This window comes from Martes martes (genome assembly GCF_963455335.1).
Source record: "Martes martes genome assembly, chromosome: X".
Classification (NCBI taxonomy): domain Eukaryota; kingdom Metazoa; phylum Chordata; class Mammalia; order Carnivora; family Mustelidae; genus Martes; species Martes martes.
In genome coordinates this window covers 103,417,000-103,561,178 of record NC_137897.1, presented here as the reverse complement: position 1 = coordinate 103,561,178, position 144,179 = coordinate 103,417,000, and the positions used below count along the sequence as shown (strand labels likewise).

Below are 144,179 nucleotides of genomic sequence, written 5' to 3'. Positions count from 1 at the left end.
GCCATATATGACAATCCCACAACTAGTTTCATACTCAATGTTTGAAAACTTTTCCTCTAAGATCAAGAACAAGGCAGTGGGGGCACCTGAGTGGCTCGGTCATTAAGTGTCTGCCTTCAGCTCAAGGGATAGGGCTCCCTGCTCAGCAGGAAACCTGCTTCTCCCTCTCCCATTCCCCCTGCTTGTGTTCCCCCTCTCACTGTCTCTCTGTGTCAAATAAATAAATAAAATCTTTAAAAAAAAAAAGAACAAGAAAAGTGGTCCACTCTCATATTCCTAGTCAACATCATACTGGAAATCCCAGCCAGAGCAATCAGGCAAGAAAAAGGAATAAAGTGTCCAAATCAGAAAGGAAAAAGTAAAATTGTCACTGTTCGCAGATGATATGATCTTACACAGAGAACTCCTAAAGACTCCAAAAACTATTCAAACTGATCAACAAAGTCAGTAAAGTTGCAAAATATGAACTCAACATAAAAAATTTGCATTTTGATACACTAACAATAAAATATCTAAAAAAATAATGAGGAAAACAGTCACATTCACAATAGCACCTAAAACAACAAAAAACTTAAGAATAAATTTAACTAAGGTGGTGAATGTTCTGTAAACTTCAAACTATAAGACATTGAATAAAGAAATTGAAGAGGACACAAATTAATGGAAACACACTACATGTTCATGGATCAGAAGAATTAGTGTTGTTAAAATATCCATGCTACCCAAAGCCATCTATAGATTCCATGCAATCCTTATCAAAATTCCAGTGGCATTTTTCCCAGAAAGAAAAAAAAATCTTAAAATTTGTATGGAACTACAAATGACCCTGAATAACACAAAGCAAGAGGCATCCCACTTCTTGACTTTAATTATACTACAAAGTTACAGTTATCAAAGCAGTGTGATACTGGCATAAAAACAGATGCATAAACCATTAAAACAGAATCAAATGACCAGAAATAATCCCTAGCCTGTACAGTCAACTAATATTTGACAAGGGAGTTAAGAATACTCAATAGGGAAAGAATACCTTCATTGGTGGTGTTGGGAAAATTGGATAATCACATGCACAAGAATGAAATTGACCTTTATCTTACACCACTTATAAAAATTAACTTCAAATGGATTCAGGAATAAGGGGCACCCAGGTGCCTCGGTAGGTTGAGAAACTGACTCTTGATTTCTGCTCAGATCATGATCTTGGGGTCCTGGGATCCAGCCTCACGTTGGGCTCCATGCTCAGCAGGGAGTCTGTTTGGGATTCTCTCTCACCCTCTCCCTCTGCCCCTCTCCCGACTTGTGCGCTCGCTCTCTCTCTCTCTCTCTTTAAGATAAATAAATTTAAAAAAATAAAAATAAATGGACTTAAAGATAAGACTGAAGCCATAAAACTTCTAGGAGAAAACATAGGGGAAAAGCTACTTGACATTGATCTTAGTAATGATTTTTTGCATATGACACCAAAAGCACAAAAACAAAACAAAAATAAATAAGTGAAACTACATCAAACTAAAAAGTTTATGCAGAGTAAAAGAAACAATTAACAAAACAAGCAGACAACTGATAGAATGGAAGGAAATATTTACAAATCATATATCTGACAAGGGGTTAATATACAAACTATATAAGGAATTCATACAACTCAATAGCAAAATCCCTCCCCTCCACACACACACCAATTCAATTAAAAAATGGGCAAAGGAAATGAATAGGAATATTTCCAAATAAGATTTACGGATCGTCAACAGGTACATAAAAATGTGCTTACTATCACTAGTCATCAGGGAAATGCACATCAAAACCACAGTGAGATATTATGTCAGACCTATTAGAATGGTTATTATTGAAAAGACAAGATATAACAAGTGTTGACAGAAATGTGGTAAAAAAGGGAATCCTGGTGCATTACTTGTGGAAATGAAAATTAGTACAGGCACTATAGAAAACAGTATGGTGGTTCCTCAAAAAATGAAAAGTAGACCTACCATATGTTCTAGCAATTCCATTTCCGGGTATATATAAAAGGAAATGAAATCAAGATCTCAAAGAGACTTTGCAACCCCCACATTCACTGCAGCATTATTCAGAATAGCTAAGTTCTGGCTGTACCCATCCACAGATGGATGGGTAAGGAAGATGTATTTGTGTGTGTGTGTGTGTATATATATATATAGAGAGAGAGAGAGAGAGAGACATATATATATATCTATATATATATATAGACATATATATATATATAGATATATATATATACAGGAATATTATTCAGCCATGGGAAAGAAGGAAATCCTCCCATTTGAGACAACTTGGATGGACACTGAGGACATTATGCTAAGTGAAATAAGCCAGACAGAGTATGACTAATATTGTATAATACTGCTTATGTATATAATCTAAGAGCCAAATTCACAGAAACAGAAAGAATGGTGGTAGCTGCAAGGGTCTGGGAGGCACGTGGAGTGGAGAGATGTTGGTCAAAGGGTACAAACTTTCAATTAGAAAATGAGTAAGTTCTGGAAATCCAATGTACATGGTGATTATAGCTAACAATACTGTATTGTATACTTGAGTGCTCGCTTCGGCAGCACATATACTGTATTGTATACTTGAAAGTTACTAAGACAGTGGATCTTAAATGTTCTCATTACAAAAAAGAAATGGTTATTAAGTGAGGTAATGGTGTTAACTAGCGCTGCTGAGGTAATCATTTTGCAATATGTAAGTGTATCAAGTCATCACGTTGTATACCTTAAACTTATACAATGGTAGATATCAATTATATCTCAATAAACCTGGGGAAAAATAAGGGACTCCTGAAAAAGAATAACTTAGCCCCAAGAAATAAGGCACTGATGATGAAATGATGGGAACTGGGGCCATAATTTTGGTCAGAATTCTTTTTTTTTAAAGATTTTATTTATTTATTTGACAGAGAGAGAGCACAAATAGGCAGAGAGGCAGACAGAGAGGGAGGGGGCAAGCAGGCTCCCCACCGAGCAGAGAGCCCGATGTGGGGGCTCGATCCCAGGACCCTAGGATCATGACCTGAGCCGAAAACAGAGGCCTTAACCCACTGAGCTGCCCAGGTGCCCCTTTGGTCAGAATTCTTAACTTCTGTCCCTTAAGTCATGCCACAGATCATTGTTTGGGTCTTAGGAGAAAGCAGTTGTATGGTGCTTTTTATTTTTGGTTTTGGTTCATTCTCTTTATTTCAACAAGATAATGGTAAAAGCTACATCGTATAGTCTTTGATTTCCATCCTAGCTCACAAACCCTGGAGTCCATTCCCCAGTCTCCGTTCCCTCTTATTCTGGCCCCTTGCCCAGCTCTCCCTCTCCACCTCCCTATGTGTGGGGGAACTAAGTGAAGACAGACCGGCCAGGCTAATTTTTCCAAGGGTGAGCTCAACTTTGGATTTTAACTTTAAAGTAGAATCTGAAAATTTCCTTTAGGACAGTTTCCTGTTTTGGATCACAGTCTATTAATAATGGGTTGCCAGCAATAACTGAAGGAATCAAGTCTAGGTGGAAAAAGAGAGGAAAAGAGAGAACTCCTTCTTCATTTACCATTTGAAACTTCAGCAAAGAGTGATTTATTCATATTTATTTCCTTAATACTCACCAGCTTGGCAAATATTTGTTGAGTGCCAACTGTGTACCAGGCACTTTCTCACAACCCTATGGATTAGAACTGTCACCTTATTTTATAGGTTAGAAAATTGAGGTACAGGGAGCTGAAGTGACCTGCCTCGGGTCACATCGCTGGTAAGATTTAAAATAGATTCTTTGGTCACCAAAGCTACTGCTTTTTCCACCAGCTTTGCAGCTGCCTCCCCACTTGGAGCTGTTGTGGAGACGGCACTGCGAGCTGTCAAAATACTAGCAAAGGTATATACTCTTGTCCATCAGATGATGGCATTTCATTGGTCTAATTTTACCAGCCTATTTATTTAGTGACATAGAATAAGTTAGTTCAATATAGACAAAGGCTGGTGTTTTGGGGCATCTTGCCCAATCAGGTTGAAATGCACTTTTTTAAATGTCTCCTTCAAAAACCAGTGTTTTACCTAATGTGGAAACCCTGGGAGCATTCCCACTGAAGTCAGGAGAAAGAAAAGAATGTTCACTATTGCCACTATGATTTCACATTTCATTGGAGCTATTAGCCAATCCAATTAGAGAAAAGAAAGAAATTAATGCCGTAAGAATTGGAGAGGAAGAGATAAACCATTTCCGTTCACATATAATATAATTGTCTGATATCTTTTTAAAAAAGATTTTATTTATTTGCCAGAGAGAGAAAGAGAGAGAGTAGAGGCAGGGGAGGAGCAGGCAGAGGGAGAGGGAGAAGCAGACTCCTCACTGAACAGTTTAAAAATTTAAAATTCAGTTAAACTTGAATTTTTTTTAATTTTTTATTTCTTTTCAGTGTAACAGTATTCGTTGTTTTTTCACCACACCCAGTGCTCCATGCAATACATGCCCTCCCTAATTTTATTGTATTAGTTTTAAAAAGCTTTTATTTATTTATTGGACAAAGAGAGCATAAGCAGGGGGAACAGCAGAGGGAAAGGGAGAAGCAGGGCCCCCACTGAGCAGGGAGCCTAGTGTGAGGCTTGATCCCAGGATTCTGGGATCATGACCTGAGCTGAAGGCAGCTGCTTAACCAACTGAGCCACCCAGGTACCCCTAATTGTCTGATATCTGAAAAATCAAGAATCAAATGAAAAAGGACTACAAACATTCATCAAAAACGAATGATGTATTTTATGGTGACTAATATAACACAATAAAAAAACACACAAAAAAGTTCAATATGTTAACAAGATAGAAAATTAATATATAAAAATACCCTTCATATGTGCCAACAGCTTCCAGTTAGAAGATGGAACAGAAGATCCCCATTTTAAAAAGCAACCACAGGGTATAAATACTTAGGAGTGAATGTATAAGAAATGCACAAAACCTATGTGAGGAATGCTTTTGAACACTTTGATGTTCATTAGTTAAACCCATTAATCAATCCTGGTCTCACTAAAAACGACCAGACATATGCCTCTTGATGTGACGAAATACAAAGTACACAGTATCAACTATGAAGTCTCCTTACCAGAAAAGTTTGGATGGGAATCTCATCAAGCACTTACAATTACCTTTCATTTATAAGGAATATGAGTAGGATAACAAGTAAAATGACAACACAGTGAAGCAAGCAGACAGATCCAGAACGTGGAATATTCCATAGGGCAATTGGCCAAGTTTCTTTAATCAAAGGCATTGAATTAGAGCAAGGGTACTGCTATAGATTAAAAGAAAATTAATAGATGTAACAATTAAATGCAACATACGGAACTTGTTTAGATCCTGATTCAAACCAACCAATTGTTTAAAAAATTTTTTGAAACAGTTGGGGAAATTTGAATATGGCCTGGGTACAATATGACAACAAGAAAATTTTCTTAGTTGTGATCATGGTCTTGGGGTTATATGAGAAGATGCCCCTATTTTTAAGAGATGAATAGTAAGCATATGAAGGGAGTGAAATGACATGATGTCGGGCATTTGCTTTAAAATAATTCCTAGGAGAGAAGCCTGGTTGGCTCAGTGGGTAGAGCATGTGACTCTTGGTCTCCAGGTTGTGAGTTCAAGCCCTAGGCTGGGTATAGTGATTACTTAAAAATAAAATCTTTCAAAAAAGATTAACAATAATAATAATTCCTGGGAGGTAGACAGAGAGAAAGAAATGGCAAAATCTTGATACTATTGATATTAGTTTTCTAGGGCAGGGGTAAAAAAATACCACAACCTGGGTGGCATAAACACCAGAAATTTATTTCTTACACTTCTGGGGGTTAGAAATCCAAGAGCAAGGTGTCAACAAGTTTGGTTTCTTCTGAGGCCTCTCTTTTTGGCTGGAAGATGGCTCCCCTCTCACTACATCTTGCATAGGCTTTCTTCTATGAACACACATCTCTGGTACATGTGGGTACAAATTTCCTTTTCTTATAAGGACACCAGTATGATTGGTTTAGGACCCACCCTAAAGGCCCCATTCTAACTTCACTATCCTTTTAAAGGCCCTCTCTTCAAATACAGTTACATTCTGAGGAACCAGGGGTTAGAGCTTCAATGTATGAATTATGGAAGAATACAATTCATCTCATAACACTATTTAATCTGGACGATGAGTGTACGGGAGTTTATTGTACTAAACTCTTTGGTTTTGTGTATATTTGAAAAATATTTATTCACAACATTCCAGAAGAGAAGAACATTAAAGTACAACTGAGCAAATTGACATACACGCCCCATGAATGAGAAGACCTGCCGTCTGAGATATTCCAACTTTCCACAAGTAAATTTATCATTTTAACAAATCTTTAACAAGCTTGTATAGAAAAAATGAGTAAACAAGAAAAGCCAGGAAAACTCTGCAAATGAAGATCAATGTGGTGTGGAACAGCCTTGCTAGATATCAAAACATACTCCAGAAAGGCACTTGGCTGGCTCAGTTGGTAGAGTGCATGACTCTTGGTCTTAGGGTCCGGAGTTTGAGCCCCAGGTTCATATAGAGATTACCCAAAAATCAATTAATTAATTTTAAAAATTTAAAAAATAAAATAAAAACCAAAACACACTCTAGAGCCTCAAAAATTAAAACAATGTGAAAAACATTAAAACAGTGTGGAATTGGTGCATGACTAAAAGAGAATAAAAATCTCTAAACAGACCCAAATGCATATGGAAATTTAGTGTATGATAAAGGCATGGGGCACCTGGGTGGTGCAGTCAGTTAAGCATCTGACTCTTGATTTCGGCTCAGGTCCTGATCTTAGGGGCTGGAGGTTGAGCCCCATATTGGCTTCTGCACTCACCGCAGAGTCTGCTCCAAATTGTCTCTTCTTCTCCCTCTGCCCCTACCCCTGTGCGCTCGCGCGCTCTCTCTCTCTCTCTCTCTCTCTCTCTGATAAGTAAATAAATCTCTAAAAAATGTATAATAAAGGTAGCTTTTCAAATCAAAGGGTTGGAAACAAACTTTCCAATCAATGACATCAGGACAATTAGGCACCCATTCGGAAAAAAGGTGAAAGTTGATCCATAAGTCACATCATATATCAAGATAAAACAAAACCATAAAAGTAGTAAAAGAAAACCTTGGAGTGAAGAAGACCTTTCTAATTATGACTCAAAATCTAGAGGCCATTTAGAAAATGATAGACAAATTTCACAACACAAAAGTCAAAAACTTGCCATGGCAAACAACATACCTACACCATAAGCAAAGTTGAAAGACAAAGGACAAATAGGGGACAATATTGGTAACTCACATCATGTTAAAATAGTTCCTAGAGATTGAAGAGAAAAGGACAATAGCCAATATTTTAGAGAGGGGCTATGGAACTGTGTGAACAGAGAGTTCACACAAAAAGAAATCTAAACAGCCCTTAAGCACCTGAAAAGATGCTCAACTTCTCTCATAAAATGAAAAATTAAAATTCAGACTTCGAACGGCACTGAGAGGGGCTCCTGGGTAGCTCAGTCAGTTGAGTGTCCAACTCATGATCTCAGCTTAGGTCTCGATCACAGGGTCATGAGTTCAAGCCCCATGTCGGGCTCTACCCTGGGCATGTATACTATTTAGAAAAAACAAAACAAAACAAAAAAGAACTGGACTGAGATTCTTTTTCTCACTTATCAACTTGGCAGAAACCCCAAAGTTTGACACCACACTCTGTCGGTGAGCCTGGAGAAAGAAGCCCTGTCATACACTGTTGGTGGAACTGTGCCCTGCTACAACCCTTGTGCTAGTTTGGTAGGGCTCCCGTCAGAGATGAGGTGGGTGGCTTACAACAACAGGAATTTATTTTCTCACCATTCCTGGAGGCTTGAAGTCTGAGATTGAGGGGCCAGCAGGGTTGGTTCCTTCTGAGGCCAGTCTCCATGGCTTGTCGGTGGCCATCTTCTCTTCCCCATGTCTTACATGGTCTTCCCCTTGTACGTGTCTGTGTCTTCATCTTCTCTACTTAGAAGGACACCAGTCAGATTGGATTAGGGCCCAACCTAATGGCCTTATTTCAGTTCCATTATTTCTTCATAGACCCTACCTCCAAATACAGCCACACTCCGAGAAACTGGGGGTTAGGACTTCAACACATGAATTTAGGGGGATGCAAGTCAACCCATAACAAGTTTACGGAGGAAAACTTTGAAATCACTTTCAAAGTTACCAACATGTAACTCTTGGCCAGCCATCTTACTTCCAGAAAGTTACCCAACCGCTGTAGCTGCACACATATAAGATGACATATGGATGAGGATATTCATTTCAACCTTGTTTATAATCGCCAAAGGTTGGAAACAACCCATGGCCACCGATGAGGAACCATTTGAATAAACTATGTTTTACCTCCGCGGTGCAAAATCCCAGAGCTGTCAATAGAAACGAGGAAGCTCTCTCCATGCACGGCTAAAGCGACATACGAAGAAAAGAAGGCACGAAGCAGTGTAATAGCATGCTACCTACATAGGAGAAATATGTTCGGATGTGCTTGTACAGTATTTGCTTAAAGAAACACTGAAGGCTAAATAACTAACAGCAACAGAACCCTAATAAAATTGGTTACTGATAGGGGTGCATGGGGAGCCCCCAGAACATGGTGGGCAGAGGGGAAAACGAAGCTTTTCGGTATATTCCCTTTCACATAGTTTTTGTTTCTAGATCATGTAAATTCAAAACAATTAAAATCATTCTACATAAAGCTTCCTAGTTTGGCTATGAGCTTTCTAGTACTCTATGAGACTAAGGTGAGTACCTAATCCCTTGACTTTGGAGAAGAGCTGTTCTCAGTTTATTCAAGCTTCACCTCAGGATTTCAGACTGTGCTCCTGTGAAATAAATAAAATCCCCAGGGGTTGCGAATGCTTTCTCTCTTTTTCTTTTCCTTTGAAGAAAGGAACTAGTTTCAGAGGGCTAGAGAGAGTCCAGTTGGATTTGACGTTGACCAAATAGACGAGATTGCCCAGATGCTATCGATCACCAGCGCAGCGCAGCACAAACGCCCTGCTGGGATGGGGGGGGCTGGGTGGGGGTGGGGGCCCCCAAGCGCACAGCATCCAGCTGGAGAAAGCCCCTCTTCCTGTCACAGCTCCCACAGCACTCCAAGCCTGCTTGCAGCCCAACGGCCTCGCCGAGAATGCTACATTTAAAAGTACAGTTTTTGGATGATTCCCAGAAGATTTTTGTGGTTGATGTAAGTGGAAATCACATTGCTATTATTCCTTTATTATTCATTCAATAGTGGTCATTTGTGGACAGCCCATTAGCCGGCGATGTTATGTCTTCTTTAGGACCAAAGGAAGGAGGACTGGGGTTTTTAGCTTTGGAAAAAGAAATCTGTGCTTAATATCACAGTGTAGCTTGTGTTTTCCCATTAACCTTTCTTCTAGAACAGGTTCTCTTTCCTCAAGGGACGACAACAGCGAGTTTGGAAGAGATGCTAAATATTTGTAAAAAGACAAAGCAGCAATAACTTATTCGTCTTACCCTGAACGGGATTAGTGCTCACTGAAATAATTTGTGAGTCTCACCCCAGGAACATTTGTGGGGAGAAAAGTATGGTTGTGAGGGAAATGAGAAGGGGAAGGCTACCCTCCTTTTCTGAAGGAAACCTGGGGGGTTCGGCAGGGGGGTAGAATTATGCAGTCGTAATGAGAACTTCAGGAAGTAATGACAAGTATGAAGAGGAAAATAGGCTAAGAGACTATTTAGTTTGATTTAGTACTTATAGTTCAGGGTTCTTAATATAATTCCTAGCTACAAGATGATTGCGTACAATTATACCTCATCTCTTCAAGGAAGAACAAATGTATTAAGCACATCATTTGGGGCTCGTCTTCCAGAATCTTAAGATACGTACATTTTGATGTAAGGATTTATGTAGGAGCATTTTGAAATGTTCTGTGATTTTATTGGAACAAAAGATGCTATTTTGCTCTCATATTTATATTAGCTACTAACAAGGAACAAGCAGTTCATGTTCTTTGAAATTCATACAAAATGCCGCTTGTTTTCTTTTACACACAAACTAACAACGGCTGTTGGGTGTGTGGGTAACCCATTTTTCAAATGAGTATTTCATTTTTATTTGAATCATGTGCTTCGTGGGTGATGACTTCATGGCGGTCTCTTCCTTTCACTTCTATTTGCAAAAGGCATTTCTAGGTCCACGGACCAGAATGATTTGTTTTTGTAGCAAATAGCTTCCATTAGAGGGACGAGGCATTTCCTAGTCTTTCTTGGAACTCTATTTAAAGGGTGGAAAATATCTTTTGAGTAGTTTATCCATTTGCAGGCTGGTGGTGTAGGCTCGCCGTGCTCCCGGACCTGAATGAGTGAGCTGGGAATTCAAAAGACATTGCTTTAGGCTAAGTTTTTAATAGAGATTTCAAGCGACTCAAAGAGAAATCTTTGACCAAAAATGACAGAAGAGCTTTCTGAATGTGTAGCTTAAATTCAGATCCAGTTAAATTGGGCGGGGGGGGGGGGGGGGGGGGGTAACAGAGTACCAGAGCTTTATAAAATTCACCTTCTGGGGAACCAGTAACAGCAACTGGAAGCCAGCCTGATTTTGCTTCGAGTCGGTCTGTCTCTTTCCAGCTGCGGCACATCGTGTTCCTTGGGGAGATAATGGGAGAGATTTGATACCCAGCAATTCGGGTGTCACAGCATCTGATCCCTTCTGCCCCAGGAAGGCTCCTCTGTAAGTAGCAATCGTGGTGTCACCTAGAGTGGCAAGAGCACTGACGGCAATCCCACGGGCAGCTTCGTCCTGAGGGGCGTGGAACCTTCACTTAGCTTCCATTCGTCCAACACTGTCTTTTCTCCTTAACGACGGGAGACTGATGAGGAGGGGGCGGTAATGATGATGAGGATGATGGTGATGATGACAGCAACAGCATCGAGTCACGAGTGGCTAACACTTTAAAATAGATAAAGCGATCTCGCATCCATTGGTGCCTTTGACCCTGCACTCCACCCTGTGAGGGAGGGTAGGGGAAAAGTTAATTATTGCCCCTTTTGAATTGACAGGTAAAGCCTCGGGAGCTGAAGTGACTTGTGCTAGATTACGCCGCAGAGAAATGCAGAGTGGGGACTTCCAAGGCAGAAGGCTTCTCCGCTAGTTCATATACAGTCGTATCCGGAAGACTCATCTGTCAGTAGCCTTCTAGTCCTGTATTACTGCTCATGCACATGATTTATTTTCTGTTGCCCTCAAAGGTCATACATACAGTGAGCCTTTTATGACAATTGTAAACCAATGAGGAGATCCTTCCTTCCTTACCTATTTGAGGAGTTATGAGAGAGAGTGGTTTCTAGAGGCCAGGAAGACCCTGGTGTGAATTTTTTTCATTGACTCAGAAGCTTAAAAAGGTCCCTCAGGGGCACCTGGTTGGCTGTCAGTGGAGCACGCAACTCCTGATCTCAGGGTTACGAGTTCGAGCCCCGCATTAGATGAAGAGATTACTTAAAAATAAAATCTTTTTTAAAAGTCCCTCAATCCTATTAATAATTCCTTAAAATGCATCCCAGCACCATACTTTGGGAGACTCAAGTGGGAAAATGGGGAAAAAAGCAACCTAAACATTGTCTTCCATTAGTACTAATATCATTTTTTTAAATATTTTATGTATTAATTTGAAAGAGAGAGTGGAAGTGTGAGTGGCAGGAGGGGCCGAGGGAGAGAGAGAGAGAGAGAGAGGAGAGAGACACAGACTCCTTACTGAGCGCAAACCTCCCTCCATCATGACCTGAACTGAAATCAAGAGCCCCAAGCTTAACAGTCTGAGCCCCCCAGGTGTCCCCAGTAGTACTAATATCTAAAACAGGTGAAGAAACGCTTGGACCCATAGTAAAGAGAACCATTAACAGTGAGAGAAAGCCTCACAGAAGGGCTTTTGGTAGCAAAGTTGAAGTCTCAAGAGGCATGGATCAGTCCCGGGGAGAATTGTTCTTTAAGATAGAATTTAAGAAAAGAATTGGCTGCACGGGGGAAAATAATGGTGTCTTGGGCATCGGTGTGGATTTTACAGAAAGTAGCATGGTAGAAATACAGCATGCTCAGGTAGGAGAATGTCTCCTGGGTGAGATTAACTGACATCCAGAGCCCTGTTTTTTACTCCTACCCCCCAACATTATCTTGATATTTACAATTGGGATGCCAGTGGCACCATTTACAGTGGGACCGGGGACGCAAGGATCCTCCCCTCAGTAACATCTGATGCCAAGTGTCAGAAGAGTCCGATTTAAAGGAATCAGACCGGTGATGCTAATACCTGATGAGCTGATAGGGCACCCATTTCCTCCAAGGCCCTGTCACTGAGACCTTCCAGTCACCCATTCATTCATTTAGTCTCTGTTCTGGCCCCCGAGACAGCCTGGCTCTTCGAAGTTTCTTTGCATATCTCTGAGGCTCTATGTGTTGATTTTATAGATGAACTCTCTGAAAATATTAGTCAACCTTTTCCTTTATGCATTTCCAAGAGTATTTGGGGCGATGCAGGGTAGATACGGGACTTCAGAATTGTTGGCATGTGTAATCCAATGAGGAAAAATGTGTTTACTGAAAAGAAACCTCATCTTACTTTTCAAGGTGTCATATTTATTTGATAAAATTGATCGTTTTCAAATATCAACACCATCCCTAGTGTTGCACTGACCCTGGGCTACATCCTTAAATGACAGAGAAGGACTCTATCTACAGAATGATGATGGGAGTGGACAGGCAGGAGGAGAAATGAAACAAGGTCATTACTTTTTAAAATAATTTCAGATTTTAGTGTAAATTCAGTTTTGCCTCTTCAACATGAGGACGAGGACTCTTCGTGAGAGAAAAAGGGAGGATGAGACCAAAGCTAAGGCCTTCTGAGCTCTCAGAAAAAGTAGAGGAGGTCAGGTGTCCAGCTCGAGGCTGAATCATCCCAACACTCACAGGTGCCAGGTGCAGTTGTGTCCTTGGAGGCTGACCTTCCTTTAAGCCTAATGTTCGTTTATCTCTGGGTTAGACGGTGAGTTTCAAGGCAATAATCCCATCACCATATCTGACAAATTTCTGTCTGATATCTCCCCCACCTCCCTCACCCACTCCCCGAGCCTGACTCAGTTCTACCTTGGTGGAAGCATGGCGGAGAGGAAGAAAAGCTGTTGTTGGTGAATTTCCAAAAGCACACTTTGTTTCAATGGTTTCTAGAACCCAAAGTCCAAAGAAGAGGTTTGAAACCTCTCAGATCTTACATTTTACCCGATTGCTAAGTGACAGCATTGACCACTGCAGTGGGTACCTCGTGGCTTACCCATCAAGAGAAGGTAATGAGTCAGCTTACCTCAAACCCTCAGGAACCCCTCAAAAGGCCACGGGGCCTCATTCTCTGGAAGAGGCAGAGGGGAGGCAGTGCCAGGACTGAGCAGTATTCAAGCTAAATAAGAAAGCAAAGAACTGTCCAGGAATTTTTCTTTTCTTTTTTTTTTTTTTTTTTGTAATGGTATTTACCTTTGGTTGTTTGTCTAGGAGGTGGTTTTTCAATTTATAATGATGAGGGATCTTTTGTACCTCTGTCAACAGTTATATGTTATATGTCAATAGATATGCCACCCCTTCCTAAGGCAAGGCTTTGCAAACTCCCAATGAGATGGAATTGCACCAGTGTAAGTAGAATGTACCTGGATTTAGGGCTACAAGAACTGCATGGTTTTAGTGTGTAATCTTGGTCCAGTCACTTAACCCCTTAACTCCCTGAGCTGTTGTGAGAAGTCATAGAAATTATATAGTGTGCATTTGGAATCTCATAAAACAGGGTAAATTAGACTCTGCCCCTTATAAGCTGTGTGGCCTTGGGCAAGTCACTTGGCCCATCTGAAACTGAGTTCTGTCAAGTCTGAAAACTTGGACTGGGGCGCCCGGGTGGCTCAGTCGGTTAAGCAGCGGCCTTCGGCTCAGGTCATGACCTGAGGATCCTGGGATCAAGACCCATGTTGGGCTGCCTGCTCGGCAGGGAGCCTGCTTCTCCCTCTCCCTCTGCCCTTCCCCCGATGGTGCTCACTCTCTACATGCTGGAGGTGCCAGGGAGAGTCTGGATGATAGTTTCAAGTTCAGTGTTGCTAATGTTAGTCAGCCTCTGTGCTAACCCATACTGCCCACTATCACAGTATTCCAGCCTGACAGGGAATGGTGGAGACGGGAAGGAGGGATACAGAGATGCTAATGAGGTAGAATTTCTAGAAGCAATTGATGCTGGTCTGGATACAGGAGATGAGTGAGAAGGCTTCCAGATGACCTTCAAATTCCTGCCTCAGGTGACCGGTTGGATGGGGGCCCCCATTCACCAAGATGGAGAACAGAATGAAAGGAGCATGTTTAGGGTGGGCAATAATGAGTTCTGTTTGGATTTATCGATGGAGTTATGGAAAGAAAGAGTTCTGGTCCCAGCCCTGGCAGCCTTAGACAGAGGAAACTCATGATCTCGGGGTGAGTCCCCTTAGCTCTCTGAGCCTGTGCCCTTATCACTAAAATTGGGATAATCATAGCACCTACCTCATGAAGTCGCTGTGAAGATAAATGAAATGACCAGATTCCTGACCCAAAGTACAGAGTCAAAGCATGTTAATTCTGCCCCCTCCCACCCCTCCCCCCCCAGCCCTTGCTTACAGACCTCTCGACTTCTACACTTGGCAAATCGACAGGGATCAGCCCTGATTTTACAGCCCACCTCCAGGCAAATAGCTCTTTCCCCAGGTCTGCCTTCCTCTGGGACTTCCTGGGGTTAATTTATCCTGCCTTTCTAGCAGTTTGCCCTTTGCTTAGTCAGCAGCCCCTGGTGGGGGAGGGGATTTGCTCTTCCCCCTGGAACCATTAATCCTGGGAGGGTCCATAAGAACTGTCTAGAGTTACCTAAAATAATGTTAGGCTTCCTTTAAGGAAGCAGATGGAAATGGCCAAACCCTTTGTGTTTACCTACATTTTAAATTAGTCTGTGGTAACTACTCATAGTAATGCTAAGGTAGTTAATCATGATAACAGTACCCCTGGCTAATAACCACAGATCTGATATATCCACAGCCTACATCGTACGTATGTTTTCTTTGGACTATCGCATGTAATTTGTACACAAATCGAAGAAGTAGCACTGTCTAGGATAGTTACATTCCTCTCTGTTGTAGTGGGTTTTCTCATCTGTAAAATGAGGATAACATTAGTAGCCACTCCATAGGATTGCTACAAAGGTTGGATGAATTAATACACATGAAACACTTAGAACAACACCAGGAAGTGCTATAAAAGTGTTTACCACACCAATGCCTTATGGAACCTGGCTCCAAATTTAGATGGTGAACACATGTACTGATACTTATGTCCAAGCAGGAGGAAGGCCTGGAATGAGGATGAGGCCTGGACTATTATTATAAAAATAACAAAAATCTCGAATTTACAAGCATGTAAAGTGAGGTACAGAGAGGTCAGCTTACCCAAGGTCACCGTGCTATTTAAGCTCATGGGTGAGCCAGGGTTCAAGCCCCGGTCTGTGTAGCTTGAAAATCTTGGCTGGTCATTCTTTAGGTGGTGGGTTTACGGCTCAAGTGGGGTCACTGTAGGTGTCGTGAAGCTTCCTGGTTTTCCAGAACCTCGTGATGTACCCTCTAGTTCCGAGCAGTCTGGCCCAGGCTAGGCGCTCCATCAGTGCCAGATGACAGACTGCCCATCTCAACTCATACCACCCCATGCCCGTGCAAAGAACTCCGAGGAGCATCCAAACCACGTCAGAAAAACCATCCTGCAATCTTCATAGCATCCCAGCCTAGCCAACGGAGGCCGTTTCTTTGCCAGGGATTTATTTGTCATTACAGGGGGCCCCAGCTGCCTGATGAATGCCTTTGTTTAAACTACTGAGTTTGCTTTGCCCCTCATAGCCTAAGGTTTGTTGATTCAGAGAATAAATTGAACTGAAAAAGAAAGAAAGTGCTTGTGCTTTGTCTGGCCCCGGGCCAGGCTGAGCAGCAGGCCAAGAGGGGTTTAGGTGCTGCCCCGCCCACTCCTTTAGGGGCCCCGGGCCTTCTGCTGTCACCTGGCTGCCAGCCTGCCCTCTAGATGCTCCATCTCAGAGGAGAGGCCTGGACTCAAGCCTCCCACCCCCGCTGCTTGGTGCCGGCCCCTCTCTCCCCATCCCTGCATCTGAGAGGAGGAGGGAACCTGCACGCCAGAGCGCTGGAGGCACTGGGGGCGGGAACTGGGAACTGTTTCTGGAGCTGGTGGGTGGTGGTTGGGTGCTCGTTCAAGTCTGCACTCGTGGGAATCTCTGCAAAGAGTTTCAGTGAGTTGGGGCTTTGCCACCCCTTCACCTCTCATCCGGGTGCACGCCCCGGCCCACCGTTCACACCACCCCCTCCCCATCGCGGGGAGGACTAGCCTAGGCTTTCCGCCCCGCAGCTAAGGCCCTCCGGGGGCTTCCCTGAGTGCAACGCTAAAGGGCAAGATTCCCTGAATTCTGTAGGATTTTCTCGCTTTCTTTCAAATACCCTTGACCGCGCAGTTGCATCATCGGCCTGTCATGAATCCGAACCTATTACGCGAATAAGAGCTCCGCCCTCACCGGCGCTTTAAGCCAAGGCTGTTGTCAATTGCACCCACAGCAATTCTTCAAAGAGCTCAGTGCCATCTGGGGATCAAAAGGCCTGAGGAGCAGAACCACCTGGGAGGTGGCGTGACTGAGCCAGCAATTCCCTAAAAGGACCCAGGGCCTGCCGTCCCAGCTGCTGAGAGCAGTGCGGGCCTTCGAGAGACGAAACACTTTTGTCCCAGACTGTCAGAACTGGAAGAACATTCGGTTAGACCAGTTCTACCGTGGGAGAGATCCACCCTTAGCCGATCATTTGCACCTGGGGAGGTCCTGGGGGATTGGCCAATCAAGTGTCTAGGCGAGGCAGCGCGGGGAAGATCTGCAAAGCTCAGAAGAATGTGACGGTGACAGGCGTTCAGGGGGGCCCTTCTCCGGGGGCTGTGGAACTCTCTGATGTAGAACTTGTCTGTTCTAAACACAGCTGCTCTGCAAAAGCTGCAATTATTTACCCCCCACAGGATCTTATTCCAGCCCCCTTTGCTCCTTCACCCACTTCCTCCTTCTCTTCGGGGTCCAAGGTGTGGGGCCAGAGAGGGGAGGTCTGTCTGGGTGAGCTGACCCCAGGCCCTGGAAGCAGTTAGGCACGGCGCCTCACCACTAATCGCCGGGCTTAGCTGTCTTAAACAAAAGGTCCTTTGTCCTCTGAGATTCGTTCTATGATTATGAAATTCACCTTTCAACAGACTTGAACAAAGACAGAGGTTCTCCGGAATTTTACACCAGAACGTTTTAAGTGATTGCAAGAGATCCATCACAAAGTTACTGTCAATTGCCTTTAGTGCCCTGAGATACCATTTCCTGACCTGTGTTCCAGGAATTTCCACTTACATTAAGTCATTCAGTTGTGAGTTAATAAGTGTGGTAAATAGGTATGATTACACGACTTTGTTCATTCATCAGTCAGTTGACAAGTTCTTAGGAGTCTTCGTTGCGTCCGTGCACCGTGTTGGCTACTGAGGATGCAGAGAAAAGTAAGAAAGAGTGCCTGACCTCAAAGACTCGTGGAAGAGCCAGAAATGCAAAGAGGTACCCGCACTACAGTGTGACATGTGCAAATGACAGCAGCAAGGATAGTGTTTGAATGGCACAAAAGAAGAGGGGCAACTAACCCAGACCGAAGCGTGCGTGTTGAGGGGTTGGTCGGAAAGGTTTCCTTGACGGAGATGATCTCGGTCTTAAGCCATCATGATTAGTACTAATTACTGCGCGACGGAGACGGAGTTGGACTAGAGTTGAAGGTTGGTCCAGACAAAGGGAGAAACACAGGGAAAGGCCCGCGGAGGAGCTCAGTCTGACTGGATCCTGCAGCAGAGGGCAGAGGGTTCTCTGAGAGCCACGAGAGGCAGAGATGAGTTAGGAGAGAAAAGCATGGGCCAAGTCATACAAAGGGATGTTTCAAATGAAGAAACTAAGGTTCAACAAGGTTAAAAACGAGCCCAAGTTCATACAACTGCAAGTAAGTACTTGTGTTGACTGCAGAGCCCCCCTCCTTCCCCTACAGCCTGCTGCCTCCAGACTTCCCAGGCCCAGCAGCAAGTCTGGGTTCTCAAAGTGCTTTTGCTGCTTTACCCAGCAAGGGCGAAGCCGCCATGATCTTTTTCACGATTTATATTTATATTTCGGTACTTAATTAAAATTTGACACAGAAGTTAAACTCTCTAGTATTTCATTGAAAGTCCCAGACAAGGTGGGATCTGGAGGGAGACAAACCCTAAGAGACTCTTAATCTCACAAAACAAACTGAGGGTTGCCGGGGGGAGCGGGCGTAGGGAGAGGGTGGTGGGGTTATGGACATTGGGGAGGGTATGTGCTATGGTGAGTGCTGTGAAGTGTGTAAACCTGATGATTCACAGACTTGTACCCCTGGGGCTAATAATATATTATATGTTAATAAAAATAATTAATTTAAAAAAAGAAAGTCTCAGACAAAAATAAGACAAACAGCCAACAAGGCAACCTAAATAAGCCAAGGAACTCAACTGCTGGATAAACATCTCCTAAGGAATGATTAAGATTGTGTGTCAGGATGGAGGTACATCTTCGTAGTGTTTGCAACAGCTAACAGGAGGAAATGATGTATGTGTCCATCATGTAGGTGGTTTCCTATACAGTAACTAAGGACAGTATTCAGTTTTTTTATATAAGATTTTATTTTTAAATAATCTCTACACCCAACGTGGGGCTCGAATTTACAACACAAAGATCAAGAGTTGCCTGCTCTACCAAGCGAGGCAGCCAGGCGCCCCTACTAATGATGATATTTATAATATAATGCTAACTTTTTAAAAATCTAGTGACCAGAAAGTGTTATTATATCACGTGAGTTGGGAATTATCTGGAAAGCTTTACCCTAAGGTCCTAATACTGTCTGTCTTTTGATGGATGAGATTATAAATACTTTATTTCTTCCTCTTGCTTTTCTGCTTTTTTACCCTGATTTTTTAATGAGCATATTTTGATTCTGAATGAGGGGGGGAGAAGAACCCTCAATTGATCCCAGCTTGGGTCTCGATCTCAGGATGGTGAATTCAAGTCCCACGTTGGGCCCAGTGCAGATCCCACTTAAAAAGAAAACAAGGAAAGAAACTTCATTTCTATAATAATGGTGCTGTATGAGGTCCATTTCCCTCATAAGCAATCAAATTAGGGGACTCCTCTCAAAATGGCTGGGTCGCACGTTCCAATCTGCTCACACCCACACCTGCCTCAAAATATCAACCCCATTGCCAGTAGTCCACAGTTACTACTCAACTCCTTTCCAATCTAAAAAGTAATCATAAAAGCTAATACACGTCACAAGAACACTTATTATGTACTAGGCACTAGTATCAGTATTTTAGACATATTAGCTCATTGAAATCCTCAGTGAAGTAGGTGCTATTAATATCCCCATTTGACAGATGAGCAATCTGGGCAGAGAAGTATAGTGAGTGGTTGAAACAGAATTTGCACGGGACCTCTGGGTTAAGAACTCATTCAGTTGACCACCATATCCAGTCTTTACAGCTTGTCTTTCAAGAGTCACTGTGTTGGTGTTATCTTGGTATTGACGCCTCAGCGGTTAGGGCTTGTGTGTGTGCTCGGAGTGGTGATGCAGAAAACCAGCTCAGCAGCTTCAGGGGAAACTGACTTGGGGTAAGCAGGACCTGACATAGCTGTCAGGGGCTTTCATGGGACAGATGGACAATGGAAATGGTTCTCACAAATGGACAGGGTTCGAGAGACAAGGTTTAGGGTGTCTGAGAATTGCATGAGGCAATAAGGATAGGTCGTTCTTTGGGGCTCAGTGGGCTCAGTGGGGGGTATGCCTCCAAAAGGGCACCGTTAGTTGTCTTAATCTGGTGAAGTCAGGGACTGTCTGTAGCATATGGTCAGCACGTGCCTGGAAACATAGTAGATGCTCAATAACTATCCGCTGAAGCAATGAAAGAATGAATTCTCTTCTTGTTCTCAGCTGCCAAGCAGCTAATCCTTGCTCCAATGAGCTCACTGATAAAACGTCAGGTAAGAAAACCTTCTAGGAAGTCAAGTCTTAAGTCAGGGGGGATGTGGCACAAACCATTCATATACTACAGTAACAAAATTTCCCTGGACTAAACCTGCACCCAGGTAAAACCATGTGGTCACGGGAAACCCTCACTGACTGCCAGAGATGAGAAATGCTATGATTGGGCTTCCCCAAAGTTCAACAAAGGAGAGGTCGTGTCTTCTCCTGATAGCCTGCATAAGCTCTCCAAGTCTGTTTGGAGATGCCACCAACATGCCTGTTCGATTCCACATTTGTAGGAATGTGGGGTAGAGCCCCCTCAGCTGGGACGAGCAGATGTCAAGTTCAACATTCAGAAGGGAGGATTATTTTTGGTTTTGATTTATAAACATCAATGAGTCAGCTTCACCAGATCCTTCTGCACAGATAATTGCACCTAAGAAATAAGGAGCAAGATATGGGAGTGTGGGATTTGGGATTGTGCAACTAATTTTAAGACCCAAAGGTTAATATCTCTTGGGACCCCCGTTTCCCACTGAAGATGGCTAGTGACAATTCCTGCCGCTACTCCGTTCCCAGCTTCCCCCAATTCTACATTTTGCAAGTGAAACCATGCTTTGTCTTTCTTTCTTGAATGCTAGACCTTTAGAGGTCCAGTAGTTAAAAATATATATGTATGCAAATTGTTCTGGGCTTGGCCATGCTTGTCCCTGCGTACAGTAGGAGAATCCCAGACAGCCGCTTTGAGTTAGGCTGCACATCCTAACAACAACAGATCTGCCATATTGAAATAGCCTGGAGGAGGGAGGATGGCAGAGGTCTGCAAACCTGGTATCAGCCCCAGACTAAGTCAGATTGAGAAGAATATATAACCACCAGGCTTTGGGTTGGCAGAGCCCAGGTGGCCGCAAGGCCCACATGTATGAGTCAGCACTCAGGACTTGGATGGCTATACGCAGGGTAGACTAGGAGGAAAGGGGCAGCCCGCAGGCCCAGGAGTTCGGTGATACCGCTAAGCCACAGGCTCTGCAAATCTCACCTGTGTGCACGATACAAGGTGAAGATCAAGCAAGAGGAGGGCGGAGCCTGGTGGAACCTAGCCAGCGGCAGCAAACCGCAGCAGCCGAAGTCAAAGACTAGGTGAGTGAGGGTCAGGAACTCAGACAGATGTCTAGGTAGGGAAAGAGGAACAAAAGAACAGGTCCTAAATGACTTCTTCGAGGGTGGAGCTTGGCAAGATGCCAAGTTGGGCCTGAGTCAGGAGCCCCTTACAGGTTTCTTGCTGCAGGGCAGAGCTGGTCTCTTGGTGTAGTCCGCAGGTGTCGAAAAAGCCAGCACACCTGGCTAACGTGGGGGGTGTTGACAAGGTGTGGGAATGAGACACTCGGTGGCAGGGAAATGAGCCTGAGTGATAGTTCATATGACCTCACGTCTTGCTAATCAGTTAGAAGCCCTTAGAAGTTCATTATTATTTTTCCATTTTCACATCCAGTTTTAATACATGGTAAGACATACATTCGTTACGGAAAGATTAGAAAATTCTGGCAGCAAAAAGAAAAAAGTAAAATCCCAATAAAATTCCATCACCTAGATTTTTAACATTTTGGTATATATTTTATACACTGATCTACTATGTTCTTAGGGATCCCCAAACTTCACATGTACCTCCCCCACTCCATTTAGTTTGGCAGACTTTTCTGAATATATTTTTAAAAAATTCTCTGTTCAGACAACACAGCTTCTCCACGGTAACCTTAATACGTTGTGTTTCATGGCCTCTTATTAAGTAGATGTTTTAAAAGGCATTATTCTTTAATGGCTTCTTTATAGAGTTTCTGTGAAATTCACAACCTGTCAGAACAGAGTGGCTTCCAACCAGTTCAGAGCCCCGCTGGGCGACATACTAAGCACTCTTTCTAAAGGCAATAAAACTAGTTCTAGGAAGGAAGAGACAGAAATGGAGAGACGTTGGAGTTGTGAGCAGCACAGAAACAGGAGTCAACAGTACAGTCAAAAGGTGAGAAAAGATGAGGTTAGGAAAAAAGAGTGACCATGAAAGGGAAGAGTGAATCAAAGGAAGGCGTTTTGGGTGTTTCTCTCTTTCTTGTCCTCGATGGACAGCCTGGTGTGATGCAATGGGCTCTGCTTTTGTTTTTTTTTTAAAGATGTTATTTATTTACTTGAGAGAGAAAGAGAGAGCACTTGGTCGGGGGGAGGGATAGAGGGAGAGGGAAAAGCAGACTCCCCACTGAGCAGGAAGCTGGATGTAGGATTCCATCCCAGGACCTGGAGATCATGACCTGAGCCGAAGGCAGACACTTAACCAACTGGGTCACCCAGGTGCCCCCAACTCCAGTTTTGCTTTTAACCTGCTGGAAGCCCTTGGACGAGTCTCTTCCTTGCTCCAGATCCAAATCTCCTCACTTAGAAAACTAAGGGGCCAGACTACATGACATCTCATGGTCTCTCTTGTGTCCTGTATTGCTAGATATATACAGAATGTTTTATGGAATTCAGATTTAAAGAAAACTCCTACTAGCATTTGGAATCTGGTTGTGCATCACGCACACCACATGGGTTTAGTGCTAAAGCATTACATGGAAACAAACAATTATCATTGTTTTAATTACCCGGAGTATCTAGCAATTTCGACAAGACTTGGGAGCACTGTCTTGAGAATGCTATTATTACCCTGTCACTTTTCAACAGCCTTTCCAATATAGGCATGGTAATAACAGTGTCCCAGGAGTGGGGGCAAGATTGCTATTAGAGTGGTACTCTTGGTTTTTTTTTTCTTTTTTTTCCTTTAGTATGAAGGCTAACTCTGAGCAATGAGACACCATCCAGCAAAGAGCGTGAATCAGTTGCAACCTGTCTAGATCATTGCCAGGCCTCCGTAAGGCCTCAGGCAATGACACCAACCATTTTCTGGTAGCTTCAAAAAGGTGTCTGCCAGAAAGTATCTATCAGGTACTAGGCTAGCTCTCTGTCTCCAGAGTTCTCTCCCGAACTTGGTTTGGTCCGTATCAATACGGCTGCTGGTAAAGAGGGCGGCAGTCAGGCGGCTGCTCACTTTGATTCTGCTTGATTCTCCCGGACCGCTCCCTGCTGGGGCAGCCACGTGGGCTGGAAATCTTTCTGAGCACTTAATCTTAAGCAACGTTAAGCGCCCATCTATCACACACGCAGTACTCTGAACTGCCTTGTGTTTTCAGAAATAAAATAAAAACCAGTTGTAGCTTGGTGTGAATGTCACACATGCACAAGCAAATACAAGGGGAGTTCTCTCCGTTTAGCCCCACCAGGAAATCTTAAGTACCCAGTTAAACTGTGCTTCCCTCCAGGGTTTATGGCTGAGCCTCCGAGCTCCTTGGAAAAGGCCTTGGTTGACTTCCTACTTATTGTTTGCTCTTTGATGTGTCTAACTGCACCTTGCTCTCCACCAGATGCCTGCAGAGAGGGCTCCGTTTTAGAATGAATGGCTGCTACCTGGAAATCAGCCTCTCAGTGGTTCTTTCTTTTTACCAGGAGTTCCACCCCCTACAGAAGGGTTACAGCATAGCCAATCATTTCTTCTGCCTTGCCCTGAAGGAACTCCATTTCCTAGGTTCCTGGGGAGTTTACCCAGTGCATACTCTGAAATCATGTTCAATTTATTTCTTAGAAAACTGGTTGCGTCTGACTCCATGGGTAAATGTGTGAGACATGGGCTTATATATATATATATATTTTGCAACTTCAGGTTATTTTCATTTTTTTTAAAAGTTTTATTTATTTGACAGAGAGATAAACCCAGAGATCATGACCCGAGTGGAAGGCAGAAACTTAACCGACTGAGCCACCCAGTCACCCCAGGATATTTTCATTTTTAATGAAAAGTGAAACAGCCTTTTTTTCTTTTTAAGATTTATTTATTTATTTATTTGGCAGAGAGAAAGATCACAAGTAGGCAGAGCAGCAGGCAGAGAGAGAGGAGGAAGCAGGCTCCCCGCAGAGCAGAGAGCCCGAAGCGGGGCTCGATCCCAGGACCCTGAGATCATGACCTGAGCCGAAGGCAGAGGCTTTAACCCACCGAGCCACCCAGGCGCCCCGTGAAACAGCCTTTTAAAAGGGACCATCCCAGGGTTTAATCCCTAAGGTGTTCTGAGATTTTTTGGATGTAGCCTGTGCATGACAGGGAAACAAAAAGACTTACCTCTGGAGGGACCCACACTCTCTTTAAATGAGATGTATGCCTGTCGCTGTTTATAAACAAAGAGCTAGACTGAGGTGAAGGAGGGTAGACCAAGATGCAGAACAAGACTTTCCATCATTGAAATTAAACCAGGGTCACTGAAAACATTCTAACCCTGGAACTGTACCAAATGGTACCCAAATCCAGAAGTATCTCCAGACTATTCTACTCAGTACAAATCAGATACTCTTACTAGAGTGCCTTTGTGGTTCTGGGTTCTGAAATGCCATTCGGAGTTCAGTATATGAAGAGGAAAAGGAGAGATGGAAATTAGCCATCAGGTTGGCCAGAAGGGACTATCTCACAGTCGTCTACATAAAGATGCCGAGTGGCAATGTGCTTATACTATCCTGGACAGACCTGATTCTCAGCCAGTTCCAGAGTGGGTGATTAGGGTAAGTTGCAGATGGGATAATACATAAGAAAGCTCTCAGGTGCACCATAAAAGACCAGAAAAGAATTTCCAAGTGGGTGACTTTAGAAGGAATCAGTGAGAACATCAGAAACAGAGTATCAAGATCACCTGGGTGGCTCAGTGGGTTAAGCATCTGCCTTTGGCTCAGGTCGTGATCTCAGGGTCCTGGAATCGAGCTTCACATTAGGCTCCCTGCTCAGCGGGGAGCCTGCTTCTCCCTTTACCTCTGTGTGCCGCTCCCTCTGCTTGTGCTCTCTCTGTCAAATAAAGAAGTAAAATCTTTTTTAAAAGAGAGAGAGAGAGAGAGAGACGGAGTGTCAAGAAGATATTTTCTAAGTGTACATCGGCAGAAAGCTTTGGTATGACAAACTATGATTTTCTTTCCAGACTGACGCACAGGGTAGGGAGTGTCCAAGGAGGGGCTCAAGTATGTGCAGACATTGGTGAGGAATGTTCCAAGCATCCCCACTCTCAGATAGGTGGGTCTGGAAAGAATTCAGTGGCAAGGAGTGGTGGGAAGTGAGGGAGGCAAACTGCTGGGGGGTAGCCCCTTGTTGTCCATGTGATCGGTGGGGCAACCGGCAAAGAAACAGATGTCGGGAATGAGCACGGTGATGCAGAAGGGCGAATAAAAGGCAGCAGAAGGTAGCCTAAGCTCTGCCATGATTGATGCAAACTCTGGCCCTGGCCGAGAGAAAAAGGGGGGCAAGCGAAGGGAACACCAGGACCTCCAGGCCTCTCATTCTCCCTTACCTCCCCAGCCCCACTGCACTGGCCGCGGACATGTGTCTCATACCTCACCTCCTTGTCTACCAATGTCCATGCCACCATCTATCTTCTCTCACCCAAGCTATTGAAGGAGCCCCCACCCCGGCTCCACCCTGCCTCTTTTGCCCCCCACTCTCTCTGTTCTTTACACCCTCATCCCGCAAGGTGTTGGTGACAGACCAGCAGAAGGACCAGTCTCACCTGGGAAATTGCGAGAAATGCAGATTCTCAGGCCCCTCCTCCCACCCATCGAATCGCAATCTGTATTTTAACAAGATCCCCAGGTGATTCACATGCACTTTACAGTTTGGGAGCCTCTGCCCTAACCACTGTCCAGACGGCGCTCCGGAAACCCAGCTCTGACCATGTCAATTTCTACTTAAAGTCATTCAGCGATCCCCACCTCGAGCCTTGCCTTCCAGCTTATGGTCTCCCCTGGCACAAAAGGCCCGTCTTGGTAAGGCTCCCACCCACTTTTCCAGTCCCCATGTCTCAACTTCTCCCTTCGGAACACCTCACTGTGAACAGTTTCGCTCACACCAGGCTTTCTAGGCTCTGCCTCTGACATCCTTCTCTTATCCTCCTCTTCACCTGGCTAACTCCAACCCTTGCTTTCTGTCTTGGGTTAGGTGTCCACTCCAGTCGGAATCCACTGCACTATGCCCTTTCCCATCTTTGTGGGTTAGGGGCCCATTGGATGTGATCTTTTATTACCCCCTGCTTACATGCTGCCACAAGGGCACTTAGCCCCAGCTACTGTGATTACCTGTTGAAGTGCCTGACTGGCCTGCCAGCCTGTTCTGTATTCCTTCATGGTAATGCCTGTGTCCAGTTCACCCCAGGATCCCTGGAGCCCCAGAAAATACCTGGCACAGAGCAGGTGCTCAGTAATGTGCATTGCATCGACAAGACGGGAGAAAGGTCACAAAAGAATAAAGGCATACATAGAAGGACCAAGGCAAGCGCATGAGAAGTAAGCCCAGAGTTGGGGCCAGGGGAAGGGGGATGATTACAATAGAAAAAAGGAATTGGGTAAAGAGACTAAAGAATGGAGAAAAACATGCTAAAGGGGAGGTGAGGGATTAGCTTTTAGAGGGTGCATTAAGGAGAAGGCTAAGACTGATGAAGGCATTCTCTTCCTGTTTTTCTTTGCGTGGCTGTTATGTGGAGTCAGAGGGTTAACAGGCCCCAAAGGCAACTCATTCACTTGCGAAGAAGAAAGGTCTGATCCACAGGCACTGGCTTCTATGACACCTACAGTTACGTGGGTGATCCTTAATATTCCAGATCTTGAATATTCAGATCAATGCCACCCTCATCAAAACAGACCCCTTGGGGCGCGCCTGGGTGGCTCAGTTGGCTAAGCGACTGCCTTCTGTTCAGGTCATGATCTCAAGGTCCTGGGAGTGAGTCCCGTATCGGGCTCCCTGCTCAGCGAGGAGTCTGCTTCTCCCTCTGACCCTCTCCCCTCTCATGCTCTCTCTCTCTTTCTCTCTCTGTCTCTCTTCCAAGTGAATAAATAAAATCTTAAAAAAAAAAACCAGACCCCTTGGGTGATCCAGGTGCTAACAGCTAGGTGACCATCCACCAGGCTTCGTCCAGGACGGTCCTGGTTTGCAGCTGTTGTGACGATATAACAATTAGTGCCCCCTGTCAACCCTTGAGAGTGTGTCAGTTTGGACGACGGTCCTCCGACAGTTGACACTTCTTTTTGAGCTCTTCCTATGGCCCTGACACCGTGTAAAGCAGGCAACGTCAATATTCTCATGAAATGCTCTCTATGAATCTTTAAAAATTAGACACGATTCACATGCCGTAAGAGTCATCCTTTTAAAGTGTACGATTCGGTGGTTTTTAGTAGACTCACTGTGTCATGCAAATATCACAACTACCTAATTCCGGAGTATTTCCATCCTTCCCAAAAGAAACTCCATACTAATTAGCAGTCATTCCCCATTCCACTCCCCCCACCCCAGTCTCTATGGATTTGCGTGTTCTGGACATTTCCTATAAATGGAATCATAGAACATATGGCCTTTTGTGTTTGGCTTCCGACAATCCTATTTTACAATTAAGGAAATTGAAATTCAGAGAGATGAAGTAGCCTGTCCGAGATCGTCCCTCCAGCAGGTAGAGGGCAGAGCTAGGGCCAGCTGCTCCAGGGCCCACATTCTTAGCCACCTCCTCGTATTTATTACAGGTACTCAGCACAGTCTTGGACCTCTGTTTTGGCCTTCTGTAACCGGGCACATTCTTTCCAAAATGCCTCATAAATCTTCATTATTTGAGAGTGGATTTAATGTTCGGAAAGAGCCAAAGTCATAAAGAGCAGATATGGTACCTAAAGTGGGCCATCCAGCTGGGTCAATGCTGTGGACAGAATCGTGTCCCACCCAAATTTGTCTGTCGAGTCCCTAACCCCAATGGGACTGCTGTGGTTGTGTTTGGAGATATGACTTTTAGGAAGTAATTAAGGTTAAATAGGATCATAAGGGTGGGGTCCCCATCCAACAGGTCTGGTGGCCAAAGGAGAAGGAGGAGGAGGAGGAGGGGGAGGGGAAGGAAAGGAAGGGGAGGAGGAGGGAGGAGGAGGGAGGAGGGGGAGGAGGAGGAGGAAGGGGAGTGGTAGAGGGGGAGGCGGGCAGGGTGGGGGGAGAGAGTTACCTTTCTGCTAGGTGAGGACACAGCAAGCAGGCAGCCATCTGCAAGCCAGGAAGAGAGGTCTCCCAGAACCCCTACCATGCTGGCACTCTGATCTCAAACTTCTAGCCTTCAGAACTAAATGAGAAATAAATGTTTGTTGTTTAAGCCATCCAGTCTACGGTGTTTTGTGATGCCAGCCAGATCTAATCCAGTCGTATTTTGGGATAAAAGTAAGACATAACCATAAAGTCAGGAGAATGAGTGATAACCATCTGTGACTTCAAGAACAATTTCCTGCGGGGAACATGAGAAATATTTTGAACGTGGGAGTCAGCCCTGGAAACAGGAAAAGCATCTATAAGACCTTTTGTACGGCACTACACTTTTAGACTTTATGCTGTCTATTGCATCTTTCTGAAAAATGTAACAACTATAAGGAAAAAATGAAAATAATTGATTATGCTATTGTTAAAAATATGCTGTATTCGGTTCCAGTTCATTCTTTTCCGAAACCTTAATTGCAGAGTATATTTTTTTTTAAGTACACATTCAAGATGTAAAAACATTAGACTCTCCTTTACCTAATGTAGTCATAGGTGGTTGTTGGTCAGTTAATCAATAAAATTTGTTAAAGCAGAAAATCATAAGTACACACACACAGACACCTTAAACTTCTATTTTTAAAAGATTTTATTTTTTTTAAAGTAATCTCCACACGCAACAGGGGACTTAAGAGTCCCATGCTCTGCCAATCGAGCCAGCCAGGTGCCCCTTAAACTTCTAATTTCGACATAAAACATACATCATTATTCATTTGCCAATCTTTTGCTATAGGGTCAAAGCTTTTTTGAGTAAGGACTTCTGATTCCTTTTGTCTTTCTTCCATAAACCACACCCATAATGCATCCTCTATGATTTCCAGCATTTGCTTACTTAATGTGGAGAAAGAATGTGGATGTTTGCAAAGCATTTTGAGTACAGAATCTTTCCGGTGTTTTCTTCCCCCGTATTTTACTGCTGTCATATCTAAAGCTAATTTGACAGCACAGTTTTGGGGATTCCTCTCTATTGAGTTTTTGCAAAGTGATGAACTTAGTTTTTATAGAAACAGTGCTTGCTTTTAGAAAACAATTTAATGATTCTCTGGGTCCATGCAATTTAATGGTGTGATTACATTAACAAGGAGAATTATCAAAAATGCTTTCAAGAAAACAATTATTATTGAGCATGGAACTTAACTGATGGGTGTAGAAGTACACAACATTTAGAGTAGCCTACTGGTCATGGGCTTTCATCATGACATAGGGTCCTGTCAGTGTTTTAAAGGGGGAATGTACGGGTGTCTGGCTGGCTCAGTCAGTGGAGCGTGGGACTCTAGATCTCAGGATTGTGGGTTCAAGTCCCATGTTGGGTGTAGAGATTACTTAAAAATAAAAGCTTAAAAATAAGTAAAGAGGGACTGTAAAACATTCTGAGTGCATCATTGAGTGCTCATTAAAAACGTATCGAGATATTCAAAAGTAAAACGTTAAAATTCCCCTTTAATCTATCCTCCCTCCAGGGAGAATGCTATTAACATTTGCTGTGTATCTTTCCAGACTCTCCTATGCATTTATCTATATATGTGCATTGCTTAAGTCGTATGATGTGCTGGGCACTGTACTAAAGGCTTTGATGTGAATTATCTTGTTTAATTCTCACAAGTCTATGGGATAATACTACTATTATCTCCATTTTACAGATGAGTAAACTGAGGCTCAGAAAGAGTCAGTAATTTGCCCTAGGTCACATAGTGACTAATTTGTTCTTCCTCCTGAGAGAGCTGTCTTACTGATGCACAGGAATCAAGGTAATTGTTTGGCTCCGTCCATTTATTCAGCAAATATTTATTGAATGTCCGCTCTTTACCAGGCATTGTACGTACTGCCGGGTATTCAAACACATGGCCTCTGTCTTCAGGCACCTGGAAAAGGCGGGTCAATCTGTGAGCTAAAAGATTTTCCCCAATTCATCCAGTTAGTAAGTGGGTAGAGCAGGATTACAATTCGGGTTTGAGTTAACAAATTGTTATATGACAGGTCTAGCTGCCGAAAGGCTGTGGTATATTGTTTTGTACGGGAAACCACCTTGAATATTTGTTGTTCCCATGAGAAGAGGAGTTTGGAGCCCCCAGAAATCAGTGTTATGAGTAAAACACAGTTTGTAAATTGGAGATTATAGATAGAAGTTCTAAAAAGTTCTAAATTATATATATATATAAATAAATATATATAATATAATAATTATATGTAAGTATATATAATTATAAGTATATATAAGTATATATATAAGTATAAATAATTATATATAAGTATCATATCATATCTATAGATGTGATACTTGAACAACACAAGAGTTAGGGATGCTGATCCCTTACACTATTGAAAATCCATGCATAACTTTTGACTCCTCCAAAACTTAACTACTAATAGTCTACTGTTGACTAGAAGCTTTACCAATAACACAATTAATACATATTTTGATGTTCTGTGTCGTGTGTGTGTATGTGTGTGTGTGTGTATTTTTTTGGTAAAGATTTTATTTATTTATTTGATAGACAGAGATCACAAGTAGGCAGAGAGGCAGGCAGAGAGAGAGGAGAAAGCAGGCTCCCTGCTGAGCAGAGAGCCCGATGCGGGGCTCGATCCCAGGACCCCGGGATCATGACCTGAGCCGAAGGCAGAGGCTTTAACCCACTGAGCCACCCAGGCGCCCCTGTTTTTTTTTTTTTTTTTTTTTTTTAAGGCAAACGCTGTTCTACTGCAATCAGGGGAGAAGGTTAAACAAGATTCAGGATTGTAGTTCCAATTCCTTGAGTAGGAGGACTGGTAGTAAAGACTTTAGATCCACGAAAGAACTGGGTTAGAATGTTGACAATGTCAGCTTAAACAAGAACTTGAAATAGAAAAAGAGAATCAGAAGTCCAGAAAGGAAAAAAAAAAAAAAAAGTCTTGAAAAGTTGCGTGTAAAGAGTGATTATGAGAAAAATAATCGCAATGTAAAAATCACAGAATTGGATTGTAATGGTTAAACAACATTAAAGTCTGCACGCTGAGACAGAACCAAGAGCTTGCCTATTATGCAACACGTTCCACAAGGCTGGCCAATTTCGAAGTACGTTATGGAGGGCTGAAGGGAAATGCCTCTCCCGATGTGGGGGTGGAGAGCCCTGTGAGCACCTGACCTCCAAATGCATTATTGCCAAAGGCTTTTAGAGCCAGTTGGCAACATGTGCAGGGACAGAAGAATCGGGAGATTATTCTTATAAACATGGTCTGGGAATCTTATGGAAGGGAGCAAAAAGGAAGCCTTGACTGGCATCCTTACAAGACGGCTATATATTCTTTGTGACAGCAGAAACCTTTAAATATACAAACACATGGAATGCGGCAGCCTTGATGGGGAGGATTAAATACTCCGATGGAAAAAAAAGAATCCAAAAATGAGGAGGAGAAAGGAAAATCTTGAGTTTCTTAAGTTGTTTGCAAAGAAACTGGAGTCTGTGACGGAATTTGGTCCTCATGACTGAAATGTTTCCTTGGTGTCGGAAAAAGTATTGCTGTCGTATCTCTCTTTAGAAATTCTTCTTCTTCTTTTTTTTCTCATAATAAAAATCCCGTGGCAGCTCCTTGTCTGGACGACTTTAAAAATAGGAGCGATTTCATCTGTCTGGAATGGTCTGTGTCAGCATTTGCCCTAGGCAAGGTTGCCACATAGGCAAAAACTGCCCCTTCCCTCCTCCCTCCCAGACGCCCCCTCCTCCACCACCCCCCAAGGCCCTTCACGCCCTTGTGCTCCACCCCCAACTCTATGTGGGCTGACCCCCCTCTCCAGGACCACAGCTCCAATGTGACCTCGAACATAAAAATCCAAGCCCCCCCCCTCCGCCCCAGGCTCTGTCCAGGTGCTGGGGATGCAGTAGATGTCGCCCCTGGCGGCCTCTTTGCATTTCAAAATAGGACCCTGGTTAACCCACGTGCCTGTTGAGTCGGTGCAGCTTTGGACGGTGAAACCAAGCGGAGCAAGGTCCAGGGGAGAAGGGAGGGTTTTTGGTCACTGGGGGAAGAGGGTGGGGTAGGCCACCTTCCTGGAAGCTATTAGATCCCAGATGTGGGCCCCTGCTCAGTGTGGCACTGCCTGGAGGGAGAGGGTAGGGGGTCGGAGGAGGGTGGCCAGACTCTCTGACCTCTCAAGGTTGCCGTGAATTCTATGGGTCGGTGATTTCCAGCTACAGTTCCCTTCACCCGGCTTCCTGAGCGGCACCATGGGCACTGCGTGACTTGGCTTTAACTAGGGGTTTTCAGCGGCGTGTCTCTGCACCCATCCGCCAGGGCCCAATTTTCCCATCACAGTCCTCCTTGCAACGGCCTTCCTCGGGTTCAGCTCTGATGGTGGCTGGAGATCAGTCTGGAATGGTCTGATGCTCCGCTTAAAGAGATTTTCAAAGAGATCTTCAAAGCTCCTGTTCTCAGAGAAACCTGGGAAAGGGGCTCTTCTGTGCTCGCAGTGTCTGCAGGCTTTGGGGGGGAAACATGATGTGTGGCGTTATGGGAATGAATTGGTGGGAGATGTGGTGGGAAAGGCTGCAAAGCGAAGTCTGCTCAAGGAGCTCCCATGAGTCGCTGGGTCAGTTTCACGTCAGAGCAACAGACATTCAAGAGTCCCTACTAGGTGCCAGGCTCTGAGTTAGACGTGGTGAGTCACAGGAGAAATGAAGCAAGGTCCCTTCTGTGAAGGGACTCAGTCCAACGGGGAAGACAGACATCCTGGGTTGAGAGTACCACGTGTGAGGCAAGCGAGGGTGCTTGGGAGCACAGAGGTTGCCCTTGTCTCAACCTGTCGCTGATAGGATCAGGGCAAGTTCTCCAGGGAAGACAGACTTTAAGCTGAGCAGGCGTAAGCCAAACCAAAGAAAGGTGGGAAGGGCGGTCTGTGGAGAAGGAATGACAGGAGCAAAGGCGTGAGGTGCGAAACCAGTTGACAGGTGTGGGGAACGGCAAGCGGGCTGCGATTATTAGAAAGGAAAGTGCCAGCAAGGGGGAGGGGCAAGAGGAGAGGCTGGACGGGGCGGGCAGGGCCAAGGGAGGGAGAGAGGGCCCAGCCTCCCGATGGAGAACCTAGACTGTAAACTGAGGGGAGCCACAGAAGGATTTTTAAGCAGGTCAGATTTGCTTCTTGATTAAACTGTCAGTTTGGGGGAAATCATTCAAATTGCCCGAGGGATGAATTGATTAAAGGATTCCACTGAAAGGGTAACACTGCCGATCTCACCGTAGTTCAGTGCAAGGCTCTCTTTCCAAGAGGGTTTGTCATGAGTCTGGGGCTTTTTGGAGGGGGGCGGGAGGGCTAAAACAAGCTACAGGTAGATGTATGTATTTATCTGTAAAACATCGCGGTTTGAGAGGATGCGGGACGGCTAAAGGGTGCTTAGAGGAAACGGTGTCTGCCGAGAGGTGGGTGGCTCCTACGCTTTCTTGCACGTGGCCTGACAATCTCAGGTTAGGAACACAGACTGTGCTATGATCTCTCTGTTTTGTTTAGCAAAAGTCATCCGGGAAGGCGCTGTTTAACCTGAGTTGCAGCCACCTAAATCTCGCTGAAAAGGAGTATTTCGGATTAGAATTCTGTAGCCATTCTGGAAATAATGTAAGTTGGTTTCATTACAGGGTTTTTTTGTGTGTAGCCTCTAAAATGCAGTTTGCGGCTAGGTATGTAGGGCTCAAATAGGATTGAAAAAATGAAAAAGCGTTTGAACCCTTGCAAAATGCCTGGATTTAATAATTAGTTCCCCCTCCTCCCTCCTTGCCTATGTAAAATCACTTCGGTTTCCCAAACTCTGCTCCCCTCTACTCCTCTTTCGTCACCCCGAGAACGGGAACCTTTGCCTTATCAGTTCTGATTTCCCAGAGGCTGGACCTCAGCCTCCACCATGAAGACTCCTAACTCACCAGTGGGGGTTCAGTGAATTCTTGTCTCCCGCCTTCTCTGTGTTCTTCCTCCTGTGTCCTGCCTTGGCATATCTGTTATCTGGCACCTTCCCAGAAAGGCTCATTAGATCGATTAAGCTGGCATTTGGGGGATGTAGGATTCAAATGCAGAGCCAAATGCCTTCATTAGTCTTTGTAGTAACTAATGAGCCTTGGATGTGACACCTTTGTCACCCTACTTAGGCAGGGGAGCAGTGATTCAAATGTCAACAACAAAGACTTTATAGATCAACAACGTTCACTGTCACTGGAAAAATACAAGGGGGCTGATTGAGTGTGGTGGAGATACGTCATTTCTTTGACATGGCTGTTTCTAACTTTCTTTAGAAAGGGGCCCAAATATTTGGTATTTGATTATTTTGTGCTGACTTCTGTTTGTTATCAAAAAAAAAAAAAAGCCAATGCCATGTTCTACCAATTTTTTTTCATTAATCTTATCACAGGTCTGGTTGGAACTGCTGAAGCCAATTACAAAGCAAGTGAAAAGTAAGTATAGGAAATCACCGAAGGCATCTAATTCCCAGTTACAACTTGCAAAGGTTTCAGTGACACCATGCTATTCCTCACCAAATATAAGCGGAGAAAAGGGCTTCGAAGCATCATGTTAATCCTTCACAGGTCCAGTGAATTTAGCAATTTAAAAAATCACTGTAATGTTGTCCAAGATGAAGAAAAAATCATGCTGCTAGATCTTTGGGGAGATTGGAAGAATGCTGGTAATGACAGCATCCTGGGGATTGGCTCAGATCTTGGAGCATCCTCGACGTTCCCAGGGAAGGAAGAATTTCCTCTGCCCTTCAAGGTCCTTCTAGCCAGACTAAGAATCAAGTTGACACAAGACAGATAAACAGGGGAAATTCAAATTTAATCTCATACATAGGGGGAGGCCACACAGACCTAAAAATTACAAGACAGTCAGACATCCTGAGCAAAGAAGGGAGTAGGGGTCTGGGACTTCAAAGCGAAAGAAAGCAATTTGCAGGAAAAAAGGAAAAGTAAATGTTTGGTAGACAAATGTTTGCTGGGCCACTCAGAAACAATGGGACAGGAGGACTTTGATCAAACAGGCTTTGGGAGGTCCCTCCCCGTCTACCACACCTAGTTCATATTATAATGTAGTTATCTAAGGTGATAGCTCTCTTCCTGGTACAGGCTCTCCTTTGCAATGTAGGTTTACCCTGTTGGGGTTGGGTGGCAAAGAGCATTTCCTGAATTGACTGGGTTTTGATTGCTTTTAATTCAGAATACTCATTTTAGAAAAGATTTTATTTATTTGAGAGAGAGAGAGAATGAGCAGGGGGAGAAGCAGAGGGGAAGGGACAAGAGGACTGACACAGGGCTCGATCCCAGGATCCCAAGATCATGACCTGAGCCAAAGACAGACCCTTCACTGACTGAGCCACCCAGGCGCTCCTTAGTGCAACATAATCTTAATTCCCAACTAGCCCATTTTAGGCAGTCTGACCTTGTTACTTATAATGCCATTCACCCTCTGCCTGAAGATGTTTTAGTTTTATCATGTTACAGATATTGTCCATTTGTTTCAGTTCACATTCGAGTGCCTGCAATGTACCAACCGCACCCCCCCGCCCTGTATTTCACCATCTAGTGCAGCGGTTCTGAGATTCCAGTGGGGAGTAGGAGCACTTGTTCAAATGCAGATTCCCGGGCCTCATTCCCGGGTTGGGGGGCCTGCATGTTAAATTCCACAGGTGTTTCTGATGCAGGGGGGTTTCAGTGAAAACTTTTGAGAAACACTGTCGTCTGGTGTCCCCTGGCTCACCTGCCCTCTCCGTGTTGGTTCTGTCTACTCCCACCGCATTGTAATCATCTGTCACATTACTCCAACCGCTTCCTAACTGACTCTCCTGATCCATCACCTACCCTACTTCCGAAGGGAACTACTGCAAATACAAAGGTGACCATATCATGCTCTGGCTCAACAGGCTTCCATGGCTCCTTATTGCCCTTAGAATGGAGTCGGAACTTGTTCGCATGAGCCACGAAGCGCTCCTGCCCGTCTAGTTTTCTCTCTGCCACTGACCCCTTCGAATTCCTACCCTTCCTGACTGTGGCAAAACTAACTTCAGGTGTAGGGCTCTTGGAGAAAAGAAAACATGTCCACCTAAATCGGAATTTCAAATTAAGAAAGAAATAATTTCTCGGTGTAAGTATGTCCTTGTGTTATGATTGTTTATCTCCAATTTCGATCTAACCAGAGCCCTCTGTCCTCCCTCTCGTGCTTGCTCGGTGCTCAGTGCTCTCAACCGTCTGCCGTTCCCGGTGCCTGTGCCCGCTTCGTACAATGCCTGACCTGTAATAGGCACTTGACAAATATTTGCTGAACGAATGGTGCTAATGGTGTATGGATGTGTTTGCTTTTGATGCAAAGAGTTTCTTTTTTTTTTTTTTTTCTTTTCAAACGTGAGCAGGAGTGAAGGCAAGTTTATGTGTTTTCTTAAAGCGGATTTTAAGCAACAAAGAAGCAGCAGTCTGTCCACTTCTAGTTCCCCTTATAAGATGCTTGATGCCAGATAATAATCACCTGCTTCTAAAGCTGATCTCTTCTCTCAGCCGGGAATGCAGAAGCCCAAGGGCAAGTTGTATATATCTTTTTAAATGGGACACTTCTTAGAGGACCCAGTAGGGCTCCGAAAGAGGTGCCAGCTTTACAGAAAGGAACTCAGAGGGAAAGAGGGTAGAAAGAGGGGCAGGAGAACTTTCCCGATTCCACATGAAGACACAATGCAGACATAGCACCATATTAGAAAAGTGGAAGACTGAAATTTAAAAGAAAAGTCTGAGGGAGGGAGTGATGGGGCAGGGGTGCAGAGAGGACAGGGGGAAGCGTGTGTGTGTGTGTGTGTGTGTGTGTGTATGTGTGTAAAAACCTGTAACTGTTGTGATGGACATTTAAATAAAACTTATGGAGATATTGTGTTTTAAGATCCTAAGGAGGTTGTTTTCAAATTTATGGTGAAATTTTTCCCAGTGGACCCCGGACATCTTCGAGAAGAGCTTACAAGGTAGAGTAAATTCCCTGTGTGTCTGCTACATGATGTTACTTAAGAATCATTATTCTCCATTTATCAGAGAACGGGCTTCCAGCCTTCTTTGGAAAGCTTGGCTCTCACTCTCTGGGAGATCATGAGGAGCTGGAGAGAAGGTGGGCCTGGCTGGTCCCCAAAGCGTTAATCTTGCAAAGAGAGGGGACCTCAGGGAGAAGGAAGGGTGGCATTCTAGCAGGGTAGCCGGCCTGGGTGCCCACTTGGGGGTTCTGCCATTAATTGCTACAACAATAAGAGCACTCGCCTTCAGTGCATCTGTGTTCCAGTCAGAGGGCAGCTTGATGGCACAAGTGCAATACCAGCTAATTTCTGTAGATGTTGAAAACTGTGTGTACGTGTGTGTGTGTGTGTGCACATGCACATGCACGTGCATCCCATAGGTAGAGAGTGATGATGACGTGTACTTATAAAAAATTTAAAAAGTAAAAAAATAAAAAGTCTTAAAAATGATTTAAATAAATTATTTATCATATATAATATAAATCATTGATAATTTTATTACAATTCTTTAATAATTATAAATTATTCATTGTTTTATATAATTTAAACAACCATTTATAATTATATATTATTCATAATTTTAGATAGGTAAAATATTTTATACTCATAAAAATAAAAAAGTTAAAAAGTCACCAGTATAAAACATTTTTTAAAAGTATATTTATACTTACATACAATGCCCTTCATTATTACAACATAACCCTGCTTCTCCAAAAATACACTGTCGACCTAACACTACTCCAAACCTGAATGTGCTTGCTAGACTCTAGAATCTTCCCTGACAAGGGATGCATGTTATCATCTAGCCCAACCCGCCTGGTTTATAGAGGAGGAGACCGTTCCGGGAGCTAGAGTGACTTGGCCGGGCCTTCCGCACCCCCCACTCCCCCCACCCCCGCCCACCACACGGATCGCCCCTTCTGCACAGGGGGACTTGTTTTCTGAGGGGTCTCTGCGGACGTCACCTTTCACAAGTCTGTCACTGGCTCGCCCCCTCGCCCCACATTTCTGAGTTGTAGGCCACTTTCCCAGATAACCCGATATCTTGATATCTGTATCGGTTTGCACTAGCTAACCCATTTGAGTCTCAAATTATGACCAATTTTAATGGAGATAAACTTTCTCCCCCCGCCGCCAAAAAAAAAAAAAAAAGAATGAGAAAATCAATGCGATGATAAATGATTCATCAGCTGTTCAGAGCGAGGATTTGGTATTTGTAGCAGGCAGCTGCCCTCTTAATAGCAAGGAACGTGTCAAATGACAAGAAGTTTCCTTTCTTGCTTGCTAGGAGCAAAATGAGATTCTCTTTCCCTTTAGCAATTGAGGCTTATTATTCTCATTCACATCTATATTCGAAAGCAGGCAATGGCAAAGGTTAGACTTTCTTTATTTTTTCCTTGGTGGTCCGTTAAAGATACTCATAGCTCATAGCTGACTTCACAAGGATGCCTTGTTTGGGGCCAATCTGTGAGTTTCTGAGAGTGGTCTGCAAATATAAATTTTCTAATTGAGTCATTTCTAGCCCATTAGGGGAACTCATAATTTGAAGGATTATAATGATGAGTGTGTTTATAAATTGAATAATCACCTACTAATTTTGCCTGCTTTTTTCTATCACCTGCAATTAATTTTGATTTACCACGTTGTCTTCAAGGCTTAATTGATTTAAATTTAAAAGTCCAGATAAAATGTTATTTAGAAAGGCTCATCTCATATTGGGAAATGCCCACAGTAGATACTCAGGAATGCTGGATACCTACCCGCACTTTCTGGGTCCCTGACGAGCCTTCCGTGGGCAAAAGGGCAGTGTGGCTTCATTCCATTCAGAACACTGGCATTTCCTACCTGTCCCGTGGCAAGTGCTGGGCCGGGCTCTGAGGATACACAGAAGGTGGTGAGGCCTCAATTCAGTGGGTGAGGTGACATCTGGCCGCAGTTTTGCTACCTTTGGGCAAAATCACCTTTTGCCTAAAATCCCTTAACCTCTGCCTTTCTATAATTGTAAAGTGGGCCTGATCGATCCTGCCCCACCAACCTAAGATGTTTGATAGAGAGGGCTGGATAGTATTTGCTTAACAGAGCGGCCCGAGCAAGCTTTGTATTGCTGAATCTCCCTTTCTCTCGGCCTGGGTCTGTGGCTTCGCTCTGTGGCAGAAACCACGAGAGGATGATTGGCCAACTCCCCCAAGCTGGCGGGAGGATTTAGCAGGGGTGATTCCTAACGGCTGGGAGGGAGGCCTGCCAAAATGCTGGATCAGCCGAGCTGTGGTCTGGTGCTGGCCTGGGGCTGAAGCAAATCCTGAGGCAGAAGACATCTCACTGTCTTGGGGGCACCGTTTCTTTCTTGAAACATCTTGGATCGGGGAGAAAGGAAATGATTCCCTCTTGTTCCTGTTTCTTTCTCAAGCGATTTTTTCCCCCAACTTCTTTTCAGGTATCTTTTTACTCTTCAAATAAAGAAGGATTTGGCTCTAGGAAGGCTTCCATGCAGTGAGAACTGTACTGCGTTGATGGTATCTCACATCCTACAGTGTAAGTAGCAAACGGCGGCTTCGGGGCGAGAGCCGAGCAAGGGAGTAGAGCACCCCTCCCTGTGCCCATCCTGTATTAGGACTTACAGAGGAGAGAAAGCCTGCATAAGGTGTCCGGAATCCGCATGGGCCAGTACAAAGAGGCTGGTCATTATAGCCACTCAGCTTTGGATTCCAGATCCGGTCCCTGCTATGTTCTAGCTGTTGTAGGCTTGGGTAAAGTCCCTTCCCCTGTCTGTGCCTGTTTCCTAGTCTTTACAATAGTGACAAGAGGATCTTCTCATAGAGTGGTTATGTAGATTGAAAGTAAATGCGGGTTTTCTTCCATCATGGTGTAACCTCCCCCCTCACCCACCCCCACCCCCACCTGGGGCTTGCTGTCCAGGAGCTGGGTTGGACTCATCTGTCCAGGCATGGATTTTGCCAGGCAAGCTCCACTCCCTCTGCTTGCCCCGGGATACATTTCTGGTACGTGCTTTCTGTAGCACACCGTCGTGTTTGATGGGATTTCTGCATTGCTCTTTATCCTGAGTCTGGGGAACAAAGCACAGAGTACAGCAGGTAAAAGAGGCTTAAAGGGAAAAAGGCCCCAGGGATCTACTAGGGTCCCTCATTTGCTGGCAGCCAGGTAGCTGGACTAGGCTGAATAATGAAGGCAGGGAGAAAGAGACCTGGGGAACCGTGGGGGCCTGCTTGGGAGGGGGTGAAACAGGGCAAGCCAGTCTTCTCCTGCACCCCTAACAGCAGGATCGAGGCAGCTGGAGACAGTATTTCATCTCCTATGGCCAGTGGACTCTCTCCCTTTTCTAGAGAGGCCTTCCAAGAACAGGTTGTTCTTTACCACTTTTGCGGGATCATAACATCATTTTTTGGCTTGTTTTACAAGTTCGGTGTTGACCTCTGTCCCTGACCATTCTGACAGGCCAGAGCTGGTAGATTTCTGATTTCACTGGGAGCACCAGGATGAAGTGCTTGGAGAGAAACATGGTCTAAATCAGTGTTTATCTCAGGGATGCCTGCCTAGGATAGGTGACCATAGCCCCAGGGTATCAGGAATGCAGTGGGCAGTGAGAACAATAGTAATCAGGAAAGGCTTCTGGAGGAGGTGGCTTTTGTGCTGGACCTTAAAGGAGCACACAGGTAGTGATAGGCAGAGACACAGCTCAGGTACAGCTCAAGCATAGGTCTGTTTAGGGGAAGTGACAGAGAACTACAAGTCGTATGGATGGGCTTTGAATGCTCAGCTGGTGGGGGGCAGGGCGCGGGGTAAGGTGGATGGACAAAACAATGTTGGAAGACTTATCCTTTTTCATTATCAGCCTGTTAATGACTGGGGCTCCCCCACAGCCTCTCATGGCTGTGGGGGAGCCCAATTTCAATTTTAATAGCTGAGCATTATGGATTTGGGCATTCCCTAGTGGCCATTTGAGGCATAGCACCGAGGACTTTTGCTTTTCTAGAGAATACTTTGTCAATACAAGTTCTTTCTATAGGGAAAAACCTAAAGTTTCAGTGAGTCCCACTCCTCCCAGGGCAAGTCACTGGACGCTAGGACAGTGTGCAGAACATCAACAGGTGGCTCATTCTTTTGCTCATTTAGTCATTCATCCGATATTTACATCCTAGGCACTCCAGAATCTCCACATGCTGACCTCATCTGCCTAAGTCTCTCTTACACATCTCTTTTACGAACGCTCTTAGTAACTTCTTTGTCATTCATTCAACAAAAACTTATTGAGTGCCTACCACATGACAGGTGCTGTTATAGGCACGGGGAACTCGGCAGTGAGCTGGACAAACACAAAGCCTTGCTCTCATGGCGCTCACCTTTTGGCAGTGGAGGACAATCAGACAACCTAAATGAGGAAATATAGCATGTATGTTAGAAAGTTATGAGTGCATCAGGGAAAAATCACATATGGGAGGAAGATCGGAATCCAGGGAGTGGGTACTCAACTTTTCAATAATGTAGTCAGGGTAGGCTTCACTGTGAATATGACAGGTGAACAAAGATTTGGAGGAGGTGAGAGGGCAAGCTTTACAGAAATCTGCTGGAAGGTTGTTCCAGGCAGGGATAACATCCTGTGCAAAGGGCCTGAGGTGAGAATGTGCCAGGAGTGTTCAGAAACATTTAAGCAGGCTTTGTGGCTGGCTGGAGCTGGGGGGAAAGTAATCATGGAGGGCCTTAGAAACCTACTAAAGACCTAGAACATTATGTGAGATGGGAAACCATTGATGCATGTTAAGCAGAGGAATGAGATTATTGGAATTAGGTTTTAATGGGAAATTGTTGGCTGCCAGGGTGAAAACCTTATTCTGGAATGGTGGAAGTGGGGAGACCAGAGAAGAGGCTGTAACAGTAGAGAGAGATGATGGTACTTTGGGTCAGCGTGGTAACAGTGAATATGCTCATAACATTTGCTACCTTCTTGTACTGCTGATATTTACTCATGTGAGTTTCATAGGTCTCTTCCTAGATTGTCATAGTCTTGCGTGGAGTGAAAAACTAGCAGTCTTATGTGTTCTTATGTTTTCCAAGGGTCAACATAGGGTCAAGGTCTTGTGCTTAATAAACAGTAGGGTTGGGGTGTGTGTGTGTGTGTGTGTGTGTGTGTGTATAATTTATTTTTTAAAGATTTTACTTATTTAATTGAGAGAGAGAGAGAGCAGGAGAGCATGAGCGGGGGGAGGGGCAGAGGAAGAAGGAGAAGCAGACTCTCCACTCAGTGGGGAGCTTGATTTCAGGACGCTGAGTTCATGACCTAGGCCCAAATCAAAAGTTGGACACTCATTTGACTGTGCCACTCAGGCGCCCCCTCTAATTTACTTTTAAAAACAGCTCTATTGAAGTATAATTTCCTTATCATAAAATTCACCCTTTTAAAGGCTACAACTAAACAGTTTTTAATAAATTTACGAAGTTGTGCAACCATGGCCACAATCCAGTTTTAGAACTCTCTCATCACGCTGAGAGACCTTTCCCGCCCATCTGCAGTGACTCCTCCTTCCCATACTCAGCCCCAGTAACCACTAATTTACTTTCTGTTTCTATAGATTTGCCCTTTCTAGACATTTCACTCAGAATGATAGAATATGTGGTCTTCTGCATCTATGTGGCATTGTTTCACTCAGCATAATATTTTTGAAATTCATGCACGTTCTACCATGAATCACAGCAATTTCTTCCTTTCTTTTGCTGAGTAGTATTCCATTTTATGGACATACCACATATTGTTCATCTCTGTCCTTGGCTGTGGACATTTGGATTGTTTCCAGCTTAGCTAATATGAATAATGTTATGGACATTCATGTACAAGTCTTTGTTTGGGCACATTCTCATATCTTTTGAATAGATTCCCAGGAGGGTAATTGCCTCATCTTAAGGTAAATTTATGTTAAAAATGGTAAGAAACTACCAGACTGTTTTCCAAATTCTAACAGTAAAACCAGAAACGTATCACATTTCTAATATCCCACATCTTCACCAATAGTTGGTATTATCTGGGTTTTGGATGTGTGTGTGTGTGTGTGTGTGTGTGTGTGTGGTGTTTATTTGGTTGTGGCCATTCTAGTGGGTATGAAGAGCTATCTCACTGCAATTATACTTTGCATTTTCCTAGTGAGTAATGATGTGGAGCACCTTCTCATCTGTTTATTAACAGTCCCTTTTTGTTGGCAAAATGCCTTTCAGATCTTCTGCCCATTTTAAAATGGATTGTTATCTTCTTATTGAATTTTGAGAGATTTTTATATACTCTTTTTTTAAGTTTATTTATTTATTTTTGTAGATAATTATGTGGGGCCCAGACTCATGACCCTGAGATCAAGAGTTGCATGCTCTCCCAACTGAGCCAGCCAGGGGCCCCAGATTTTTATATATTCTGATTAAAAATCGTTTGTGAAATATGTAATTTGAAAAATTTTTCCCCCAGCTTGGTGGCCTGATCTTCCGTTTCTTAATCCTGGCTTTTGGACTGGAACAGTTTTTAATTTTGGCAGAATTCCCCTTTCTCAATATGTTTTAGTGGATCGTGCTTTTAGTGTACCTAAGAACTCTTTGCCTAACCTAAGGTCACAAAGATTTTCCTCTGTTTTCTTCTAGAGCCTTTGCAGGTTTACCTCTTAGGTCTAGTTATATGACGTTTTGAGTTATTTTATTTTTTTTGTCTGCTTATATGGTGTATGTTGTGAAGTAGGGATCAGACTTCATTTTTTTTTTTTTCGTGTGGTTGTCCATTTTCCCCCATTTGTTGAAAAGACTATCATTTCCCCCATTAAATTGTCTTGGTGTCTTTATAAAAAACCAATTGACCATTAAGGTAAGGGTTTATTTCTGGATTCCTAACAATATTCCATTGATCTATATGTCCTTATGCCATTATTACACAGTCTTATTTATTGTACCTTCGTATTGAGTTTTGAAATAGGGAAGTGTATATCTTCCAACTTTGTTCTTCTTTTTCAAAATTGTTCTGGTTATTTTGCATCCTGTGTGTTTCCATGTAAGTTTTAAGATCATCTTTCAATTTCTATTTTAAAATGTGGTGGGAATTGCATTGAATTTATAGATCAATTTTGGTAGAATTACCACCTTAATTATATTGAGTCTTATAATGTATGAACCCAAAATGTCTCTCCATTTATACAATCTGTTAAAAATTTTAAAATGTTTTGTGATCATCAGTATACAAGCCTTATACATCTTTTCATTAAATTGATTCCTGAGCACTTTATTTTTTAGATGCTTTTGGAAATGGAACTTTTTTAGTTTCATTTTTGGATTGTTCATTGCTAGTGTATGCAAATACAAGTCCTTTTTGTATATTGATCTTCTATTTTGCTCCCTTCATGAACTCCTATATTCTAGGAGTTTTTTGTGGATTCCCCAGAATTTTCCACACACATGACCGTGTTGACTACAAGTAAAGACAGTTTTATCTCTTCCTTTTCAGTGCAAATTATTGATATTTTTTCTTGCTGATTAATTGGATTGACTAGAACCACCAGTACAATGGTGGATAGAAGTGGCAAGAACAGACGTCTTTGTCTTATTTCTGGTCATAAGAGAAAGCATTCAGTTTCTCACCATTTAGTATGATTATGATGTTAGCTGTAGGTTTTTCATAGATAACCTTTATCAGGTTGAAGAAGTTCCCTTCTATTCTGTGTTTCTTGGATTTTTAAAAATTTATTATTATTATTATTATTTTTTGAAAGAGCAAGAGAAAGAAAGAGAGAGAGAGAGAGCAGGAGGGTGGGTGAGGGGCAGAGAGAGGGAGAGGGAAAGACAGAATCTTAAACAGGCTCTGTGTCCTGTATGGAGCTGGATACCAGGCTTGATCCCATGACCCTGAAATCATGACCTGAGCTGAAATCAAGAATCAGATGTTTACTAGTATTTTGTTGAGGATTTTTGCCTCTGTATTCATGAGGTATATTGATCCATAGTTTCCTTATGATGACTTTGTCTGGTTTGGGTATCAGAGTAATACAGCCCTCGTAGAATGAATTAGTAAGTATTTTTTCTATTTTGGGGGAGAGTTTGTGAAGAATTGGTCTTCATATCTTCTTTGAATATTTGATAGAATGAATCAGTGAAATCATATGGGCCTGATTGTGTTTTAATGAGATTTGTACATTTATCAATTTTGGCAAAAAATAAATTAAAAAGCCATTGATTTGGCCTTTTTTTAAAAAAAAAACTTGTTTATGAGGATTTTTATATAATGCAACTTATATACATACATACCTCATCTGTCATGAGCATGTTGGTGAACATGTCATCTGTCTAAAATGTAATAGAGGGCCGCCTGGGTGGCTCAGTTGTGAAGCATCTGCCTTCGGCTCAGGTCATGATCCCAGGGTCCTGGGATGGAGCCCTGCATCGGGCTCCCTGCTCAGCGGGAAGCCTGCCTCTCCCTCTCCCACTCCCCCTGCTTGTGTTCCCTCTCTTGCTGTGTGTTTCTCTCTGTCAAATAAATAAATAAAATCTTTTAAAGAAATGTAATAGAAAAAAAGAGAAAAGAGGAAGTAAGTTTCCAGCACTCAAAATCAGTGTCCCATATCCATATATTTTAGTCACAGGATTCCATGGAGAATGTATTTACTCTTACAATTCATAAAATGCCAATTGTTTTGGATATCTGTGTTCTTGGTTAGGAATCATAATTATAACCAAGTGTGGAGACCTTTTCAGGAGAAGTCAGTAACCAAGAAGTGATTCATATCAATCTGACAGAGAGGGAAAAGGCATAAAAATTATAAGGAAGACCCAGTAATTCAAAAATTGAAAGATTTTGAAGCCATTAACTATAGGAGCAGATAATCCTGTATACCTCAATCACCTTTGTAGGCATTGTGCTGTGACAGGTGTTTATAACAAGAAGCTAGAGACATCTAGGAATGAGTAGATTATGATCAGGGATAAGCTGCCAGTGATTCGGGAAAGCCAGAATGATTTCCAAAATGATTCATTTACTGGGCATTCTGGATAGCTGGGGTTTTACTCGTTTCGTCCACAGTGATGAATGGCTGTGGCTGGCTTGCATTTGTACTTGGCATTCATAGTCTCCTTTTCTGATAATGCACAATCAGAGTAGAGTGAGATTAGGGGCCCGTGTGAGTTTGCTAGGGTTGCTATAATAAACACCAGGAACCAGGTGGCTTAAATGGCAGAAATGTCTGGACGCATCCTCACCCGCCCTTTCCTCCAGGCACCGGGTTCCTGGTGTCTCTCTGCAGGGTCAAATTTCCTCTTCTAAGGACACCAGGTCCAACTCACTTAGGGCCCACCCTACTGACTCTTAATTTTAACTTAATCCCTTCTTTATAGGCCCTATCTCTGAATATGGTCACGTTCTGAGCTATGGGGTTTAGGACTCGTGGAAGGTGGGCAGGGGGTGGGGGCACCCAGTTCAACCCATAATAGGCACTGGTGAGAAGAAAAAGACCAGAAACAGAGTGTGGAAGAAAGAACCAAAGAAATATTCATCTGTGATCCTGGAGCCTTTAAGATATACACTGTGCCTATGATTTATTATACCAAGACTTCATGGCAACCCACTGCTTCTGATATGAAAAAGACCCAGTTATGGGGCATCTGGGTGGCTCAGTCGTTAAGTGTCTGCCTTCAGCTCAGGTCGTGATCCCAGGGTCCTGGGACTCAAGCCCTGCGTCGGGCTCCCAGCTCAGAGGGAAGCCTGCTTCTTCCTCTTCCATTCCCCCTGCTTATCTGTCTGTCTGTCCCTCTCTCTGTCAAATAAATAAGTAAATAAGTAAGTAAGTAAATAAATAAATAAAATCTTAAAAAAAAAAAAGGGAAAAAGACTGAGTTAATTCCCCCCATCCTAAAACATAAATACATATAAAGCATGGAGTAGGGGGCCTAGGGCTGCACTGGCTGCAAAGAAAAGGCTGTTTGGGGAGGTGGGAGGGTCTGCTGAGTGCTCTGTTGCTAAATCCCTCAATGTTAATGTGAAAAATGTCACTTCTCCGTCATGCAGCAGAACTGGGAGACTTTCATGAAGAAACAGACAAGAAACACCTGGCACAAACCCGCTACTTACCGAACCAGGACTGTTTAGAGAGCAAGATCGTGCACTTTCATCAGAAACACGTGTGAGTCCTTCAACCAGTACCTGCTTCTACCAGCAGGGAATGGGACAGCTGGGGTCAGGCTCTTAAAAGCAAGTCCTTAAGTCAGAGAAGCTCCGGGCTCAAGAAAACACTGAGCTCCTCCCGGATCCCTTAGGGAGGAGGTGGCATTCTTGCTGCATTTATTAAGCTCATAAATTCTTTCCCTTTGCAGTGGCAGGAGCCCCGCGGAATCTGACATCCTGCTACTGGATGTAGCGAGGAAGCTGGATATGTACGGCATCAGGCCTCACCCTGCCAGTGACGGCGAAGGCACGCAGATCCACCTGGCTGTCGCTCACATGGGAGTACTGGTGTTACGGGTAACAACCATTTCCTTCCAAGTCCTGCGGCTTTGGGGGTTATCTTGGCTCAAACTTGGGCGACCTTGCCCCTCAGTCCTACCCCCAGCCAGAAAGGGAGGGGATGCTTATGAGTGTCCCACGTCCATCTTCTTGCCTCCTTGGGCTTTGCCTCCATTTGTGGTCTCTGATGGACTGATTTGACTCTGAGGAGCTCATACATTGAATCGGGCCAGCGTGGTGGAGAACGTCAAGAGGCCCTTTGGAACTCTTAGACCCTAAATATGAATATGGATTTTGGCATCCTAAAAGCTTTGGCTGTGACACCAAGTGCACCCACCTTGTCCAAATCCACCAGAAACAACCCAAAGAGACCAAATGAGAGCTCCGAAGAAAGTCGCAAACAGGTCAGGTGCAGACTTGGCTAGAAGTATCTTGGCCTTCTCATGTTTCGGGTTGTAAACTTTGCAGCATGAGAGTCACACAGGTGGGCAAAAGACCCAGTGGGTCACAGGAATAAGTGTTCCCCCAGGAAGGAATTTGACCCATTCTACTCTGATTGCCCCCCATCAGTCCTTGCCGTTTCCTACTGCATGGGAGAAAATGGGGAAGGGGAGGGAAGCAAGGCTGTCATGTTAGTCAGGAGCGCTTCTAGCACAAGCACTTCTGTGGACAAGTGTGGAATAACGTAGCCAGTCTATTTTGTCCTACCCCAAATGCAGTCTAAGAATACTTATGTACCGAGTACTTTGTATGTGCTCGGTATTGCATTATTCTTTAAAAAAAAAAAATCCAAAGCCAGCTTTATTGAGATGTAATTTGCATAATCTAAAATTCATCTGGTTTAATTGTTCAATTCAATGGGCTTGAGTATATTTACAGAGTCTGGCGGCAACTATTCCTTCATTCATTCATCCTTTTGTTGGTATAGTTACTGTATAGCTAGCCAGTGCCAGATACTAGAGCTGCAGAGGTAAACAGGAGGGACGCTGACAAAGTCTTCCTTTTCTTAAAAGATTTATTGATGTATTTCATTTGAGAGAGGGAGAGAGAGAGAGAATGTAAGCAGGGGGAGGAGCAGAAGAGAGAATCCTCAAGCAGACTCCCTGCTGAGTGCAGAACCCGACATGGAGCTCAATCCCAGCACCCTGAGATCGTGACCTGAGCTGAAATCAAGAGTCGGATGCTCAGCTGGCTGAGCCACGCAGGCGCCCCAGGCGCCCCACGGACCTTGCATTCTAATAGGGGGAAGACGGACAATGAAACAAGTAATTTTAAGCAAATGCCATGTATTTGTTTTCGAAGAAGGATGGGGTGCTTAGGTAACACATGTGAAAAGGGTTTAACATTTAAGCTAAGGGGGTACCTGGCTGGCTCAGTTGGAAGAGCTTGTGACTCTTGATCTTGGGGTCATGAGTTCAAGCCTCATGTTGGGTGGAGAGATTACCAAAAATAAGTAAGTAAATAAACTTAAAAAATTTTAAGCCAAGACCCGAGGAAGGTCATCCTTTAACTACCATTAAGCATGACCTATGGCTCAGGTCATTAAGATTCTCACAATTTGCAGAGACCAGAGAAATAGTGATCAATATCAGTAATCAGTAATAAGTAATCCAAATCTAATCTATCCTACACACACGAAGCTGCACAACAAGCATACATAACAAACTAATAAATGTGGTTATCCATAGAGAATGGATAGATGGGTACAGAGGGACAGATATAGGAATGATGGTGGTGGGAATGAGACTTCTCGATGTGTATATTTTTTGTATACCTTTGATTTTTGGACCATTTAAACAAACAAACATCAAGCAACTGACCAACCAGCCAACCAACCAACCAACCACCCAAAAGAGCTAAATGGTTTGAGCGGTCCAGAAGAGCCCAAGGCGTTCAGAGCAGTTAGAAATGGATAGTTATACAGAACATTTTAGAAGGGGGTGCTAGCAGACTGGCAAGACAGCTTGACTACGGGGAAGGCAATTCTGGGTAAGGAGAATGACAAGCCCTCTGGGAGGGAAGGTACAGAGTTGGATGGAAGGGTGTTTTCTAGGATTAGTGGGATAGAAAGCTGGATGTTCAATACAGCTGAGGCAGGACACCCCAGCCAAACGTGTTTAGATTTGATGATGCCTGCAGTGAGAAGTTCTGGAACGTATTTGAGTAAATGTGGTGGCAGTTGAATCTGGAAACACAGGAAGGGGGTGCTGTTAGAGAACTGACTGTAGTCATCCCTTCCTCCCATGGTCTCCCTGTCCTAGCTGGAGAACTTTCCCATGTGAACCCCTTCTTGCTTGCATTTCAGAACAGCCTTATGTCCCCCTGGAATACCTTCTTTGCCCACAGCTTCTACCTAGTACAACAGGATCAGCCTGTGCAAGAGGTGGGATGGTCCCATGCATGAAGTGCGTTTTCTAACAGGTTTTCATTGTCTTCCAAGCCAGCTTGTGCTGACATTCACCTTGAAATCTGCCATGCGTGTCATTACAGGGCAATACAAAGATCAATACTTTCAACTGGGCTAAAATTCGCAAGTTGAGTTTTAAGAGAAAGCATTTTCTCATCAAACTTCATGCCAACATCTTGGTAAGTAGTTTCTAATAAATTCTTTTACTTTCTGTTCACTTGGGATTTCTTGGTTGTTTCAGCAAATGGTCTGAATGTGAGTGGTGAAAGCTGAGGGGTGAGGTGCTCCCTTTTTTGCCTCTACATAAATAAACCGGAGCATTAGTCATATTTTTACTCGAGGCAAAACACCAAGAAATCCTATCGGCAGTTCAGAATGAATAAACTAAGTAGGAAAATGGGGTGGCTGAAATGAAAGCCAAGTCTCCTTAAAAACCATGTTTTTCCCCCAGGGATTTGATAAGTCAAATTCAAGTGACCAGATCTAGGACTACGGACATGTTTAATTGCTGTTATCTGCCCCATTTTATATTTTCGTCTCCTTTCCTTAAACAAAAATAACTGACCACTGAGTACGTGCCAAATAATTGAACACCTATTATTTGCCAAAGCAGGATGCGGTATGGGGGAGTGGGGTATAGATTAGGCAAAAGCAGCTCTTATTGGTCAAGGCTGGATTGTACAGGGTAAGACAAAGGTGCTAGAAAGGATGTTCTTTGTGACTCTAAAGGAAATGAAAATGTGTATCAGCTCATTTTTTGACTTTCAGAAGATGCTGTAGTATGGCCTTCATTCTCTGGATCTTAGCCTCACACAAAAGTGTTCATTTGAGCAATTTAGGAGACTGTCTCCAGTGTAAAGCTCAGGGAGTGTCCCAGGGTTGCATGTGGGAACCTGGAAAGGAATGAGGGAAGGCAGGAATCAGCAGAAAACAGGGCTGCATGCACACATGAGCAAATGGGGGTCATAAAGTGGGTTGGGGTATGGGCAAAACTTAACCTTTAGGTCTGAAAGGCTAAGCTCCCCTGGAGCAGATGAAGACATGCTAAATGAGCAATGCAGAGCATCACAGAACAAGGCAGCATAGGGAGGGCGAAGTGTTTCTAACTGGTGTGTTGAAAAGACTGCTATACATGTCATCATCCTATAAAGCCTACCATCTATAAGGAAATCGCCTCCTCCCCATGTTTCCTGTTGGTCATTTATAACTTCTTGTCACCTTGAAAGGATGTCCTTTGATGTTCATTTTAACCTAATTTACAACTTCATAAAAATGTTCCTGGCAGAGAAGAGGGGGTAAATACGCGTTTGAGGTGTGGGGGCTCCAGAGCAAGATTGGCTTCTCAGAGAAGGCTCTGTTTTTGAGCATTGGCCATGTCTGTTCCTCGGAAGGTTGCCAATCGTTTGGTTTTAGTAGGTGTGAAGACTGTAGGGAGCCAAGTGGAAAATCAGAAGCTGCATGGGCCCCTGAACCAATCGTTTGGAAAGCATTAGGAATCGAAGTTCTTTGATAGTCTTGAAGGATGTTTGGCTTGATGGAAATTGGTTTACACAGGTGTTGTGCAAGGACACCTTGGAGTTCACCATGGCCAGCCGAGATGCCTGCAAGGCTTTCTGGAAGACCTGTGTGGAGTACCATGCTTTCTTCAGACTTTCTGAAGAGCCCAAATCCAAGCCCAAAACCCTACTGTGCAGCAAGGGTTCCAGCTTCCGCTATAGGTAATGAAATATTGCACATAAGCAAACGGTACACACAACTTCTTTTCAGTAGTGTGGAAGGCAGTGGGAGGCATTAAATTCTAGAAGCAATAAAGAATCCATTTCAGTCACTTAAAGGGTGATCCCCTTTACTGCTCCTTCTCTGTGTGACACCTGAGGTCCATATTTCCTAAGGGGGAGGCCGGAGGAGGTAAGCACCCTAGTTTAGGGGCTAGATCAGAATATTGGCAAGGATGGGGGGGACTTACGCTGTTTGAGAAGATGTATTTAATGAACCTATAGTTTTCCTTATATCGCAACTTACATGCAAGGTATGGGAAGGAAAGCTCAACACCATCTGTTTGGTGGTGGTTGGGCAAGAGAGGTGGGGAGACAGTCTTGGAGGAGCTCAGGGAGGCCGAACTCCGAGCTATACGGTGGTAGAGGCTCCTCGGCGCAGGTGACACTTTCGAGGAATGGAAGCAAGGTCAAAATAAGATCTCATTTTTACGCGAATGCACCAGCCTAGGAATTCTTTGGAAGAAGCCTTCAAAACTCTTAGCTAAGATTTAAAACAAAACAAAACAAAACAAAACCCTCCTAATTGAATGTTTCCCATAGGGGATTTTCGAAGAGTGGAAGTCCTCCTAGGAATTGAGATCTCAAAAACATAGGTAGTTTTGGATGGAATCTTTCCAAAATGTGTTTTACAAATCCCCACCTTCTTAAACAGATGATACTGGGCATATTTTGCCCTTTTCTTAACGACCAGAGTTATTATAAACATCACTTATGATCCTCTGCGGGCAGCTGTGGTCCAGTGATGGCCGCCGGGTCGGGGCGGGGGAGGCATGTCAGTCTCTGTACCTCAGTGATAAATGGCTCAGACTTGTTGGGTTTTATTATTTTTCCTGATTTCTTTTTTGGCTCTTGTGTTTCTCCCAGCCGTCAGCTGGCTTTCTTTGCTGGTGTATGTCTGGCTGGAGCAAACGTCTTCTACTATTTAGTGAGCTGTTTTTCTTCTGTCAGGAATTGGAAAACCAGCTAAATAGCCTTATTAGAAATTGTATGTAAATTTGCAGGTAGGGAAAAGGCCTTTATAGGAAAGTGGGTTTGTTTTCAAGGCCAGAATTTTTAACTGTGATATAGTCCTGTTCCGAAGCTTTAAAAAACTTCTGGGTTCTGAGTAGTTGAGGTTGCTCTAGGCCTGATAGTTGAAAAAGCGGGTAGTTATCATTACTGTGATGGTCAGGGATTCATGGCATATGTCATTCATGGGGACGCTTGACTTCAATAGTAATTGAAGCTTTGGAGTTTTAGTAGCCTACTGGCTTATGAGTGGTGTTAATAAAATGTCTATCTCATTCTTAATCACAGTGGAAGGACCCAACGGCAGCTTTTGGAATATGGAAAGAAAGGGAGGTTGACGAGCTTGCCATTTGAGAGGTACGGGATCTTCTCTCTCTCTCATGTTGATTTGAAGCCGAATGTAGAGATTTCTATGTATTCTCTATGTGCCTGCAGACCATTTCAATTCCTTGCTTTTGTGGATTACAGGAAACATTACCCATCTCAGTACCATGAGCGACAGTGCAGGTCCTCACCAGACCTCCTCTCTGATGTGTCAAAACAGGTAAGGTTTCTGAGAATCCCTTCTTCTTTAGATAAATGTACTGCATCTACATGTCAAATGCTTTTAAGAATTGATTCTGCCAGAAATCTCCCGGTGTGTGAAAAGGTGACTCTGAGTAGGCTAGCCTCCTCAGGAGGTCTGTTAGCTCAATCTTTCCAGCCAATAGAAGACCATTTAATAAATTACCACTGGTGTGCACCTTTTGGACTGAAAGGATCTGGCACATCTCTGAATTGCAACTTGTATTGCTAACGTCGTGTAAAATGCGGATCCAAGTGAATTTCTATGGCTTTGAATTTTTTAAACTAAAAGCTCTTTTTTTTTTAACCTAATGAAAAATTTTAAGGCTTAGAGGAAGCTTTAAGGTCTTGGGTTAACGTTTTAAAGTACTCTTGTCGTGTAATTTTGTCACTTAATTTAAGAACAAAGTGCTATTCTCCTGGAACCGTGAGATGATGGCTTCATTTGAGTTTTATAAGCATTAACCATGTTAATTATTTTTCTTTTGCTCTCCCTAAAAAAAAAATTATAGGTCTCACAACTTTTCATGTCTTCATTCAAATCATAGGCAGTTTTTATCTCAGAGGCATCACGGAGGTATAATGCCATCTAACTATGTGACCCTCTGGTGCCATTCATAGCCCTCCTTCCCACCATTTTATGGAGAATAGGGAGGATGCTGGAGCAGGGAGGTCAGGAGATCCGCCTAAAGTCCCAAGGCAGAGCCAGAACTGGAAAGCAGAACCCCTGGCTCATTTATAAATGAGTTACTAAACCATTCTGCCTGAAGTACCATGCCAGCGGAAGTACATGGAGAACTCAAGAGGCAAGGAGTGGGATGGCAGTGAGAAAGGAGACTGTCGTGGGTATTTTTTAGTGCAAGGATTGGGATATGGTACCAGGTGTTTCCCTTTCTGTGTACCTTCATCAACCTTGGAATAGAATATGGAGTCGAGATGACCTTGTGAAAAATACCTTCATGAAATTCAAGGCGAGTTGAGATCCCTGCCCCACCCCCAAGCTAATGGCTTTTTTCTTCTTTCACCAACATGTCCTTTCTCTCAAGGTGGAAGATCTGAGACTAGCGTATGGCGGTGGGTATTATCGAAATGTGAATGGAGGGCACGCGTCGGAGCCGGTGCTAGACGGTAGGAGGAGGAACTCGGCAGTGGAGGTGACGTTTGCGGCGGAACTGGAGCGTTCCAAACCAGAGGCGGATCCCACACTGTTACACCAGTCCCAAAGCAGTTCCTCTTTCCCTTTTATTTATACAGACCCTGTCTTTAGTACTGACCCGGATCCCAGAGACTACTTTGAGGAAAGGAGTCCTCTGAGCTCCTTCCAACCAAGCTGTAAGTTTGCTGACAAGCACATGAGCACATCTTCTGGCTTTGCAAGCAAAGTGAGTCCAGCAAGGCAGCTCACTTACACAGATGTGCCCTATATTCCTTGTACTGGTCAGCAGGTTGATATTATGCCTCCCCAAGTCTTTTTTTATGTGGACAGACCACCCCAGGTGCCCAGACGGTCTCCAGTCATGGCAGAGGAAAGGGAAAGGCCAGACAGCTGTCTAGAGCCCACTGCACTGAAGCCAGCCAAAAGAAGCCCAAGGAATGTCAGAATGAAGAGCTTTCAGCAAGACTTTCAAGAACTCCAAGAAGCTATGGCCAGGACTAGTGGGAGGAGAAACATCAATGTAGATCTGGAAGCGGAAGACCCAAATTTAGAAGATGCGTTTGCGTACAGCATTCAAGACCAAACCCCCAAGCGATCCCAGAGCCAGTCAGACATGAAAACGATCCGTTTTCCTTTTGGGTCCGAATTTAGACCTTTAGGGCCTTGTCCTACTCTGAGTCGTAAAGCTGACCTTTTTACATATATGTTCGCAGAGCAGGAGTTTCCAACAGTTTTAACGGATCAGGGAGCAGCAGAAAGGTACGTAGCTAGTGAATCTAGTGATTCGGAATCAGAAATTCTTAAACCAGACTACTACTCTCTGTATGGCAAAGGAATCAGGTCACCCATGGCCAGAATCCGCTTGTCTTCTGGTAGTCTACAGCTTGATGAAGAGGATGAAGGGGTTTCTTTCAATAGGCCAACTGCTGAAGACAGGACTTTGTTAAAACCATGTAATTACTTTTTAGCTTGAGAAGTGTGAGCTCAGTGAACGTTTCTGGGCCAGTTCCACGTTGCCAACTTAGGTAAAAAATAAGGAACCTTCTGCACAAACCATTTCCTTAGTTACCCTTCATTGGTATTGAGGGCATCTGCTATGTTCGGGCACCCAGCTCAGGAAAAGATCCAGCTGCTGCCTTGCTCCTCAAGCTCCCCTCTTCAGTTTCCTGTGAAGGGGCTCCAGAACATACCCTCTCCTCACCAGCACTGTGGTGGGGCGAGGTGGCTACTTGTCATCTGCATTATACATTTCCCCATAGAGACATCGGTGACTGTCTACACTGTATGATGTTGACAGTATGGGTTGGCATAGCACTGGCCTCTGATGTCCTTTAGTGATCTGGTAGATTGTGACTGTGTTGGTCATTTTGTTCTTAAGCCATACTGTGACTAAAGGTTCCCGTAAAAATGGTCCTGTTGTATGTTAGACTTCAATTTTTGTAACATATGTAAGGGGGAGCATGGCCATCCTATACCTCAAGAACAAGATGGTGGCATAGAACCTCCCATCAGATGCATCTAGGACTTGGAAGCATTCTAAACCCTGGAAATTCACAAATTGGTCAATTTCTAAAGCCAGATAGATGCCCAATGACGATATTATCACGTTTGACTTACTACTTCTCTACTCTTAACTATTATATGTAGTGACAGATAAAAGTTTACATGTTGGTTTCTCTACTTTCTCCTGTAAGACTTTATTGTTTTGCTATCTCTTGCTGCATGTATGTGGGCAAGGAAATGAGATGAATGGTATTTTAATAAAGAGTGATGGAAATCCATTTACTAAAAAAATAAATTCCAAGTATGATCTTCATTTTGTTTTAGTCAATTTCAGAAATGACTGGTTCTGGTCTATTATCAAGGGAAGGGACAGTTAGAGAACAAGAAAAAGGAAGGAGACAGGTGAAAATGTAGAGTCGGGGAAGGAGAAGTCGTTAGAGAACAAGAAAAAGGAAGGAGACAGGTGAAAATGTAGAGTCGGGGAAGGAGAAGAAGAATTGGGGTAGTTGATGAGAAAAAGGATAGTGCTAAAACCAGACTGAGTTCATGAACCAAGATTCTATTCTTGACCCATTCAAAATTTCCCTAGTATTCCCCCTGGAAGGTCCAGTATTCCATTTGAGCACTTTTGTTTATTGATTTTAATGTTAAGTACAACATATTTACAAGATAATGGTAGGTACTAACTTCAAAGAAACGATGCAATTATATAAGCAAGCTATTTTTTAGAACATTTTATTTATTTATTTATTTATTTGAGAGGGAGAGAATGAGGGAGGGAGCAGGAGTGGAGGGGGAAGGGCAGAGGGACAGGGAGAAGCAGATGCCCCCATTGAGCTGGGAGCCCAGTGATGCGGGGCTTGATCCCAGGATTCTGGGATCATGACTTGAGCTGAAGGCAGACACTTAACCGACTGAGCCACCCAGGTGCCAATATGCAAGCTCAATATACATTTATGTAATATATAAATAAATATTTATAAATATAAATATATATTTTATGTAACAATATATAAATGTATATATAGCTTGCATCATGGTATTACTTTCCTAGTCCTTGTATCAGAAAAATTCCTTTTTTAATACACCTCTCTCTAGCCCTTTCCCACACTCTAGCACTTTCTTCCCTGCTCCTTACCCAGTAACATGAATATAAAAAAGCGATTTAAACATAAGAATATATTGAAGCCTAGTCACCTATATGTTAATCCTATAATATTCTTTTTTTAAGAAAGATTTTATTTATTTATTTGACAAAGAGAGACATAGCAAGAAAGGGAACACAAGCAGGGGGAGTAGGAGAGGGAGAAGCAGGCTTCCCGCCCAAGCAGGGAGCCCAACGTGGGGCTTGATCCCAGGACCCTGGGACCATGACCTGAGCCGAAGGCAGATGCGTAACGACTGAGCCGCCCAGGCGCCCCAATGCTATAGATTCTCAGAGCTACAGTAAGTTCATCCTTGACTTTTTCCCTAGGAAAAACTCAAATTCCTTTAAGCTCTCAATTTCTGGAAGTCTCTGTGAAATTTCTTTTCCCCAGAGAACTATACGGTTCAAATCTGTGTATGACTTCCTAATAAGACTATAGTTGGGGTGACCACACAATGTATTGTCCAACCTAGGGCATTTCTGAGCGAAAGACGACTCTACCAATAATTGTGTCAGGACAGGAGGACAGATACGCACTGTAACTACCATCAGTGCTTCAGTGTGAAGAATACCTTCTAGTTTTCAATGGAGATGTTGGTGTTAAAGTTCCAACAACAAATTAAAAGGCAGAGGAGACAAAATTTCAAACAATAAAAATTCTGCCTCATACCCCCACCTGGAGAAAACAGACGCTGAGGACCATGAAATTTAAATATTTATTTTTAAATCCCCCACAACACTGGAGTATGCTTCACCTAGACACAGTTTATAGGACTAACAACTCTAATGAATAAGCAATATGATTCCTATCCATGATGCAGCTGTGTTGGAAAGTTTCAAATAATCCATTTATAAATTCACTGCTTTTGTTTTTACAGAAATATTCATTTAACCCATGATATGAGTTGCAAAATTATTTCTAGACATCTAATAGATTATAAACTGTAACTGCATTTCAGTCACATAGAAGGTGAAAACTTCAACTGAACCATTACTTCAAAATACAATGCATTAAAAGTAATTGTTACAGTATAGGCACCAATGAAAAGAACTTTCTTGGCATATGACATGACCACGACTTATTCAAGTGTCTGAATTATTACAGAAAGAGAAGAGGTAATGGCCACTTTGAGTAAAAACGGTATTCTCTACTCGAAGAACACCTTTCTTCTAATATTTGGCAATTATTCAGATTTTTAGAAATGACTTCGGTGCAAAAACCAAACTGTGCAGATCCAAACACTAAAACGTTAACTACCAAAACTAATTAATATCAATAATTCTACAACTACTGAAATACAGCCCCAGTTCGGAACTTAGGCAGGTGTAATATACATACTGGGCTTTAAAGAAAAAAGGTATTACCCATGTAACAGTACCATAAATATAACTTGAAAATTAACTGTACAGTCTAACAACTTCTCTACGGACATAAGTCATCCTATACTATGGTTATTTTCATATGAACTAGAAAATGCTTATTTAAATACCCTTTCAAAAAGGAACAAATGATGCTTTTTGTACTGGATAATTACAAAGAACAAAAATGTATAAATAGTTTATAGGACATTTCACTACCATGACGAAAATATGCTGGTGTCTAAGGTATATTCATACCTGTTGATCAGGTACTTAATCACATGAATAACAGCTCTTACGTAAGCGCCCCAAATCCAAGCATATAATATGTGATATGAGTTGAAGACTTTAAAAACGAAGCCTGACAAATTCCTCCAGGATTGCCAAAAACCCATCCTTGGTTAATTAGTATTGCTTGAAATTTCCAACCATGTTAAATAAGGGTTAACTGCCTCTTCTGCAAGAGAAGGTCAGTACTACACACCAAGAGGTACCTCTGCTGCTACATGTTGTCTAGACATGCTTCGAACACAGGGCTCTCAAATGCGATCATCACTGAGCTGCCTGGACAATCATCCCATGTTGGTAGAGGGAGTCAATACTTTTCAGGTTTCATTTCCAAGAGCTTATTAAAAACTTCAGTTTTAAGAAAATATGACTTGTTTCTACCTCCCCACCAATAGTCATTTTTAGAATATGCTTATGGTTTTTTTTTTTAAAGAGTTTTGATGCTTGATGATTTGCAAACATTTGGTATTTAGGATGACTTTGAAAGACCTGTATGTTTCATGAGTGTACAGTTAACTAAAGATCAAAACATGAAAGGTATTCATCCCAGTAACTTAAGTAATAATGATACCTAAAAGCAAAACTGTATCTCAACATTTAGTAGAATACAGGTGAAACGATAGTATTAAAAGTTATTCCTTACAAAATAATCTCTTTAAAATATAAAATGATAAACACCATCACAAAATAGTTGAAGAGCTTCTTCCAAATCTTCAATGTTGCAAAGATCCAAAAGGCACATGGAGCTCATGAGTTAAGCACTGTTAAGTTTGAAGTAGCTTTGGCGGGTTTCTCTGGGTCCGTATGAAATAGAAGCCAGTAAGAAGTTCCTTAGGGGGATTCATCTGCTGAACACCTACAAAATGAAGAAAAACTTAAACCTATATACAAATACACATCTGTATTTCTCATCTGTATGAACTCTGCAATAAAGGTACTGATTCAGCAAACTAAATTCTTTTACTGAATCTTATCAGGTAGATGTTAAAATATAAAGAAGTTCAAAAATCTCTTCTGTAGGGGCACCTGGGTGGCTCAGGTGGTTAAGCGTCTGACTCCTGATCCTAGCTCAGGTCTTGATCTCAGGGTTGTGAGTTTAGGCTCCGTGTGCGGCCCACTTAAAAACAAAATCCCTTCTGTTTCTGATTTGACACCTTCCAACTGACTTGCTTGCAAACTGGAAAAGAGTGCGGAGTTGTCCATGAAAATCTAAGGGATTTTGAAGAGCTGCTTTAGTGTATGAGGACACATGGGCTTCATCAGACAGACGATCTATCAGAATGTGTGATCCCAGTGGCATCACAAATACAAGCAAGTAGAAAGATGCACCGAGAAGCGATATAAAATGGGACTGAGACTAGAATTAGGGTTGCTTTATTCCGTTGGAGCTAAGGAGGTGTATGTATGTTTGTGCATGCAAACAAAAGTCTGGTTTCAAAAGAGAACTTAAAAATTAAATGTATGAACTTTACTGAATGGGAACAAAGTTAAACCAACAGTTTGAGACAGTGTGGAAACTAAAGTCAATCGTAAGAACCCTTTGGAGGCTGTACTGACTTCCCCTACCTACAATCCTTCCCTTAAGTTTTCTTACGGGGGCTAAACGTAAGAACTTCAGCACTGGAAACTACGTGAATAGTAGTGTGGTGAGGGTAGTGGCAAGAATGAAAGCATTCCTAAATGGTATTTATAAGGGCCCAATTAAAAATACGCTCGGTGACCTTTTGTCTGTACCCCTACTAGCGGGCAAACTAGTGGGCAAAGGAGAAAAAAACAAAACAGGCCATTTTTTTCAGGGGGAAAAGTACCTTGTAATACCCAAAGATAACAATTCCAAAAGCTCGTGTTTAAGATGGGCAACAAATATAATAGTTTTAAGCATACAACTATTAAGAAGGGACTTAATAATTAAGAATAGCCGAAATGACTGAATCAAGGTAATCATATTGTAACATAAACATCCCAGAGAAAATGTAAAAATAATTTCTTAAATGACATTTCAAGCTTACTTTTGGAATTTTTCAATTAATTTCTTCACCATTTTATCTGTGATGCCAGGACAGGCGGCTTCGGCCACAGCAATACTTTTCTCAAGTTCTTCAATTGCCTGATTCCTGCTAGCGTTATTCTCATCCTGCTGTTTAAGCTGCGGAAAATCAATAGTAATAACATTTGAAATTGCCAGACTTCTTAACATAGATATCCAAAGCTAATGAATCTGTACTTACTTCAGCAAACGCAGGTGTGATTATCATAGACAAACAGCTCAGTGTTTGCACGAGATCTTGCTCCTTGGAACAAACAATATAGATTATGCAGACGAAACTGACATAAGGAGTCATGGTTTTCTTATTCTTTAACAAGTGAGGACTAACTGGAAACTTCTCTCCCCAAAGACCCGATATAAGGCACGTTTCCGTGCTTCCTTCCCACCCATCCATCATCCAGAAGACCTCTAACCTCTAGGATTACAACAGATACCCACGATCCCACTGGGTTTATGCATGTCTAGGTTGCATTTAAAAACATACTGATGGCCACTTAAATGACTCCCATGACCTTTACTTAATGAGCTCAAAACTAACGGCACATGAAGCATTCTATGGACACAGTGAGGTAAACGGGCACTTAAGGGTATTAAATTCTCGTAATTTTTGGCCATCACAATCTCACTACATTAGTCCACAAGAGTCCTATCGAGAGAAAGTGATCACCGCCATGCACATACTGCCCCGTTCTGGAGTTTCTTTGGATCAGGCTTCTTTCGCACGGTGGTAAAGCTCCATTCGGGATGAGTATTACTTTCTCTGCTGGTGGATTCCCTAAAGAGATGGCCCAAAATACTAATGTAAGTTCCTAAATTACTCAGCTTGGTGAAGATACCAAATCAATGCAGCCAGACTCTGAAGAGTTGTTCCGATATATAAAAAAATCACAGTATTTAAAAGCATCTGCTCTCAGTTTTGGGTGGAGACTATTTACTGAAGAAGGGCACTGGTCCTCAAATCTTAAGCGTGCATCAGAATGGCACGTGGAGACCTCTCACCACATAGAAAGGCCTGCCCCCACCCCTCCCCACTGACCAGTTCAGGATCTCTTGGAGTGTGGCTTTTGCTTCTTTTTTAAAGTTCCATGGGCCACGTTCATGGACAGCCATGGCCAACAAACCAACAGGCCACAAGAATGAGCCTGGTATTTTTTATTCTTTTCAGAAGTAGGGCAATTTCTCATAAATGCAGGACTCTGAGAATATTATCGGAAGAAATTTCGTGTTGCCTCTGTGCCAATTCAGCCAGTAGAAGAGTAAATTCTGGTGTGACCTACAGACTTCCCTGGTCTACATTAAGTTACGGACTCAGAATCTCAGATGTCAATGTCAATGCTGCAGTTAGAAAAACAGTGGAACTTTTTAGGGGGGTAGAAATCATATATAGATGAATATTTAAATGTATCAGTCTGATCACAGTTTAGTATGTGGCCAAGGGGTGGGAAAGGCCCAGAGGTCAGTTCTCCAGAAGGATTCTGCAGGTCCCCCCCAACCCCCGCTAAGTACGAGAAGACATAGCACCTTATCACCTGAGGCAAACTAATGTAACACTTTTGATCGATTTTTCTTCCAAAATTTTGTAATATACTCAAGTATCCACTAGGGGTTAGACCGAGACCATTTAAAACAAGAGCAATTCACTTCTAAGAAAAAAAAAGTTTCCAAATTCCTTGTACTCCACAGACTGTGATTTATAAAAGATTTCCACAGTTTCTAAAGTAAAACTCTAAAATAAGGTTTGTATTTTATGCTAGAGAAAGCACAGTGGATAGTAGTTAAAAGACAGGCAATATTAGAATGAGCTACCTACATAAAACATTAAATGATTTGTACGTACGAATCAGAGCCCTCAGAATCAGATTCATCATCACTGTGGCCTTCTGCCTTCCATCTTTTAAATCGATCTATCAGTTCGGTCAGATAAGAAGTCTTCTTTGAGTTTTTTACAATGAATTTGTGTTTCAGAAGTTCTTTTGCTGTAGGACGCTAGGGAAAAATAATAAGGATGCATGAATACTTCCAGGCTCTTTATGATTACAAAGGGTGGTAAAAAATTATTTCAATTATTAAGCAGAAAAGGTACACCTGGAAAGTAGGTCTACAAACATGAGGACAACTAAAATGCCATAGGGCAATAAACAGCTAATTCTACTTTTTGAAGTGGTTCAAGGCAACCAAATTAAGTTCACTACCTTGGTACCAATTTGTTTAAGCCCAGTGGGCAAAGCGGTGGCCTACCTACCAGCAAACCGGCAGGCAGGAATCTCTCAAAAGCAGAGAAACACATAGCAGGATTTTGAAGGTAAGTTAAAAATTGAAAAATGTTTCAAAATAGTGCTTTCAAATACTCTTATTATGTTTACTGTAAGTTGAAAAAATGGATGACAACTAGCAAGGCTGTAATTTTATCATCAACTACACACACATGATCCCCAGATTAATCCTTTCTCCATCACCCATTAATTCACAGTGCATCTAAATGCAAATACAAGGGGCTGTAGGGGCTATTTCTCCCCTAGGGCTTTGTTAATATCAGAATATTCACTCTCAATTTAAAAACAGTTACATCAACAACTTAGCTCTTGTACACTTCTAGCTTCTAGAAGTCACCAGGCAGCTTTTAGAAACAGTAAAGCGACTGAGATCAATTCTGCCAGGTAAATGAGTAGAGTTCGCTAGACTTCAGGTAAAAGCAGTTGAGAAATTCATATGCTGGAATTTCTTAACATGAAATTCTTTAAAAAGTGAAATGCACACATCACTTTTCATGAAAAATGAAAACACAGTTGAATAAAAATCACTGTGGATAGTTACATGTGTACTTTATTTTTTTTTAAAGATTTTATTTATTTATTTGTCAGAGAGAGAGAGGGAGAGAGAGAAAGCACGAGCACAGGCAGAGGCAGAGGGAGAAGCAGGCTCCCTGCCAAGCAAGGAGCCCAATGTGGGACTCGATCCCAGGACGCTGGGATCATGACCTGAGCCGAAGGCAGCTGCTTAACCAACTGAGCCACCCAGGCGTCCCACATGTGTACTTTAATAATGACTTCCTATAACAGGAACTTTAGTTCTCAAATTTCTTTCCCTTTGAAATAAGAAATGATCAACAGAATAAAGGAGCTAGGGACCATGAGAAAGAGCAAAAGACACAGGGGAAAGAGAAAAGGAAGAACAGAACTAGCAAGAGAGAAGGAAGAATCGGTTCCTAGAAGGATCTTAGGCAATTTTCATAGTCACCGTATCCCTCACTGCAGAAAAACCCCATTTGCTTATGCAGATTTAATAATCAAAACCAAACAGTAGTAATAGCAATATATACTCACAAATGACGGATCTTTGTTCAGGCAAGCATCAATAAACTCCTTAAAGGACTTAGTAAAGTCTCCAACAAGAGTTGGAGGATTGTTTTTTGGAATAAGGAACAGAACTCTCATTGGATGCATGTCAGAGTTAGGTGGCTCTCCTTTGGCTAGTTCAATAGCAGTGATTCCCAGTGACCAAATGTCAGCCTGATAGAAGAGAAAAAAAAATAGCTTGACATTCCATTCCAACAGACTGACATGAAATAGCCTATGGGTCACAAGACTTTAAATGTCTTAAGAGGGGCACTTGGCTGGGTCAGTTGGAAGAGAGTGTGACTCTTGGGTCTTGGGCTTGTGAATTCGAGCCCCACGTTGGGGACAGAGAGGAAATCAATCAATCAATCTTAAAAAAACAAAAAAAAAACCCAAAGTGTCTCAAGAAATATAATGTAAATGTAATAAATTTTTATTAATTGAATTCATGTATTTTTTTAAAAAATGACCAAATTTCCTTATGTTTTGCCAGATACCACATTCTAAGCACTGAGAATTTAGGTGGTGAATAAAGCAGACAAAAAAATCCCTGCTCTCAAGGGGCTTGTGTTCCAACACAAGAAACATGAGTAAATAAATAGTACGATGTCAGATGGTCCTAGGTTCTGTGAAGAAAAGAGTAAAATTAGGATAAGGGAATAATGAATGATGGGGTCAAGGGGCTGGAAATTTTACACAGGATGGCTAGGGAAGACTGCTCTGTGAGGTAATTTTTTTTTAAAAAATTATTTATTTATTTTAGAAGGGAGGGACAGAGGGAAAGGGAGAGTATCTCAAGCACACTCCATGCTAAGTGCCGAGCCTAACATGGGGCTGATCCCCCAACCCAGAGATCATGACCTGAGCCAAAACCAAGAGCTGGAAACCAAACTGACTGCACTCAGGTGCCCCTACTGTGAGGTAAGGTTTAAGCAGAGACCTGATTGGTTATTCCAGATAGAGGGAAGGGTGAATGCAAAGGTCCTGAGGCCGGAGTGGCACTTGATATGTCTGAGGAATAGCAGGGAGGCCCCTTTGGTTGAAGGAGACAGAATATAGGGGAGAGTGAAGGGAGATGAGGCGGGGAAGGCAGACAAGGGCCAGATCATAGACCACTACGTATGTGATAGTAAGGACCTTGGATTTTATTCTAAGTGGGATGGAAGGCTACTGAAGGGAAGGAATAGAGTCCAAATACAGGAACTTATGATTTAGCGGAAGACTTGATAAAACACTAGCTTTTGAAATACTTTTAAAAGAAGGAGAATTAGGGCGTTTTTTTTTACATAGAATAGCATGTGATATAAAAGCTATTATTAAAAACAAAACAGTTTTATACAAGTAACACTTTACTTTTGAGTCATAAGCTGACTGTTGAATAACTTCAGGGGCCATCCAAAATGGTGTTCCCACAAAGGTATTTCTTTTGATTTGTGTATCTGTCAGCTGGCCGGCAACTCCAAAGTCAGCCAGTTTAACATCTCCTTGTTCTGACAGCAAGACGTTGGCAGCTGGGGGGAAAAAGAAACAAAAACCTCAGCTTCCTTAGAATATAGCTATGTTTCTCAGGGTCATATAAGATTTCTGTATACCTTTTATGTCTCGGTGAATTTTCTTTTCTGAATGCAGATAGTCCAGACCTTTCAAAATTTCCTTTAGCATGGTAGCGATCTGGAACTCATCAAATGGACCAGCTCGAAGCTGAGGAGGGAAACACACACACTTTTACACACAACTGAACAATCTAGTTCAAACTCGGTATTATCTGTGAAATCAGGGAATCACTTAGATATACAAAGCAATTCTGCTTATTAAGCCAACACTGAAACAAACGGGGAAATAATTTGAAAGGTGAGGGAAGAGAGTAAATAAGTTAAGTCGAAGGGAAAGGGTTTTTTTTTTTCAAGATTTTATTTATTAACTTGAGAGAGAGAGAGAGAGAGAGAGAGAGAGAGAGATCACAAGTAGGCAGAGAGGCAGGCAGAGACAGAGGGGGAAGCAGGCTCCCCGCTGAGCAGAGAGGCTGCTGTGGGGCCTGATCCCAGGACCCCGACATCATGACTTGGGCAGAAGGCAGAGGCTTAACCCACTGAGCCACCCAGGTACCCCCTGAAAAGGTTTTTAAATTATTAGATTTAATCTCGAAAGATAATATAAGCAGTGTGACCTCTGTACTAGCTCCAAGTCCCAGGGTTCCTAAATATTTACCTCCAAGATTTAAGAAATATGCTTAAACAATGACAGAACTAGGTTTCTTTTCTTTTTTGGCTACAAAAAAAGAAATCAGCTACTTAAATTTTGGTGTTGGCTATTTAAATGATTAACCATTTACACTGAACTGATTTTGAGGTAAGTCGGCCCAGAGTACAGTTCTTAGCTTTTGTGGATCTCAATCACTTTGGAAAGCAGAGAGAATTTTTGAGACTAAAACTTAAAAGTTAGCCAGGAATATGATAATTAATCTATTCAGACTTTCACTGTTAAAAAAAAAAACAACAGATCAAATTGTGAAGGGATACGGTTTTTCAAATAAATGTAACACATTTGCCTTTCTTTCCCCATCCCTGTACCAAAGCCAATAGTTCCAACTGGAATACAAGGAAAGCAATGATTAGGTTTCAGGAGAACTTGTAATGGAATATCTGAAAATCTCTCTTTAAAATAAATGGTTATTTTAAAGTCCTGGTACCTCATAAAGCACAAACAGTGGACTGTACAATATTATTACAGGAAAGGGTGGGAATCTAAAGTCAGAGCTGAGGTAGAGTTCTGTTTGCTGGAAGGAGGGAAGAGGTGGTGAAAATCAAACATCGCCCACTCTGCCTCACACTGGGAGGGATTCACAGCTCTTTGGCACCTTGTGTATTTCATCTTTCATGAATACCATATTTATTCTGAATAAAGGGCACTTTCATGTTGAAATTTAACAGCTTAAAATAGACTCTGTACTTCAGTCTCACCATTGAATATGAACTGTGGTCTGGATATACAGTATACTCCGGGGATGTCCGTAGTTCAATAGGTGCCTTTCCTAGGTAACATTATCTATTTACTTATAAATCTATCAACTTCCACCCCAAAAGTTTCTATTTAAACAGATATGATTAAAGTTGTTCTCAAAGGTGAAAATGGCATTTTACCGATCGCTGGCAATGAAATTCTGAGGGACTACTAAGTGAGAGACCAAGGTCATACTAAGGATTCGTAGTTAGTATCCCTGATCGTAACATGTTGGTGGGGGCAGAAGAGGTATACCCTCAGTTTAAGAAATCAGGCAAGATCTGTAAGGGATACTACTTGTCATTCTGAAGGACTTCCAAAAGCGGCCTGGATAAGCCAGTGTATTAAGTTAAGAAATTAAAAAATATATATTTCCATTAAAAAAAAACAAACAAACAGAAAAGGGGTCCTACAGACCCACTAGCTTATTGGGTATATTTAGGACAGGTTTAAAATACAGGAAACATAGACTCTCGACGAACGGGCTACTGGGGGAGGCTGAGAGGGGGAGACTCCATGGCAGGGAAATGGGAATGGGGTGCTGCAGCTGGGATTTTCTGGTTCATTATCAGACATAAAACTATTTCAAGGCTTGTGGTTAAAATGTTTCCTTAGCCATGTTGACAACAATGAGAAAAGGAGAAAAAAAAGGGGGAGTTGGGAAAGAAACCGAAGGTAAAGTCTATGCAACAGAGACTTTTTATTTTTTTTTTTTGGCCGTATGACCTTGGGAGAGATAATGATGAAATCTTGGTTCACTGGCCTTGGAGTGCATAATTGAACTTCTCCACAATGACTGAAGACGGTGACAATGTCTCTAACAGCTAATACCCATCCCTTCGGGGCTGCATACCGGCCTTGGGTAATTTGCCTCTATTGTCCGCAAGAGAGGGACATCTGCTCTTTCACAGACTATAATACTTGTGGGCCTGGGGCTCTCCCCCACTCCTTTAGACTTCCAGCCGGTCCCAATCAGCCAGTCCTAAGGCAGTACATTATGCTACCTCTTCTCTTAAGGCTGGCATATTGTTTCCAACTTTTTTCTTTGGTGCTCCTGTTTTATTCTATTAGCCTTATTGTATGAGTTTTTGTTGTAAGCCACCGCAATTCTTCTTGGAAAGAAGTCAGGTATGATCAATTCCATAAAATAACCTACAATAGGCACAAAGTCTGTTCATACACAACTCATTTTTTATTTCAATGGGAGAGAATCTTGAGCCATACACTCTAAAATGTTGATGTCAGTTATAAATCGTAATCATGCTTCTTTAGCTGGGCGCCAGCTTAAAGTGAGAAATACTCTCTGCCCAGCATCCCTCTTATTTCCTCTTGTCCCTAATAGCAGTGCCCTCCCTCCCACCTAATCCTTTCTTCCATTCCCCAAATGCTAGCATTTGTCTGTACGGCGCATTTTCTCATCATGCGCCCTCCTTACAAAGGCCAGTTACATGAACTTTATCATTCAATCACAGTGTCCTTGAAATTGAGAAATAAGCCTCGAGCAATTATTAGTTGAATTTCTTCTTTCAGTATTTGAGGAAATCAAGGCACAGAGGTTCAATGTCTTGTCCAGTATTAGCCAGCTAGTCAATGGTAGAACGAGGACGAGGACCCAGGTCTCTTGATTTTTTACGGAACAGGGAAGGGATATGGTGAGCACCTTGGGGGACCAGATAAGGTAACTGTGATCAATTTGGAAAGGGCTCTTAACTATTTAAAAAGTAGAAGGAGGAAGATCGTGGAGCAACTGGCAGGCTTCTTGTAGCGCTAATGAAAACACTACTGTGGAATAAAACTGTGACAAGACAAATGGAAATGGAGTCATTTAACTTCAAGAGGAGAATGAGATCTAACTCCATAAGCACGAAGGATTATTATACAAAGAAACACCAGTTGTGTTTTATCACTAGAGAGGAGAGAAAGAAAAAACGAACTCAAGCTTTAGGGTGTAAGAATTAGATTAGACACAAGGAGGGATTACCTAACTCAGCAACTGATTAAAATGAGATGAATTCCTAGAAGGAGATGAGACTCTCCGTCAAGTTTAATTACCATTTCTTTAGAATGCTTTAAATTTGGTGCCGTTTAAAGGACAGAAAATCTCTTACAGTCATTTCTGTTCATAGGATTATTTGAAACTGTGGAGTCATTGGCAGGGAGGATTAAACCCTTTTAGAAATATTTAATCACTCACGGTTGGGAAAACTCATCTCCACTTGAAAATAAGAGTTAAAATATTACTTGATGATCTTAATCATCAAAACACTTTATTTTTAGAAACAGCACACTCTATAATTTCAAAAGCAGAAGTATGCTAAGAAAATATAAGTCATATAATATTAAAGACAGAAGGGAACTTAGAAATAACTTCTTCGTTTTATAGGATATCCAAGTCTAAGGAATTTATGTGTCTGGTTCACAGGCACAGATTTAGTTATGAAGACAGCCCCATAAGATCAAACTCCTATAGGCCAGCTCAGTGGTCATCTTACTTTACAAAGTTGCCTTTAGTAATGCATACTAAATTTTAAATACAATGTCGTATTAATAAAGATTTAAGGGGGGGGACAGCAATAACAGAATCACACCAATTTAGAGAAAACCACCTGTTTTCTCAAAGGGATTATGTGTGTGATCACAGCTTCATGGGGTGAAATTTCTCCTGCCCATCGGAGGATTTCAGCACCCTGATCTTTGCCCATTAAAATGGCCCTAGCACTTCCAAGTCATTATGACAACCAAAAATACCATCACATTTCCAAATGGCCTATAGAGGGGCAGAGAGAATTCTGTAGGGAACTGGGTCTGTAGGCCTCTTTGGTGAGAACCCAAGAACCAGTTTAATCACATTTTTAAAAATCCAAGAACACTCTGTCTTGTCAGGGAAATCCTTGCAAAGTAAAACTCGAAACTGATAGCAATGGCCACATACACTCCTAATTTGCAGAGCTTTATTTCATTAAGATATTCATGTTTCATTCACATGCTAAGAATATCAGCAATATGCCCAATCCTGCAATCTAGCTCAATCTACATAAGGACAGGGGTCCTGAACTAAAGAGTTTAACTTGAACATATTACCAGAGCAACCATTCAGCTCACCCAGAAGCCACTGCTTATGCCAGTTAAAAGAAAAAAGTTAAAGTACAGATGTGTAAGTGTGTAATTATTTAAAAATACTTACAAGATCCAGTGCTGAACCACCACCCAGGTATTCCATTATTATCCATAATTTTGAACCCTGTAAAATCCATGAAACAATTTAATAATTGTAAACCTGAGCCAAATAACTAGCATAAAATGTTAAATCTGACATACTAATGTACTGGTCTTAAGACACAAGTTTAAAATTAGTTGTTTGAAGCCCAGCATAGATTTTTCCATAGAACATTACAAATAAAAGTAAAGTTCTGAGTCTTGACCTTCCTCTCAACCTTTTCAGCCTGTGATAGGGCTAAATGAAGAACAAATTATTATTATTTTTTAACTGTTGAACTATTAGCAATTTTTATAAAACCCAGAATAAAGTAACCATAGCTTTAAATTATTATTTTGGATGACTTTGAAAGGAAAAGATAGTCACATTAAGGAACGAGGGGGTATATGGAGACTTGTAGAAGTTTTAAACGGAGCTTCTGGGTACCTCCCATGTGATTTTAGAGTTTGAGTACACTGGTTAGCTTGCCTTAGTTTTTTGGCTTTTGTTCTCATGTACTGTACCACTTCTATCAGCCATGATTAATGGGCATTTTTGGGACACATGTGGCGCCTAGAAAGGATATTGTCCCTCCTGGCCTCCAACTCCTACTGCTGAGGTACATGGCTAAGAGAAAGGGAGTGTGTAGCTTGAAAAGCATAGGATTACTTGATTATTCCAGAATTAACTTCATCCTAAGTTGTACAGGAAGGAATGGGGCAAGTTACCTGAAGTACGTAAATTTCAATCAGGTGCACACACGTGCACACAGGCACCACTCAGCTCTGTCAGATAAAAATTGGAATCAACCATTAAATCTTTTCTTTCAGCGACAGCCTGAAATACGAGGGACACTTCTCTCCCCAAATCATTTCATGAGTGGTATTCTCTGCATTTTTGTGGGACCCCAGATTTGACTATAAGTGGAATGGTTGATTTTACTATCCTGGCAAGGGGCCAAGTTGTGAATGGCTGGTGTTCTAAAAGTCCATTTTAAGTAAGGTGTTTCAAATTTGAAAAGCAAGCACTTTTCCCATAAAAAATAATGTCGAGGTTCCTAGGGTAGTCCCCCACAAAAGAGAGCTGAACACGAAAGTCTCCACAGTGTAGCAGAAAGAATGCCAGAGAAACGACTGTTTACACCCTAATAATGTTTCCAGGGGAAAAACACATTCAGTGTTGTGCTTCAACTTGGGATGCCAGGGACACATTTTTTACCCTTACAGCCCCAGCTGTGGGATAAAGATTCTCGAGCTACTGCCAGGAGCCATCAAACTCTAAACTCCCCAGGAAGTACTCAGGAGTTCCAATCAAAATGTCTACCCGTCCCCATGAGGCTGGGGCTTTAGCATGGCAAGAGAATGGACCCCAGTAATTTGACGATGGGTGACACTATAGTGAAGGGACTGGTAAGAGGCTTAGTATTGGGACCCGGGGAGGAAGGGCTCGGTTAAATTAATATGCAAGGATTCCTCCTTTCTTTCTGGATGCTGACACCATGTAGGATGCACGGCGGGGGGGCGGGGGGTGGGCAGCAACAATGTACCCCCCCCCACAACTCGTCTGGACAGCCACTCCCCTATCACAACCTGAACTGAAGTAAGAAGGAGTCTTTGCCGGTGGCGGTGTCTAGGGTAGGAAAGAGAGGAAATGTGTTCTCTTAACAGTGGGGAAGGGGAAAGAGCTCTAGGAATGCTTCAGGTAACTTGTTTTTATGTCTACAATCAGGCCCTCAGAACCTGAAAATTGTCAACCTCATGTGTCTTTATAGTTGATTTTCAAGAGAAGAAAGAAGTGGTTCTCACGCCGCATAGCCTGAGAATTTTTTCTTTTGCCAGTTTGTTTCTAATCAGCCCTACGTTCTACCTCGTGAACTCAGAATGCTTCCGATTCACCTGATACTTAAAAGACAAACGAAAAGATCTTAGGAAACACAGTTCTTCATGAATGAAAGCATCTGTTTTCCGAGTGTGAAACAACGTGTGTCCTTTTTTTCGGGGGGGGGGGGATACCAACTCAAAACAGAAACTTACCGTCTGTTCTCCACTAAAGCATATTCACAGAGAGCTCAAAATGCTATTAGCTTGTTGTGAGTATGCAACTTCCAGATCTGAAAAAGGCGGCTTCCTCCTCGCAAGCAAGCCACTGGGTGGGACCAGGGCTCTTTAGAAACAGCAGGGAAGGAACCAGAGCTGCCAGACAGAATTTTCTGCCTGCTTCCTTCTGATTGCCACTTCTGGAGACAAGCCTCACTAGAAGATGGCCACAGGTCTGGCCCTTCAAAAGATTGCTACGCAGGTGTGGGGACTGAAGTGAGGCTGGGGGGGGGGGGTTCTTCTCTGCTCAAGGAAGCTTCGTCCACAGAGCCTTTTCTGACAGGTTCCTTGTCCACAGCAGGCCTCAGGGAAAACACCAATTGCAAACCAAACAAAACTGAAAAGCCTAGACTCTATGTTTGTGTTCTTTTGGAGGACTACAACTTCTACCTTTGATTTCTGTGCAAAGATGTTTGTGTTGGAGAATGCAAATAAGTATGTTTGGCTTGCTTTTAAATAATTTAAAAGGCTGAGATGATATCTACATACCGGTTGAAAATTCCAAAAGAGCCAGGGACTGTAAACCGTGACCGTACATCCGGCACATTGAAGCAGAGGAAGTCCCTGAAGGAAAAACTCCACTTCTCCACTTATAAAGTGACCCACACAGTTTCACAACGGGTTGGAGGAGTAAGTTTAAAGTCCTGCATCAACATGGGTGGTCAGGGGTTAGGAAATGGCTCTCTGTTCCAAAATTCAGAATGCCAAAAGCGTAAGGACTCCAGAGTCGTACTATTTGCTGGGGAGAACTTGGAGCCTAGTATTAACAAGTTATCTCTGCCACCCCACAAGAAGGCCACTGAACCCCACTGTTTGCTGCTAAACAGACACTTGGCCAAAGCAGGGACAAAGGCTACTGTGAAATTTGGGATTCATTTGTTCATAGAAAAAAATTTCTTGAATACCCATTATATGTATTTGAGAGATGATTATTGTACTATGTATTAAACACATGTTGAATTAAATGGGCTGGTCTATGAATCTCCTAGCCAATCATGACATTCACCACATAATCTAACATGGACAACTAAAGTCAGCCAGTTATCAAAGGACAAATGTTGTCTGACTCCACTTATATAAGGAACCCAGAGTCATCAAATTCATAGGGACAGAAAGTAGAATGGGAGTTACCAAGGACTATGGAGAGGAGACAATGGGAAATTACAGTTTAATGGGTACAGAGTTTCAGTTGAAGAAAATGAAAAAGTTCTGGAGATGGATGGTGGTGATGGCTGCACAACATGAATGTACTTCCTGCCACAGAAATGTACACTTAAAATGGTTAAAATGGTAAATTTTATGATGTATATTTTACCACAATAAAGAAGAAACAGCACATAAAATTTTATAGAACCACAAGGGACAGGAGAGATCATCTGGCCACATGCCTTACCACCCTTGAGTTCTTTTCTTCCAAATGGAAGACCTTCTCTATACTCCACCCTCACCAAAATTATGCTCAAGTTCTTGTTCAAATGCTACTGCTCCTTGTCAGAGTTACTGTACTTCATGTACCCACAGATAAGTGGGTAATACGAAGCAAGTTAGATGTATCTATCTGGGGTTAAGGAGGGAGGCTAGAACCAGAGACGTGAATTCAGAAGTTGTCGCCCTAGGGGCGCCTGGGTGGCTCAGTCGGTCAGGCATCCAACTCATGATTTCAGCTCAGGTCATGAACTCAGGGTTGTGGGACTGAGTCCCACGTGGGGCTTGCACTCAGCATGGAGTCTGCAGGAGATTCTCTCCCTCTGCCCCTGCCCTCTTTCAAATCAATCAATCAATCTTAAAAAAAGAAAGAAGCTGTCACAACAGAGTGGATGAGACTGACCACGACAAATACGCAGAATGAAAGGAATATACATAGTAGGGCATTCGAAAAGCAAATGTCTGCTAAACTGAATCTAATATGGGGCTCCTTAGAGCTGTGTTATCTCAAGTTTAAAGCTGTATTTGTTTTGAGCAAAAAAAACCATTGTAAGAAGGAGAACATTTTTCCCTCTTCATTTTACTTCAAGTTTTATAAGAAAACTCCAAAACACAATTTTTAACTAAGGAACATTCCAGAAACATTCACCATAGGCTGGGAGTAAACACACACAAAAGTCTCAGGAAAAACAGTGAGAAGGCCACAAAACTGGACTCTGTTCTGGAATATTTTACTTCTATCATTTTTTTTTTTGGTATCAAGGTGGTGGTGTGGGGGGGGCATATTTCCTTAACATAAACAGAAATCTAAAGGCGATTTTCAGCAGCAAATAAAGGCATGATTCAAATTCTATTCAATGCCTGAGTGAGCTTCGTTTTAAGATTTACATCGAACTAGAAAAATATTTAAAGATTATAAAAGATTTTTCCAATATTATGAGATCAGAAGGGAAGGGTTTGCTTATTTTAGCACTCTTCATAAAGACCAACTTTGTCTCTCAAGAAAATCTGCAGTGAACTAAAATTAAAGGAAAATACTGTGGTCATACTGATGTTTGTCTGGTTTTTACTCTTGTTTTTAAAAATGAAGTTATACAGTGAGTTCAGTCAAAATGAATACCTTGTACATTTCTGCATGTTTCAAGGAAATCACTACAACTGCATACAGTTTCAGAGAGCATATAATTTTCTCTCAAATGCAGTAACTTTTTCTCCGGCTTACAGTGAGGTCTTGGTTATGTACAATATCCTGTGTAAAGACAACCTGAGAAAAACCCTTATCCTACTGTACTCAATTAACCTGACTCACAAAATCCCCCATGTCTTCTGAAATGGAAGGATGCGCCACAATAAACCCTAAGTCGATTGATAATGCAGGCCCCTGATGGTACTTAGAGGATGTAGCCTTGAGTTATATTGACTGCATTGAACAGAACCCTGTTCCATCTGATGTGAGTTTAGTTTAAAGAAAAGCAAGCCTACGGACTCTCACTATGTTTTAAAATAAATGGAAAACATATAAGTCGGTCAATTTAAGTTGGTCATTTAAATAAATATTACAAGGTTATAAAGTCATAGGCTATTTCTGTGTGTATATATGCACATACAGAGAGAGACAATACACATGCATTTATTTACTCTGATGTGAATACATTCAGGATACGAATAATCAGTATCAGCCGGCTGCGGATTTCTACAATTCTATCAAGAAGTGACTCGTTTTTCAAAGTAGTCTTTCATATTGTAGACTTTAATTAATGATGGTAAAGGGGATAAAAATTATTCAGTTTAATCCTTTAAGATGACATCATGGATAATGGCCCTGATTCACTCACTAGTCTGAGAACATTCTATAATCAAGATTTGGGCATGACAATCTGTTTTGTTTCTTTAAATATTAAGTATTTATTGGGTGACTGGTACATGTACACTATGAAGGGAATTTTTAAAAAACATGAAATTTTAGGAATAAATAATACAAACAGAGCTATAGTTCATTTTCCATAAGAGTACTGAGTCTGATTCAACAAAGGCTATAAGCAACCAATGAAAACAGTCAATACCATGTTGGTACCCATTTTCAATATAATACAGAATAACCCATTTGGAATAGGGCTTATTTAATATTTTAAGTCAGTTACCAAAGAGAGCTTATCTGTTGTTACAGGTGCCTAAGAATAGCAAACGTTTAGGTTTGCTCTAGAGTAGGTCTGGAATTACCAGAATTCAATCCAGAAAGAGTAAACCAGACATGCTCTAGAGTAGATCTGGAATCACCGGGATTCAATCCAGAAAGAGTAAACCAGAATCTGTAAACAACACACAACAACAACAACAACAACAACAGATTCCTGAGGCTGTCTCAAACCAAGTGTGCTATGGGAATCAGGAGGGAAACCTGAATATATTGAGACTGAGTGACCTTTCAGGATTCCTTAAAAAGAATCTGACCTGCTAAATAAGTTTTGCAGGTAAGAATTCACAAGCAAAATGCGCCACGAAGAATCAAATAATTGTGTGTACAATTAGAGAGAGTAATGGCTAACACTGAGAAGTGAACTGAATAGTACCATCTCCTCTTGGAACTGCCACCGCCCTCCCCTCCAAATGAGAAAAGTGACTACGTGCTTATTTGTGCCCGGTCTGTACCCTGTACATACTTAATCACAAAATCTGCACCCTGTTAGTGCAGTGTGGGATCGCGTGCTCCTTAAAGGCAGGGCTGAGTTATTCATTTTTAAAACAGATTTATTTATCTATGAGAAGGAGGGAAGGAAGGGGTAGTGAGAGAATCAGCAAGCAGACTCCTACTGGGCGTGGAGCCAGATGCTAGGCTTGATGGATTGAAACCAAGAGCCCAAGGCTCAACCCACTGAGCCACCCAGGTTCTTCATTTTTCTATCTCCAGCACCTAATGCCTTGTACGACACACAGTGACAGCCTGTTTAAGGATTTATTCTACTATGCATTCATTCCACATTCATCTAATTCATGTAGTATTAGAATAAACAGGCTTCGTAAAAAGGCAGTGAAATTTATGATTTCTAAATAAGTAATAACTAATATAGCTAGATTATCCTAGGGTTTATTCAGTCAGCAGAGTGTAAAAAGATAGCATTAATTCTTATTCAGGCCAGTAGCCTGATGAATTATAAATACACCCTTTTCGGCCCAGAGATAGGTGAACAAAAAACTAACCAACCAACCAACCAACCAACCAACCAGACTCCTCCGCCCTGCCCCGTAAACCCTGAAAAGCAAAGAACTAACTAATACTGCCTTCCTCTGAAAAATTACAATACGGGGATACAAATTTTTAATTTTAAAGTAATTGTATTTCTACCCAAAGCTAGATTTTTCTATTTATTCTTCACATTTCAATAGACACAGATCCCTTTTTTTTTAGACTTTATTTATTTATTTGAGACAGAGAGAGAGAACACAAGCAGGGGGCGCAGCAGAAGGAGGGAGAAGCAGGCTCCCCACTGAGCAGGGAGCCTGACACGGGACTCAATCCCAGGACTGTGGGATCATGACCTCAGCCGAAGGCAGACACTTAACCGACTGAGCCACCCAGGCGCCCCCAGATCCTGACCTCTAACTCTGGAACCCAAGAATTCTTGGGTTTTACTAACCAAAGAGTATTGTGTTATGCAATCCCATGTCCACCTGCCGTGACCTCAAGTGTCTGCTAATTCCATGATCCTGGAAACTAAAATTCCAACTTCCGCTGGGGGAGGGAGGAGAACAGATAGTATTCCATTTGACTCTACTTCAACAGATATTTATCATGGACTTAAGATGTGCCATGTCCCGTGCTAAGTGATGTAAAAACCAAGCCTCATTGAGCTAAATTCCCTGCCATCAAGGAGCTCATAATCTGGAGGGAGAGAAAGATGTGTATATAACCACAATAGCTCAACGGAGTAAGTGACATACTTACATATGCCATCAATTCTAGGTTGAGACAGACTGGACCACTGAGAATAATGTGTGAAAGCCCAGGGGGAAAGCTCTTTCCTGACAAAGGATATGTCTCAAGGACCAGTTGCATTTCTGCTCCCTCGTCAACCCGGAGTTCAGGTGTGGAGTAACGGTGCAGCCGAGTGCCGGGATGCATTCAGGATACAGCTGCTAAATCTAAAAACAGTCTATTTGGCACTATAAATGGAGCTGGATTCTGCCTGGAGGCCAAAGACTGCCAAATCCTAATTTAAGACACCACCTTTCAAAAAATAGAATTAAAAAAAAGAAAGAAAAACTTCTAATGAAAATACCTTATGACTTAAAAAATACAACACACACATTACCTTTAAATATGATCCGTAGTATTTGGTTACATATGAGCTGTCACACTGACTCAAAACAGTTATTTCTTGCTGAATGTCTTCAATTTCATCTTCGGCTTCCTCGAGGTCTATGATTTTAATAGCAACCACTTGCTGGGTACGGTTATCAATTCCTTTGAAAACTTCTCCAAAGGAGCCTTTCCCAATGCGTTCTAATTTTGTGAAGAGTTCCTCTGGATCAGCTATGTTATTCTAAGGCGGGGGGCGGGGGAGGGTGGCGGGGAGAGAAAGAAAGAAAAGAACACAAATGTTTTGCATCAAGTTTTTTTTTACATGAAAGGAAAATAAATCTCAAGGACAATAACACATTTTTAAAAGCATACAAACTCCCCTGACTCTCCGCATGTGCTTTGTTAGAGCAATTACAATCCCAAACAGCCAGCTAGTCCATATTCTACAGGGTCACCCACGCTAACTGGGCTTAGCTGATCCGGTTACCACAAACAGTCCCTTGTAACAAATGCTGTCTCTGCTGCCTGCCAAAGGGCCAGGTACTTTTTACTTTGACAACGGCCTTAGCAACATTTTTTTCTAAATGCACGTCCTTAGGCAAGGGAAACAGAAACAAAAATGAACTATTGGGACTACAACATAAAAAAGTTTTTGCACATGGAAGGAAACCATCAACCAAGGGACAAGGGAACCTATTGAACAGGAGAAGAGATCTGTCAATGATATGCCTAAGATAAGCGGTTAATACCGAAATTACATTAAAAAACGTATACAAGCCAACACCAAAAAACCCCAAATAGTCTGATTAAAAATGGGCAAAGGACCTGAGTAGACCTTTTTCTAAGATTTATTTATGAGAGAGAGAGAGAGAGAGAGTGTGCGCATGGATGCACATGCATGCAAGCAGGTAGGAGGGGCAGAGGGAGAGGCAGAGAATTTCAAGCAGACTCCCCACTGAGCTCCGGGGCCCAGTGTCGGCTCTGATCCCAAGACCCTGAGATGTTGACCTGAGCTGAAATCAAGAGTCTGATATGCCTAACCCACTGAGCCACCCAGGTGACCCCTGAACAGACATTTTTCTAAAGGCATCCCGATGGCCAACAGACCCGTGAAAAGATGCTCAACATCACTAATCATCAGGGAAATGCAAATCAAAACTGAGATGAGATATCATCACTTCACACCTGTCAGAATGGCTGACCCAAAAAATAACAAGTGCTGGCGAGGATGTGGAGAAAAAGGAACTCTTGTGCACTGTTGGTGGGAATATAAATTGGTGTAGCTACTGTGGGAAACAGTATTGGAGGTTCCTCAAAAAGTAAAAAAAAAAAGAAAGAAAGAAATATCATATGACCTAGTAATTCCACTACTGGTTATTTACCCAAAAAAAATGAAAACACTAATTCTAACAGATACATGCACCCCTCTGTTTATTGCAGAATTACTTACAATAGCCAAAATATGGAAGCAGCCCAAGTGTTCACTGATAGATGAATGGACAAAGAAGATGTTACATACGATAGAATGTTACTCAGCCATAAAGAAAACAGCCAGATCTTGCCATTTGTGACAACGTGGATGAAACTAGAGGGTATACTGCTAGGTGATATAAGCCAGACAGAGAAAGACAAACACCGTATGATTTCCTTTGTATGTGGAACCCAAATAAAACAAAACAAAAAACAGACTCTTAAATACAGAGAACAAACGGATGGTTGCCAGGGAAGAAGGGGTTTGGGGGGCAGGCGAAAGAGATAAAGGGGATTAAGAGGTACAAACTTCCAGTTATAAAAGAAAAAAGTCAGAGATGAAAAGTCCAGCATAGGGAAGAGAGCCAACAATACTACAATAACACCGTTTGGTGACAGATGGCGACTACACTTACTGTGGTGAGCACTAAGTGATGAATGAATCATTATGTCGTAAGCCTGAAACTACTATAACATTGTATGTGAATTATATACTCCAAAAAAGGGGGGCAGGTAATTCTTAGACTAAAGCAGCTGACTAGACAGAGTTTGTACATTAATGCAAGGGTAGTGATAGTGACACAAGGGCTAACTTGAGCGGGAAGTACGTGAATTGCTTAAAATTCTAACATTCTGCCAGCAGAACATTACCGTTTCACTCTCCTCTTTCCAGCTCTGACATCTTAGTCACCCCACCTGTACTCCTGAACCACCATGTAATCACAGAATGCAAAAGACTCAAGAATCTAGGAGTCTTTTCTCTTAGCTTGGGATCCTATTTGTATGACGTTGTCATCAATGGCTGAAGTGCTAAGTGCTCACTTGGAAATGATAACATGCTGAGCTCCCGCAACTCATCTTGCAGCAGAAATCCAGAATAAGTCAACATTTTGCTATAATAAAATCTGGAATGAAGCATAGGTTTTTAGGTTAACCAATGCTTTGGATATTCAAAAATTCACTGTCCCTTCCGGATTCAGAAATATCCTGTGTCTTACACAATTCAGAATTCAAACGTTCCTCTCATGAGACAGTATTTATATCCTTACCTAACTCATATAGCTGAACTTAAGACTCACAATATTTATATCCTTCCTTAAAACTCCTATAGCTGAATACGTACTGCTGATCAAGAAGAAACACAGGATTTCCAAACCTCCCCCAAAAGGCACGTTATTAATTTGTACTTAAATGCTTCAAAATATAGAAGGATGCTATCTAGGTGTGGTAAGCTGTATATCCAATCTGTCAATTGGACCGACATTATCTGTTCATTTACTACAATTTCACCTGATCAACAATTTCAGGAGACAATTATAGAGTCAGCATGGTCCCTTAGATTTTCTGTTACTAGACAACAAGATCATCGAAGTTTATTTTTGTCTCTCATCAAGTTGCTTGTACCCTTGGCAGCATCATGCAGTAGTCTCTCTGATACTGCGAGCTACTTGTTATATCCCCACCCATCTCCAGTACCCACACAGAACAAATGTATGTTCAGCTTCCCATACGGGCTTTAAAAAATAATTTAGATTTCCAGTAGGCTGCAAATGTGTCTTTACTACTTACATTTTATTATATACCTTCTCTAACACTTTAGTACTATCATTACTGATTTCCTTGGTGTTCTCTTAGCAAGACACTATACTTTGCTGTGATTAATATCACACAGTAGCAAAACCACCAGTTACCTCTTCATACTTTTGGTGATGGTTCTTGTCTTTCCAGTATCTTGTGGCAAAAATACCCGCCAAGGTCGGTGACAGATTCACCTCTCTGTAAGTTGCTAAATACAGTGGATTTGGAAAAATAAAAGGAACAAATCTTTCCATTTTTCTGATATAATCACAAAACAAATCTGAAAGTTGTAAGCATACCACTGATTAAAAACTATATAGTATGCACTTTCTGATAACACATTCTGGACTAGGAAGTGTATTCATTTACTTTGTAACAAGATTCTTTGTTGTTGTAAGCAACAAAGATTAAGTCCTAATCTCCTTAATTCATGTTTTAAAAGGATTTCACTGAAACAATCAACCCCTGGGAGAACACAGCTGTTCTATAATAAAATGGGTTCCAGAAAGTCTGTGAACAAAGATTTAAACATCAAGTCACATTTTGCATTTTAAGCAAGCTCTGAAGTGAATCCTAACTCAGGGATAGTTTCTGATTTTAAATCAAGGAATACCAAGTTGGAGAAAGGAAAAGAGAAAGCTTTTACACAATGCTTGCACTTTCCACTCCTTTATTTTGGGATGAAAACTTGTCACGCACAACTCCAATATCTGGGGGGCAGGGGGGGGAGATCATGAAAACAACTTTTCCCAAGTAGAACCTCACTTTTTGACTTCAGAAGGATAGAGATCCCTGCCCTGCTTATCAAGTCCTGAATCTTGGATAGATAATACCAAAGTTTTCATCTTTTCCTCTTCTATCCCACTAGCTTCCCAAGCCAAAGTATACCAAATCTTTATTAGGACAGGTATTCTTCCTGGGTGTTTTTTTTTTTTTTTTTTTTTTTTGGTGCAAGGGCAAAATCAAGCAAATACATGGTAAGCATCTCAAGCAATGCAGTAGGAAAAAACCTGTATGAAGAAATGTATTCGCCCACGTGTTCACATCATTCTTCTTCAGCGTCTCTAAGAAAACCAAGTTGGCTCCCTCTGCATCCCAATCAAATTTTAAGAATATTAAAATATTAGAGAATATTAAGAATTTCCAAAGAATATTAAAATCTCCTAATCTTCCTACCTCTACTGCAAAATCCCAGTTTACTACTAGATCCGTATTTGCACTGCCTTCTCAAAGCCATGGCACAGGACGGAGCTCTCAGGTCAGTAGCAGCAAAGGGGAAGACTGGCTACGTTAACTCCACATGGTTTTACAACTAATGGTAGACAATTCGTATATGGCCCCACAGAAACCGGTCTGTGCACATGGGAGCCTCACAGGTCCACCTCAGGGATTTCAGTGAACCGTGCTCGGATCTGAACTCTTCGGCTCTAAGTACGGTGTTACATATTTAAGTCTCAGAAGTTGTCATTACTACTAAGACAGTAACTAAGGGCAGCAACAAGCTTTCAGTATGGAAATACTCTTGGTATGTCCAAAAGGGACATCTTAACCGTGGAAAGTCAGGGGCAGATGAAGACAGCATGTCCAAAAGGGACATCTTAACCGTGGAAAGTCAGGGGCAGATGAAGACAGCATGTCCAAAAGGGACATCTTAACCGTGGAAAGTCAGGGGCAGATGAAGACAGCATGTCCAAAAGGGACATCTTAACCATGGAAAGTCAGGGGCAGATGAAGACAGCATGTCCAAAAGGGACATCTTAACCATGGAAAGTCAGGGGCAGATGGAAGAAGGCTTCTTGCACACTTTAATCACAGAATCAGAGGGTTGCAAAGATTCTTAAGGGTTCTCTAAGGGCTCTCCAGTCCTGGCTACACAGTAGAGCTGGCAGTGTAACTTTTAAAATGCAGATACCTAGGCCTCATCCCCAAAGTACTGATTTGGGATCTCTGAACTTAGGGCCCAGCAATAAGTTTGTGTTTTAAAGTACTCCAAACTGCTTTCTATGCAGTCATTCTGGCACCAGACTTGACATCGGCATTGGGAACTACCGAGCAGACATCTGAAATTTGTATCCTTGATTATAGGGAACTCATCACCCCTATTTTCCCCAGGCAAGCCTGTGGCTCTCTTCTAACTGTGCACACTAAAAGTGGACAACGTAGAGATTAAAAGTAAACCAAAGGGACTTTGGTATTTATATATACATAGCTGTATTTTAAAAATTTAGTCTGTAATACTTCTAAGGACACATCTCTAAAATTAGTGTCTAACCTCAAGTAAGACCAGAAAAGTAATATTTACCAAAACACACAAAATGTATCCCGTACCTTTTTTTGCGTTTTTTGGGTAATTACTTCAGTGTATTCCTTTACCACCTGGAGGCCAGGGCCCCAGGAAGGGCCACAAAACTGAGGCGGGATAGCCCAGCATGCAATCTCCCATACTCTTGGTGTATATATCTTTGAACACTTAAAAAAACCAAAACACAGTATGGTCTATGTAATAATAGGGTACATAACAGGTTCAGATTTAATTGATGACCGTTTTGAGTTAATAGTCAACCCTGGCAAAGAGTAAAAGTTTAGCTAGTAGAAAATGGGTACAAATTGTGGAGGGGGGTGGAGGGACGGAAAACGGTTCCCTTGACTCTCTTAAGGTCCCTGGCTGGGTCTGAAAATTAAACTCACAAAGATGGATTCACAGAAGAAAAGCATATACATTGATTTAATGTAAGTTTTACATGATACTGGATCCTCCATAAGGAAATGAAGACTCAAAGAAATGGTTAAACTGGTGGGTCTTTTCAAAAAAATTTTTTTTAGGTTTTATTTATTTATTTGACAGACAGAGATCACAAGTAGGCAGAGAGGCAGGCAGAGAGAGAGAGAGAGAGAGGGGAAAGCAGGCTTCCTGCTGAGCAGAGAGCTCGATGCGGGGCTCCATCCCAGGACCCTGGGATCATGACCTGAGCCAAAGGCAGAGGCTTTAACCCACTGAGCCACCGAGGTGCCCCTGATGGGTCTTTTTACAAAGAATAAATACTTTATTTATTTGGGAGAGAGAGAAAGAGAGAGCAAGAGGGCATGAGCAGGAGAGGAGCAGAGGGGAGAGGGACAACCAGACCCCAAGCTGAACACGGAACCCAACACAGGGCTCGATCCCATGACCCTAAGATCATGACCTGAGCCAAAACCTAGAGTTGGATGCTGAATGCAATGAGGTACCCAGGCACCCCTAAGCTGGTGTGTTTTAATGCTAGGGTTGACGAAAGAGCAAAAAAAATGTGGAAAAGGGCAAAGAGGATGAACTAAATGTAGCAAACTGGGGGAAACATAGCAAGGCCTGTTTGTTCAGATTCTTCTTGGCATCCCTTTGTCTTTGGAGATAAGGATGCTCCTTCTGTCCGCTATGAGAACACCTCCCACATGAGGGTCTTAAGACCCACTTCAGGGGAGAGGGGCAGGGAGGAATGGAAGGAGGAGAGTCAGTCAGAGTAACCTTCCTTCTTCTATTTCCTCAAACTCCTTCAGCTTAAAATATTCAATATGCCAAGATGCTGTATTTTGGGATAGCATATCCTGAACCCCATCAGGGGCATTAAGAATAACTGAATCTAGAGAAACAAGAAAACTGTGGACAGAATTAGAATTAACCTTGAGGGTTTTTTTTTAAGATTTTATTTATTTATTTGACAGACAGAGATCACAAGTAGGCAGAGAGGCAGGCAGAGGGAGAGGAAGGAAAGCAGGCTTCCCGCTGAGCAGAGAGCCCGATGCAGGGCTCGATCCCAGGACCCTGAGATCCTGACCTGAGCTGAAGGCAGAGGCTTTAACCCACTGAGCCACCCAAGTGCCCCTAACCTTGAGGTTTTAACAGAATGGAGACCTGGAAAGCCAAAGGTGCAATAAAAAAAAAACAAACCCAAAGGTGCGGTAAAAAACCCAAAGGTACAAAATCTAGTTTCTTTGAATCTGAGGTAGTCAAAGTAAAACCTCCAGTCTGCAGCTGAGAGTAAAAACGTAACAGATTTAGGGAAGAGAAGGTAGATTTCTCGGAGAATTTAACCAGGAAGGGTTGAGCTCAAGTGAAAGAACCTTCAAGAACTAAGAACCCAGCTGAGCAAAGCTGACCTCAAGATAGGTTTTGCACTTGCCTCCCTACCTTAATAAAAGCCATACTATGGATGTTCTTGGTTATATGATACTTTCTGCACTTTACAAAGACTGATCTGTGTAGAGGCCTACCAGTGACTCACGGATGAAGACAGGTATACAGGAAATAATGAGCAAAGAATGTGCTAATGATATCCGCTTAGAAAAGAAGACCTCTTACTCTCCTTCAAAGCAGTCTTAACTGTAACACCAGGAGTGACCTGCAGTGAACTCAGGATGCCTGGACAGTCACAGAGGGTAACTAAAAACTGTAGCCTAACAATATACTAAAGACTCGAGTCTACCTATTGAAATTGCTCAGGTTAGTTCTCCCAAGCTAGAGAGGAAACGCTTTTCTGGAATACTTCCATGTCTACACTATTACTTGTCATCTAACAAGTCGAATGCATCGAAATCATTTTCTAGGGGCTCCATGAGCCTCAAATGCAGTTAGTTCTAAGATGCCTGCCTATGTTAAGATTTGTCAACTACCCTATCAACATTGCCTCAAAAGTTATACTGAGCTCTTCCTAATCAAGATACTGCCAGAAAAAAGTATATAAAGATTTAAAATCAACAGCCATACACCTCTTAGCACTGCTTGTGTTCAAGACCGCAGGACACTACCTATCTTTTTAAAGTGCTATATATTATCCAGGCACAACTGACTTCTCCCTGGATAGAACTAGAACAGTCACAGGCTTTTACAGCTGGAAGGAAGTGTGTAGGTCATGCACACCAACTCCTTATCACCACCATTAGTAACAAGCATTCGCTGTAGGCCCATTGTGTCCCAGGCTAATACCACCAAATGGAAGCTATGAAATTTAAGGCCACTTAAGTCAAAATGATGGCACAGGTAGGGAAAGGTTAAGAAGGGAAACAGAAATCCTGAAACTAAAAGAATGACGGGATCTTTGAGATGAACAGGAACTTAGCAAACATCTGATCCAAAATCTATTCTTACAGGGGGAAAAAACTCTGTAGCTTATGGAGGTTAGAAACTGTTCAAGGATGTAAGGTAGTTAACTAATGGCAAAGCCCCAACTTGAACCCAGGTCCCCTGACTCCTAAGTGTAAGGTTCCTTCACTACAGCTTGGACCAATTTGTAATTTAAATTATACTCTTCTGCTATAAAACCAAAATTATTTTCCATCACGCACAGAGCACATAACTGTTCAATGTCTACTTCGGAATATCCCTACATTTAAAGAGTCTGAAAACTTTTAAACCTAGAAGATTTTGAAAAAAAAAAAAAAAGTAGAATTTTCCTCTCCTCCAAATGATACGATTTCTTACAATTTTGGAATTACTCTGCAATTGACTGATCCCTGCAGATATGCATGCTTACCAAATATTTTATACTACAAATCAACAGAGAAGTAACCTGTATGTAATCTTGACTTTCAGGCAAGGGTACTGTATTTGGCCCTGGCCCATTTTTTTCCATGTCAATAACTAATCTGGAATGGACTAGCCTCTGGAGTGTGGGAGGCAAGGTAGTGATGGTATTCCATACCATGAGTCCCACAGGATCCAATGTCCGGAAACCAAGAGCTCCAATTCCAGCTTTATCAGTGATTTACTGTAACCCTTAACACTTTCATAACCCTTAACACTAAGGCTTTCAGTTCTGTTCCTTTAAAAAGAGCCTGAGGTTGATGAAATGGTCCAAAAATAAAAATACTATTTTTGTGCTAGGTTTTATACAGGGCAGAGACTGTTCACATGACCATGTGAACACTCAGATTACTTTAATAATGAGAATAAAAGAAATTCATAATTTTTTCTAGACTTCTGAAGGATGTGATGTTAGCAGAGTGTTTTCCTCCTTTGTACAACCTCAGGTTCATATTACAAGTATCTGATAACAAAGTTGATGGAATTCTTAAGAGACCTCTGTGATTTAGATTTCTGGAGTAAAATATTTAGCTTCACTGTATTTTGTATGTGACAGAATAAGAACCAAGGTAGTAACTGGTACGTCTGTATGTGTTTCAAATTAAACATGGAGAGCTGGGCTTGAGGTGGTCAGTCATCTGAGTTTTTATTTCCATGTTTGAGAGCTCAAAATACTTTAAGTGCATACTGAAAATGTTCCTAGTTTGCCTATTTTTATGCCACACTCACATTTTTGTATCTCTCTCAAAGGTCATTATGATTTGCTTTTGCAACATACCACAGATGTCAAACTGCCCAGTTTCACGTATACACAATAAAATAAATGAACTGTAGTAAAAAAAAAAATGTCATTATGACAACCCTGGTCTTCCTTGTGGTCATCACACGGCATTTTATCAACGCACAGTGGCCTCTCCTTCTTTTCTTACCACTTAAAAGGAAGTTTTGAGACGGCTGAGGCAGCCCTGGTCTTACTGGCGAAATGCACAAAGTCAAAGGTCTCATACGGTATTATTTTGTACTCTTAAGCAACAATTTAAACTTCCAGCAATTTTGTGCACAACAACAAGAAGAAAAATGTGTTCATAAGGCAGAAATAAAATTAAGTTTATAAGTACTTTTTCATCCTTCCTTTAGTTTATTATTCCTATTTTTAAATGTACCTCATTAGCAAAAATACTTGGAAAACACTGTAGCAAAGGATAAATTCGTTGAAATTATTACAAAAGGTTTTGACACAGCGGCATGAATAACACAGCAGTTTGAGGAGTTTCTCCTTATTAATTTTGAGTCTACTTCACCTCTAAGAACAAAAGAATAATTGAAAAATACTCCATCTGAATTCCTCCTACTCAAGAGAGGATAAGGGAAGAGCTTCCTCTGCCCTCCTAACGTGCTTTCTTCTTTGTCCTTAAGCTCAGAGCAGAGGGAAAGAACAAAGGAGTAAGCGGGACACATTCTGGGATGTGAAGAATGAAGTTCTTTACACATGTTGGTAAGACAGTTTAATTCACAATCGGGTAAAGAAGAATAAAACATCTCTTTGATTCTACTGTCACTTTCCCACGTACCACATTTTTTCTAAAGAAAAAAAATTAAATGCAGAAAAGCATGAAAAGAAATTTCACCGTAGTCTCTCCCCTCTTAGAAATCCTTAAGAAACAGAATCCTAGCTGGAGGCGCTTTTATTAGCTCTATTTCCTAGATAGATCTTGAAATTCCTGCCATCTTAACTGAAACTAGAAATATCAGATTATTCTGTTCAGCCAGGTAAATCGTCTTCAGGTCTAAGGCCACTTAAATGGAAGGAAATAACTAATTTTGTCTTTTTGACTAACTTTCTGGGAGTTGCAGTTCCCTTAAACCTTTCATTATAACCACGGGTAAGGGGAAGGAGACATCCTGCAAACAATCACATTCTTTTCTCAATAAACCAAAAAGTCTAAGGCTATCATCACAATAAATGCTGGATGCAAAATGCCATTGCATCATTTAGCTCATTTCTCTCTGACTTTACAGCTATCCACAGGAAAAAGGAGGTCTGGTTTCTTACAAGTATTGCAGAGGTAAAGAAAGCAGAGAGGTCAGGCAAAATTGCCTTCATTTTGCTTATCCTGGAAATTACGAGAACTCAGCAATTTGATGTTGGCTTCGCCATCTGTACAACCCATCTGTACAATGAGGGAAAGAGGTGGGCTCGGTGATCTCTAAATCGCTTCCTGTTTCGACACTGCGCATTTGTGAGGTATTAAAGCCAAGTCGCTTTGTTCCCCTCCTTGTATCACTGGCAACGGCCAACTCTAGTTTTGAAGCAATCATGAAGGTAGGGGGTGAACTGGCAATTCTGTAGTGGTATACGATGGCTCAAATGGAAAGTTTACGCTACCCCATTGCTGCAGCCAGCGATTCAGAATCCCACTCGCAGACTGCATTCGAGACCCAACTCTCTGATACTGTAATGAAGTAGGCTCAGAAGCCGAGGGCGGATGAAGAGCAACAGGGTGAGTTACTGTCCAGACTGCCCCCTGGCCCCTCACACTGACCAGGTCCCACTGTGTATGAGTGACTGCTTGAAGGAAGTCAGGGGAGCCAGAAGTTCAGCTAACACAGGACGTAAGGTTATATTCGTCGCCTTCTCCTTTCATTGTAAATTCATTCCCAAAGTAATATTCAGAAAAGGAACATAATTGTACTTGCCCATATACAGAACTAGAACACCCAACAAAACTAAGTGCCCAAGGGGAAAACGTCAGGGATTGCTTCTCATATATCAAACACAATGCTTCAGTGAGTAGTAGCTTGGACATAAAAATTTGAAGGCAATGCTCCATTGGGGAACAATTTTACTTTCTTATTATTGAGCCTTTGAATCATGCCATTTTCTCTGCCAACAATACCCTCACTCTCCCCCCATTTCTGGAAATACCACAACTCTTAAAAACAAACAAACAAACAAAACACCTTCCCAACTCCGCAGGGTAACCTGATCACCTAACAATCAACTGCTTCATCCACTGCCCTCCCATAGCTCTTTGCTGGAGCCTCGGACTCAGCACACATTTTATTATCTCTGCGGTCTCTTTCACTGCCATGATCATTCTTTTTTCAAATGAATAAGCTCACTAAGGATGGGGCTCTGTCTCAGTAAGCACCAGGTACCCTCACAGCACCCAGGGCAGCGCCTTGCATACTGGTGGCTGTAGTCCTTGGTTATTTGCAAGGTGTTTACAACTTACTGCAATCTTTGGCATGAAGCGATCCTTTCATTTGTAGTTTGGTTTCAGACTTTTGGTGCAAGGGAGAGTGCATCTGGTACACTTGAAGGATGTTAAAATAGGTATGAAATTGTCTAAGTCAATCCCTATTGTTGCATGTGATTAACATAATATTATGAAACTTTCTAAAGTGACAACTTTGAGAGTTTTTTTTTTTTCTACTTGGAGAGCTCTTTAGGTTGCAAAATAGCAGTCCTTAATGTAATATGGAGCCATACCCAAAGGAGAGTAGGTAGTAGCCATACCCACAAGGATGCATATCAGTAATCTATGCAAATATGATTCTGGAAGCACATCCGCAATTACTATTAACGAGAGCCATATGAATGTGTGTCCTGGAGAGTAGCACGATTTCATACTCCAAGGCAAAGATTAAAGGTCTCGAAGAGTGGCAGTCGGTGTATCATTCTGCTGCATATTTCTTTTAATTTACCTGGGCTAAACACATATAGAAATACACAATTCCATCAGGGATCAGGTTTAACCTTAAGCATTAATGTTAAAATAAAGGGATTATTACCTACTAGACAGGATGTTACATAAATATGGCCTGGGATTGATAACAAGCTCTTACTATAAAATATTCATTTGGAAAGGGGGATGAGGCCATACAGTGAAAGAAGAAAAAGATTCTGCTAATACAGAAATGATAAAACAGGTATCCTAATTTATTCAGGCCATTATTTAATCAAACCCTCACACAGGGCACTTAAACATGATGGACGCTGAGAGCCTCATTTTACGCTATCCATCCTGGAGGTGAAATAAAAGGATGCCATTCAAGTACTTTCAGAAATACACATCTTTGGATAGACTCTAAGGCAGAGACACCTTATAGCAAATATCGAGCTATTGCAGATAATGTTACTGTGAATCTTTAGCACACTTATTAAAATGCATCAGATTAAAACAAAATTGATTTGCTTGCTGCCTATCTTCCTTCTAGATGGGGAACTCCAATTAAAATCAATAGGTTTGAAGCTTGTAAGCACAGTACTAAATTATTAACACCACGAGTTCTTTTAGAAAATTAACACTGATTGAAAAAGTGGAATTTTACATAGACTTACCTTTTCATTCTTAATGAGAAAGTGGCTGCAGTATATAATTTCCCTCCAACATTTTTCTCTTTAATCAAATCTATACTTTGAATGGATTTAATCAAATTGTATTTGCAAGGAGTTACCCAATGGACTCTTAGGACTAAGGAAAATTACCTCTTAGGTCTTACTGGTTTTAACATTCTATGATCCCAAGAAAATGACACTGATGGCATGATGGGTGTCAACAGCAAAGAATTTTAAGCCTGGCAAATACAAAGACTAGAGAAGAGATTCTAGAATACTCTAAAAGAATGGTCTGTAATATTTTCAACAATCCACTCTATAGTTCCTCAAAGTGAAAAATATCATCAGAGCATCTGTTTATGTGTGTGTGTATGGGTGCAGGGCTAAAAGAATAATGCTTTGTTATTTTTACGTCCTATCTACGTCCTTGAAGAATCTGAAGCAGTGCACTCATAAACAGTACATTCAGGAATCAAGTAAAGTGGGGTGTCTTTGTGGGTCATAGTTGTACCTGAAAACTTAAGGCAAGAAGAGCTACTACAAATGAACATAAAAGTTAGCTCTGAGCTCAGCACTGTGGTGCACCCAACATATATGAGAAATTAGCTTATGGGAAGAAATCTGTTACACTAACAAAACAGGGGCTGGATTTCAACATCCTCACTGAGGATTTTATTACCATTACTCCTTTCCCCTTGCATAGGGAATACCAGTTCATTTGCAAAAAGAAAAAAAAAAGGCCCTGATTATCACAGTATTTCCATTTCTCCAAAGAATTCCAGATTGGAGACCTCTTCTGCTTTTTGTTGTAAATTAGTTTCCTCTTGAAGTTTACCAACTTTTCCCAAACTGAAATCTCTCAACCCATCTCCATCCTTCCCTACACTCCACCGTTAAAAGCCTGCGTGAATATCCTAATCCCTATCCCTAAAGGTACAGATTCACCAGTTTGAACCCCCACTGACTGGTGCTGACACTGCTGATACCTGTTCATGTTACCAAAGCAAAACATTTGACAAATTCAATATTCAAAGAGAGGGGGGAAATGCCACCGACATAATGAGATACCACGAACTTGAGTTGAATCTTTTAATTTGTAACGAATATCATTATAAACATAAGGCTATTTACGTGTTCTTGACACAGCTGTGTCTGGGATATTTTATTAGTTAAAATCTATAGCCTTTGTTCATTCACCAATCAACAACACTGCGATTCTCCAAGAAAGAGAATCAACATCCAGTACCAAATTTCAACACATGTACAAAATCTGAATGTTTTTCCTCCCCAAAAATATGCTATATGGTCTCTTTAGGAATGTTAAAGTGTCATTTTATTTTAGAACTGGGAGGAACCCTTATAAAATATTTAGGTTTTTGATTTTATAACGAGTGATTTCCAGCTGGGGGCAGGGTGGGGAGGGACAATAAACAAACATATAACCTCAAGATGGAGACAAATGACAAAGTTCCTTAATTAGTTCTTGAATTGCCCCAGCCAAAATAAGCTTGATGAGCAATTCAAGGTAATTAAAATGCTTTGAACAGTGTGCTACCCAAAAAGATCTGTGATCTACAACTTGAGCTGACTTGTACCCTATCATTTTACAGCCCTAACCAGAGAGAAAGTACCACTCACCAAACAACTCCTCACTGCCCACCCCGAAAGGACCCATAAAACATTCTGAAAAACACAACCTTAGAAATCCCTTTGTCCTTTCTTGCCTTGGCGAATTTCTTTCCCTTCCTTTCCCTTCTTCCCACTCAGTCTTAAAGCCAGCTCAGCTACCCAGTGATGCCTTCCCTGACCATCCCAGCAGGTTGGCTTGACACATCATTCCTAGGAATTTCTGGACAGGCTAGGACGGAGTCACTGAAAGCTGTCAGCAGACAAGTGGAAAAATCAAGTCTGTGTCAGGTAGCTCCCTCATGTCTGCACCTAGCCCCGAGCCTACTTTGTGACAAAGGCTAGAGCGCCATGATAAAAGAAGAGATGATTGGGGCACCTGGGGGGCTCAGTGGGTTAAGGCCGCTGCCTTCGGCTCAGGTCATGGTCCTAGTGTCTTGGGATCGAGCCCCACGTCAGGCTCTCTGCTCAACAGGGAGCTTGCTTCCTCCTCTCTCTCTGCCTGCCTCTCTGCCTACTTGTGATCTGTCTGTCAAATAAATAAATAAATAAAAATCTTTTTAAAAAATTAAAAAAAAAAAAAAAAGAAGAGATGATGTCTGACACTTTCCGGGGGGTGGGAGGGAGCCCTCATAGATCTTCATGATTAACTGAATATGGAGATAAAAGAAATCAGCAGCAAATTACAAATAATGCCTGCTAGTCTTTTTCTCCCTTGATAATTCTGTGATTTACCAATATATGTTTTATGGCCAATAGCACCTCCCCCACTAAATGAAGTAGTTAAGCGGCATTTGGTAGAGCCTGATTATTTCATATGCTATGATCTAATAATTTTAATGCATTTTTGATTAAGTACTATTCTCCTTACTGCTGACAAACCTGAGACGTTAATTGTAGGGTGAAGGCACTCATTCAGTACAAGGAGGAAACAAATGTGATTATGTCTGACACTCAGCGCTCTATTCACTTTCTTCTCTAACAGATACCACCCTTTAATTTTAAAATAGTGATGAAAGCAATCAGTACCTTCTACGATGTTCCTATATGAAATTCTCCCACTTTTATTTTCTTGCTTTAGAAACTAAGAAAAATATTAAAATCTGTCTGTATATGTACACACATACATATAATTTGTATTAACATTACCAATACAACTTTCTACATAATTCAACCACGAAAATTTCTGCCTAGAAAACAAACAAAAATGTCTATCTATTTAGCATCACAGTAATGGGACCAATACATAAGTCAGTTACTTTCATAAAGAGCAACTTTCCTATTATCTTACTTATCCCTAATAATAACAACCTCCGAGCAAATGCTATAAAACGTTTCCTTTATTTAGATCCGCAATTTCAGTGTGATCCCATAACCTACGACAGCGGTCAGTGAACTATTCTGTAAAGGGCCAAACAGTAAATGTCTCAAGCTTTGTGGGCCAGGTACATTTTGTGGCCCCTGTCGCATATGCCTCTTCTCGTTTAATAACTCTTTAAAAACGTGAAAAAATATTTTTTAGCTTGGAGGCTACACACAAACAGGCTGCAGGCAGGGCTTGGCCCTTGGCTACAGTTCTCCGACAGCTGCTTTAAGGAATCCACTGGATGTATGTAATACATAAACTCTGCTCTAATAACATCTAGAATGGTATTAGCTTGAGAAAACATTAACTTAAATCCTTTTCTCGGCTTTGTGGTTCAGATGACAACCCTGGTTGAGAAAGGCTGCATTAGATTAACAAAGGTCCAAAAACACTACTGGAAGAAGATGATTGTTATTATTTTCAAAAGACACAGGCATTCAAAAATATTTAACACGGGGAAGTTAAAATCCAAAAGTTTCTAGAAACTTTTGTCCAAAGCATAAACCAAACACTACAGCCTCACTATAATTACACACAGAAGCAAAGTAATTATACATTAATTGCTTCAGTAGAAAATTAATTACATCTAATTCAAAATGTGTTTGGAACAGGTACCTGATCCCTTCCATATATACACAGTCATACATGCTTTAGGTTTGTAAACAATAACCTAGTCCAGCCTTCCGAGCAGAATCCCCCACATTCACAGTTTCAGATCTCGCTTTACATTCGAGGACAGGCATGTAGGCATGGTTTCATAGTATAAAGGAACAGAATAAACTACATTCCTCATTTTAGTAGCTAGGAGGAAATGATTTAGTGTCTTACCAGGAAAAAAAAATCATTAAATTCTCAAGCTCTGGAACCACTTGCCCATATTAAATAAAAATATTCTTTCATAATATACAGATCATCTTTCCAGTTAGAGGAGTTTTTAAAAAATCCTCTAAAACTGTGCTTCGTATTTCAATCAGGATTGTACTTACACCACTGCTGTGTGACACACTGCGCTCAAAAAAGACACACAAGAGAAATGAAAACACTCCTAGTTATACGGATGGGACTCTCCCAGAGAACCTTGGCATGTGGGTGAACCAGGGAACCTGGGGTGGGGGAGGTTGTAATCCCTGAGCAGACAACAATCTTCATTGGGTTTTTAGGTATGAGAACGTTTATACCTTTTAAACTCCTGAGAAGTTAAAAGCCAACAACAGAAACACATGGTATTCAGTACCGGTAAGTGTTCTTAGAAAAAAAGCAACTGGACTACATGCTGCTTAGAACTCTTCTCTTAGCCAAAATGTAAATCAAGTAGTGCTAAAAAGTCATTAAGCAAACTTATTTTAAAGTAAATCTGAGATGCCACTCAGCCTCGCCATGCTCCAAAGAACTGTTTTAATCATTCCCTGAAGGAGACTTTTAAGGCCAGCACCTACTGGAAAAGTAACAGTAATATTAAACCCAGTCATTTAGCCTTGTTCCCCGCCCCACCCAAATAACAGTCCAAATGAGCCAAATATAACCCAGTGATAATCTAGTGCTTTTCCTTGTTAATGAAAGGTATTCATTTTGCCTACAGAAGGAAAAAAGTAAAAGGCCACGCAAAACGACTCCAAGTGTCTAGAAACAATTTATTGGCCCAGTACACATGCCACCAAAATTGCACATCTTGAACAGAAAAGCAGCTGAACTCCCCATCCCTACGATGTCAGCTCTTCCCCCCCAGATCTTTCACAAGCTTTTTCCCGACCCAAATGACTCTTTACACACGGTCCCTTGCCACAGCAAATCAATTATATAAATGTAACTTTTATCACAGAAGTCATAAGCAACAAGAAAGAAATGAATGACTATTACCTCCCCAATTTCCTTTTCTGTTAGCTTTTTCTCCTCTCTGCAGAAAGTAGAGAAATTTCCCATTCTCAAAAACAGAGAGAGAGTTTGCAATCTTTAAAGCGAGAGGCTACTTTTTTCCCTTCCTTGGAAATACTGTCTTTCTCTTCTTCCAGAGTCCACACCTTTCCCCTCACCTATATTTTCTGTCTGCTCTTGAGGCAGCAGGAAGCCTCTGGTATTATGAAATTCTACCTTTCTCAAGCAGGGTTTGCACTGCAGCCTCCAAAACGATGCCTGAAACAGCAGATAGAGCCATAGCAACAGCGGTTAATAGTTTTTTTTTTTTTTTCCCTCCACTTGCCATTACCAGAAATCACAGTCCAAAAGGACGACCATGGAGTGTCACTTATGCTAAATCCTCGAAACTGATTCGTTATTTAACTAGTTAAATCCCACGTTTTCATTTTATGTGCCCTTTGGAAAGCTGTGACAGAGGAAAAAAGATCTTTCAGTGACAGCCACATTTTTCATGAACAGATAAATAGTTTTGTTTTTTGTTTTTTGTTTTTTTTTTTAAAAAGCAGCTCTCTGGGTACAAGATTTTATGGGTCCCTGAAACAGAATCCGATGTCCCATCTCCCCCGTTCCCTATCATCTCAGAATCTATAGTGTAAGGTACTTATAGCAATTTTAGCTTCAAAATAAGAGCTTACACACAATGATCACAAGTTTCTGTTAACCAGAAGTCATTTGCATACTACCCACATGCCTCTGATTTTACTCACAGGTAAACCAACTGGTATTTATTTATCCTAAGCAATTGCTTTGATGCAATGACGCCCTGTAAAACTATTCTATGGGAGAAATTAAGCAGAGAACTGAGAATCTTGATAAATATAATCCTTTGTAATGTTCAACTCAACCCCAATTCACTAAAACAGCTTAACACTGGTATTGGATTTCATTAAAAGTCACTTCCCATGATCTGTATCCTATATGGAACAGACTGCTGTGAGCTCAATTTCTTCAGGAATAATAATAGTTTAAGCAGTAAAGGCAGAAAGAAGAACTAGCCATGATAAAAATGTACTATGTGTTGCATCCTGATAACCCTGTTATATATTCAAAGGCACACATATACATACGTATTTACCTTAGAGTAAATATTTTGAAAGACGGTAAAGAATTCTATGTATTTTCTATCTAATAAAAATATTTAGCAAATCCATGGATATCATAATGTTACTGAGCACATAATTTTTACATGTCTTTTACTGAATTCCCCTTAACCACAGAACTTTTTTAATTCTTTAAAGAAATTGTTCTAAGTAATCTCTATACCCAACATGGGGCTCGAACTCACAACCCCTCAGATCAAGAGTCGCACATTCTACCAACTGAGCCAGCCAGGTGCCCCATACACAGACCCTCTTAAATGATATTGCCAAATAATAATTTCCTGCTTTTTGACCTTAGTGACCACCCTAACATTTATTCATTTTTTATTTCAACAATGCACTTTTCTACTTTTTTACGTTTTAAAATTTATTGCCTATTTTTTTTTCTTTTTTTAAAATTAACATATAATGTATTATTAGCCCCAGGGGTACAGATCTGTGAATCATCAGACTTACACACTTCACAGCACTCACCATAGCACATACCCTCTAAAAAGATTTTATTTATTTATATGGAAGAGCGGGGCGGACAAGGGGCAGAGGGAGAGGGACAAGCAGATTCCCTGCTGAGTGGGGAGTCTGAGGCAGGGCTCCATCCCAGGGCCCCGAGATTGTGACCTGAGTCGGAAGTCAGATGCTTAACCAACTGAGCCACCCGGGTACCCCACTTTTCTACCTCCTAAAAACAGTTATGTCTAAAATTTATATCGCTGATTAAAAATTCTATGGCAGGGGCGCCTGGGTGGCTCAGTGGGTTGAGCCTCTGCCTTCAGCTCAGGTGATGATCTCAGGGTCCTGGGATCGAGGCCCGCATCGGACTCTGCTCAGCGGGGAGCCTGCTTCCCCCTCTCTCTCTGCCTGCCTCTCTGCCTACTTGTAATCTCTGTCAAATAAATAAAATCTTTAAAAAAAAAATTCCATGGCAAACACTGAGCCTCATCTTCTTGAGAGCTGAAGTGTTATCAAACACAAAATATACTTTGTGCACAATACAAACTGTGAGTGCATATATACAATCCCTATCAATTTTCTTCAACAAAAGGTTAATCTACTACCCAGAACAATGAAAAAAATGGGTCACAAGAGTAACTAAGTATCCTGGAAAAGAGACGGTTAGCACATAAGAGGTAAGAAGTATAAGGTAAAAATTTCAGAATTTTTACACCCAAAGAAACTGAATTCCCTCAAGGGGGAGCAAGTTACCTAGGGACCCAAGGAATTTATCTTCATGATAATCATTGCTTTAAATGTGTTCAGAGGTATACTTCTGTACATGCTTTTGAACATGGTCATTGGGGGCAAATCTTTGATTCTGAAGGATAATTTTGTTTTTGTTGGTTTTGTGTTCATTTCAGAAATTGAAAAGTGATTTAGATCCAAGACCCGGGAATGAGGTGCACAATCAAGTTTGCTCACATTGTTTGGTGTTGGCAAACTCATTAAGCAGGCCCTATTTGCTTCTCTTATTTTCATTCCTAATCCTTTGTTTAAACTAAGCTCTGAGCTTCTCTACATGGTACCTGTTGGCAAATGGGAATATATTAATCTGACAGGTACAGAGAACAATTTAGAGAGCAATAGCTGGAACCAGAAAGGCCATTCAGGAATTGGTATTTCCTTAACGATTCAGAAGTAACTTCCTCTCCCCACCCCAGGAATTTACATATGTCAGCACAAGTTGGCTTTGGACTGTCATGACCACGAATGGGCATTTTTTGACATAATAGCAGCCCAGAGTTATTACATCCAGCAGGGTATTTTTGGGGAGGGGAGGGGGCAATACCAGGGTGGAAAAAAAAGGGGGATTCTGAACAATAAAAATTGATATGATGCATCAATATTCTTTTTTTAAAGATTTTATTTATTCATTTGAGAGAGAGATCACAAGTAGGCAGAGAGGCAGGCAGAGAAAGAGAGGAGGAAGCAGGCTCCCCGCTGAGCAGAGAGCCCGAGGAGGGGGGGCGGGATCCCAGAACCCTGGGACCATGACCTGAGCTGAAGGCAGAGGCTTTTAACCCACTGAGCCACCCAGGCGGCCCTGCATCAATATTCTTAAGAATATAAATCTTTGGGGGGGAAATATTGCCATTTGCTAGCATTTGGGAAACTGGCATTTTATTTCACTTCAGACAAGTTGCATTTTCACAACTGCAAGCATAAACAGGTTTCATGTTCTTGGGACGCCTGGGTGGCTCAGTTGGTTGAGCGGCTGCCTTCGGCTCAGGTCATGATCCCAGGGTCCTGGGATCGAGTCCCACATCGGGCTCCTTGCTCAGCAGGGAGCCCGCTTCTCCCTCTGCCTCTGCCTGTCTCTCTGTCTGCCTGTGCTCACTCTCTCTGACAAATAAATAAATAAAAAATCTTAAAAAAAAATAAAAAAAATAAATAAATAGGTTTCATGTTCTTGATAAATGTATGTGCATTTGAAGATAAGAGTACTGACTGAGTTTTCAAATCTACCTGGATCAAGGAAAACAGAAGTGATGGGTGACACTGAGATTTTGCCAAGTTGTAGCACTTCCAACACAAAGTTGCTTTCAGCTCCTCCCATCATGTTTCTCTCCTTTCCATACCAAATTACTCATCAAGGTCTGTTCGTCTTGAGTGGTGCTCAGAGTGGTCGCCAGATCAACGGAGCAACTAGGAATGCATTAGAAACGCAAACACACAGGCCCCAGTGCAGACCTACGGAATCAGAAATTCTGGCCATGGGGCCTGGCAGTCTAGCAAACCCTCCAGGTGGTTCTGATGCATGCTCAAGTGGGACCATCACTGCCCTAAATCAAACCCTTGCTAACGAAAGCCTGGGCTATTTCAACATCTGCTGATTATATCCAGCCTTCCCCCTCTCCAAACCATCCTGTTGGGTTGGAAGCTTAACACAACTTTCCAAAAACAAAGAACAAACGAAATAACCACTGCTTTCATCACTTCACTTTCTTGCTGAAAAAGTCCTTGTTGTAGACTGAGTTTAAAAACAAAACAAAACTGTCTCAGTCTGGCATTCAAGGCCTATCACAATTTGGCCCTAAGAGTTCATGCCAGTGGCACCTACCTCAAATCTGTGATGGGGGGAACCTGGTGCATTACCCCTTTGTACCTCTTCCCTTGCATTATCTCCTGTTCTCCTTTAATGGCATCCCATAAATGACCGTTCCCTTCCTTAGTCTGCTCTACCTTGGAATGCTCCTAAATCAGTTTCTATCCCATTTGTGATTCATCGCCACTGTTCCACATTGCCAGCTTTCTAAATGTGTAGGTGGCTAGTCTCTCCAGGTACAGCAAAAACTTCTCCAGGCCTGGGACTCTTTTTTATACTTTCTGTACCTCAAAGATAGGCTTCAAGTACCATGTCCTATGCAAAGTAGGCCTTCCAAACTTTGTTGCTGATAATTTTTGAACTTAAATCACACCCAGTTGTTTCATGACAACTAAGGGCGGAAAAACATTAAACCTGGATCACCAGTGTCCAACCTGGGAAAGTCTACTATGTTACCATTAACACATAGGAAAGCTCAGAGTTAAAAAGTTCGAACAAAGGATTTAAACTAAAACTACAGAAACAAACAGGACCCTAATTAATGAGCTTGCTAACTGTTCTTCCCATGGGGTCAGTAGCACTTTAAAAGCATATATTTGAAAAATGCTTCTTTCCCTGAGGCCGCCAGACACACTGACTGTAGTCTCCTTAACCACAAGAGGTCAAAGTTCTATTTTCTGTCACCATACTTAGTAGCATGTGTGCATGCTTTGCTGATTGGTTTCTTTTGTGTTTCTGCTCAGAGTGAAGGCAGGCAGCAGGAAATTGAGACCAGGGAGTCCAGAAACTTTCCCAGGTCTAGTGGGCAGTGACAGCGAGGAGGCAGAGGCTCTGGGAAGAAATAATGACTTTATGGTTTCTACTGGCTTGGCTTCCCCAAATTTTCTTGCCTTTATAACAACAACTTATGCCCCACCTGAGGATCTGTGTTGTCCATCCCTCCCCGTCACCCACTGCTGTGTTATTTATATGACACCGCATCAAGCAGTGAAGTCCTAGCTTAATATAACATACTGTAAAGTGATATGTTGCAAAGCCAAAGGTTTAATGGAAAGCTGGGGGGGAGGGGGATAAAACGGGCACTAACAGAGCAACTCAAAAATGCGTTTTCAAAGAAAAAATCTGGATGCGTCTAGATGTCCTTGAAGTATTTCCTCCACCTGCCAAAAATTCACTCCTAGGATTGTGTTACCAGGCACTACTGAAACCTGGTAGAGTAATTCACTAGCAGGCTTTGAAATTCCCCAACATATCTAGTGTGGTATGGATTTCAAATCCAGTAAAACTTCATTAAGTTGGTACTGGTGAGCTGCTTCTATAATTCAAAGCAACTGTTACTCTTCAGCTAGACACCCTATTGTTCTGTAACGAACAAACTGAAAATTCCAATGGTGGCTGATTTGAACACTACTTTTCTCTGTCCTTTGCATTTAAAATTGATAGGGTTTTACACCGATTTCTTTTCCCTACTTATTTTTTAAACAGGTGAGAGGAGGAGAGGGCAGAAAAACACCACAAGAACACACAATCTGTCACCAGGATCACAAAGAAAGACTGAAAAGTTTTTCTGTAAACATTTTTCATGAGAGAAAGACAAAAATATAATGTCTTCCATTTCCTCAGCAGCACATTTCGAAGTGACTTGACCAAAGAGTAGGAAAGTAGCCACTTAAAAAAAAAAGTATTTCTGGGCGCCTGGGTGGCTCAGATGGTTGAGCATCTGCCTTCAGCTCAGGTCATGAGCTCCAGGTCCAGGGATCGAGTCCTGTGCACTGAGCTCCCAGCTCAGACAGGAGTCTGCTTCTCCTCCTCCCTCCACCTCTCCCCGTGCTTGTGTTCTTTCCATTTCTCTCCCTCTCAAATGAATAAATAAAATCTTTAAAGATAGAGAGTATTTTCAACTCTTTCACCTAAAGCTGTCTGCAATTTTGCTTACGTTAGTTTCTCAGGAAGTATGAGCCACAATTCTGTTCTCATTTTGCTAGAAGAGCCGAAGCTATGCCATACCAATGACTAATCTGATATTTCAGGACACGGATCATTTTAATCCATGATGGTATGTATGATAAATGAAGGAAAAGAAAGGCCAGCAGGAGGGTATAGTCAGGGAAATGCTGGAACAAGTCCAGAACAGGCTGAGGGGGGTGTGTAGCTCCATCCCCAGTTAGGTAAATGCTGGTGACAGGTGGTGCGGAGACAGAGGCAGGAACATAGGAGAAGGACGGGATCAGGCTGCACTGGGTTTCCTGGCTTCTCTGAATGGGCATGTCAAGTAAACCGCCTGAATTACATGGGATCTGGGGGAGTGACATCAAAGAAGATGATGGGTAGAGCTGGCTAGCAATGTGTTTTGTTTTAAAATCCAAATGTAAAGGCATTTTCCAACTGGATAGCTCTTCCTAGCTCACAGGACTATTGAGAGGAATTAGTCAATATATATTTTTTTAAAGATTTTATTTATTTATTTGAGAGAGAGACAGAGTACAAGGAGAAGCAGAGGGAGAGGGAGCAGCAGACACCCCAATGAGCAGGGAGCCCGACACGGGGCTCTATCCCAGGACCCCAAGATCATGTTCTGGAGCTGAAGGCAGACACTTAACTGACTGAGCCACCCAGGAGCCCCAGATTAGTCAATATATTTTTTTAAATGTTTGATTTCACAAGAATTAATTCAAAGATGACCATGTAACACTGTAGTCTAAAATGGCAGATGACAAAATGAGAAACATACGTAAGATGAAGTCCAAATTTTAGTAGTGCCTATTTTATTGATTTTTGTTCTCTTAAAAGCAAAATTACCTCATGGCTTTCTTCCAGAGACATTTCTTTACATGTACCTGTGGTGAAAATTGTTTGGGTCTTAATGACAAGAAATGAAATGCAGTTTGCTGCTGTTAATTTTGTTCTCCTAATTCCATTTTCTAGCAACAAATAAAATGAATAAAACCATCACTCATTCAGAAGACACAGTTCAGTCAAAAACAACCATCAAGCTATCTGAAGTTCTACTACTGGATTTCCTTTTTTTATTTTTTAGACATTATTCCCTGTAAAATGTGAACATCCATGGGAGAGGTCATTCACTGAGCCATTAATCAAAAATACCTTAATATGAAATTTATCAGATTCTTTCTAATGTGACAGAGAAGCAAAACAATTTCTTTTATTTATTTGTTTGCCTTTTGAGGACGGTGGGGTGGGGAGAGGAACAGAGAGAAAAGACAAATGGTTAATTTCTCATAAAGACACAAATTTGTCTGCAATCAGCCTGAGTTACAAGAAAAGCAACGAGTCTCCTTTTTCGCTCAAAGGCCCTGGAAAGAGAAATGAGAATTTCCTTGTGTGGACAGCTGATTAGTTAGAAGTATAGGTTGTCAGACATGTTACATATAATGTCTTAAAATCATTTTAGTAAATATAAAAAGTCTACATCCTGTACACATAAATCAGCCTCCATGATCTGTAAGAATTCAAGCATTACACAATATACTCAAAGACACAGAATGGAAAAAAAGTTAGAAAAGTCTAGTCTATATGGGACTCATTAGCAAACACTTTTACATACAATTCATGCCTAGTGGCATAAATAAAAGTAAAATATAAATATAGTAAAGTATAATATAAATAAAGTATGAAAAAGTAAAATTCAAGAAATTTACAACCCCGTTTGGAAGACAAGTATGTTAGAGAAAATCTAAGGCAGTGTATGAATTAAGGACTGGACTGCCTACTACTGACAAGAGATATAATGGGTGCCTGGAAATACCAGAGATTTCTGTAGCCTGGACCACTCAGGCAAAGTTCACGGAAATAGTAAGTTTGCAGACCTTGAGAATCAGGTAGGATCTGGTCAGCCAGTAATTGCTAAAAGCTAAGTGGCATGGGGGAACAAAAGGGATTTCTTGCCGGGGAAATAGTGATAATGCAAAGTTTGCATCTGTAGACCAGAGCCAGATAACAGAAAAGTCTGGAAAGCTGAGCAGAAGACTTTGGGTATGGTACTGGTAGTGTGGGGAAGAGAAGAGGAAGACAGGATTTCAACAGAAAAATGTGAGTTATCAAGTAGGAGAGAGATAAGATAATGAGAGTGTTTTCATGTGATTAGTCTAGCATTGTTTTGCAGGATGAACAGCCCATATACATCATAACACCTTTTATAAAGGAGCTCGAAATATACCCCACAGATGATGGTTAATTCATCCTAATAACAGCTCATTGAAGCAAAGGAAATGCAGCTTTTATTATTCCCCATTGCGGAGATGATTTGCTCAAGGTCACTGAATAAACAAAAGGCAGAATAAAAAACACAGTATCATAATGTCCATAGGTTCCTAAGTACCAGTTAAATTATGTTCTCTTATTTTCTATGACTCAAGCAAGGGACGTACATGATGGACCTCTGTCCTCAAGTGCCATTTCCAGACCCTCATTAGTGTTCAAGACACGTATCTTACCATCCCCATTCCTGTTAGGCTCCCTCTAGCCCCTGGCCCTCTAACTCCACACCTTTCATCCACCTCCAGCTCTCCCAGCTAATAGTTGTTTCTGATTATTCTGTTCCAGTTGGTCTTAGCCATTATCATTAGCATATTCAACTTTTCTGTATCAACCACTCATCAATAAGGACAATGGTATGGCTTTATCAATCCAAGCCAATGCTTTCAAAACTCTTTCCACCTCAAACTGCAAAGCTCAACTTACACCTTCAGGTGTGAGGGAGGTAAGAACTACACATACTAGACTGTGGCACCAAGCTGAATTCCTCTCCAATTTTCTTCAAGATCAGAGTTAGTTAAAGGATTGCCCCCAGTTAACCCCTTCTTGGTGCTGACACATTTTCTCATCCTCCCATGCATCTTGAAGTCACCCCTCCTTTTCTTACAAGCTAGTCCCCCACTTATGCTTCCTGTCTTGTTGAGGGCCCACAACGGCCACATACTCTCTCTGGCATTAGCAACTTCTCCCTTCTTGGGGGCTCCTCTTCAGTTTCAAGTAAAGAGACTGGCATATAGTAAATGCTCAGTAAATGCCTGACGAATGACTAAAGCTCCAGATCTGTATCTTCAAATATTTTTTGGACATTTACAAAAAAGATTTATTTATCTATTGGGGGGAGGGGCAGAGGGAGAGGGAGGGGGGAGAGAACGTTTCAAGCAGACTCCCCGCTGAGTGTGGAGCCAGATGCGGGGTTCAGTCCCAGAACCCCAAGATCATGACCTGAACAGAAATCAAGAGTCGACTGCTTAACCAATTGAGCCACCCAGGTGCCCCGGGACATTTTTTTTTAAAAAACAGCCTTATTAAGGTATATTGTTGTACAAAAAAACTGTACATATTTAATGCATACAATTTGATGAGTTTGGACATAACATATACACCTGAGAAACCATCACCACAATCAAGGTAATAGACTACTGTTCCACATTTTCACTTCATCATCTCATTGTTACCTCAAACTTCCCAACTGTAGAACAGAAATCATTAACTTCCTACCAGACCTGGCTCTTCCTCTTGATTTTCCGATTTCTTTCATATATGTACTGTAACTCCCAGTTTCCCATATTCAACACCACAACACCTTTGATGCCTCCTTCTGTAATTAGCTAATTATTAAGTCTAGTAATCAAAGTACTTCACAGTACTGGGCATATGGAAAGCAATCACTCAATGCAAGGTCCACTGCCTCTGTACAGATTATGATCATCCCACTGAAACAGCCTCAGCAGATCCAACTGCCTCAAGACTCTCAAACCTCCATGTCATCAGTTCACCCCATCTTGGGATTTCTCTTTCTACATATAACTGTTCACTGAGCCTCCTTTACTTAGAGAAGTTTCACAGCCAGTCCAAAGGCCAGAGTCCTTCCTTAGCATTCAAGAACCACCATGATCTAGACCCAATCATGTTTTCCAATCTCAACTCTTATTATTCTAGAGGAATTCATCATAATCCAAATGATTTTATCTTGCTCTCAAAGATTGTGTGTGCATGCACACTTGTGAGGGGTGTGGTTTCCCTGTCTACATGCCTTTGCTCAGGGTACGTCCCTGCCTGGAAACACCCTCCCCAATATGGACCCCAATAATCCTTAGCGGTTAGTTTACCTTCTGTAAACCTTCAACTCCTCCAGTCAGTAAGTTCTATTCTAGAATAATTTTTATTATTTTATATTTCATGTACTAGATTTAACTCCTCAACATCGTAAGACCTTCAAGGGCTAGAGATCATGTAGTATAATTCTGTGTCCTTCCCAGAACCCAATAATGAGGTTCAGCAATGCAAGACAGTGTTTTCCATCTCTTAGATAAAAGTCTTTAATAAAGTGTTCATTAATTCTTAAACTTCATTTCCATTTCACATCTCAATTAATAACCACTTAAAAACTGTCCCACCTAGGGGTGTCTGAGTGGCTCAGGCAGTTAAGAATCTGACTGTTGATCTCAAGGTCATTGACTTCAAGCCCTACACTGGGCCCTACACTGGGCTCCACGCTGGGTGTGGAGAGGACTTAAAAACAAAGCAAAAAACCCCAAAACCAAAAACCAAAACCATACCACCTTTATCATACTTAAGGATAGATGAAGGCTACTTTAAAAATTCTTTAATAGAAACTTTAAAAAGCTTTCACAAGAGACCTAACATAAAGCATAACATAATACCACTGAGTACTCCAAGTCAACATTTAACTTTATTCTCCCACCTACAGTTTATGGAATATTTAACAACCAATTTAGAATACTTGCCTAATAAATACTAATGCAGGTTCTAAGGGAAAATATCTTAAACTTAAGTGTAACTTATAACTGAGAACTTCAAAGAAAAATATGTTTTAAATCATTAAAGAGTAAATATTTGAGTGGAAAGAAACAGGTTTATTGGTTTATTATTTTTTTTAAAAGTTGTGCTTTAAATATTTTTCAAGAGTTTAGCTCCTGGTATGGAAAATTCCTTTAGGTATACACTAACAAAGTAAGCACAAATTAAGTACAAAACAAATTCATACCCTCAACATTTGGTGTAATAGGGCAAAAATGTTCATTCCCACAATATTAAGAAACATCAACAATATGAGTTTGAATAACTAATTCATAAGGAAGAGTTTGAACTGGACCAAATCCTGGATTTTCTTTCGTCACTCCAAGTTTCTTTTCTATTTTAAACTAGTGGCAACAGAAATTTCTTTGTTCGAAAGTCAGGAATGCTGGAAGTCTTAAGTGATAGAACAGGTAGCTCGGCTTCTACTTCACGTCTCTCCTCAGGGGGAGAAAAACACTGCGGATAAAGTAATTTTGTTTTTATTTCTGGAAAAATCATTTTTTCCATCAATCTTCATAATTCTCTAAAATAAACTGTTAAAAAGTTATAGGCCGGTCAACCACTTCACCCTGACTTGTGGAAATACTATACATTAATTTCAAGAACACATGGCTTACTCAAGTTTTCTTACTACTCTAAGGGTTTAAAAGTTGCTCCTAAGTCTTGAACAAAAGTCCAGGAGAATTTTTCAAGCTCATGATATATTTCTGTTTCTCATCCGCAGTATTTGGGAACAAAAGAACAGTCAAAGTAGTCTAGGCTCAAGAGTCACACTGAATGCCATCAAATTTATTTTTAGGGTACTGTCCAATTTTAACAGTGGAAAACTTTTGTGTTGCTCAAATGCTTAAGAACTACATCTACAAATAAAGTAGAAATAAGCAGCTAAGAATTTACCATTTCATTACAATGGAGAAAGTGACAAGTATCCCTCTCTTCTTTGCTAATATGGAGATGATTGCCCTCCCCAAATAATGTGGGACAAAGTAACCACAACCTTGAGAAGGCGTACAGTGAACGGCAGAACTTGTAAATTAAAAGATGTAATTAACATTCTAAACTACCTTAATTAAGATTGTAAAATTCAAGAGATAGGGAACTCCGATAATTAAACAAAGCAGGGAGCATTAAGAAATACTGAACAGCACGCAGGTCCTAAACCATATAAATCAAATAAACACAAATCAAGTAAGGACCAGAAACCATTTTCTCCTTAGCACACAGAGTTCCCGAGAATCGCAAACTTGATGAACGCGAGGCACTCTCTGCGCTGACGCAGGCGCACACAATGGAGACAAGCATGGAGACCCCCAGAGACAAACTTTCCATCTGTACCGTTCTACTCTCCACGTAAAGGAAAGCAGAGCAGGGTGAGAAGTTTTTCGCACTTCTTCCACATCAGACGGGCAAAATTGGGAGTCAGTATTGCGAACGACTAATCTCTGGCTACAACCAAAGGCAGACTGAATGAATGGGGTGTGGGGCAGGGTGGATGGGGGAATGAGCGAGGCAGGGAGGGGGGTGGTCTCAGAAAAAAGTTTGAAGCATTCTGTAAAGCCTGAATGGATTAACCTTTTAAAAAGCCCCAATATTTCTCATTTCCCTTTTTCTTCCTCCCCCGCCCCCCCCCTCTTTTTATTAAATACACACCGACTTCCTGGGACTCAACACAGACATGCTCTATACTCAGCTAAAAGGCCTGGTGCTTAGTACACACGGGAGTCCTAGGATTGATGTATGTCCCACACAAATGGTCTTTTTGTGATAAAGTATTTTTAAAATTACTTTTTTGTGACCATGCATAAAATATGACCTATTGCTAAAAAAAAAAAAAGGATGAATTCTATGCATCAATTAGTAAATTGAGTCCCCAATCCACAGCACTTGATATTTAACTAGAAACATAAGGTGTCTATTTACTACTCTAAACGTGTTTTCTGAACTTGAAAAAGTCTGCTTTCACATTTTTAGAAGATAATGAGGGACTGAGGCTTTAGAGTTTCTAGTCTCTGATCTGTTCACAAGTGGGTTGTTTAGACTATCTAGCAAAGGAAAAAAAAGTGAATGCTTAAAAGTTAGTAGATCTGAATAACATTTAGTAGATAGCTTGAAATGAACCAATTTAAAAACCTAACCGCGTAAAAAGTGTAGGGACACATCGCTTATTTCTTCTTGAATAAAAATAAAAATATAACGGGGGGAGGGGTCTGGCTAAATCTGGAGTAAGGAGATGGGTCCCAATCATTAGTCCCTTGTCCAGGACAAAAAGCTTCCTTTAACCACATGCAACAGTCTCTTGTGGGAAAGGCCGGGGGTGGGGGTGGGGGGCTGGGGAGTCATCACCTTGGCCACTCTGACACAGGACCCTGCATTTCTCACGCCACACTATGGGCTGGGCCAGGTGGGGGGAGCGAGACAGAACTTCGTCCTTAAGAAGCAACAGCAAAAGGGGAAAAGAAGCCACCTCGCTCTTCGCTTTACGAACACAGGAAGAGCCCAATTCAACGCCGCCGCCACCGACACCCCCTTGTCTTGCTCCGCCCCAACTTGTGTGTGTGCGGGGGGGGGGCACGACTTGCGTTTTACCCCACAAATTCCGAAACACCTCCATCTCTCCCAGGTTAAGACCTCCCACCTCCACTCCCCAGCCGGACCAAGCTCTGCAGGCGCAGGTGTCTGGATCTGGCCTATTTTTATGCTCCCCCGCCCGCTCCCCCGTCCCCTCCCCCCGCACCTCGCCGCGCGCCGGGTCCCTCCCCGCCCTCCCCGCGCAGTGCACCAGCTAGCCTAAACGCCGGGAAACGCTTCGAGCCCTACTCCAGGGTCACCTGGCGCCTGCGCTCGGCCCTGCCTTCAGGAGAGTCCTCCGGCGGCCAGGGACCGCGCACGGGGCTCCGGGGCAGTCACGTGGTCGGCAGAGGCGGCCTGGGCTTCCTCACCTGCATCCCGGGAACTTGGACAGCCACCGGTGAGTGGGCCATGAAGGCGACGGCTGCTCCGCACTGCTCCTGCGGCGGCGGCGCCTGGGGCTCGGACTGGCTCCTCCTCCGGGGGTAGCTCGGCGGCCCTCCCAGGCTTTTCGACCGGGGCCTGGAAGGACACACAGAACTGGGGTGACGGGACTGGTGGCGCGTAGCCCCGGGCTGGGGGGGGTGGGCTGTTGGCGGCGCGGCTGCCCGGGACTCAGTCTACCTTTCTGGCGCCCGCCCGCCGCTGTTGCCGCCGCCTCCGCTGCCGCTCCTCCTCCCAAACCCGGGGCGCAGAGTGTGGCGGTGGCCGGGACCTGGGCTCGAGTGATGCCGCCCGACAGTGCCTCGCCGCTTTAGGAAGAGGAGGTGGAGGAGCCCCAGCAAGCCGCCCGCCCGCCGGGCCGGGAGGCGGTTGGGGGCGGTTCCGCCGTTGGCCCTGCCCCCGCCCTGCAGCCGGGCGGTGTCAGGAGCGCCGGGGCTCCTCGCGGTGCAGGGCTGTGGCTGGGCTCGCCGGCGGAGGGGCGGGCTCCCCCCGCGCACGCGGAGAGGAGAAGCCGGGGGCTGGGGGACCCGGCTCCCGGCTCGGCCTGGGAAGGGAATGGAGGAGTCTGGGTGACCCTGGGGGTAGGAGGGCGTCCCAGACGCGGCCACGTTGCAGGCAAGCGTTCGAAGCTGGGGCACACGCAGCTTCAGAGACGACTTGAGTTGAAAGTTGGGGAGTGTTGGAAGTCCCTCTAGGTTCCCCGATCTAGTCGAGGGTGGAGGCACGGAAAACCACCGAGTCGGTGGACCCCGACTCATTCCCGCAGTCGGGTCCCTGCCCCCCACGCCTCCGGGTGGGGCGGCGCCTCTGGAAGGATCCGTAGCCGCTTGCCCACGTTCTGGATTCCCCGTCCCCAGGCATGCTTCAGGTGACTTGAACCTGAGGCTACCCCTGCCTCTTGGGTTGTCAGTTCGTGGAAGGCGGCCAGACTGGGGCTTCTCTTCCCAAGTTTGCACGTGGAAGAGAGAAAGAGAGAGGGAAATTGGAAAACAGATCAACATCAACAGAAAATTAATGAGGATGACAGAGGCATGGTCATTAGCAGTACGCCTTACTGAACTCGACATATACGCAGACGTGGTTTCAGCAATTCCCTGCCTCTGCTCGCTCTTAAATTCCACTCCAGCAGGGAGAGGAGTCCTTTTGAGACTACCCTAATGATAATAACAGTAACAATGATAATAGTAACAATTACAGAAATCTCATCATGAAGGCTCCTTTGCGGACCAACAGGGGTTAATGACATTTAAAAATGTCATATCCAAGTGCCAATTTAAGACGAGGATGAAGTTCCTTACGTTGCAGGTTGTTATAGGTCTATACCCAACACAGTGTTGGGGCTCTAGTAGACACTCACTAAAAGTTTCTTTTGTTTTGTTGTTGTGGTGGTGGTTTTGGTGCTTTTGAATCTTTCTCAAAAGATAGCATCTTATTGTTGTCAATACAATTATTATTAATAGGTGTCATTTTCTTTGTGCCTGGACTGCCAAGGGCTAGATATGCGTTACCAGATTGAATCGTTTCAAGGGCCAACCACCAGTCTACTCTCTGTAAGTTTGGTATTTTTTAGATCATTCAGTATTTAGGTGTGCTCTCTCTCTCGCTCTCTCTCTCTCTCTGACTTCTTTCCCTTAGCATAATGCCCTCGAAGTCCATCCATATTGTCACAAATGGCAGGATTTCCTTCCTTTTCAAGGTTGAATAATATTCCATTGCATGTAGAGCCATCACATTTCATTATCCATTCAGATGATAAAGGATATAATTGTATTCTCCTTACTCCTAGTTCCCCATGTCCAGGCCCTCACAACTTCTAACCTGATGATAGGCCCCAATCCACTCTCCATTTTCCACCAGCCCAGCTCACACTTAACAATGCCAGCCTGGCCAGAAATCTGTAGTGCCACCTAAACTTTAATGTCCTTATAGGTTCCCTAGAATTCTCGGGGCACCGCGGGGTGGCTCAGTTGGTTAAGCATCTGCCTGTGTGGCTCAGTCACTAGGCGTCTGCCTCGGACTTAGGTCATGATCCCAGGGTCCTGGGATCGAGCTCCTGCATCCTGCTCCCTGCTCAGCAGAGAGTCTGCTTCTCTCTCTCCCTCCGCCTCACCCCCAGCTTGTGCTCTCTCTCTCTCTGTCTCAAATAAATAAATACAATATTTTTTTAAAAGATTGTATTTATTTATTTACTTATCTCTGTCTCAAATAAATAAATAAAATCTTTTTTTTAAAGATTTTATTTATTTATTTGAGACAGATAGAGATCACAAGTAGGCAGAGGCAGGCAGAGAGAGAGAGAGAGGAGGAGGAGGCAGGCTCCCTGCTGAGCAGAGAGCCGAATGTGGGGCTCGATGCCAGGACCCTGGAATCATGACCTGAGCTGAAGGCAGAGGCTTTAACCCACTGAGCCACCCAGGCGCCCCTAAATAAATAAAATCTTAAAGAAAAAAAAAAGTTCTCTAGGATTCTTTTTAAAGTGCAGAGTTTGATTTAGCACGTCTGGAATGGGCCCAAGATTCTGCATTGCTAACTGTTTCCCAAGTGGTGCCAATACTGGTGATTCTCAGGTGATGCTTTGAGTACCAACGGTCTAAATCTCAAGTCCCAGCCCCACTGAACCTTCCTCATTGTTCCACATCCTCCTTCGATACTCCTCCTCTTGCATATTGGTGGAAGTAGTGCTCAACATTGTAGTTCTTTCTTCTTATTTCATGGATTTTATTTGTTCGGTCTGCCCAACAAGATGATGAACTCCCTGAGGCCAGAGATCCAGCTTCTCTTACCTAGAAATTATTCAGGTAGAACGTCAGCTTTCTGAGGGCAAGATTTTTGTCTGGATTGTTCCGTGCTGTATCCTCAGAGCCTAGAAGAGTGTGTGGCACATAATAAGCCCTCAGGAGATATTTGTTGAATGAATGAGTGATGAATGAATGAATGAATTACTCCTTTGAATTGCTCACTGAGGTTAGTATAGTGCTAGGCTAGTAATGAGTACACTGTATTTTTAATTGATGCTTGGCTAACCTCCTGGTCACTGCTCTTGTTGAATCTTAATTTCTTAATTAAGATTAATTAATTAATTAATTAATCTTAATTAATTTCCCAACTGCCTAAGAGTGAGTTGTGTAATTTTAATAAATAAGTGAATTACACCTATCTGAGAAGTGACTTTCCCTGACGTCCTTCTGAGCCAGACTGTGGAAGACTGAATGCTAAATTTTGAGACCTGAACTATGAGACATTTCCTTAAAAACACTGCTTTTGAAATCTTAGTAAACTTTCCGACCCTTATTTAGGTCCACTGCTATTAAATAAATTATCTGTTGTCGTAATTATACTTGATCGTGATCACTTGAGTTGTGACATGGAGTTCCTTGTGGTTTGGTTATGCTTTTTCATATATATGTATATATATTTCTTAATTCAAAGATTTTATTTATTTGAGAGCGAATAAGATAGAGAGCACGAGGGGGAAGGTCAGAGGAAGAAATAGACCCCTTGCTGAGCAGGGAGCCCGATGCAGGACTCAATCCTGGGACTCCAGGATCATGACCTGAGCTGAAGGCAGTCACTCAACCAACTGAGCCACCCAGGTGCCCTATATTTCTTAATTTAAATAAAATGACAAGAAATTCGTGTGTGCTTTTGTTACCCCCCACCAAAAAGGACACTTGAATACTTTACTTCAAAATGTCAGCTGAGAGTCCAATGATAAGTTACCATGTATTCCCACAACTCGATGGAAGAAGTTCCTTGAGGGGAGACACCACATCGTATGCTCTTTGGTAGCCCCATAGAATGCAAGATTGTGCCTCAGATTGGATTTGCTACCTGCTTGTTCGTTGGGACCTGAGTGGCTATGAATACTTAATAACTATATAAATAAAGTAAGATCATATACAGATTAAGCAAAGTCAGTGAAGTTAGACATTGTCTTTGAGCCCACCAAAACTTAATAATTTAAATTTACAATCTGTGGTTTCAATGTCCTGACATGTGTCATACCCTCAATATTAAGTGTTTAACTTTACCCATGTTTATAAATATTTACTGAGTGAATTGGTTCATGGCTACGGCATAGGGAGATAGAAATGGCCAGACAAACTTTGATGTAGGCAGTGGTGAGGTAATGATGTATTAGGGCTCTCGTTCTCAACCAGGGGCAGTTTTGCCTGTTGCAGATGTTTTGGTTGTCCCCAATGGGGAAGAAAGGATACCATCGGGAGTGAGTAAAGGCCAGGGATGCTGCTACCCATACTCCAGTGGGCAAGACAGCCCTCACAACAAGGGACTGCCCAGCCCGAAATGTCAATGGTGCCAAGCTTTGAGAAACCATGCTCTGTACTCTTTGCATTAAGGGTTACTAACCAAGAAACAGACTTGGGAAACACTCTTCCCAGAGCATTTCAGTTCAGTGTGGTGGCTGGGGCAGAAAACAAAAACAAAAGCCCCCAAAACAGCCCGAAAAGCCACCACCAACAAAAAAGACTCCAAAAGAGATTGGGCCCCATCAAGGGAGAGTACTGGAAACAAAGCAGTTATTTTTATGTTACCTTTGTATGAAAACATAGATCATCATCCCCCAAAGAGTGAATACTACCTAGTAAAAAGTAATATTGAACAGAGAATAACTTTAAGAAAAATTTAACGATTGACTTAAAAATATTTAATCATGGAGGCACTTGGGTGGCTCAGAGGGTTAAACCTCTGCCTTTGGCCCAGGTCATGATCTCAGGGTCCTGGGATCAGGTCCCACATCGGGCTCTCTGCACAGCGGGGAGCCTGCTTCCCTCCTCTCTCTCTGCCTGCCTCTCTGCCTACTTGTGATCTCTGTCAAATAAATAAATAAATAAAGTCTTAAAAAAATAATAAAGTGGGAACCACGTATTAAAAAAATATTTAATCATGGAGCAGATTGTAGTGCACTAGGTGTTACCTAGGAACCTTCAAATATATGACTTTGTTGAGGTAAATTTGACCTCTTACTCCACTTGACAAAATTTAGAGGTAGGGTTTCACATTTGGGACTTCTAACAATTTGAGCCTTACTTAAGAACTACATCGAAATGTATGATGTGCGTCAATGTAAGAAGCGCAAGGAGGAGTGATTCAGTTATCTGAATTTCTTTCAATTATCCAAATATTGGGAATGAAAGGGAATTATTTCGGTAATTCCAGAAGCTCACCGTCCAGTGGTAGAAAGATTTGGATTCAAGCTGCTAGACTCCGTACTGATATTTGGAAGGATGATGGCCAAGGGTCCCTTTTTTAAAATACGTAAAAGCATATGTGATGCCTCCAGTCTCCTCTTTACTGTCTGTGGGCATCAGATTGGAAACCATGACATAACAGTTCTTGTAGATGTTACAGCCTCGCTATTGTTCCAGCAAAGTATCCGGAGAAAAGCCTAGAGAATCAGTTCTCGGTCAAGGAGCGTTAAGCCTTTGGGGGCTTGCACGGGACTCTACCCCAGTATCATTTATAACAAACACTAGTGTCTGGGACCCAGCCCGGCCGAATTGTCTTGCTAGCTTTACTTCCTGATGCTACTGAGGGGAGTAGAGCCACAGAGGAGGTGGGTGGAGGCAGATGCTGCTTCCGTGGTTTCCTGCTTGTAATATCTCTTTACATGTACGTGCACTCACTTCGAAATATTTGCATTTAGGTACCGAAAGAATTGAGCTCATTACCTCCTGCCCTCACTGATGAGTTAGAGGGCCGAGAGAGGTAAGTGCGGCCCAGACAATGTCATTCCCATGTCGAGGTAGGAGTCAAAAGATGGAACGATAAGAGGTTTCTTCCTGGTTCCAGTTGTGCTGGGTGCTGGAATTCTCACACAATTCCCCCGGGGATCTTTATGGGCCTTGGACCTGAGGCAAAGGCCCTCAGAACCCAGCATGCCCTCACTCCCAGCCTCCTTGGGGGTGACAGAGACGCTGCTTGCCGCACCAGTCATCCCACAATGAGAGTTTTGTGGTGCCACTGGGAACATGAAGACTGGGGAGTTTCTTAGGAGAGAGTCTTTGGGAGACTGGGCTCTTTGTAATGGAGTCAGGTAACTGCTCTGTGCACTTCAGATGCAGGTTTTAGCCACAGGAGAACCCTTCATGTGTTACCGTGAAACGATGCTGAACAACCAATCGGGGTGATACTTTCCCCTCTGAGTTAACTTCTTAGGATGGATTGAATTGACCCCTTGTTCTTGAATTTGGAGGCGCCTCAAGAAAACAGTTCTAGTCAAAGGTGGCAGTTAAAAACAGGAAAAAAAAACTGGCAGTTGAGACCAAGTAGGAAGTGACTATGCCATCAGCTCTCACTGAGGAAAAGGAAGTTGTCGCCAGGACCTCTAAGAAAGGCAGTTGTGTAAAATTACCACCCTTCAACTTGCTCGGTGAGGTTCTGTCACCCTGTGGTAAAAGCTCCCATAGTTTTGTTACTGCTGTTCTCAAGAGGACATGAACAGAGCCGGGGAATAACAGGCAGCCCTTGCAGGACTATTATCAGGGACTACCAGAAGTTTCTGGGGGCAGAAACTCAATATTGTAGACAAGCAAAGCTTCCATCCTACTCATTGTTTCTTTCCTGTGCCAAATTGAAAGTTGAAGATTAGTAAAAAGTCAGTATGTTATCCCATGAGGCCCACCACAGGGTCCAACTGTAGACTGTAATGGGGTTTTTGCTGAGAAATAGAAGACAGGATGTCTTTTTATGTTTGCATTTGGGCTCCAGAGCCAGCCGAGGCCACACCACCCTTCCCTTTTTCCTTTTCTTTCTCCTCTTTCTCACATTATCTCTTGGGCACAGTGCTAGGAACTGTGCTAAGTGCTGAGAATACAAAGAAATGCAAGGAGTTTGCTTTCTTGCAGGAGAACACCATAAAAAACAAGGAGCACTCAAAGTGATACATGATTATAATAACACTACATTTTAATGTTATGGCAGTAGGCACCAGAGAGAAGTACATTTGACCTGTGTAGATCCTGGAAGGCTTCACAAAAAAGGTGACATTTGAACTAAGCCTTGAAAAATGGCCAGGACAAGCCTTGGGGAGAGGGAGTAGAGAGAACATTCCAGATAGAAAGAATAGCACAAACAAATGCCTAAGCCGGGCATGCGTATCCCCCATCACCTGATGATCTAGTTAAAATCTACATACTCCGCTCCATTTGTAGAGATTCTGGTTTTGTAGATCTGAGGTGGAGAAAGGGCTTGTGTATTTTATTAACAAAACAAAACAAAACACAAAAAAAGAGCCGGGGGGTGCTCCTGAGTGATTCAGTAAGTTGAGTGTATAACTCTTGGTTTCAGCTCAGGCCATGATCTCAGGGGTTGTGGGATGGAGCCCCATGACGATTCTGCTTGACAGGATCTCTCCCTCTGCCCCTCCCCCCCCAATAAATAAATAAATCTTAAAAAAAAATTCCTTGGGCTGGGGCGCCTGGGTGGCTCAGTGGTTTAGGCCTCTGCCTTCGGCTCAGGTCGTGATCTTGGGGTCCTGGGATCGAGCCCCGCATCGGGCTCTCTGCTTCCCCCTCTCTCTGCCTGCTTCTCTGCCTACTTGTGATCTCTCTCTCTGTGGAATAAATAAATGAAATCTTTAAAAAAAATTCCTTGGGTGATTATGCTGTGTCCTCTTGGTTGTGAATCATTAGCTTACAGAAATGACAAGCTTTCTTTGAGGACTAGCTGGTAGTTTGGTTTAACAGGCAAAAATACAGAGTACATGAAGCATCCTAGTAATGAGGTTGGAAGGGGAAGTGAGGGGCAGACAGTGAGCCTTGTGTGCCATGCTAAAGACTTTGGACTTGATCCTGTAAGCTCCTAGGGGTACTGAGTGGTTTTAAGGAAGAGAGGAATTTGCTCCAGATTTGAATGTTCAAAAAGCAAAAACAAAACGCCCCTCTGGTTAGTACATAAAGGATAGATTCGATATGGGAGAGAGTGGAAGCAGAGGGACCTATTAAGAGGCCATTAGGAGGCCATTGTAATCGTACAGAGGAAGGACTGGGTTAAATTTATGGCTATGAGGATGAAGAGCAGGGGATAAATTCCAGAAACAATTTGGGGGTGGAATCAACAGCATTCAATTGATTGCAAGTGGCCAGGACCAGAGGGAGAGGTTTAAAAAATAAATAAATAAAATGTCAGAGACATCTAGCTTAGGGAAGTGGGTAAATGTTGATTCCTGGAGCTGGGCCAGGGAATACGGGAGGAGGACCAGGTTTGGGGAGAAGATAAGGAGTTCAGTTTGGGTGCGCTGAGTTCGAAGTGCCTGTGTGATATCCAAGCGTGGATGTCCAGAAGCTGGTTAAAAATAACAAGAGGTCAGATTGCAAATATAGATCGAGAATTGCAGAGAAGAATCCTTTGTAACCTGATGGCAAGTTTTCAATAAGGGACATAAAAAATAGAAGCCAAGTTGGAATCATTCACTTCCTATTTAGAGAGTCACTTCTTGAATAATTGTCCCATGTTTTGGTCCAGTGAGATGCTGCCTGTGCCAACTGACATCAGATCTATCTGCAGAAAGCATACCATTTTCTTCAAAGCAGTGGTTATTAATCTCATCTCTATAAGATTATGCTACTAAATATTTCTGCTGTGTCCCTGCATACATAGATAGCCCTTTGAATGCATGATAATGACAGCTAAGAAAAGAGTGGAGTAAAGGACAGGAGTCACGTGAAGAGATCTGAATGCTACGTTGCCAGGTTTTCTGGGACAGTTTTCTTGCATGCAACTGTAAAACAGATTATTGTGCACCAGAGCAGTTTGTATTAGATTTCTCCTCCTACACTCAAAAGAAAATGAGGTGGGAGATGACATGCATGCCTCGTTTCATGAAGCCAAGTTAGTGTCTTCTACAGTGGAAAGAAAAACAGGAAGAATTTATTGCAATCTAAAGCGCAGATTACTGGCAAAGCCATGTTATTTGCCTGCTGTGAAAGTGCACAGCAACTTTAGTTAATATTTCTTCAATTTTTCAGAATCATTCATACTATTCTGGTTCTTCCATTCTTTCTGTGCTATTGACCTTTTGTGAAACTTCACACATCCCTGTAGTTTACCATATGTGAAGGTAAGCATTCAAGTGGCTAAATGCCAACTTGAAATTAACATAGATAAATCATGCTTTTCATATAAATTGGGAAAATAGCGGTAGACATTTACAATCTGAAATCATGAAAGCAGATACAAATAGATTATATTCTAAATGTTTTGTACAATGCATTTTATTATGTGTTTGGGTTTTTCTCAGGTGTTACAAGAAAGTGAAACATACCAGCTCTTAAATTTTAATGTTAATTTTGCATCTGACAATATACAGATTCCTGCTATGCAAATACAAACAACTGGGTGCTTAGTATGTTGTGAAGGATGGATTTAATTCATGAAATATATACCCAAAAAATATTTTCTTATTTTTTTTCCAGAGTCTCAAAACATAAAAAGGTTATTGCTGTTTGGAAAGGTCGTTTATATGAACAATAACAGAAGAAACAGTGTCTTGGTTGTAAAATGCTGAGTTATTGAATAGGCTTCCTAGTAAAAAAAGTAAGGTGTTCGATGTGAGTATGCATCACAATACACTTCAGTATTGCTCTTCCACTCTGGTTCTGCATCTAGTAAATGAGATATAAAGTTATTCTTTCATTGCCCTTTTTAAAGCAGGAGCCCAAGCCCAACTTGTATTAAGGTAACTAGAAAATTAGGTAATTATAAGAGCTATCATTCATGTAATGCTTGCTCTGTGTCAGGCATGGTTCCAATTTACATATATTTCCATGTCATTCTCACAACGCCATGGGCTTGGTACTACAATTGTAGCATCATTCCCATTTTATAGTGACAAAACTGAGGCACAGAGAGATGAAGTAACTCATCCACGGTAGGAGTGCCAGATAAAATACAGGTTGCCCAGTCAAACTTGAATTTTATCTTATTTTATTTAAAAGATTTTATTTATTTATTGAACAGAGGGAGCACAATCAGGGGGAGCAGCAGAGGGAGAGGGAGAAGCAGGCTCCCTGCTGAGCAGGGAGCCCAGTGCGGGGCTTGATCCCTCGACCTTGGGATCATGACCTGAGCCGAAGGCAGATGCCCGACTAACTGAGCCACCCAGGCTCCCCCTAAACTTGAATTTTAGATAAGTAATGAATAATCCTGCATGAGACATACTTATACTGAAAAACATCATTTATCTAAAATTCAAATTTAACTGGCCATCCCATATTTTTACTTGCTCTGTCTGACAACTCTTCAGGCCAAGGTCATATAGTTCTTAATGGGTAGAGCTGGCATTTGAACCAAGGGACTGTGACATCAGAATTTATGCTTTTAACCACTATGCTTCTACTGATTATAAGAAATGGGGGGTAGAGAGCTTCATTTTCTCTGTGTGGAATATTGAAAAAAATCATGACTAATGAATATATCATGGGCGAGATCACAGGTCTACAAGTTTGAATTTCTTTTAATTTACTCTGATTGTTGATATCATTTGGGCACAGCCTTTTTAATGGGAATTTTTGTTCTAAACGTGGTAAGATCTATAACATTTTGAACGAATTTTTCCTTCCATGCTCTCCAGTAGGAGAGGTTAAAAAAAAAAGTGTGCTTCACTACAACGAATGGAATTAACTGATAAGTACTGTTGTTCAAAACCCATTTTTCTTCCTTCACAAAGCAGCTTTATGTTGTTTACAAAGAGTAAGGGCTTTCTAAAAGAAAAATATAGGATAATTTACTCACACCATTTTCTCCTTTTCTTTTTTTAAATTTTATTTATTTATTTATGAGAGAGAGAGATGAGAGAGAGAGAGAGAGAGAGCGCACGCTCGGGCAAGAAGGAGGAGCCGCAGGCAGAGGCAGAGAGAGAAGCAGGCTCCCTGCTGAGCATTGAGCCAGATGCAGGATCTACCAAGCTGGCAGGGATCCTGACCTGAGCCGAAGGCGAATGCTTAACCGACTGAGCCACCTAGGTGTCCCACCATTTTCTTCCTACTTTGAAAGTTTTACTCTACAACAGAGTAAGTGGCATCTACTTTTTGAAAGGTAGTACAATTTAATGGGGGAAAGATAAACATGGGCTTTGGAGCACAGACCTTATTAACTTTGTGAACTTGATGTCTGAGCCTCCCTTTCTTCATCTGCAAAATGGGAGTTATTAATCCTTCTTTCGAATGCTGACAGGATTAAATGAGATGATGAACATAAACTGCTTTACAGAACTGACGGCCCATGAATAGCGGTGCTTCTGCTCCCCTGTCCATTTGCCTGTTCCTCAGAGCCTCCACTGTGCTCAGCAACCCCCATGAATCTTTGAAAATCTAATGCTTATGTACAAAAGTGTCTTCACTCACTCAGAAGTTACATAGCAATCAGTGGTTGAGTCAGCTGGAATCCAGTGCCTAAAAGGTTTTCATTCATTCCATGATTTTTTTTGAACCCCTAAAATGTTTAGGTTATAACAAAAAATTACAGTGTGATTTTTTTTAAGATTTTATTTATTTATTTAGAGAGACCCAGAGAGACAGAGAGAGACCAAGAACACAAGCTGGGGGAGGGGCAGAGGGAATTGGAGAGAATCTCAAGCAGACTCCAGTGCCCAGTGAGGGTCTCCATTCCAAAACCAAGAGATCCTGACCTGAGCCAAAATCAAGAGTCTGTCGCTCAACCGACTGAGCCACCCAGGCGCCCCTACAGTGTGATTTCTGCCCTTAGAGATTAATTGCAAGGATTTTTAGGGTGTTTTTTTTCCTTTAATGATGAGAATATTCTTCGAGTTTCAGGTTAGGGTTTATATACTTTAGTCTCATGGGGACATTCACCATGGACATCTCTGACGGACACAGAGGGGCATAAAAAGAGATGGCAAGGGCAGGGAAATTATGTCATCAACTCATTTTCCTGTGTATACATGCATGCATGTGTATATGCATTGGAGCAAGGGGGTGATATATAATGAGGGGAAAATACAAAAATAAGTGCAGTTAGGGTCAAATACAAAGTCACCATCAGGAAACCACTAACACTGCTGCTGAAAACAATCAGTTCTGCAAGGTGGTAGAGAGAGGGTGTGCTTATTAAGAACATGGACTTGTGGAGGTGTGCCTGAATGGTGCAGTCAGTTAAGCCACGGACTCTCGGTTTTGGCTCCAGTTGTGAGATCGAGCCCCGGCTGTGATCGAGCCCCAAACATATTAGTGTGAGCCAAAGTAAGAATTTTTACTCAAATTGTTAAGAGACCAAGAAATGGAAAATGCATTTGGCAGAAGTTTTTTAGGCCTCAGTTTCCTCATTGTAAAAGGAAGAGAATTGGGCCATCTGTAAGGTTCTTTCCAGTACTGACATTTCATGATTATATTTTTAAAAAATTCTTAAAAAGCAAAATCTGGAACTCTCTGAACAATTATTTTACAGGCAAATAATAAATCTAAAGTCAAAGTCAAACATGACCTTTCAGAAAGAAGGCAGCAGGGTTTCTGTGAGGGGAAAATCATGTCTGACTAATCTATTAGCACTCCTCAAGAGAGTAAATAACGTATGGATGAGGAGGAACAGGGGATAGAATTTACACAGACTTAAAAAAAAACAACCCTTGACAAGCTTCCTTACTGTGGACTTTTTTGTTGTTAAATGAGTCCCTGTGGGATCCGGGGAAACATTTTGTCATGGAAGGCGAACGAACTTACAGAATGAAATGGAGGGTAAGAGGGACGCCTGGGTGGCTCAGTTGGCTAAGCACCTGCCTTCAGCTCAGGTCATGATCCCGGGGTTCTGGGATTGAGTCCCGAGTCAGGGTCCCCGCTTAGCAAGGAACATGCTTCTCCCTCTGCCTGCCACTCCCCCTGCTTGTGCTCATGCTCGTGCTCCCTCTCTGTCTCTGACAAATAAATAAAAACCTTCAAAAAGAAAAAGAAAAGAAATGGAGGGTAAGAAAAATGGGTGCTTCTGTGGATGGAGAAGTGTCAACATTAAATCCTATGGTCCCAGACTTATTTAAGTGTTAGAGGTGGTATAAAATAAGGTGTACACAGTGGTATTTCTTTTTTTTTTAAAGATTTTATTTATTTATTTGACAGAAAGAGATCACAAGTAGACAGAGAGGCAGGCAGAGAGAGAAAGAGAGGGAAGCAGGCTCCTTGCTGAGCAGAGAGCCCGATGCGGGGCTCAATCCCAGGACCCTGAGATCATGACCTGAGCCGAAGGCAGCAGCTTAACCCACTGAGCCACCCAGGTGCCCTCACAGTGGTATTTCTGTGTTTGTAACTGGCACTAAGCTCTTCTCAGTAGTGAAATGCCAAGCCGACATAGAATAAATGGCAAGAAAGTCTCTCAGAATTGGGGGCGTGGGGGGATGCCTGGGTGGCTCAGTGGGTTAAGCCTCTGCCTTTGGCTCAGGTTGTGGTCTCGGGGTCCTGGAATCAAGCCCTGCATCAGGCTGTCTGCTCAGCGGGGGGCCTGCTCCCCGCCCCCCCCCCGCCTGCTCCCCCACTCCCCGCCTGCCTGTCTCTCTGCCTAGTTGTGATCTCTGTCAAATAAATAAATGAAATTTTTTTTAAAAAAAGGATTTGGGGACTGGGAAAAAATGAACAATTATCTTAGCAAGGTAAAGCGTCTATGGAAAAAAAAAGAAACCCTAACTGTATCATACAAATGATAAGATTGTTGTCATTTTTGGCTCAGGAAAGAAATCTAGGAGTCGCAGATATTTCTGGAACAATTTCAGCTCACTGCACCATTTTGGCCAGAAAGGTCAACAAATTCTGTGCGTCCATAGAAAACAGATTAGAAACAGAATGATATATTATCCTGTTTTTGGAAAAAAAAAAATTAAGAACCTGGGGCAGGAACACAATGTTTAATTCAAGAAAGGCAAAACAGAACCCGAGATGGTATAGAGATGGGCAGGCAGGACAATGGAATGAGAAGACTCAAAGTATTAGGAGTTTTTAACCCAAAAAATTAAAGATTTGAGGCAATGGCCAAAGTCCATACTAATATTGGCACTACTAATAATAACTGCTTATTTAGTGCTTCCTCTGTGACTTGACATGTCCTGAATCATTCAGTACCTATTACCCCTATGAGATGAGTCCCCCTATTATCCACACTATAAAAGCATCACGAAGAGTATGTACAGAGTAAATAATGATCAAAGCTGTTTACTGGCTAGAACTCGAAAGAATCAAGTTCGAGACAAACAAAAGTGAGACTCCATGGGGTGGGCAGTAAAACCTACGGAACTCAACACCTCAAGCAACAAGTTGAGGTGAAACACATTCAGGAAGGATTTAGGCTATATTTGTAGAAGAGAAAACCATGATAGCTTACTAAGAGAATCTTGTGAAATGTCTTTAACCTTTGAGGTTGTCATTAAGGAGGCCAACCACACCCTTTCCACTCATACTGCCAACATGTCTCTGAGTCCTCCTATAAAAATTTGGGGCTGGATAGGCCAAAAATTTGGTAAAGTGTGGCTTTTCTTTTTTAATTATGGAGGAATAGCATGTAAATTCCTTGTATTTCAAGATGGTTGTACTTTATCCTATGCTTGAGCCTGTTGTTTTCATTGATAGCCTAATGTGCATGGAATCTTACTGAAAGCAAAGCTTTCCCATGTAGAAATGGAATCTAAAAAACAATTACTTGCAGAAGAATAATTTGCTGCAAAGAGAGTAGGTGGAGAGTTTTCCTTTAACACCATTCTCTGGCCAGCATTTATCTGGGGCATTTCATGCCCATATTTCTTTAAGAAATTCCATTTCAGAGAAAATAGATTTTACGTAGGGAAAAACAGAAAAATAGCTTAAAAGAGTATCCCTGTATAAAAACCCTCCCGTAAGGGCGCTTGGTTGGCTCTGTCAGAGGAGTGGGCAACTCTTGATCTCGGGGTTGGGAGTTCAAGCCCAATGTTGGGTGTAGAGATTACTTAACAACAACAACAACAACAACAACAAACCCTCGCGTTAAAACTACACAGTATCTTCTCTGTCACATCAGTGCTCAAAAAACCCAAGGATGGAGCCATCCAGGGCTGCTCGGGGCTGCTTCTGTCTTCATGGTGTAACATGGTTAGTTTCCATAAAATGTACCCCCGTCCTCCTCTGGCTTGGTGACCTCTGCCTTACTGAAATACTGTATGTGCTACAGGCACACCATGAAAAAGAAATGGGGAAGAGAAGGAAGCCTAAGTGTGAACATCTAGTTCACAGGGAACTTGCCTTATCTGTGGGAAGGAAGCATGAAAAGAAAAAAGAAAACTGGAAAGCTGAGAAATAGAAAAAGGAAAAAGGACAAATGAAACGATAGGATTGTTCTGAAGTCAATGGAAATCTTTTAAAAAGTGAGAGAGGACAAAATGTGGATTTCAATGCTAACATGGATAATCGGGCCATTAGCAAAATGATGAAGGTGTGTAATACTCTGAGCTCATCTACTTCTCACGGCAGAGTCTCTGCTCTCTGTCCACTCCCCTGACCCTGACTCTGTGTCCCTGGCTGTTCAAAGCCCATTTTGGCAGCTAGTGGCTGAGCCAGTACTCCCCCAGGCTGTGCCCTGGTTCTGGGCTTTTCTCATCTCTCTGGATCCAAATGTATCTATGTTTTGCCCATTTCGTTGCCCTGCTGGAGAACCTCCTCATCTTAATAGAGACTGCTTACTAAATACAGCTCTCTACTTCTAAGTGCAAGTAGAGAGAGGGATTCGGGGAGCAGAGACCTCCTCACCCACTCAAATAAACAGGTGGAAAGTCAATAGCCTTTGTCTCCCAGGTAAACCACTCTGACCATAGGCTTCTTCATCTGTAGAGAGGAGATAATTAGGCCTTTTGTTTCTGTTACAATTGACAACACTTTCACATACATTTACCTATGGGATCCTCATGGCCACCCTCTGAGGTAAGGACTAGTTCTCCATTTGACAGACAAGGGAACTGAAGCTCAGTGAGGTTAAGTGACCTGTCCTGGGATGGTATGTGAAAGGGCTCAGGCATGAGGAGAAGACTCAGCTGGCCGAGAGAGTGAGATGACACATGATTACAGAAGTTGCCCAGACAGTGGTGCCTGGCACAGGAGGCACGTGGCTGTGTGGAGGCAGTTCGATACCAAGGTTATGCGGATGGGATTTGGAGTCACACACACCTGGGTAGGAATCCTGTCCCTGTCCCTCGTGACCTGGCATCTCTCTGACAGCTCCCTTCTCTGGCTCTATGTTTCCTCATTTGGAAGATGCAGATAAGAACGTTGTGAGGGTTAAATGCAGCACCCAGTGTAATGCACTCAGGACAGGATAGAGCACATGAGCAACAGGCAAAAGATGTGGAAGCTCCTGGAATGAAGGTTAGTAGTAGTAATACTTGGCGCACATGCTGGCCCAGAACATGGAGTCCACTGGCCCAAATGTGGAGTTAGCTACTAGAGACCAGGCCATTGGCAAACAGAACCAAACGTGCCCGACGCAAGGAGAGAAAGAGGAGGCTTTGTGCTCTGCAGGGGGCACTGGTCAAGGCTACTTAGAATGAGGTTGTGGTTTCCTTAGAATAGCGGTTCTCAAACTTGAGCCCGGGTTAGAATCACCTGAAGGCTTTCTTCAATGACAGATGGCTGGGCCTCACTCTCAGAGTTGATGATTTAGAAGATCTGGGATGGGGCCTGAGAATGTGCATTTCTGTTGAAATGCCTTGGCTCCACCAAGTCCCTTGGTGTTGCTGATAGACCTTGGGAGCCCACTTTGAGAATCACTGTCTTAAAGAATCCTGTCCAGTTCTAGGCATCAGAGTTTCCTTGCTGTCCTCTCCTCTTCTCTTCTCAGTAAAAATCCACTTGAAAAATGCCTCCCCTGTTCTGGCAGAAGAAAGGGAGTTGCCCATCACCGGTCCAGGAGGGCTAGCGTAGAGGACCACTGGAAAGCAGGGATCACCAGGTGTCAGTGGTGGCCCAGGCACAAGGCTGGGGACAGCCTTAGAGTAGAACAAAGGTCAAAACTCAGATGGGATAGAGTCAGAGACAGCTGTGATTATAGAGCCTTTCCCAGCTTGATTTTTCCCTCATAAGCTTTTTCTTACTTAAGCTTTTTATCCCTTTTATAACTACTACTATCTTTGGGCTGCTGGGGGGCGGTAGGGGAAGGATTCACTATAGTTTCTTCTTGCGCTTTTCCTACTTCCTTGTTTTACTCTTTGTCAACCCCAAGGCCAGTATGAAATTCTTGTAGAGCCTAAAGCAGCCTGCACAGATGATGGCAGCCTGAACTAAAAGTTTAACAAAATTAGACATCTCTCTTAAAGCAAAATATGTGCTCTGTGCTCTGTATCGTGTTACAGCAAATTCGAAAAAATCAAGGGCTGGATTCCAAGTCAGTGCCTGGCAGTTGTCAGTAACTAAGCCTCCGCTACCTGTTAAACACAGTTAATGAAGCAGTCTGTGTTTATAGATTAGAGGATTTGTCTTTGAAAATAGTAACCCAATAGAATAAGAAAGATGGATAGCCTTGTATTTAGATTTAGGGATTAGAGATCATCTGTCCCATGAATTCCAAGGGGGCAAAAGAGCTTGTGGCTTCACTTACCGAGAATGTCTATTTCTAGTGCAAATTTTCGGAAACCGAAACGCAAATAGGAAACTCTGCTCTAATTATAAGAATGCAAGTTTCTTTAGCTCTTGAGGCAGAGATACTTGAGATTAGGGATTCCATATACTGTGTCCAGGCCTGTTTAGTGCCTTTAAGCTATCAGGTATTTGCCTGTACCAACCTGCCCACATTACATGAAAACAGGCCTCCCTCATTCTTTCAGAATTCATGGCTTCTGTCCTGAACCATTCACCCCAGCTTATCTCACACTCATTCCTAACCCTTCCTCAGTCTGTTCTCCTTTCTGACCTCATGACTCATTTTTCCTCTTACCGCCTTGCCTCGCCCTAGGACCTGGCACTTGCTGTTACTTCTTCGACTTGAGCCTTTTGCAGAGTCCTCTTTGGCCAATAATCAGATTCTCCACTTGGCTAGATTGCGGGGGACATCCACGGATGAGTGCCCTGAACTGGGACCAGCCCACTTCCTGGGACTTCTACACAGGCCCCCGTGGAAGGTACCCCTGCCCAATGGGCTGAGTCCTGGAAGCAGAACTCAGACTTGAGAGATTTGTGGCTCCTTGATAATGGTCTCAGAAGGAACAGAAAACAAATGGAAAGGAAGGAATTTGATTGCCCAACCAGTATCTACCAATGAGCCAACTGAATTTCTGTATCGCCTAAAGTAAATGAGGAAGAAAAGTGATGGTTTATAGCCTCTGCTCTTTAGTAGTTCTTGCTTCTCAGATGTGAAGGATTATTACTTATTTTTCCCTCTCCTTCGTATCCACCTGCCTGTAGCAGCCCACCCATCAATCGATTGCCAAGATTCATTAAGTCTACCCTTCATAATGTCTCTTGACTTCATCATCTCTTGCCTGAGCCGTTTGCAATAGTGTCCTAATAATTGGTCTCCCTGCGGCCAGTGTCTCTTTCTCCCCGTCCTACTTTTCCATGCTTCTTACCCCCGGCCTGTCCATTCTTCACACCTCTGCCAAAGTAATCTTTCTAAAACACAGATGTGATCATGTTACTCCTCCTCTTAATACTTTTCATTCCCATGTATGTATCAGATTGTTATTATATATATGATTCTGGTTTTCTAGAAAACAGACTCTGATAATTATGACAATAGTATTGATATACTATATCTATATTGTGTTTTAGAGTGTTTTCACAGCTATTACAGAATTATAAGATATTAATCCTGTGACTCAGCTATTATTTTATCTCTGTATTTGCGGAGAGAGTCTAACTTCTATGTATAGTGAATGGTACATAGTGTGCGGCAGATATTTACAAATTATGTATTGCATCTGTTTGGCTAAGTGTTTAGTTTAGGTCCTCCAGAAAAAAGTCAAACTTTCAGTTCCAGAGAATGAACTTGTTAAATCTTATTCGGATGCTGGCAAATCTCAGTTGTTTAGAGCATGTAATTACTGAGGTCAAAGTTGGTGGTTCAATTCCCATTTGTTTAAGTTAGCCTCATTCGGTTTCATGGACGTAGTTTGTAACCCTAACCTCAGCCAGCTATTTCACAATTGCAGGTCCCAGTGGAACATGGGTAACGGAATATGGATAAATCTACGCCACGACTCCATCCCTGTTTCTTGAAAACTCGAATATAATGCTAACTCCCTAGTGTTATATAGAGTTTTGTATATTCAGTTACACAAAGAAGTTTTAGTAATAATCATCTAGACAAAGAGACAAAATGATTCTCCAAAATGGTACTTCAAGGACCCCAAAGAATGCTTAGCAAATATCTCATTCCAATAGTAGTTTCCTAATTATACAATCCCTGTCTGATAATGCTAATGCCACCTCTAATGATGACTTGGGTAATAATTTTTAACATGACTCCAGATAAATCCTGTAGTAATCCTACATGTGATTTTCTACATTTTTCTCTTGGATGAATAACAAAACAGTGTACGGTTTCTACTAGCTTTCTCATTCAGAGATGTGGTGAGCACCAGACTCAGCCTACGTATAGATGGCATGACTGATATGGTAGCCCTGAGAAGACCCTGACTTGAAATTTTCAGGTCCCCTCTTACTGACTCTGGGTTCAGGCAAGATTCTATTGTGACAACGCAGATGTCAAGAAATGTTAGCTATTACTATATAAATAAAAATTTAAGGTTGTATTTTATCCTCAACCATATATATTATATTCTTAGTGGACTAGTGCTTCCATGGATTCAGATTTATGCCACCTCAACATAAAAACTCTAGCAAATTTCTTTGATGCCAGAAAGAAATAAACCTGAAATAACATAAGAAATAAGCCCAACAAAAACAAAAGGTCAGCAAGGGTCCCTGTGTTCCAGCAGAGACCCAAAAGCCACACTTTGGAAAGATGAGGTCTAATCAAATGTGCGAAGTTGACAACTGAATTAGTACCAGGAGAACTCAGAGTAGTGTACAAGGTCAACAGGTGAAACAGAGCTAGAGGTAGAAGCACACATTACCTATTCACACAGACACTGTGTGTGTGATCTCTGGTCAGCCTGTACAAATAAGATGTGGTTTCCTTCACAAAAACCATTTAGAGGAAGGCAATGAAAGTGCAACCTCTTTGCAAGATAGGAGTTTAGGGGCAAGACATCACTGGTGACCTACTCAAAGGTTATGTTTATTATTATGCATGTAGACTTTTAATTGATAGTTCAGAGAAAATAACATTTGTGTTGGTGTCCTCCTGGGGCCTGAGGACATTCTTCTTGTTCAGAATCTGCTGATTAGCTGGTATAAACAAATCTCAAATCACCAAGTTACAACCGTTGCTTTTTTAGGACGTATACAATGAGTTCTTACCTATGTGACTAAAAGCAGGCCAAAGCACTAGGTTTGATGGAATGTTAAAAGTATGGCTGTTAACTGTCACCTGCACAATAACCCCTGACAGCCATTTCCTGCTTGGCAGCATAGGGGAGAGCGCTGGGGAGTGTGGGTGATTGACTTGTCATCTTGACTCATCATTATGACTTGAATAAGCCCTTCTGCCTACCTATCCTGCACAAGCAACATTTTCTTTAATTACGAGAGACACAGTGTCAGTAACTTGTTCTAAGGAGAAAGGTCAGAGTTGGTTCTGTTCGATTCAAGAAGTGAGTTTTCAAGTCAGCGGGATAACAATTAACATTTGTATGTAGCCCCTTCCAGCATGTAAAGCACATTTTCCTGCATGATTTCATTTAACTCCTACAACAGATCTGTGATGTAAATCATAGCTATTTTTTGCTTCTCCTGTGAGGAAACCGAGTTTGCAGGGAGAGAAGCCTTGCCCTGGACTTCACAGCTAAGTGACGAACATTCCAGCATTGACTCCAAATTCTGGGCTCTTGACTTCATGGCTAACCTCGATGAACGCTATCACTATCTGCCAAGGTTCCCCGTTTGACCTCCTTCAGTCTCCTTCTTCTGCTAGTCATAAGATGCTGTTAATTTTACCCCCATGATAATTCTCAAATCTATCCCCTGTTCAGCTTCCTGTCCACACTTCCGTGGTCCTAGCCTAAGGCATCATTGTTACTCACTTGGGTGATTGTAGTCGTCTCCTAACTGGTCTGCTCTGGATAGTCTGATCTGTCCCACCTGCAGCTGCTAAAGTGGGCTATTTAACCATGCAGATCTGACCACAACACTCACGTGATTATAAACCCTTCGGTAGCTCCTCAACTCCTTCAGAATGAGATCCTTGTTCCTTAGCGTGGCCCTGCCTCCTCTCTTTCCTCTTCTTATACATGACGGTATGCTCTGGTTGGAACTAGCTCCCTTCTCCTCCTTGAACCTCTCAGGACCGATCTTGTTTCTGTGCTTTTCATTCCATTGGAAAAATTTCTCTCTCCTGTTGTCCGCCTTACTGTGCAGGAGCAGCCGTGAACAAATGTCTTCGATGGTGTGGTCTAACCCTGAAGCAGTGCTCCCGTTCATCTTCTTTTAAACTCTTGTTACGGCATTTAACAAGTTTGGCTGTAATTATTGATTTACGTGTCCATCTGATCCGCCGGACTCTGCAGTAAGGGCCAAAGACTTGTCTGATGAAAGGTATATCCAGTCTTTTTGCCTACAACAACATTTGGAACATAGTAGGGAGTAAACGCTGTTTATTATGTGAAACTCCTAAGCAGTGATTCATTTATAAGCCATATGCCCAACTCCGTGACACGTAGGGAGGTACTAGGTCCAAGCCTTAACTGAAAAGAGAATTACGCGATTCATTTTGCTAAGGAGCAACAGACGACATTTTATAATTGAGATATTGTGTGGTACCGACTGAAAGTCTATAGCAGTTCAGGGGAAGGTTGGAAACTAGGGAGACACCTTTTTCCTCTAGAAACGATGATTACTTACGAAGGGCCAACAGCAATTGAATATTTGCCATCTGGCAACTGTCACAGTACTCATTGTAAATCAGATTTAATAAACCCAAGTCCTTTGAAAAGTGAAGGTGTTTTCTGTTATTTAGGGAGAAATATCATCCCCCAGGAGACTGACTCAAGGAGAAAGTACTTAGGAACTGAAACTAAATTCCTCCGAGTGTTAGGAGGCAGAATTCTACCTGGCTGGGATGTCACGTGGTTGGAATACCTTCTTAAAGGGAATTCATATCCATTATTTTCATCGAGGAGAAGAAAGCACACTTGCTTTTCATTTAACCCATCAAAGTTTGAATAAATCAAGGTGGACATTTGGCGCTGCCCATTGGCCTGCCTTTCCCAGGTCAGCACTGCCAAGTCTCCCCTTACACTTAAACAGAATGTGATGCCAGTGGTCTTCCTGCTTAGGGCTTAGACTCTCTGTAATACTAGAGCACAACCTGTAGAAATGTGCCCCTCCACTCTCCGCTGGCTGACTGGGAAGCTACGTGTCTTCCCTCAGAAGTGATTTTGAACTGCCACCCAATCACCACTCCGGAGAGCTCGAAGTAGTTGTTTTCGTTTATAAATGTGGGACCTTGGGGCACCTGGGTGGCTCAGGGGGTTAAAGCCTCTGCCTTCGGCTCAGGTCATGATCCCAGGGTCCTGGAATCAAGCCCCGCATCGGGCTCTCTGCTCTGCGGGGAGTCTGCTTCCTCCTCTCTCTCTGCCTGCCTCTCTGCCTGCTTGTGATCTCTGTCTGTCAAATAAATAAATAAATAAAATCTTTAAAAAAAAATGTGGGACCTTAAGTATTTTCCCCGTAAAGTTGAAGTAAATCCGAATTGTCTTTAAAACATGTGCTGTGGGGGATGCTAGGTGGTGAATGTCATTCAAGAAAACTGAATCAACAAATCTTTACTGAGGATTGGCTATACCTAAAGCCCTGTGCTTATCCTGGTGTGGGACATGCAGAACCATAAGCCATGGTCCTTGCCCTTAAACTGTTTAATTAGATGGCAGAGGGGTCCCTTTGCCTGGGTCAGGGATGGGAAGAAAAAGTGAAGTTGACCCTCAGTTGGCATGTAATAAAGAATTAACTGAGGCATTTTCAGAAAACAAAAAGAGCAGACAAGCTATGATAGGAAAATGTAGGCTGGGGGACAGGGATTGGCTTAGGAGTTAAGAAAGGAGAAAAGGAAGATCCAAAGCCAGGGATTCTACATGCAAGGTAGTGGGTAATGCCAGGCAAAACCTCCTAAGACAGGGAAGTACATAGGAAAGTTCATGGAGAGAGCGAGGCCTATGTCATAGGCTGGGGAAGGGAGGTAAAAAGAAGCATCGTTCATTGAACAGAATAGTCAGAATGTACCAGTTGTGTTGGTAATGAGAATGCAGGCTGTATACACAGAAATGGGTTCTCCCAGAAGCAAATGGGTTCCATCTAGGGATCAAGCAAAAAAGTACCTTACTCCTCTAGAAACCAGAATGACAACCAAAGATAATAGATCCACTCTGGACTGGAGGGTGAAAGTAAAGCGAACTTGGAATTTCTTTACACAGAGAGTGGACTTAGTTATAAGCTTAAATTACTTGTTGTGTTGGTCCTCAGTGGATAAGGTGGAAGGAGAGGAATGCTGCTGGAAAATCTGGACAGTCTGGTGAGAATGGGGAACCTATGACTCTGAATAAAGAAATCTCTAGCCTCATCACACACCGTGTCTTGATAACCTGAGATATGTCCAGACGGGGTAACTGCCTCAGGATCTGAAATTTCCACCATGAGATTCTATCTTTCATGGCCTTGTGGAAACATGTGCATTAATTGAACTAAGATATCGCTACCTGGGAGGAGTAACACCTTATCTGATTTGTTACTTTTGTGTCCATTTATTTAACAAATATTGAGGGCTGGGTGCAAAGGTAGTGGATGCAGACATGCGTAAAACCGAATCCCTTCCTTAAAGAAGCTCACAGCTTAGCTGTGCCTGGGGCCTTACATGACAATGGCATAGAAACATCGGTCTTATGGGGAGGTGTAGGTGGAATGAGGTTACAACAGAAGAGAGAGTTGGGGGGGGGGATTTGTGGGAAGCTAGAAAAAGCTCAGAGCCTGGAGCTCTGTGAGGAATGACAACCTAAACTAAGGAGGTGGGAAGAGGCTGCTAACAAGAGAAGGGCTAGCATGGGAGGGTGGCCAGCGCCATGGATTGGCGGACAGATAACAAAGCCTGTAAGGAAGAGAGAGGAAGAAGCCAAAACTAGAGGAAACTTGAGTTTTCTGAGTCTAAGTTTATGAATGAAAGAATGTTGTTTCAGTGCCTCTAGGGTGTGTGTGTGTGTGTGTGTGTGTGTGTGACAGAGGCAGAGACAGAGAGAAGCAGGCAAAGAATGACAGAGGGAGGGAGAGAAAGAGAGCGAGAAAGAGCCGGAGAGCAGGAGTTAGCAACTAGATCAGTGAGTCTAAATTGAACTTTAAAAAAGAGGAAGTGAGGAAAGTTTGTTTGTGAGCTCTGGTGGCAGGAAATCCTGTGACTAACCTTATTTCACACATCTCAGATTATTCAAAAGGATCTTAACTTTCTTAAGAACAGTAACTTAAAATGGAAGGGGTTGTCTCAGAGGTACGCACGTTTGAGAAGAGCTCACACCCTTGCTAAATCAACTAATCCAATTTGGGTTGCCCTTTACCGCGTGAAGGGATGCATTAGGGAGCATGACCCCCTGGTATTTCCAATCAATAGAGTAAATAGCATTAACAAATGGATTCAACTCTATTGGGGGGCGGGGAATGCCAACAGTTTGGAAACAAAACCAATGGGTGATCCCATTTTTCCTGGCAGAAATGTTTTCATAGAGCTGAAAGCAATCATTATATGAGTGCTCTAATAATTTTAAATAGCACGGGTGGAAGTATGGAGGTGATGAGGACTGGCAGGGGCCTGAAGAGCGGGTGCGGAGGGGAAGGGATGGGGGTCAGGGTCGGGCGATTACAGAGCAGCACACGTCCAGGCAAGTAGGGACCTGTGTTCGGCGTGGGGGGGGGGGGCTCACGATCATGGGAAGGAGGCCCTGTGCTGGGCGAGGCTGGTCTATTAGCAGGGACAGTTAGGGTTCCAACCACCTGGAGCTTTCATTTCCAGCTGAGGGTGCAAGTGTGGCAAGAAGGGGGGCCGGCTCAGACTTCTCTTTCGTAACCGTGCGTGGAAATGTATCTCAGGCAAACACAGGAGTGCTTCGCTTTTCTCTTATTCCAGAAATGTATCTAAAGCACGCTCAGTTGTCTAAAGGCAATAAAGGAACAAAGCTGGGGAATTGTTTATAATGTATGCTGAGGGCTGGCACGGTTCAGGCGAAGTGGCTGGGTTTCCTAAATGGCCAGGGAGACCCTTGTTAACATCCCGTGACTGCTCTCCTTGATGGGGTCCACCGGACTCTGAGCCTAGTCTCCCTTTCAGATAAAATCCTCTATCTAAAGGTGCACGAATCATGTCAATACTCATCTTGCCGCCTCCCGTCCGGGCCACGCATCTCTGGGGGGGGGGGGGGGGTGTGCTGCGGGGCTACGTGTCTCGACAGGCAGTGGAGCCATAGAAAAGGCCAGAACCCTATTTACAGGCCTGACTTACCATTTCACTCCTGGACTGATGAGGGCAGGTTTCTTTCTGTGTTGTCTGAAATCGTTTGGGGGAACCTGCTGTGTTCAAAGAACTCAAACAAAAGACAGGACGAGTAAATAAGTCAGATATTTGCAGGCGCAGGCTGGAAACCGGGCCTCCTGTGGACACACACACACATACTGGTGGTGATTTTCCGGGCTCTTATCAGGCTCACGCTGGCCAACCACCAGATCTGAGGGGCCAGGTCAAGGTTGGAGACCCCAGTAGGCTGAAGTAAGTACTCCCAGCTGGTCTGGAGAGCTGGGACTGGAGACTGGGGCTGGAATTACATCTGTACCTGGTTCAGGCAAGGTTCAGGAATCTGAGACAAGATGCAGGCAGAAGCCAAGACATGGGGGAGGGGGTATCTCAGGCCAAGGGAATTCTGCGAACAAAGGCAAAGAGCAGGAAGGCACAGAGCACTTCTGAGGAAGAGGGGGGTGTATTGTTAGCACCCAGGAACATGGGGGGACATAGAAACCCGAGGACGTGGGAATCAAGCCTCAGGACCTGGGAGAAAACTGAAAATTGTCCAGTACTGGTGAGGTGGGTTCAGGGAAAGAGCTTCTCATTCTTGACCTCAGAAACGGGAAAGCAGTTACCTCAAATCCTGGTGATCAGGTTGACTGGACTTGCAATCTTAGCTGAGGGCCTTGGGACTCAATTAAATGCATTTATCAAAAGCCTACTATGTGCAAGGCACTCTGCTCGGTTCTGAATCAGGAATGTGAAAATTAGGAACACCAAAGCCATATCAAGAGTGTAAACCATACCAGATTTGGTTCTGTCAAAAAGCCAAGTGTATGGAATCTCCAGGCTGGATTGGACGTATGATGTGCTATAGATTCATTATGAATATGGCAACTATAATTTACAGATCCCAGGTTAGATACATGATCCAACTAAGGATTTTTTTTTCTCATGACTAAATTTATTTACATACTTATTATAAGCTATTCTAAGATTCAGACATTAAATCACATTCAGTTCTACGTTTTATAACTGATCTTTATTGAAAATAATAAACACACATGAAGAGAACTATAGTAATAAAAATGTACATGAGCAAGAAGCAAAGAAGTAAATTAGAATACGCAGGGGCGCCTGGGTGGCTCAGTGGGTTAAGCCTCTGCCTTTGGCTCAGGTCATGATCCCAGGGTTCTGGGATGGAGCCCAGCCAGCATAGGGCTCTCTGCTCAGCAGGGAGTCTGCTCCCCCTCACCCCCTGCGCCCCTACCTGCCTCTCTGACTACTTGTCATCTCTGTCAAATAAATAAAATCTTAAAAAAAAAAGAATATGCATACGCTTTGGAGTAGAAAAACACGATTTCAAATCCTATTTTTACCCTTTACTAGCTGCGTGACTCAACCTTTCTGAGCCTTAGTTTTCTCATGTGTAAAATGAGGATAAAAAAATAATACCTTTAAGAGTCTATTGTGAGGATTAAGTGAAATAGTCTACATAAAACATTTAGCAAACTGTCCATATATAAGTGCTCCAAAAATGATCTTGTATTTTTTTTTGTTGATTTTGTCATTCGCTTGTTGAAGCTGAAAACATATTGTTCCATTTACACTTTCTTTTTAAATGGATTCACCTTGTTCCAGAAATCTTTATCCTTAATTTTTTCAAACAACTTTTTCAAACAAATCTCGGCAAGCGTTTGTGTATTCATTTGGATTATTCAGAGAAAGTTTACATTTTTTTAGTGATCAGGAGTGTTTTTTCCTAATCCCCGTAGTTTGCCAATTTGTGAAAATGACCCTTGATCCCAACATTCCTACCTCATAGTCAAAGGATAATTCTCCACATCCCTTACATTTACAAGATTGATACTCTCAAGAGGAAATTATTTAAGTGTATTATACTACATCTGATCCATAGTTACTCTCTCTATATCCCATTTGGCTAGCAAGTCCTCATTAGGCTATGATTTAAGAACCAAAGGTTCATCACACAGATCATCATAAGACACAATAGCAAAAATACTTTGGCAAAGACTGTCTCATTCAGGGCTCTTTATGGACTAACTCAAGGATAATCATGCTCTTTATGGACTAACTCAAGGATAATCGTGGAGTCTTAGCTTGGGTTCTCCAGGAATCAGACTCTGAGACAAGGATTTTGAATGGATGCAGTTTGTTTGGGAATTGCGGCTGACACCTGTAAGGGAATGGGATCCTTATAAAGGAAATGAAAATACTCAATAAAGACGGTGCTGTTAAGCCAGCTACCATAGCAGTGGACTGACACTTAATCAGACAGGGCAACTCTGGACAATGCCACAGCACACACCATGCCTCAGAGTTAGCCCACTTGAGGGGCAAGGCAGCTGAAGTATTTATACACCAACTTAGGAGCCCCATCTCACCACTCGGTGTGGGGAGGGCGCGGGGAGGTTAATTCACTGCCATTTTTTGGATTGCTGTACATGGAGACCGCATAGAGATCTGCTGTTCTGGGAAAGAGGTCTCAAGCAGTTGTGCAGATACTGACCGCTGGAACTCGGCCTGAGGATATGGAAAGGTCCGCGGGATGTTATGGGAGCTCTGACAATACCTGTTATATCAGGAGAAACTCAAATGGACTTTTATCCTATGGGATGTCAGGCTACTGGGCTAAGGTTTGGGCTAAGCTCAGACTCTGGTTCTGGCTGTCTTACTCTGTTGCCTTAATCTGTTAATCTGCTTGCCACTGACTGACATGTACTTTCTAGCTAACAACGGAGGATGATCTTGGGGGCAAAAACTGGAGAGAGAAGTTCAGAGGATCTGAGCAAGGGCATTTTCCTCTATACCTAGAAACACTGGTCCATCTTTCTGCACCTGTGCCCTCCTGTCATCACCTTATCTCATGCAAGGAATCAAGCCAAAAGACTGAGAGGGAGAAGTGGGAGACAAAGGGAACAGAGCTGTTACCTGCCTAACATCATGGAAGCCAAGAGATTGCCTGGAGAGGAGATCCCAAGAAAGAGGCAGACCCTCAAAATACTAGCACAATGGCTCAGCATCCCAGAATGTGATGACTCTCTTGCTATGCTACTCTTCTTCTGGAAGATTTCCAAAAGAGTTAGGAAAATGGAGAAGATGGCCAACATGTATTAAGCTTTGTCTTCAGAAGGTCTGGGTTGGTAGTTTGCACACAGCAGCAAGGGTATAATAGACATTTGCCCAGCTTTGGCTATCTACCGCTGAACTTCTTAACAGTTCTCTAGTCTCCTAGTGAGGAATTTTCCATTGTGTATGGTCCTAGTGGGTGGCACTGCTTACCTTTCATTATGGTAGCCCAAGGGCCAGTATCTTGCTCTCCACAGTTCTTTGCAGCCATGGGGCAGGCAGGTAACAGTAAGAAAACATCCTGGAATTAATTTGCATAACTGTGGAAGACTTGGAGCATAGGATAGCAACTGAAATGAGATCAGAGGATGAAAGGAAGACATTTCTTTATTTCCATTGGTTTTATATGTGGAATATTTCAGAGTTAAGCAGAAGGAGCTTTCTGTGTAAGGGTTTATCACACTGGGAGCAGTACTGATGATGGTGACGACGACGATGATGATGTCGATGGTGAGGACAACAAAGAAAATGGCTAACACTTACCAAATGCCTCCTCTGGGTCAGATACTTAACCTGGGTGATATTATTTATTCTTACAATAATCCTGTGATCTCAGTGCTATCATGCTCTCCGTTTTTCAGAAAAAGAAGCCGAGGCTTGGAGAAGGTAAGGAACTTGCTCATACAGGTAGCAAGTGGTTTCAAATCCAGTTGCATCAGATTCCAGAGCCTGAACTCTCTGCTGTCATGCTGAGCTGCAGCTTCTCACAGCCAGGAAGTCATATAGTTGCAACAAGTTCAGCTGAAACATGAACAGAAGGGAGTCCAAGTCCAAGGTAGTGAGGAGGGCACCATTAAACTAGCTGAGCAGAGTGTGACCTGGGAAGGGAGGCTGTTGTGACTCAAATGGAGTGGAAGGTACTGAGTGATGAATTCTGTAGGGAGGGTGGAGAACTGGTTCCGTGACTACGAGGATGATGGAGACAACATGGGAGAATGATGCCATTCGAGAGACAGATGCAGTGTGGGGAGTGGCCTGTCCTGGTCTGTGGCTTCTGTAAATTTAAAGGGGATAGCTGCTCTATCTCCAGCCATCATCTTCTTCAATATTGTGTTGATTTCCTGATTTTTACAAAACCCATCAGAGTCTTGATTTCCCAGTTTTATTCTCCTCCTGGTCATCCAAGTACAATTTACATTAAATTTAAATCTCCGTTTTTAAATATTCTCCCAAGCAGTGCTGGGTCCCATTGGGACAAAATTCAGGTAATGATTTGGAGGCATAAGCATATTTGTACCCACGCAGTTCCCTGCTTATTTCTCTTTGGCTTCATATCTCTAGTGACAGGGAAATTATATTCAAGAATGCTCAGTTCAGATATGTATGATATTGCATGCTTGAGGGGTTTTAATGATGATTCGCAATTTCAAACATTAAAACTTGACTTCAAGGTTTTGTTTTTTTTTTCTTTTGTTTGGGATTTTCTAAGGGCGTAGAGAAGCTGCTTCTGAGTACGGAATGCCAACTCTGGCTTTATGCCGAGCTGTGCATGCGTGCGTATGTGCGTACGTGCACGTGTGCGTATGTGCGTACGTGCATGCGTGCGTGGATACATGAGCGCGTGCATGCATATGCACATGCATGTGCTCTTGCGTGCATACACATGTGCCTGCCTGCTTCTACCCACCAGGAAGCGGGCAGGTACCCGGAGGGCTACTGGTAGTGTGATATTCTCAGGGTTGTGAAAAAGAAACGAGAAATCAGGTTGAAGAAATTATTTTTCATTTACTTGGGCCCTAGGGATATAATAGTATGGAGAGAGATAAAATTTGTTCTGGTATCTCTAGCCAGCATAAATTAGAAAGGATGAGGCATAGCACCCCTCCTCTACACATACTCCTTGCAAACACTTCTCAAGACCCCTTGTTTACATTAGTTGTTGGGGAAATGTGCTTTCACATGGGGGCAGAAAGGATTGGAGGAGAAAGAGTGTGTGTTCAGGTGTCTCAACAGCTGTGGGAAGAACATACTTGCTGGTGGAAGTCAGTTGTTCACTAAGGTCCAAGACCCCTACGTACATCTAACTGTGCCTCACCTCCTCTGCTGTTGTGAGACTCCAGACCCTGGAGAGTGAGCCTGGCAGGCTTACAGGCTGGCTAAGACCCAAGTCAGAGGTTCATTATTGTTGCAAGGAACCATAGTGTTTATCCAAATTACCGAGACAAGGTCACAATGGAGACCAAATCCAATTTTCTATTTTGGGAACTTTGTGATAAGAAGGATAAGCCATCAGGAGTCTCATTTGCATAAGGACACCAGCCTCCTGGGATAATTGTGAAGGCTCTCAGCATAGCTGGACTGAAAATGTGAACAAAGAAGGGGAGACAAAGACTGTTCCAACATGGGGGGTTGACAGGAACTCACTTGAAAGTAGGAGAGAAAGTGCAGACCCTGAGCTCTTTTCTGTGACACTAGTCTGGGAACATCGAGAATTGCATTTAATGGTGCACTGGAGGGTGGCCCTCATATGCCCTCTGGCCTTATCTTTTGGACCTTATTCTATAGCAAAGGAAAGAACAAAACCAAAATAGTCGGAATACCTCTCCTAATACAAGGTAGTCTGCCTATAAAGATAGATCACATCAGGCTGGCCAAGCAAATGGTATTGAAAGGAAGAGATGCTCCCCACTGGAGACCCCATTAGCTGTGGCGGTGGCAGCAACAGTGGTAATGAACAGGGCACAGGAAACGGTTAGCAGTCTGCCCCAAACACTAATAGTGGTAACTACAACTTACTGAAGCTTATCATGTGTCAGGCCTCATTCTTACGTTATCCTGATCCCAAGGACTCAGGACTGGCTGACCTCCAATTTACATATGAGAAACCAGAATCAGAGAGGTGATGGCATGCTTCTAGTCACTCCTGCTATCATACAGCCCAGTGACTAAAAGGAAGGATCGCTCTGGTGGGCCCCAGTGAAAGGCTGCAGTGATTCGGCAAAGGAAGGGCCCCGTGATGTATGCTTCCTTCCTCTGGGATCCAGTTTGTCCACGTGGGAACTGAGAACGGGGTGGAAGAGTGGTCCTCAGCAGGCTAGCACTGCCCATCAGAAGAGGTTTTAGAAATTTCTTGGGGGCTTGTTTGTCTTCTCCTGTATTTCTGCCCAAGCCTTCGAATGTAGAAATAAATATTTGTTTTCTATGAAATCATTTTCCCATTTGCCCCTCATTTGCATCACAGGATGTTATTTTTTATTTTTTAATTACATGTGTAGGCAGGTTGAATCATCAGTGTTTTCCATTTCGGGATAATGGGAGGAGTTAACTTTGTTTTGAGAGCAAGTGTTAGGCAGGTTAAGCACCACGGTTCTATAAGGTTGATACCAACTCCTCCAGTCCTGATAGTCTGTGGTTCAAAGTTAGTCTTGGGACTGGTGAAGTGATGCAATGCCTAGTTGCCAAAGTGTTGGGATGACCTGATTTCCCTCGGTATAGCTCAGGTCATGCTAATGAGGTTCAAACCATCGATTTTTTTCTGTTCCACTCACTCAGTTCCTCCCCTCCCCTTCATACTGGTTGGTGAGCTCTTCCTTACTCCTGATTTAGAGGACTTTTCATCCTTTCTCCTTAGGCCAGCCCCAGCCATAACCCTTGAGTTTCAGTCTGAGACTGCTCGTTAGGCTAGCAGCTAAACTCAACTCCAAGGCTGTGTCCATCCAGAGCTTCTGCTAGCATCTCTTAACAAGTCTCTCCTTACAGCCTTCCTCTTAGCCTGCCAGACAGTTGCTTCCAGAAGCGACTTCCTCTTCTAAGGCCTTTTTAAACTACCCCTAACTCACTGCTGCCCCCAGTCATTGCAGCCTGAATCAAGTCCTTGATGGTGTTGCATGACCTCAGTTTCTCTGCACAGCACGTTTTCTCTCTGGCACACTGTCCAGTGAGTTCACTCTTACCTCCATCATTTCATCTCCATCATTCTCCAAGGAAGGAGGGCTTCTCAGTTGTCTGGGTGGTGATAAACATGTTCTCTGGGAAGTTGGACAAGGATAGGGACACATCGGTGATATTCACTGTCATCTAACCTGATCCTGCAAGCACAGATTCTGGCACCGAATGGGCACTCAGTAAATGTATTCCAAGTCCCTGACTGTCTATGAAGTCCACTGTCCCGCTTCCTGTTCAATGTAATGAGGATCATGATACCTCCTTGGTCCCTAAATAACTATTAAAATCTCAGGATTTTCTATAAGGAGTCATTGATATTGACCAGCACTGAGACCGAGCCTGGTCCTCATCAGGGTCCTAAAAATCTCATGGCCCAAAATCACAAAATCTTTGCCTTAGATCCATTTCTAGAGAGTTCTACAGACCCCAAGGTATAGTCCAGCAGGGCCCATGCCAAGCATGTGCAAAAAACAGCTTGACTTGGAATGGGGTAAGAAATGAGAAGGGGCACTCCTCCGTGTTTCTTCCCTGTCTTAGTGAAGGCCGGCTTAGACCTGCATTGCCCTGGTCTTTCAGAGCTGTCCAGGGCTTGGGAGTCAGTTTAAATAGGACTCTGTAGTTAAAATTTGACTCAAGCCACACAGTGTCTTTTTCTCCTCAGAAAATGGGAAAATAATACTGGCCTGTGAGTCATACATGGAAAGTGTTCATCACGATGCTGAGAAAAACTACTTCCAAAGGGCGTCCAGATATTACTGTTGTTTCCACTGCGCCCCAGGGGCCAAGGAGGGTGATGTGCGCCCTGTGAAGGGGACAAGAAAATTGCGTACTACTTAGGGCCCTGCAAGGATTGGGAATGTCCTCACTCTGCCTCCTTAGAGTGTATACCCACAGGAAAGTTAGTGAAACCTCTGACCTTGGGCAAGGTGATTCATGCTCTTGGCCTCAATTTCTGCATTTTTAAAATAAAAGAATTGGACCTGTTGAGGTCTCAGGCTCCTTCAAAGAGATGATATTGAAAACATACAGGCTTCGAAACAGATAAATGCAAATTTCATTCGCATCTCTGCTCCTTGGTGGTTCTGTGATTCTGAGCGAAATCAGTTCACAGCTCCCCGCCTCGGTTTCCTTCTCTGTAAATTGGAGATAAAACCTACTTCATGAAATGAGGGAGCGTACAAGAAAACACCTAGCACCGCATTAGAACTTAGCAATTACTAGTTTCCTTCTCGTCTCCTTTCTTTCTTCCCTGCTCTGTGTGGCCATAAATTATGGTCAGGGGAGTGTGAAAAACAAGCGTCACTGCCCTGCGCGGCGCGTGGAGACACAGAGTAAGGCTGAATTCGCTGCTGAAAGGGCAAAGAAGAGTGCCTGCGCC

The 144,179-nt window shown here is 42.5% G+C and overlaps 2 protein-coding genes across 2 annotated transcripts; one reads left to right on the top strand and one right to left on the bottom strand.

The window, feature by feature from the left end:
- Nucleotides 1–34,793: 34,793 nt before the first annotated feature.
- Nucleotides 34,794–56,470, top strand: FRMD7 (FERM domain containing 7; the record flags this gene model as incomplete). Its single annotated transcript, XM_080795576.1, is given in 10 exon segments — nt 34,794–35,042; nt 39,602–39,685; nt 39,687–39,840; nt 47,342–47,456; nt 47,647–47,794; nt 50,267–50,362; nt 51,738–51,901; nt 53,258–53,326; nt 53,438–53,513; nt 54,580–56,470. Coding segments are annotated over 10 exon segments (2,238 nt in total). The 3' UTR covers nt 55,663–56,470.
- Nucleotides 56,471–58,036: 1,566 nt separating this feature from the next.
- STK26 (serine/threonine kinase 26) lies at nt 58,037–110,552 on the bottom strand. Its single transcript, XM_080794738.1, has 12 exons — nt 110,384–110,552; nt 110,131–110,281; nt 78,396–78,626; nt 70,553–70,609; nt 65,961–66,069; nt 65,722–65,879; nt 64,357–64,542; nt 62,871–63,019; nt 61,715–61,808; nt 61,215–61,277; nt 60,996–61,132; nt 58,037–59,842 (listed from the first exon to the last, which is right to left on the bottom strand). Exons 2-12 carry the CDS (start codon nt 110,170–110,172, stop codon nt 59,818–59,820), a joined length of 1,251 nt encoding a protein of 416 aa, XP_080650864.1. The 5' UTR covers nt 110,173–110,281; nt 110,384–110,552; the 3' UTR covers nt 58,037–59,817.
- Between the last annotated feature and the right edge of the window lie 33,627 nt (nt 110,553–144,179).

What these genes read in the sequence shown, in the direction of transcription:
- STK26 (XM_080794738.1), bottom strand. Translation starts at nt 110,172, where the DNA reads ATGGCCCACTCACCGGTGGCTGTCCAAGTTCCCGGGATGCAG. An exon ending in TCCAAGTTCCCGGGATGCAG is followed by an intron (nt 78,627 to 110,130) that starts GTGAGGAAGCCC and finishes CCCCCGCCTTAG; the next exon opens with AATAACATAGCTGATCCAGA. An exon ending in ACTACGGATCATATTTAAAG is followed by an intron (nt 70,610 to 78,395) that starts GTAATGTGTGTG and finishes TGGATTTTACAG; the next exon opens with GGTTCAAAATTATGGATAAT.